Here is a 142,547-nt window from a genome sequence, read left to right on the forward strand (position 1 = left end):
GTGGTCATGAACGAATCCTGGAACCCTCCTCGTCGGAGTCAAGACAGCGCTCGCTACATGAGGAGTATATTCCTGTTCTATCGCGCACTTAGTCCTCTATACAGCCCTCTTCATCGAGAGTCCAGAGTGCGCGTCTCAATGATCGCCGTCATATGCACCACTTAGTCACGGATTGTCAAGGGCATTCGGATCGCGGGGCACTCACGGAGACTTCTTCCGTAGAGTCAGATGATATGGTAACGAGGGGACGATACTATTCCGAATAAACTTAATAATCGGAGGGAGGTCGATAAATCGCGATTAGAACGTTTCGAACACAAATCGCTTGAGAGATCTGGGCTTCCCCATTACGGGGAATGGGATCATACAAAAGTTACAAGTCCTGCGTTCTTTCTCTTCGCAGCCTCCGGCGGAGCGTCCATTAAGCACGTTTGATTCAAGTATTCGAACAATTCGCTTCGGAACTTCAAGTCTGAGTTCGTCAAAGGGAGTTTGGTCGTCCCGGCGATTAGTAAATGCAGCCCACGCATAGGCGCGGACGTAGTTCTTGTCCTCCGGAGCGTGGGCGTGGAAAGTTGGTCGTTGTCCGCTCAAAAAGTCGCGGTTTCCGCGTGCCAGCGCCTGTGCCGACGCGTTGCTTGATCACTCGTTTCTGCCCACGACGGAATAAGCAAGTCCTGCTGGGATTCCCGCTCGAGCCGGTTGAAGATTCACGAGAACTCCAGAAGTATCGACGTCATTCGCCGATCTAGCTCAGATGCGCGGGACCGTCGGATTGGAGATGAGCGAAGGTCCACTCAGTTGACCAGGGAATTAGGTCACGCATTGTCAGACCGTTCATGATTCGACACAAGTCATCACATCGGTGACTGGAAATGAAGGATGATTCTGGAACAGGCAGAGCTGATGTCAACACACGAGCGACATCGATCCAAGGCTCGGAAATTCACGGGAAACCTCCTCATCTCCACATCCTTCCGCAGCGGGAGAATATTGAATGAGACGGCATGTCGCGTAATAAGCTCGACCGGAGTCTTGAGGAGCCAAACTCAATGACAACGTCTTGCGAGAAGTCTCAAGAACATACGGCTCTTTCCGCTAATCCCACGTCTCTTTGACTCGCTCAGTCAGAGTCGCTCTGACATTCGCAAGCTTCTTTCCCGTGGTGCTCTGCTTGCTTAGTTGGCTGGGCGGGCAGGCGTAGGTATGGACTGCTGGGAAGGAACTGGCTTATTAAAACAGCTTGGAGTCGAGACATGTCGTCTCCTCACCTTTCCAGCTGCCGCGGCTCCGTCCTCACTACCTTGAGCCCTGCTCGGCGAAGAGAATTTTCAGTTGGTGTTCCCGTCTTGCCCAAGTCCTCTGAGCCGGCATGAGGCTCTGTGAGTGAGCCCGCACTCGTTTTCATGGTCGAGCTAACCAGCAGAAAATGAGACCTGCTTTCCAAGGCCCCGCGTTGGCGTGTCTTCCTCCATCTACCCACGAGGACGAATGAGAGCAGCCGAGCCTGGATAGAGAAGTTTTTGATGCCATCCGGATAAGCGTTAACGAGGTGACCATTAACGTTGAGCACGGTTATCCGTTGTTCTCCTAAAACGCCCTTCCCACACATGTCACTCTGTTCCTAAGCCTCCGAGTGAAGGTTGTCGAAATTCACCTCAGATGTTCTCGTCAGAGTTCGAGGCATCCCCGGATTTCGTCCTTCTCCATTGAAAACTAAAGCTCGCTGCACCTTTTGCTCCGCACTGCCCCCTAGGCTCAGCAGCCGATGGCCCCCTCAAGCCTTGACCTGGAGTATTTTCACGATCCAAGCCCGATACATACGTTTCGTTGCTGAAGAGTAAGCTCGGTCCGCTTCTTTCCCCTCCCCTCGTACCTCGATGAGTTCCGGGGGCCTCCTGCTTAGCTCATGATGAATAGTTCTCATTCGCTTGGATAGACCTGGAGCTTGATCGAGGCTTAAAGCCCGAGGAGGGAACGAAGAGCGGGGCGAACATAGAATTATCCCGTCGAGTCCGTTGCGAACCGCTCATTCGACCCTGATCAGGGGATCGGAAACGTTTTCGGTTATAATTTCGCTCGTCCGAAATTATCTCCTGAGATCGGGTCTATCCGTCTCGTGGAGATTCGCTTTGTCGTACTAGAGTGAGAGTCCAAAGGAGGGACCTCCGCAAATCGAGGCTCCCGGATTACCTGGTTGAAGCAAGGGTTTCGGAACACCTCGCCATTCTTCATTCATAGACCTGCCACCGACTACGACGAATCATTGTCTTCCCACACCCTTGGCCATGTCCCGGAGCTGACTCTCGACGAATGATTCGCGGAGCCTCGGAGTTCGCTACGCAGCGTCCTCGCCTCCTCCTCCTCGTCGTTTGCATCTCGCGTCTTAGCGACGGGCTCTGATCGAGTTGCTGAGCAGAAGAGCTGTGGCATCACACTGTGTTGCATCGTGTAATTCAATCAGCCCAGGATGATAACGGCGACAGTGAGGGCTACGGATGATACGGGTGTTTAGTTTGGCTGGTTCTGCGGCAGGGTTTCTTTGTCTTGGCTCCCGCTAAAAAGATTCGTCGGGTGCTCAAGTACCGGTGTCGTCAGCAGCAGCTGAGTTGCAGATTTTAATGCAAAACAGGGAAAGGCGGTGGAGGGAAAAAGACAGAGCTCCTCGAGAACAACTCGAGAAAAGGAACTTCATGCTGAGGTTGCGGCTTAGATTCGGCGAACTCGGAGAGAGCTAGCGGAAACCAACCTGTTTAAATGAACGACGACCCCATATTCGCGACCCTGGAGTGGGTCGCAGAGCCCCCCAATTTTTCTGAAAGCCTCGCTTCGGGCTGTCCGGCTACTCCGCGCTAAACTCGACGCAGCGAAGTCTCGCCTTGCTTCTACCGCGCCGACGGGTCGCGGGGTAATGTGATTCCTCTGAGGAGGTCTTGGGACGAGGAAGGTTGCAAATCACTGCCCTAGATAGAATCAATAAGATGGATACGGGTCTGCTCACATATGAGTAGTCTCGCATGTCCCTACCTCGACCGAAAGGTGTATAAGGAGCTCCAACCCCAGAATGAAGTACCGTCCAATAGCCTCTCTTCTACCTGAAATCCCTCTGAGTGTAATTGTGTATTCCCCTTTTTTCCGCGAATCCATCAACCAACGTTCTCGGCTTCCGACGACAGGAGCCGTTTGAGTTTTGACGATACGCTGAAGACGAGTCGAATTGTCGGCGCACCCGACACATCACGCGTACGACCGCATATCTCCGAGAGGTACCGGAGAGCGTTCGACAGGCTTTCCCAGTGCTGGGACAGAAGCTATAGAACGGAATTAGGAACATGGAAGCACCAGATTCCGTCTCCAATCGGACTAGCTGTTAGTCAATTCGGAAGGAATATCGAATAGATATTTTTCTCGCTTCGAAATAAACATATTTTTATTGAAAAAAAAATTGGGCAGCGGGATAGCTGCACGCGGTCGGGGTCGCGGGAGAGGGGGCAGGATCGCCCATACTCTCGTGATCCGCACAGGGGGGCGAGCCCAGGACAGATCCGCTCCGAGTGATGGCCAAATCCCCCAACAGCCAGATCGGGGGATTCGAGGCAAGCATCGAGGAAACGAGCCAGGAACCGACGGAAGAAGGAATCCCCAAAAATAGATGATGTCGCTGTTGAAAACTTTGAAATCACAAGCGGCGGTCTTAATCTTCGGGTGGGTAGGGGCGGAACAGAGAGCAAATGGAAATGCTTAATCGAGGAAATATTCACCGATTCCGACAGGGGGGCCTGATCGGTGAGAAGAGGAGTTACATTCGCCAATGAAACGTGGCTCATGTCTGAAGAATACCCACCAGAAATTCCCCCAAAACGAGTAGTTCGGGAGCAACCGCGAGGGGAAAACAGGGGAACATGCGAAAACCGGGGTGGGAATCCTCATCCCGGTGGATCTGGAACGACTAATTTCCTCAAGAGGGGAAGGGACTCCATGGCCTTGAGAACAGAAACGGTACATGACAACTCGATGCCGGACAACTCGATGCCGACAACTCGATGCCGACAACCTAGTCGATGCCGAGACTAGTCGATGCCGAGACTAGTCGATGCCGGACGAATCGATGCCCGATCGGGCCACCGACAGATAGCCGTTTTGGAATAACACCGCCTCAAGAAACTTCTGCTTAGCCACAATCAAGCACAATTTTCCGTGATTTTCTTCGGAAGCAAATCAATCAGGGTCTATTCGACCTATCGATCAGCTTATCCTTTAACAGACATGCGGTACAGTGCAGCCAATCACGGGAGAAATCTGGTCATTCTAAGGATCTGTGGAGGAGTCCGCATACTAGCGAAAAGTTCAGAGCGTGGAGTGCACACCTAGAGATGTGAGACTGCCGCGTCGAGAAGTTCCCTTGTTCGTGGATGAGCGAGAGTAGCGGTAAAGCCGAGTTGCGTTCGATTTTCGAATTGAAAATTTTCCTGGGTCGGACGGGGCCAAAGTGTTTAAGTCTCAGTGGGCAACATTGGGCGCGGAATGAGTTTCTAGTCGAAATTCTTATGTAAGCGATCGACGGGCTTCATTCGGATTGCTCAAATTCAGCTCTGCCTAGCTTCCCGGCATCGAGTTGTCCGGCATCGAGTTGTCCGGCATCGAGTTGTCCCGGCATCGAGTTGTCCCGGCATCGAGTTGTCCCGGCATCGAGTTGTCCCGGCATCGAGTTGTCCCGGCATCGAGTTGTCGGCATCGAGGTGTCGGCATCCAGTTGACCGTGTCCGGAATTTCGCGAGCCAGAATGGACTCGTCATACTTAACGCCTCCGAAAAATGTGAAGGAAAATTCACTCGGGAGAACGCGGTCATCGACTATGTACTGAGCAACGGAATAGCCCACGGGAAACTCAGGAGTATGGAGATTCATGAGGAGAGATTGAGAACCCAGATCTCAGACAACAGTAACAGTTGAGCCAGCAATTCAGGCCAGGAACGTCGCAGTTAATTTCCATCGGACGAGATTCATCATGAAATCAATCAACGCTCAGAAAATTATTCAGCCTTCGATTTCACGCTCTGAACCTCTACCCTGATAAGTGCCAGATCGGGACCAGGGTACTGAGGCTGAAATTACAAATTGTGGCACAACCTGAGAACCGTCCCTCAGCGGAGGAACGGAGGAGACTAACGAGATGATTGGTGAGGTCGTCGGAGCTAAGAGCTCTCAATTAGGACGGCTCCTTCCTATTCCCCTCATCCAATCCGACAAGTCGTGCTCCTCCGAACACCGCGGTTTTGAGTTTTGCAACGCTGCAGCCAAGATTTTTCTCTTCTTCTTCTTTTCTCTTCAACTGCGCTGAGGTCTTCCCAACGAGCTCCGGCTTGCGTGAGGTGGGTGAACCGCCCGTTCTTTGAAACACGCTGCGAGGCTCCTCAACTTCCCGACGGGCCTACGATGGATGAGTTTCGTCTGGCATCCGCGCCTTCGACGGTCCTGCAGGTTGGCGGCTCATCGGATTGAGAAGATCTTAATATCGTCGCAGTCTTCCATCCGCATCGGGCTTCGAGCAATTTTGCGTCAATGTCCACGATTACACCTATTCCTGAATTCTTACACCAGTCAGGGAGCTATTGAATGAGCGGCTAGCTGCCCCGATCCATAACTCTCTGCCCAATTCTTGGCTTCAGCTCGTGAAAAATCCATGCGATTCGGCAAGATCCCAAAGAGTCGGATCGACATTCTCCTGACTGATTTTCCGCGGGAATCTGTGGTCCCGATCTCGCCATCACCGCGTGTGATTGATGATTTTTTCCCGACTTCTCCTCCGCATCCGGTCGCGGATGGCCTCAGAGACTCCGTCGATGCACGGGTGGAGGGATTCGCGAATCAGTAAGAATCCCGGCATTTCTCGGAGACGGGCTCGTTCGCCGTCCTCGCCTACAGTTTTCCGATTCTCCCGTCTGCGGCGAATACGCTCGAGTAGACTGCGCAAACTTTGGGGTGTTGACATTCCCACCCCGCGCAATGAAGTGGCCACTTCGTATCGAATCAAGCAGCGGCTCGGGGAACCGCAAGGCACCGTAGGTGAACGGACAATTTGTTTCCGGGACCGCCGACCGATAAGGAAGAGCGCGCTGCGGGCCGCGTACATTCTCCCGCCATTAGGATCCTGAGGCAGGCACGACGTCTGTTTCGGCTAGCGTTCCCTCTTCAAGGCGTGCTTGTCTGCTCAGCCAGTTCGCCTCGCGTAAGTGGCTCGTAATGAGTCAGACAATCACATCGTACTCGCAGGTCCACTACGGGCAAACAACTATCCAGTGTGGCGGTTCGCATCCATCCATCCAGTCGTCTTCGCAATGCTGAGCTCGGTAAGTCGAGCGTAACCTTACATTTCAATGTGTCCGGTAGTTTGTGAGCTCACGGGGCTCCTTTCCCCGAGCCAACGAACTCCGAGCGGCGGCGGGGAAAAAAACGCCGACCGTGTGCTGCAGTAGCAGCAGCAGGGGCGGCGGCGGCCGCTTTATCGGAACGCAATGAGCCGGACAAAGATTCTATTATCGACTAATCAACGGTATCGACTGAATTAGTGAACGGCCACGCAACCTACCCCCTCACCACTCGCACGGTCGCTGCCCTCCAATCCACCTTCTTGCCTCTCGGGCTCCCACCCTGCGCTCTCAGGGCTTGTCGAGCTCCTTCCGAGTCCCCGTGCCTGCGCCGGACCCGCCGAGCCGCGGGACCCCCCACCTCGGAGTACGATCCTTGCCGGGCCCTTTCTGGTATTACCTCAACTGGTCGGTCGGAGGCGCGCACATTTTGTACTCGAGCGAGTCCGCGACGAAAGGAGATTGAGGCGATGCGAATTAAGAGGAACTCAATTTACTGCTTGCGTGCTCCCGCCTTATGCCGCGACGTATTTGCGGACAACGTCAGGTTCGGTAGTGCCACGAGCAGTAGCTGTCGTCTCCGGTTCGCTGGCCGCTCAGCTTGGTCTAATTCGTGCTTCTGGTCAGCAGGCCGGCCGACGACGGTCACTGTTTCAGGTTGCGTGCGAAGGAATGTTAATTGCGGCTGCTGCATACCCTAGGACCGTCATATCGAAGTGAGAATCAGGAAATTAAGTTTTTCCTTGAGGTGCGGCCAAAGGCGCGTTCCCCGGTCAGGAACAGAGAGATGCGAAAGTGCGAGGCCGTTCTCGAAATGAGAGGAATATTCATTTTGGATAGTAAACCTCGAGGATGAGGTTCGGAATTCCCGAAGGGAATCGATCTGAATGTTCCACAGTTGGCTCCCGGACAGACTCACCTTGATCCAATCGGCAGAAATAGGGAGGAATCGGACGAAGAGTCAAGCATAAAATAGAAAGTTGCTCGGGACCGAGGTACAAACACGAGAAATGAGCGCTAGGAACGATCGACGGTGTCGCAGGTCGGGTGGCGATGGTCGACGATAAGTCAAATTACCCCGATTGAGGTTATTCGTTCGTTTGGTGGATCGCCAATCCAGCCGTCTGTCAGTCGTTGGATCCGTCCGTCTTGGTCTCTGTCCGCAGACCGAACGTTACCAATGGGTACCCTTTTCTGCCAAGGGTACGAATAAGAGACGCGGGAAGGAGCTCGTTGAAGGATGTCATCGCTCGTTTTCAACATCATCGTCTCCCTTGAATGCAGTCACGCGTCTCCGTGGAACACGGATCTGCGAGAGCCATCGATTCCGGGACGCGGCTCGCTTTTGATTCTTGGATTTTCGCTTAATTCCCCCCATGCGAATTCCCTCCCACCGAAACAGCGAATTTCCGAGTTTTCCAGGCCGGTCTTAGAGCGTGTCACCCTCGTTGAGCGTCTTGGCTACGATCAGCCCAATCGATTCCCGGCTCCTTCGATTCGGACGTCTTCGCTGCTAGATTTTCGAGAGGCTTTTCACCTGCCAGTATTATATTTCGGGGGAAAATTCGAATCTACGAGTCGTTTCAGAAGAAATATGTCCCATCGCTATTGCGAGTTCTCTATGCGAGTCGTTGAGGTTCACTTTAGACCGCTTTATTCGGAGCCGCGACTCCTCTCTCCGAACGAATCGGCGAACCACAGTCAGAGCTTTCACGCATCGGGGTTCGGCGTTAAAGTGACAGGAATCGTCTTTTTCTTCATTTCCCGCCGCTTTCCTACTTTTGTCTCCGTAAGTCACCCTTTTCAGCTCCGCGAGATATTTCTTCGCCGATTTCCTCCCCTGCTATATCATCCCGTTTTTCCCATTTCCTTTTGATTTCTCCGATCACTGCCCCTTCACTCAGAGCGCGATGACGGAGACACCGTAGGGTAATTCCCCCGATTTCTCTCTCCCAGCCCCACCGTTCATCTACCTCCGGGCCCAGCCGTAGCCTCACCCTCAGCTCTGCGGTGGCCATTGGCGATTTTTTCACCTTACGCTCCGCATGAATACGCCGGTCTCTCTTTCTTGCGACTAAATGCGCAGGTGGATGTACAGAATTTCGCGAGAGTTATACCGGAGGGCTCTCGCGGGAATTTCCCCGCAGACGGCTTGCTGAACGACGGTCTGTGCTTCCATTTCTCTTATTCGCGTTTTCCCGCACGTCGTCCCGTCATTCGCTCTTCGTCGTCCCGCCCGCTATCTAAGACTCTATCGTCTATCAGATTTACTTTCTGTATCGGTCTCATTCGTTCGTTCGACCGACCCACCCCTTCTTCGATGATGGAGACCCCGTCGGCGTCGTCTCGATGTCGCGGCGCAGCAACGACGACGACGGCAGACCGGCGTCGAATCGTTTCCGCCATTTCCATAAATATGGCTGTCTTACGAACAGAAGAAAGAGTGCAAAATATCGCACCCTGATTCCCTCTCGCATGTCCGCTGACGACGCTTCGGCGGGATGTTGCTCCCTATCGACCGGGTGTTTCGCTCCCAACCACTTAACGTGCATCGGGAATCAGAGCTGCCGAGCGGGTGGAGGAACGGAAAGACGGACGGACGGGTGTCGGCAATGAAGTTGTTCTCGCCCAAATGGCTCTCAGTGTCGTTGCCAAATGCACCAGAAACGCGTCCTTCGCCGCCATCCCTCGAGTCGTGTAAAATATGAACATCGTGATCATTTGTTCGTAGGGCCGGACGAACGTAGACTCACCACTCGCTCGCTCACTCATTCGTACGTCGTCGACGGCGGTGGCGGCGGCAGCCGTTCAACCAGTCACCCGCTTTCGTCGATGAAGCTTTCGGTCATTTAGTTTTGTTACGGGCGCTCTGAACTCAATTTTTCATCTGCGACTGCCTGCTCCCTCTCGCGATGCGTTTTTTTTCCACGCCTAGCTCGAAACTCTTCAGACTCAAGGACGCTTGTTAGTGTTTTGCTGCTAGATCGTTGCGATGGGAGTAGAATGAGAAGCGAAACAGCTTCTCCCCGATCCACGGCGAGAAGAAATATATCAGCAACAGACCCCCGTTCATTAGATCGGCGCTCGATGTTGAGAGAATCCGATGCCGGTCGACAGTCGACTATTAGATCGTGTACGGCTGCGAAATCTCGAAGTGGCTCCAGGCCTCTCACGATCCTGACGAAAGGAGGAAATGGCGGGCGAGACCGCTGCTGTCTCGGCTTCCAGGAGAGGAAATCATTTTACGCTCATCGGTGTCTATCCAGCTCTGGCTGTGGACGCAGGACCCGTTGGGAACAGAATCGACTGCTCTGTTCGGAGGAGGAGCAGCAGCAGACCGAGCTCGACCGGTGGGAAACAGAACAATCGAAGCGGGAGTCAGCTCGCTGATGATGAGCGGTCCCATATCCGCGTGAATGGCTGGATTAAACACACGACAGATCCTTTTCTGCAAGTGGAGTCGCGATACGAAGTTGACGACACGATTCCACCACCGCTCTCGGCGGGAAGGAGAGGCGGTTGTGGTTTGATTTTTTTCTTTCACGGCGCTTGTTCTCAGCTCCGATCAGTTCCGCGATTCTCATCACCATCGGATCTCGATCGGTCGCGAACGTCATGAACAGCTCGTTCATACGTATAAGGTGATTCTCCGCTTTCAGGGAGCTCCATATGGATCGACGGGAATTGAATTCAAAATCAGATTGCGTCGATCGTCGGTTGATGTGGAATATTTCAGGAAGCTCGTGCAATAGCTTTCTTTCAAGGATTGCGTTCCAATGTCGGCCTCCACGTTCGTCCCTGGAGATGTTTGCCCATGGGAATATCCAACGAGACGTCACGGCGACTGCATGCGTTGGTTGCTCCCCGTTCCGAATAAAAAGACCGCGAGGGTGCCCGGATTCAGCTGTTCAAAGCGAGACTTTGCGCAACCATCTCCCGCTGTGGATCTGACGTGAGCCCACAGCGGCTCAAACTGTGGGTTGGGTGGCTTAAGCTGCCTGTTCGGCCGAGCTCCCGCGGCTCACGCCCGGAGTGAAGAATCAATTCCATTCCGAAGCATGCTCGACGCCTATATTCGGAAAAAGAAAACGAAAAAAGGAGCGGAACACCGACGGCTCCACGTGCTCATCTAGTTCGGTCTCGATGGCTTTCTGGAATCGAAGGAGCCGGGATCCGGCGTCCGCGGTCCACGGATCATCCCACCAGCGAGGGTTCGGAACCCTCGGGGGTTCCCCTTCCCTCCCCATTTTCGCTGATCAGGGCGAATCTGTTCAATTGAATGCCCATCAGAGATTTCAAGCGAATGATGTCGGCGACGTCTCCTCCTTCAAATTCAAATGATCTTACGGAACTCAAATAAGAGTGAAGACTTCTGTTCTGCAAGACGTGGATATGAAGAGGCAGAAATCTCCTTGTGAGAACCGTGCTCAACGCAGCCCCTTCTAAGAATCGGTGCCATTGCTCACCAGGCTGGAAGACGAGTGCTATGCGGCTCAGTCATGGAGGGAGTTGAGAAACACACGATTTCCAGGACTCAATTAAGCTCTGAGTTGAGGATTTAAACCCACCGCGTTCCCACATATTAAACCTGCTCCTCGCGCGATATCCGCAGTGTGGAAATTCGCGAGTTTTTCCCTTGGGCCTGGGGGAAGGAGTGTGAGAGACAACTTGGTCCACAATCTAGACAACTCCAAAGGTCCCCCGACCGGACCCTAAAATGTGACCTCATCCCCGCAGGGAAGTAGCCTGCGGTATAATCTCGCTCGAGTCATCCTGTACACGGGATAAAAATCGATTGTCTGACAATTCTCCGAGTAGGAGGTGCCTGAGTCGAATTGTAAACTAATATCTATCTATGGCAGCATTCCCCGGACGGTCATTGCGGGTTCCTATCCTATCGCTTTTCGACCAGTGCAGGAGCATTTTTGTGAGAAGAATTGCAGAGAGTTGTTCTCTCTGTACGTACTCTCCAGTGCTTCGAATCGATATACAGCGAGCACATCTGTTTACGAAGCACGTGGACGAGTGAGCTGTACAAAAAACTGCCTCTCACATTCAACTCGACGAACGCACCGACCAGCCTACCATCGATTCTACGCTATTCCACGTCATGCGGATATTTTTAGGCTAGGGAGATATGGTGGAGGCAAACCAAGGTCTGCGGACGGCGAGCCGCGGGAACACGCAGTCCCTGCCGCAAGTGCCGCTGACCAACGTCCGAGTGACGTACTTTGAAGATACTCTCGCCAAAAACGTACCGATAGCCTCCGTTCTCACTCGACAGGGCGGTCGAGATGTGGAATCATATCTAGTATACTACCGAGGAACTTGGGGCCTATGATAATTTCCTGATTCGTTATAAGAAATCGGCAGCCAGGCAACTTTTCGACAGAGCTGCATAAAGGAGATCGCTGCCAATGGTGTCTTGGTTGTGAAATCTTCACGCGGTGCGACTCGTTGCCGTTCCTCGAGCGAATACGTATAGGCGACCCTTCCGCTCATCACTCATCCGGCGCGGAAAAAGACGTTTCCGGAGAAAATTCGATTCGAACCCTCCGATCCATCGACTCCTTGTATCGAGCCCACGCTCTGAAAATACTCTTGGAGCGGCACTGTTCATATTTGATGACGTCGTGGAGGACCCGCCGAGCCATAGATGAAAGGTGGCGAACGACGTTCCCTCGTCGGCACCGAAAGTGTCTCCGCTGTAGGCGACATGAAAAAAAGGACGGGGCCTGAGGCGGAAAAGAAGGCTTGTTTTTGTTAAAAGCGAATTAGAATGTACCACTTAGTCCATCTCTCGTTCTCCACGTCCTGATTCTTTTTAGCCTTAAGGATTCGCCCCGGGCGACTGAGCAGAACCCCAAACTCCATCAGGCGCCCCGTGAGACGGAATAATAAAAAGCGTCGTATTAAAATATCAAAACTCGTCACGGAATCGAATTTCAGCCTGGACCTCGTCGGAACCACCCGGAGCAGCTGAATATTCCCCCTTCATATGAGTGACGTTATCGCCTCTGATCGAATAGTGTCTTGCACGCACCCCAGGCGTGCACTTAACGAACATCGGTTCGGTGCGCATGGAGCGCAGCACAGAGTAGTTAGTGTCCTGACGACCTCTTACGGTCTCAGACAAGCCTCCTCGTGAATAATTCGATGAATGAATCATTATCGGAATCGACGCCACATTCGATCGAGGCTTCTGATTTCCAGAGAGCTCCAACCCCCAAACTGCGTACATCTTTCTCGAACACCTCGGTCGAGTCAGGAGCCCGCTTCAGGACTCCCGTAGTGTCGCTCTCATGTTAGCTGTCAAGATCCTCTCCCGAAAGCGTGGAGGAATTGCAGCTCGGGAAGAGAAATGGGGACAGTCTCTTACGTTCGGTTCGCGCCACGTCCAACGAATTTATTCCCCTCCTAACAATCAATTTTGATCGTCTGCCTGAGAAGCGGCAACAGACACGGTGGCGAATTGAAACATGGCTTGGCGTTTAGGGACCGAGTGACAACACTTTGAGGGAAAAAAAACTTGGAAGATGGAACAGGAAGAACAGGAAGAGAAAAAAACAGGGAGACCACGCGTGTGTTCCATGACGTGCTCGTGGAACTGCTCAATTCATCCACTCGAGTAAGCCAGAGCTCCTTACTTCCGCGCCGAGAGGATCGAGTAACCCTCTCACTCAGATGAGTTATACCTTGTTTTGTTGTTGTTGTTGTTGTTGCTGTTTTTGGGCTCTTCCTTCTGCTCTCGCTGCTGCCGCAAGTGCTGAGGGCTTTCCCTGCACGGTCGCGGGAGCAGTCCCTCCAAGTACACGCAGCGCACGAACACACGCTCGATGCACCGGGAGGATCGTTGACGTGTGGCGCTCCCGAACAAGCCGAAACTTATCTCATCGATTTCTTTGGTACCAACCGCCCCCTCCATATCTCAAATCTCAGTGTTCGGTCCGCACATCCTCGTAAGAACGATCCGCCAATAATAAACAAAACTACTATTCACTCGTCATGAGAGAAATCCTCGCTGAGCGGACACTTAGACTGGTCCGGCTTGACCGTTATGCCTGCCGTCAGGGCAGAAAGATCTCAGCTCAACATCATATCCATGGAACAGCACACATTCGATGGAAGTGTTTCCGGTACTCGTCGGCTCCTAGCTCGGCTACCGTCACGGTGGATATTTCGGTGCTTGTAAGTCGTTGGTGGTGGGCAGCGATGGACCATCTGCGTGGACATCTGCATCGTTTGGTTGCATTTTAGGGAGAGTGTTCCGCTTTCTCAGCCATTGACGGTTTCCGCAGACAGTCCCCGGAACGATACTACCTCCTCGACTTAAGTCTGTCCGCTCGTCCCTGTATCCGAATGTAAGTAAAGCGGAATCGTTTCCTCGATCCCCTCGTTCGATTCCTCATCGTTTCCCCCGAACACGGATCGGACGCCTGGATGGTCGAACGCTTTACACATCCGATGAGCGGTCATATCCGAATCGAATGTTCCGCCTCAATGCTCGGGGCGACTATCTAGGCAAACGCTCACTCGGCGATGCTCGAGGAACTGGGATTTCACTCGGCTCGCATAACGCTTTTCCGGAGGACCTAAAGCCCCGACGATTCCGTTGAACGCCGGTGATCATCATCGTATGCCGAGCGGGGCGCCATTTCCTACAAACAGACGGCGTGGAGAGTGTATCCCCCCCCCTCCCCCGTAGGTATTTCTTCCCGTACCTTGAGGCGTGAGGGTACCCAACTATTGGCTTTGTTTGGAAGATTCACACATTAGGTTTTCTCTCATCCGACCCACATGTTTGTCGGGGGCGGTAACTGTGCAATATTCGTCGCCGCGGACGGTGGCCAGGAGCGAGCGCGTGTCCTGACGCAGTCTCCTCGGAACGATGCATCCCCGTCTGGCTGCGATCTGTTGGTGTTTTCCGTCGAGGGGAGCAAGCGGCACCCAGCGGAACCTCATAGGGGCGAGCGGGAAGAAGATTGACTACGTCGTGAATTATTTGACGGCTCATCTGAGGTAGTGCCGTAGACTCGACGGCCTGCCGGAGCAGTCGGTCTGCCGGCCAGTCAGTTGGCCCACGAGTCCGGACGGGGAAGATAGGCGCAGGTGCCCGGTGGGACTTGTCTGCCGCGCCCACCGGGCGCATTTGCAAAGTCTGGGTCGTTGTCGACGTTCGGCTCTGGAGTGAAATATGAATGCTTTACGCGTTGCCCACGCAAAGGTTGATCTTTCCGCGTGGGATCTTTGGAACTGTGACGTTTCTGGCAATCAGGCCGCGAAGCACACGGTAAATGTTGTGATTCCTATTCCCTCGCGAGGACGACCTGGTGTCAAGTCCCCGATAGCAGAGCTCTGTCCCAGTGTTCCCACGACGATCCAAAATCGCGCGCTGGAGCGCACCGCGGGGCGAGAAGGAGGGGGAATTCTGGAGCGCGTATCGGATTTGTACGTCATCCGACGCAAGAATCGGTTCTGTTCCCCCGGTATGAGACAAAAAGTTGTGGCTGCTCATCGATGAGTGACAGGCAAGTCATCCTACAGAGGCTTCGAATCCCCTTAGCGATGAATGCGTGGGATGCAGCCAATGGAACGACAACGGCGAGGCTCCCGGTCGGCTTTGAATTCGGATCCGAAATAAGCGGTCCATGAAAATCCGTTCTCGGAAAGCGCGGGGCTTTTCGTCGTGATACGGGGAGACGTGGGGGAGAGAGTTCCCTCCCCTCTCCTCGAGCTAGTTGTTCGAACGAGGAGCCGCCGGAGTCGCGCTTCCGCGGGACAACTGCCTGGGCTGCCCATGTTGACTTCCAGGCAGCTCGAGCCGAAGGACTCGCATTCAACTACAAGTCTACCGGAGAAAAGGAAGGCGATAAGACGCGAAATATCCGAAGGCCAGAGGGAGAGAGTCGCATACAGAAGTACAACAACATCCGCAAATCCTCCGGCAGCACGTGCGATCCGAGAGGAGGATTCCTCAGTCCAAATTCTTAGCCGTCTTTTCCATGACGGCGGATCTTTGTGAAGTCATGCCGAACCGAACGCAACGCCCTACATTCACTAGCTGCACCGCTCCAGCCGATAGCCGCTGCGCGGCTCCGTCTACTTATTCGGTGGCGATTCATTCAATCACGGAGCCCCCGCGGTACTCCTCTCGCCTCATTGCATCTTTCAGGTGAATAACGCGAAAAGAATCACGGATGTCGACACGAAAAGTGGAGTCTTAGACAAACGCCCGATTCTAATCAGTGGCGTATTCATTTCGAAACCCCTTCCCTCCCACTTTTCTTCAACCGAGAAATTTGGGAAGGCCTCCGCAGGAATCTTCATCATCTACGACGCTCCATGGATTGAATCGCCGTCCGGGAGAACGGGAAAAGAAGAAACAGGATCGTGCATGATAGTCTGCCTTGTAGTCGTTGTCAGATGACAATGGAGCTGGAGGGAGAGTTGCGATAGAAGATGCTCAAAGAGCTCATCTTGAACCCCTCTAACAGGACACGGCCTTTTATTGTTTGCCACTTCCACTACTCCTTCTAGGCCGGGCGGCGGCGGCGGCCGACGACGACGCGAAAGGAGACCTAGGAGAACGACCGGCAACGACAGCCTTGTGCTCCATAGGTCAAAGTTGTTGCGACGAACGATTGATGATGCCGATGGCTGGAGACTGAAGTGTGGGCCCAAGCCGAGAGTGCATGAGAGCCATGTCGGAGCACCGGAGGCTGAGCCGAAACAAGCGGCGGAAGAGAAGCCGCTCCACGCCTCATTGAAGACCTGGTCGCTCGCTTTTTCCCTGTCTGCCTGACTGACTGATTGACTCACTGACTGAATGGATGGATGCTTGCTTGCTCGCTCGCTCGCCCGCCCGGCTAGTCTGCAGGATCATCCCGACTTTTGCGTGTCTTCTCGGAAGGATCAAGAAGCGAGCGGAGGATCTCACCGTCGCGCCGCCATGATCATCGGAACGTCTCTTCCCCTTGACTTTTATGTCTCGTGTGCACTTTGAGCTGAAGGAGATGCAGTGATGTGATGCCTGCTCTTCGCGTGATGCAGATGCATAGCTCGTTGAGCCAGTTCGACGACTCCAGGATCCATCTGAGAAAAAGCGACGCGCTCTCCCGATTCCTCCCGAGTTTTCCTCGCTTGTGTCTCCAACGAGCGGACCCTGTACGGCCACGAGCTCCAACCGGAGCTCCTCCGCGAATCAACCTCTCGAATCAAAATATTTTTCCATGAGGATGAATGAGGATATTTTCCCTTCGGGCTTCCACCGAAAGCAACGCTCCACTCATCTTTGTGTGTTCAGGATGATCCTGACGATTCCCGGAGAGAAGTGCTCCTGCTCAATGGACAGCTTCCGGGAATCTCGCGGCCGCATGGGAAGACTAGACAGCGATCGAACGTGCTAATTGTGCAATTGGCAATGGCGTCTCATCTAGAACATTCTTTCGCTATAAGCATTCTCCGCCATCCTTTGTTCCTGTGCACTTCGGCTGTCGTCTGCTATCAACGCGAACGAACGAACGTTCGTACAACGCGGCGTAATTGCTTATAACAGCTGTCTGTATTACGCGCTCTACCTCGGCGTTCGTTTGCGATCAGCCGTTGACCCTTCGAGCGGCTTCGATCGCTGTCGATTCCGGCATTGTGACTACGATGAGAATCCATTGAATTAATGCGATTCGGTAGAGACACGTCTCGGGGTTCCTTCTCGGGATGGACGCAAGAACTGAAACCCTGTGTGCCCACCGATATTTCGAGGTCCCCGAGACGTGAAGATTCTGATTCTATCACCGGCGGTCCCCGAGACTCTGGGCTCCAGGAGGGGGGGGCGGAACAAAAATGTTGCAATAATACCCCCAGCTCAGAAGTGGCCGGCCATCGAACGCAACGCCCACTCCGCCAAATCACCCGGCTGGCGGGTGGTCAGCCGGTCGGTCGGGTAGGAAACTCCTTTCACTTCGATCTTGGCAACTCGAGGAATTCGCAGCGGTCTCCTCCCTCTGTTTGTTCTCCCCCCCGGTCTCCGTCCGAGTCTACAAGTTGTGCTGAGTTAGTGAAGCTCCTGGGGCACAAAGCGACGATACAGATCGGAAGCGCACCACTCCTCATTCAATCATTGACTGGCACATTCTTGGAACGAATTCGATCAGCACGACACTCAGACAGTTGGGCTGGGAGACACGCGTCGGTCGCTGGGTTTGTCGTCATTTATGACCCATGAACAGGAGGGCTCCCATTCCGGATCTCCCTCGTCTACGGTCGAGTTGACGAGCATCTTCTGGGTACGGAACCGGACTGCGAGAACTACCGCGTTTGGCCGATCGGAGGAAAATGTTAGAGGGAACGATCAGATATTGTCTCGGTTGTATGGGGTTGATTCGTTGATCCACTTGTTCCGCCGGATCAGCGCACCGGGTCGAGTCGATTTTGGTTGGTGGGTAAAATCTTGTCTGTTCGTTCCCGTCGCTTCGATTGAGCCTCTTGTGTTTCGCCGGGACGTTGCACTTGGAGAGGGATCGGCAGAAGATGAAGACGAAGTTTCTCCGCCTCTCAAAGTGTATGCGAAGCGTAAAACGTCCAGTCTGTCAGTCGGGCATGTTACTGACAAGATAGGGAGCGAGTGCTCAACGCGCACGTCGTCGACTCGAGCAGCTTTCCATCGCCCAGGAATGGATGCCGCAAGCTGGCGAGGAGGGAAACTGAGGCAGCCGACTTCCTGTCCGGAGGAACGCTGTGAAAATTAGAAAATCTCGCCATCATGCTTCGATTCGTCTGGGACTTCGTATCCGTATCGCTGGGGCTAATTTTCCTAATCAGGAAGCTCAGAAAAGTTCACTAATCACGCTTCCTCTGCTTCTTTTCTAGAGGACATTTTTCGCGAGACGGAAACGGTACTGCTCGAAAAATCCAAGGAATATCAGCCGCGAAGCGATCAATCGATGCTCCCGACAATTTCTCCGTCAGAAAATTCAATGGGAAATTTTCTCCCGGCGGGACAGGGAGATCAAACACCGTCCCGGACAGCGGGGAATGTCACTGTCGACTCGATGACGGGACTACCAAGAAAAACTGACGAGAGAGTGAGTGGATGAAGGAACGAGCGCTCGTTGTTATTTCGTTCCAGAGCAGAAACACCCAGCCCTAACGAACGCGCCGCACGCCATCTGCACATAACTTCTGCACGTCATATCGATGATCCCCTTGTCGAAAATTGGGTTTTCCTCTCCTTTTCCCCTTTCGTCCAAGTGAAGCCATTCAGCGCTGATACTGCGTCGTTATCAGTACTGAGGTCACGGCTACAGCGACGTCCGCCGCTACGACAACGAGGGGGTCGGAGTGCAGGTGGATCATTATTCAAAAAGTTCATTTCTTCGTCTCGCGGATCTCGTTCCGTACGTCGTTCCGTCTCGTCAGAGGTAGGGAAAAGCAGGAGAACATCATGATCAATCGAGGGACCTCGACGGAACGATAATGTCGGACCGGAGCTTCCCGGGAGAAGTTCACTCTCCGAGATGGCCGCCAAACTGCCAGAGCCGAGATCGGGAAGATACTCGGCCGGAGTTGAGAACACACGAAGGTCCACTCGATCCGTGCGGGACCCGAATTCGTAGATAGCAGTGAAAGCTGAGAGTGAGAGGCACCCCACGAGGTACACGGGGGCGATAAATGTAGATGGGCGGAATTTTCGGGAGAATGCGAGCCCGGGTGTGTGAATCTCCCCGATCTGTTTGGTCAGGAGTCTCCGGGACATTTCGGCTCATCGTCCCGTCAGAATTGAGCGACTCGGATGAGGCTGCGCGCAACTCGCTCAATTTTCGGCGGTGGGGTTTGTTGTTTTTCATGGACGGTCGCAAGCGGCGCCGGCGGCCCATTTCGCTGCCGGGAGCGTCTCTCGTGTGACTGCAGCTGCCGATGCCAATCAGTTCGCCCACTTATCGGCGACCTTTTGCCATTATGCGTCGGCGTCAAAATCCGTTTAAGACGTTCATTCATTCATCTCTTGATCCGATTCCTTTGTCCCCATCGAGTGAAGGCAATGGCTTGCCGTCTCTGTCGGAGATTCGTGCGAATGCGATGTCCCTTCGAGGTCGCCTAGGTCATGTCGGAGTTATTCTCCAGGAGTTATTATTATTCTCCGAAGTCAGTGTCGCATTACTCGCGTAGCGTCGGGGGAAGACATCTCCTTCAAGATGCGGTTGCACAGAAGGCGCGCGCGCGTGCTTTGTGAGTATCTGGTAGCGGAAAGCCGCGTTGTTCCCCGTCGGACTTGAGAAATTGCGTTCGTTAGTAGAATAAACGCAAACATTTCTGAAGCAAGTCTCCAAAGTTATTAAGCGCGAGTTTCGTGCCACGACTAATAGAGTCTACAAAAAACTAATGAAGCAGTACGGGTAGAGCCTCCTCCAAGCTCCGCTCCAAGTTGTAGGTAATGGAGCATTGTCCTCCGTCGTGAATTCGGAATTCATTCTCCGTTTTGAAATCTCCTTCCGCTCGTCGGGCTTCGCTCACACGCCCCATTTCTAAGACTTCACGATGCGAGACCCAGCTCGATCGAGGAACTTTCGGTGGAAATATTCTCACTGATTTCATATTTACGTCGAGAATGAAACCGAGCGCAAGTACCTGATTCTGATTTGGACGGAGACTACTGGCGTGCGCGAGAGGAATATAGCGAGATACGCGGAGCTCTCCACGAGCACTGCATCGAATCTCGCGCGATTTCCAGGACTGGTCGGTGGCAAGCAACGGTTTTGTCGGATCCGTCGATGCATCTTGACAGCTTCGCGAGAGGGAGGCTGCCGGTCGTTCCTCTCCGCTTCTTCCTTGATCTCGTTTCGGCACGGCCGAGTCGACTTTACCTGCGTTCCATCTCTGGCTAGCGGTCTCGCGTGGCTTTTTTTCCTTCGCAGACTCAATCAACTGATGGAAAATTCTCTCGCGTCGACTTCCAAACAAATTTGCAACGTTGCCTGCGGTCCATATTTCAAACAACTATTCACGTCTGTGAGTTTCGCTATCGCTAGACGATAGAGCATCATAAATTCTGGATAAGACCACCAGCCGGGAAAAAATGAACGCATCGTACTTTCCATCGACCGCGTAGGACTCCTCGTGAACTCTCGGCTCCTTTGAGGGAATCGGCGATCTGCCGAGGAATGCGCGGAGCCGTAGCGTGCGTTCTCAATCTTTTATCTTCCTTGCGACTCACGAAGTCAGAATCTCACGCGAAGTGAGTTTCGTAGGTCCTTCCGTTCCGTACCGGGATCTGTACTGGATTCTATATCGGAGAAGGTCGAGGCAGGATTTTCCTCCTTCAAAAGAGGAAAGCGATCAGCGACGGAGTTCCGCGTTCAGGGAAAAGTTCCCGCGCCCTTTCGTCCCCTCGACTACGTCGCGTGGATTCGCTCAGTCAGTTCTACTTTCGCGACCTGTAGATTTTCACAACTCGGCTGTCAAGTACAAAAAGTTCGCAGCACGTGAAGATGACGGCGGCGCGAAGAGAGCTCTCGGGTTCCTAACGAAGCGATGGTGCCGACCGACTGCGTCGCAGGCGGGCGACGACCCACGTTGGTGGGTTCCTTCTCAGTTGAAACTTATAGTTTCTTTATCTCTGTCTCGTGCCGTAGGCCAGATGAGATCTGGGTTTTATGCAAACGAGCTTCCCGTCCGCGGGAGCCTATTACTGATAAGATACCAAGCTGTGGTGGCTGCACGAATGTGAGATGCAGATCGAGTAAGCAAGAGAAGCACCAACCGAAGGTAATATCTACGCCTTCCCTCTGCGGTACAATCTCGCGGATAGAATTCTACGGAGCCGAGGCGTCGCTACCACTCTTTACTACCCTCCTCGATGGAAGCAAGCTGTTCAATACTGCTTGCAGAAGCTGCGTCGTCTTTTTTCCTCGCCCGACACTGACTCTGACTGGGCGAGCGACCGACGTACTGAGTGAACGAGAATGCCCCCTCCCCCTTGGGAAGTTGGCGATAGAGATACGTAGGTGTACGACGAGGGACTCACATGTCCGGAATGCGGACCGAGAGCGGAAATGCTTTTCGATTCGGAATTATGGCGAACGCTCTCATCGGTGTTCGAGGCTCCTCGAGCTGTACGGACAATGGAATTATGGTGCATGTTATACCGAGGCCGCGTGCCTGACCACAAAGTGAGTTATGCCGACTGCATATAGAGCTATTCCCACTCACAACACAGTCATTTATCTTGATACTTGTTTCTGTGTCCTGCCTGCGTGAGCGAGCGACCCGGCAAGGATGGTCAGAGCGAGAAAATGCCTCTCTCTTCTAATCTGTCCGCGCAATCCGCGGGACACTCGCGAGAGGGGAATAAAGCATGGGCGGTATGCTCCGAGCTCGAAAAGGCTCATCGAGGCCTATGCCCTCATCAGCTCAGCAATCCTTAGTTTGTCAAGTTCCCTCAAGATTCGGGTTCCTGGCTGAACGCCGCGGCCTCATTACCGCGTCCGACCCTCCAAATTTTCCGAGGGATTCATCCGCTGGAGTACAACGTCGAGATGTCTTCCACACCGTGAGCAGGAGCACTCCTAATGAATCATCCAATCGAAAACTCATTCTGAAATTTTATCCCGCAGGATGAACGCGTGAATTCGTGGCGGGAGTTATTACGCGCCAGGATCGAGTGTCTATTTGTGTAAGTCCGAAAGGGTCTCCTCTCTCCCACATTTCGCCTGTCCTGCGGCTCGATTTATGCTCGACATACAAAGAAAACAGAGCCTGCGAGGAAGGTCTCAAGCCTCATACTGTTCGCGAGAATCTATACGCAGACCACGCGAAGAGCTCATCAGCGTGTTTGCCTCGCTGCATGAAGGTGTTATCGAATTAGGCCAATATTCATCAGACAAGGGTGAATGCCAATGAGGAATAGCCTCAGGATGCGTACACGAGACGATGTTTTCGTCGCGGTGGGAATCGTTAGTCGGCCCACCGCGAACGAAAACGAGCCTGACGAGTCCCCTGAACCAGATTGAAATTTTACCGGAGCTCGGTGTCGTCGGTGCGGAAATGCTCGTCGACAAGAAGTAATCGTCTTGATGCCGAAAAAGTATTCGAACGATGAATCTAAGCGCTCAACCCGTCTCCGAATTGCTCTAGGAAATCCGGAGACTCACGTGAGGGAAATCACACGCTCCGGGAAGAGGACGAGGCGCATGTTGATATTCCGGAATACAAGTCGAAATGAAGCTCCCATTATGCGCCGATTCCTCGTGGATCTCAGACTTGGAGGTTTTGGGCTGGGTTTTCGGACTGACTCCCTGTTCTCCCTCCTCGTTCAAGGGAAGCATTCAAGGAGCGAACGTTGCTTCCTCGGGACCGATCGCCCGATTCTTCATCGTTCCGTTCCCCGTCAAATATGGGAGCTCAAAGAACAAAGACGGCCGTTTCTGATTCGTCCGTACAGAGGTTAGCGAAACAGCCGAACGAAAACGAGCGGGCAGGCAGCCCGGCTCAGGTCTCAATCGTCTTTCCGGCTCGGTTTGGCGCCCGATCCCCGAAGCCTAAATTACATCTAGGAATCAACGGTGTTCGAGGGAATGAGTGGTAGCGAACTCGATGTTATTGAGCCTCGTCGGTCCGTCCATCCGTTTCTCCGTCCGTACGCACGTCCGACCGATCTTTGTTCCAGATGTTCGATCTATCCGCTTCGCAGAACAGCAACGAACCCGTTCGAGCCGGCTCCCTATCCCATTGAGAGCTGAGCAACCCGTTTGTGGGAGAACCCATCCCCGTATGGCACCCCTTCAGCCAACAAAGCAGCCGACCACAGGAAGATCCGCCCGAGGCGTAAAGGACCGGGAAGCGACCAACCTAGGGTTGCTCCGTAGGTCCGTGGCTCCGTGGATTGGTTGGTTGGTTTGTCGGTCGGTCCGTTGGTCGGATGTCGGTTGCGACGGCGGTTCGCTTCGGCCAGTCGGTCCGTCGCTCCTAACAAGGGGACACAACCAGCGAGGCCACGAGGGAATCTTCATTCGTAAACCATTGATCTTCGCGAGAAGCCCGAGGATTCACTGTTGTTCTGCTTACTGTTGGCGTTCGCGTTTAGACCCAGCGGTGATCGTCGAGCGCTCGCTATTGTTTCAATCGACTGATGATCGATAATTATTCCGTATCCATCGGGATGAGTGGAAACTGTTCTTGGGAACCGCTCGGGTGGACAGGTACAGATACCAGATCCCGGGTCCGTAGAGAGGAACTGGAGGTAAGCACGCGCGAAACATTCTCCGTCTCGATATCTATTTACTTGTGAGCGGCACTCAGCAGTTAACGCGAAGGAAAGCTTTCTGCCCCCAGATACATGCTTGAGATAGGACGGAGACGTCGTGATCTGGGAAAAATTCACAGCGTCGGTTTTCAGCTTGAGCCTCGCGTCAATATAAACTACTTCGGCCACTCACGACCGAGGTCAAAGGAAAGGAGTTCCCAGCCTGCTGTTCGTTCCAGATGGCGTGTCCAGTCGGAGACGGTGTCTTCTATCTGAGCTGGAACGGATTCGAGGAAGACACTCGTGAATGATGCATCGACGGTAAGTGGAGAGGTGGGTCGTCTCGACGGATCTCCCGCCGTCAACTCCGTTTTTTTTTTGTCGCATCCTCGCGACTGGCAGCGTTTACGGTCCGACCTTTCTCGGAGCCTGAGAACTCTGGAAGCGTAGGAATGGGCTGACGCGACTGCTACATTCGGTCGGAAGTCATCGTGATCCCCCATCCATTCAACCGTGACGTCACAATCGCAACCATCATGGATCCGGAGATCATCTTTTTCCCCTTATCCTTGCAGTGTCCCCATCTCACAGCTACAATGTTCGATTGACGCAGACAAGATGTCAGCTAGCGGGAACAGCGAATGTTTCGCGCCGATGCTCGGTGGTTAGTTGTCGATGCAGAGCACGTGGTGCATTGACACGCAACACTCTCCCGAGGTACATTGAGTTGTTCCCGCCGAAGGGTCTGCAGTCAGTCATTCGACGGCTCGCAACCGATCGCTGTCGGTGGCTGTTGAAATACAGAATCCGTATGAATTTTGGCTCTATATGCGAGCTCCAGAGACGGCTCTCTGATGTCTCGCCGATGAATTCACGAGATAGAAGAATACTTGCCTGTATGTGGATAGTGAGTATCAACATGAGACATAAACAATACATGGACTAAGAATAATGACGACTCACAATACTTTTTCAATCTGGGGGGCAATGTTGAAAAATGGCAATGTTGTATGACGTCCTGTCTTCTGTGTAGTAGCTCTGACCCTTTCTGAATGATGACACAAGGTGTCTAGGTCTGGACTCTAGACAGTGTCTTCTGGACCCAGACAATCCCGATCTGGAGGACGCCCGTCTTCAGATCAGTACTCACAGATTTTACTCTCCTTGAGAGTGTATGAAGTGGTAATGAAGACTCGCACAGCGAGGGGTTCCTGATTCGCACCGGATCTCCCTTTGTTTAATGTGCCGTTATCTTCAAGCCTCGCAGCTTGCCTTAGAGATCCAGGGTCTATCGACTGACTTGTACGTGGGTTATATCCAACAGTAACCAATCGAGTTATAGTCAGTGCTGACCTTGTTGTCACTTTACGTGGAGCATGGCCAGAACTTTCAGGATGGACTCCGATTCGATTCTCATTCGCTTGACGACGATGGGAAATAGAGAGAACTGATTGCCCGAAACACTCTGAAGGGCTACGGGTCTCGGAGAAAATGAGGACCGATTCCCTGAGCCGCCAGCCCGGTCCGCGAATGATGCAGATAGTGTCCATGGATGTAGACTCCCCCAATGAGGAGATAGTCCGGCAGATGGGGAGGCATAGTCAAACGAGCAGAATCTGCTGATGGTGAGACTGAAGGAGACAGACAGCGAGGAGAGACAGGGAGAAAACGAGGAGAGCCGGTCGCTCCTTCCCAGCTGTAATAAAGATAAGACACACCTCTGAGGATGACAATTGGCACTCTCTTCGAATACGTTCTCATGGCACCCACTCTCAGCAAAGGAAATGGCGGGCCAGCATCTTCGTCTTCACTCTCTCCAGCTCCTCCATCTGGAGCAGTTGATTTAGCCGGAGCAGGAATGGAGACGAGACCCTCACCGTCGTGAACGGGGATCGCGCGTTCCTTGCTACGAGAAAAGGCATCCTATTCGGCGTAATTGGCCAACACCAATGGTTATAGATAGCGAGCGAGTTATGAGCTGAGCGCTCCCGGCTCAGGACGACGACGACGACGACGGAGGCTTCGTTGAGAAATAGCACGAGAGGAAACAGGAGATACGTCAGCCAAATATCTCAGTTAGATGGGCCCTAGCATAAATTGCCTCGGGTAAGAGCCCCGAGTAAAACTTCCTCTCGGCCAACCGTATTGGAAGAGAGGATAGCGACCGCTGGTTCGGACTCCCACCTACATACGTTTTGTTCCGGACTCGGGCTTGGGTCCCATGTGAATATTATTGACAATTCCGAAGCAAACCCCGTAATTGCTTTGGAAACTTTGTTGCTGAGAATGTGGAGTGCGGCTCCACCAGGTCCACCTTCAGGTTTGGATAGAGGCAGGTGGGCGAGGACGGAGTATCGACGGTTGAATTGCAGAGTTCACCGACAGCCTTCCGACCGTCCTCTTCTCGAACTCATTACGTTCCTTCTTCATTTGATTAGCCAGATTCCGACGACGTTGTCCATTCTGTCGTATTTATTCGGCCGAGAACGGCTGGGACGACATCTCCCTCTGTCGAACGACTTCCGTTCCGCTGAGAAGCAGTCCGACATGTGTGGGCGAAATCTCCATGTCTTCAGCGAGATTCGATTGTGCACCTATTCGGCAGGAGTTTCACCGGAGCATCCTGGTCCTCCTGCTCGTTCCGGGATTGAAATCTCCCACAAGTTCGCCCGAACTCCTTGTCGAGGCTTCACGACGACCCGGGGAAATCTTTTCTATCCAGAAGTAGAATCGTCAGATTGCGCTAATCTGATATAGATTTTTTCTGTTCTGTGGGGATCTTCCTCTCGATTTGAATTCATGACGTCTCTTCGAACAAGTATATGAAGCAGAACAACGCTCCGGAGTGATACCCGGCCTCTGTTCAGTTTGTTGAGCTACGAGGGGTTCAAGATTGTTTTGCGTGTTCCGAAGCGAGCGCTTTACAGTGAACAGAAGTATTTTGCTCACACGCTAGACGCACGTTCCCCGGCCAAAGAACTACCGCCGGCATCAGGCACCGCACAGAAACAGACGCACGAGCCGCAGCAACTCGGCAACGCCAGCCACGAACGGAAATCCGCTCTTTCCGTGACGGCAATAAAAATCGGATTTAGTTCGTACGTCGAGTTTGTCGTTCGCTTTACGAGCTCACAGCTTAAACCCCCTTCTGTTCCCCCAAGTCCTGTTCTTTGAGTCTGTGTATCTCTTTTTTGGCAAGCAAGGTTATCTCCCTCTTTTTGCCGTGGACCTTGCCAACTGTACTACCTGCCACAGCAACCTTTATAGCACTCGGGAACATTCCGAGAGCGTCTTCTGATTTCGTAGAGACTATGGGAGTCCGTGAGCGCAAGATCAAAAGGAGAATCGGTCAGAGAATTCGATTCATGAAGTATTCCGCGGAAGGCGGACACGCGGATAACCGAGCCGTCGGCGTCGGGTTGCCTCCAAGGCACGAGCGGTTCGCTTGCATCTAATCGACGGTTCTCAGCGCTGGATTGGAATCGGCAGCCGGCTACAACCCTTGGGAAACTCCACGGGAATCAAGAGTGACTTTCAACCTTCTTAGGTGGATGGCAGGCTCGACCATGGTTGAGGCGAGGGAAGTAGAGGAGCAGGAAAACTTTGAGGAATCGCGAAGCATCTCGTAGGGAAAGCCAGAGTTGACCGAAATCGGTCTTCTGGCAGAGCCGTCTTGTATACCTACATCAGGTCCGGGGAAATCCGAGGGATAATCCCGATCCCGAGATGATTATCTATGGGATCCCTCCGCTCATGACACCGAATTTCCCTCAGGGCGCGACATTCTCTAGATGAGATCCTCGGGGATGAGGATGATGCTCTAACAAGACGGGCATACCTATCAATTCGATTCCCGGAGCGGCTGATCAAGAAGCGTAGGTATCCTCCTCGCATGGAATGGGAGAAATGTTTGTCTCTTCAGTTGCTCGAACATCGGACGAAGGGTTTAGAATACAGTAAAAGCTCGTTACTACGAACACGTAGGGACCGACGAAACTGGTTCGTTGTACCGAGTGTTCGCAGTAACGAATGCCGCTCAGCACTATCCCTATGACGAGCTGGCCAAAGGAGGAGAAATTCCTTGTTCGTTATACCGAGAAATTCGTTGTATTGGGGGTCGTTGTAACGAGCTTTTACTGTAGAATACTCGAGCGTGCCCCGATGGACAAAGACTGGACCAGAGAACGGGTAGGACATGCCATCCATATCACAGAGACACTATCCAATGAGTCATATAATTCGTCTAAGAGGTGATAAGGTGTGTGATATCCATAGCAGACCTTAAAGGACATAAGCAGGACAGCGAGATGAGTTCCCTTGTAGCAACAAAGCTCGACAACAAGACGAAACAACACTTGCTGGGGAGACTGCGAGATTGGTTGAGACTGCAGGGTAGCATGTAAGGCGAGGATACAGACGGACAAAAAAGTATGTCCCCACTGTGTTTCCGAACCTGGAGGAAGACGATGAGTTGCTGGGAACGGCGACATGCAGTAGAGAGATCAGGGGAAACCAACTCATGGAGTGCACTGTCGACGGCGTGGACATGAGACGGTTTTCGAGAGCGGAGAAGGGCGAGCTTAATAAAGGAGAGAAAGGAACACCGGGTAGAACAAGGGAACCGAACAAGGAACAATGTAAAACTCCGGAAGGAGATCAGCGAGGCTCATAGGGTAAGTCATGGCATAGCGAACGAAAGCAGCTGCGAGCATAGAGCAAGAGCGACGCTTGAAACGAGAAAGTAGGTGGATGAGAGCTGGAAAACGGGAGGGGGTCAATGGTGACTGAGACGGGAAATGAGGAGCGAAGAGAACGGAGGTGAACGAGGGAACTAGAAAGATGGAAGTCTCGACGAGGCTGAGAGGAGATGGGAGCAGGGGAAAAAATCGAGATAAGGAATATAAAAGAGGTCGTCGTCAGGAGAACGAAGAGGCGATGCATCAACTAAGAGGAGGAGCAACAAAAACACTCTGGCTAGATTCATTACTTCAGCTCAAGGGTAAGAACGAGCCGAGTTTGCCGAGAACTTTGTAGGGTGGGGGAACTCTCCTACAACAAGGATAGCTTCGGGAGGAACGACTCGCTAAGCGGACGTAGGAACGCACCCAGGTTGGAGCGAGGAAAAATGGCCTTTGGAGGGAAGCGAAGGACGACGGTGGGGAGAACCTGCCTCTGTTCTCCTCACTCTTGGGCGGAGAGAGAGAAGCGGAGTTTCCCCTGCAAGTGTGAAAGACGATGGTTTCCGAGAGTGGAAATTTTTAGTCGAACTTCGTGGCTAACGATGGAACGAAACCTCGACTGATTCCTCAGCTAAACGCTCAATGGGCGCTCCGCCGGAAAAATCACGAAGGGGAAGCAGTGGCAACACCTTGCTCCGCCATTAGGAAGGAAAGAGAAGAACCGACGGTCGAACGGACGGAATGAAGGGATGAGCGCACTCATTTTTAGACTGATCACCGCTCGAACGTTCACCGCCGTCGCCATCTCTGTCTACCCGCTCGATGATCCCAAACAAGACCACCATCGGCCACGACCGCACTGGGGAATCGACGATAAGCTCTGAATTATTGTGGACGAAAGCTCGCTGTCGACAGAGAGCTCGTGAGTTCACCTCCAGAGCTAGGACGGAGCTCCGAACGACAGGATGAGACGATTAGCGTGATCGCGATTTCTTCCGCGAGCTCATTCAGCTCACAGGAGTTTCTTGCGTACTCCTCAGAGACTCCCAGGAGTCCGCGAAACTTTGCGGAGACTCGGTAGAGTGAGTGAGCTCTGTCACCCCACGGTGCACATCTCGAGAGCCGTACGCTTAATCCCGAGGTTGAGGGTGAGCTCCGTTAGCTCATTAGTTATGCCGAAAAGGATCCAGCCAGCTCCCCCTCGTCTTCTCCTCCTGGCGAAATTGAAACGAAAACCACGACGGCGAGAATCACTCCGAGATCAGATCTTGAAGAAAGACACTCTAGTCGACGAATTCAGCTCCAGATTGTCTAGGAAACGCGATCCTCTCGCTGATTCTCTCGTGGTGGTGATTGCGTCGGAACCAGGACTCGCAAGAGTGTCGGCCTGGCTCGCTGGAAATATCCGCGGGGGTACCTGCGGAAATTCGAGCCTTACCGCATCGATTCGGCGCCCGAGAGACTGAATCTGCTCCACGAATCGGAACGAACACCGAGGGACCATTCCATCAAATACCGAAGCTCTCATCAGCGCCGCCGGAGGGGGAGAGGAATGCCAATTATAAATCGATTATTTGTTTATCCAGCAGACAGACTCTCGCGCCTGAGGATCGCGAGCCGATTCAACGAAGCCATTCTCCCCCGAACTCAAAAGACGGAGCCAGGCGTTGCTCTCTGAACAATTATCCTGATGACGAGGTCGTTGCCGTCGAAGCATTTGTTACCTGGGAATGCCTCGGAGCAAATCGACTGCAGTGAACAGAGCTGCACTGGATTCCCGCTTTGAATTGAAATCGATCCGTGCAAATCAGGACGGAATCGAATGCTGCCGATGAACTCAGGCCTGCTTTCAGAACCCGTCTCTCCTTTCCCTACCGGTGGAATACATTGCAAGGCGGTCCGGCAGCGCATGTTCGAGCTCATCAGATAACGGAGGAAAGAATCCGCTTAATTCCAAACGAGAGTAGCTGCTAATCCCAGACGATTGTGAGAGATATCTTCGGGGTACGAAATCCGTTTGACGCAAACACTGCCCTCAGACAAGCGGATTTCGCTCCTCGTTCGCCCCGGAACCAGAAGGTGATTATTTTAGTCGCGATTATTCCTCTCAGAAATAATCGATGGAACCGATCAATGCTTCACTTGCCCTCGAGACCATCATGGCCAATCGCCACTTCGCTGAAGATCTCATCGAAGAACTTCATTGAGAGCGCATATTCTCACCTCGGCTGAGAATCACGTTCCACGACAGGTACTCTTTTCCCAAAGAAACCGCGAGAGCTGCCTCATCGACCCGGAGTTCCTAAGGGCTCACTCGTCCTCATATCTGAGGTGTCTTGATTGAACCCGCGGACAACTCCACTCGTAAATAAGGACTTGCCGCGAGATTTTCGATGGGGATTTTCCGAGAGAAAGAGGTCATTCGCTCTCTCGAAGCCCCAAAGGCCTTCATTCGCAGCCATCAAGCCGCAACGCACAATCGCCTTGGCACCGAAATCGACTAGGCGCCTCGGATGAGCAGTATGAGCCCCGTTATATCGTTGAGACCGGAATACTCGGAATGGTTTCCGATTTTGAGATCATTCCGGAGGTCCAATCGCCTGTAGGCTCCATAGACCTATCAGTCCATCTTGTGACTCTGACAATGAATTTCCTTCCCTGCCGGGAAGTCTTATCCAGGGATCAATACATTACCTTGGCCAATGCTCCCCGAAGGACCCGTCACGCGTAACAGTGTCTCACCGGTCATATATTTTCAGATTCGAATTGATGTTTCTCGACCGATTCTCGGGTCTCATCCGTGTCGAGTCGTCGTCCTCTTCCGAAATCGTCTCATTCTGTTGATTCGAATCAATTCCTTTCCATTCCTTCCCCGTGGCTCGCAAACCCAGGAAGGTTGCTGCAGCCGAGGTTTCCACGAAATGAAGAGAGGAGATAGAGGGAGGTAATCTCTTCTTTGTGATTCAGATATCCGCTTGAAGCCCATTCTACGGAAACAACATGCGTTTCTATGAGTATCTCACTTCTGACTCACCGATTTGTCCGTGGGATCGACGATGAATTCTCAACACTACACGAATCGGAGACGTCTATCTGAGGTTCTTTGTTTCCAGGTCCGCAGTGGACTCACGAGTACGGGACTCGTCTGTGAAGCAGCTGGGTGTGTGGTAACATTTGCTGCGAATGATCGGGTATCATCTTGAGCCGACAGAAATCCCTGCGATTTCTACGGCAGAGCGCTGGAACGTTCTCGTCGGTCTCCGCGCAGGAAAATGTGGCTCGACGTCGGGAGCCGTTGACGATTACAGAACCCCCCCGTGGGATGCATATTCGGGAAAGGAACAGAGAGGACAAAGATGGACAAGAATGCAATCCGTCATACAGAGGACATGTTGCATCACAGTGGCTAGAAGAGAGCCCGGGGCAGCTCCTAGCAATTCTTCCTCCCTCTTTTCTTTTCGCCCCCATCGAGCGGCATACCACTCTTGCCGTCATCCTCCGGTGCCCTCAGAGCGCCGAGATGAATATAATGATTCCGGAGCTCTCACATAATCTCATTTCCATCGGTCATCTATTTATCCGCGGGCTCTCCTCCGTGACCTGCGTAAATGAACAGAGTACAATCTGCATAGACACTTATGAGCCATGACTTCTGATTTCTGACCTGATCGCGTCGAGAAGTCATCATCCAGATTGGTGAGATGTCTCAGTGAATGACTAGCATTGATGGTATTTCGGAGCTTATCCTAGAAGCTGTGCCGAGGGAGTTAGTGTCTTTCGAGGAGGGTTGACAGTCGCTCTTACGGGTCACATGCAGAGCCTCGCGGAAGGTCCCGATTTCTGAGTTCTTCTCGATTGCCGGAATACGCCTCGGGAATCTCCTGTCTTAAAATATGGGTGACCAAAGCAGAGTCTGCGTCCTAGGGGAACGTTTCGTGAAGCGCTCCGATTAGGAATTCGTCCCTAGAATTGGCTGAGGGTATGTTTCCCAACCTCGGAGTGGGAGAGGAACATCAAAGCCTACGAGGAAATGCTCGTTGATAAAGGAACGGGTATGAATGCGTCGACTAATCGCGATTGCTCGCTGAAATGAACTCCCGACGCGGGGAGTTCATCAGGCTTTAGCGTCAGGCTCGGTCTCCGTGCAAAAAATGCAGCGCTCCGAAGCTTCCCACACCTGAGCCTGGATCAAGACGAACGAATCCGAGCGTCATCAGACTCATTACGGTCTTGGAGCGAATCGAAAGATTAATCGCTCTTCAATCCCATTCCCCTCTCTCACCCTCCTCCGCCGCCTGTCTCGACTGTGGGAATCGATTCTGAAGATACGGGGGATCACATTAGTATAAGATGACCAGTCGACTCTATCGGAGAGTTCCGGACCAAAAAACGAGAAATTAAACGGCATGAGAAGGTGAGTCGAATCAGGCTCACTTTCCCTTTGATAGATTTCCCACCGAGTGCCCAACTCCAAGTAATCAAGAGAGTTCAGTACCTCAGTTTTTTCCTGATCAGATTTTTTCCTTTCCTTCCAGCTCATTGTAAGACCACGAGTTGACAAGTCGTTCCTCCAGCCTGCTCGTCTGATATGAGTCGTGCGTCGTCTGGAGGCCAACTTGTCACATGGTCGGTTTTTTTCGTTCCTCTCCTTCGCGGTTCCGACCGGTGTCGTCTCGAGCCCCCGTCTCCTCGAACTTCTGTCGTTCCTGGTCAGAAAGTATTCTGTGTACTTTTCTCGTTCGCTGCCGCCCTCCAGACCACTTCCGCCCCCCCTTCCCTTCCTAGGCCAAACTTCCACAATGGCTGTGATCAGCGTTCTTCCCTGAGACCTAGTGCTCGTTCGGGGAAACGGATCGCTCATGAGCATCTGGACGTTCGGAACAAGTCCCCTGGGGCACAGACGCTATAGGTCGCCTATTTACTCATTGGCATGAGAGCATCTCGTTCCCGACTACGTTTATCCCCTTGGGACCCCTCGAACAATTCGTGAATCAAAGAACATGAATATATGCATTCACAAATTCGGACGGATCTGAATGGAACAAAAACGCCGACTGAGACTTTGGAACCGAGCCCGAGATTCATCGATTCCCGGATCGGCTCTCCGACGTGCCTGACTACGGGAGCCATACGGGGCGCTGAGTAATCCCACGTTTTATACAAGGACTATGAGAGGCCAAAAATATCTTACATCTGGCAGTCGGGCATCGTTCATCGACGATCTCTCGCGGGGTTTTCGACAAGGCTCCACTCCTAGAGGTCATGAGTGTCCCTCCGCGGAGAACTCTCGCAGCCGAGTGATTTCGCTCGTTTCCCGTTGATGCTACCGACGCTGTTACGGACATCGTTGTGACGTCCTCTGGGGCCCGGAGACGCGCCTCCTCCAGTCGCATCGTGGAGTAGCGCAGTTTGCGAGAAGAGCAGACTGAAAGATTGAAAAAAGAGCAAAAGGGTCTTTGGTTGCTCTTGGCTTCAAGCACCGCTCAGGGAAGCGCTCCGCCAACCGCTAGAGGAGCGTCCAGGAGAGCCAAACAGACACCAAAGCCGCCTTGCTCCCCATCCGTTCGTCCGCCCACTCGCTCGTTCCCCAGAGACAGGACGGAAAAGAGAAAAAGAGGGAAACTGCTACTCTGTGAAAGGAAAGATAGTTGGGAAGCCGACGACAATGACGACGACGCCCACAACAACGACAATGAATGAATAAGCAAGCGGGCGCGAACAATTAGACGCTCAGAGACAAGAGGAGAAAAGCCACGAACGACAACGGAGTGCAAAAAACCACGCGAGGACGCAAGAGAGAAATTTTCATTCCAAGATAAAAATACTGGAGCTGCGAAAAGAACGACACACACTCGCAGGATCAGCCAGCCAGATCGTCGGAGCCTCGCGGAAGGGGAAGAGAACAGGAAGGACGTCGAGCTTCCAATTACACCAGGCTTCAGAGGCGAGAAAAGTACGAATGGAATATGCCCAGAGATCGGCCTTGCAACGTAGCGATCAGCCGGAGCGCACTTTTGTGGTTTCTACGTTTGAATCCCTCGCTTGTCGAACAGTCGATAATATTCACTGGAAATTCCTCCAAGTCGAGGGAAAAATTTCCGATGCAAGCGTATTATTCTTTGAGCGCCTCTTCGCCTTATATCTCGGTATTTTTTTTGGAAACAGAATTGAACACAGATGGAACGGCGGGATACGACGGGGAAATGGGGGAGGGGAGATTTAAAGCTAGCCCGATCGAATTCTAGTCCTCTTGCAGGGGATGGCGTCTCCCACCATCTGAGGATCCCCGTAAATGGATCCGTCCTCGACAGGTCCCGTCGAGATAGCGAAGAAAAGAGTGCACTAACGAGTTCGTTACCGTTTCATCTCATGCGTCCCTGGAACTTCCTTTCTTTCCACCTTCTAGTCTCTTACCGAATCGGAGATCCAACGGCTCTCCCCCGGTGGAGCTTCTCGTTTCCAACGGAGCGCAATAATAAATTTGGGGAGCGTTGCTTCCAGGGGAGCCCGGGGGATAGAAAAGGACGGCCGTTCACCAGGCCGGTCTGCCATCACCAATCGGAGACTGCAAGACTGAAAGACGACAAGGGAGTGAAGCCACTGAGCGGAATCCGACTACACATCATTAAGAGCGAGCATCTTATCATCGTTCGGATGTCTCATCCCGCGTAGTTTCTCCTTTCCCCGATCCCGACGTCCGATGCACGGATGGTCGCGATGATTTGATTGATAGCATGGTCGATCGACTCGGGGAGTGAGAGAACTGTCGAGGGAATCCACGGCTGAGCGGCTGTCAAAGAAGAAATGAACTGTTCTCCCACCGCGAGGCACGGAGCTCAGCGTCCGTTTAACGGCTGCGTTTGCTGAATGGGAGAGTATCGGATGCAACACACGTACAGGTTGACAATGCAATCGAATGTCGGCATTTCACGATTCTCTGCCGCCGGAGCCATCGCGATGGTCCGCGTAGCTTTTTGCGACTGACTCGGATCTGCGCTCGTCAAGTCCTCGACCAAGTCCCCGGCTAGAGCTGGATGGTGGACGGGAGTCGTGCGTCGCGGATTCCGACAGCAACATCAACTTTTCTCTCTTCTTCCACGAAAGCGGACAGGTGATGCCAAGCTCGGAGCTCGGGACTCACCTCGCGCAAGAGGGAGGATGGCTGACGGTTGCGGGATGAATTTTCAAAAATTTCTCCCGGATCGCCTGGAACTCCTCACTTGCCACGGGCTTATTGCACTCGGGCTGCTTTTGTCGGTTTTCGCAAACTGAATTACGCCGGGGCGGAAATAAGCGAAAGGAAAGAGATGAAGACAACGACGACAGCGGCGATGATCGTGAGGGAGCACAGGACGACCTCCACGCAAAGATTGCTTGTTTGAGTGGATGGCGGCGGACGGGACGGCAAGAGGCGGAATGTGTAGAGACGGCAGTTGCGAATGACAATCTTGTTCCGGATTCCTGTTGCTTTGGATTCCGTCAAGAGTCGCAACAAACAATTTCCTCCCATTGTCAGCGAAGTGTAGCCAAGGAAATCATCGCAGTCGTGCGGCTCTCGACAACGACGACGACGAGCATCGGGCTCTCGCGGCATACGAGGAGTTCGCTGGAAGGAGTCGTGGTGGGAGTCGACGTTGCGGGCTCATCGCTCGGTGCCCGCTCGGAGCTGCTATAAGTTTACCAGGAAATTTTATTGAATTAACAACCACCACCACCCGTTTCTCTCTCGGGTTTTCGTCGTTTGCTCGGGTTCCGAGCAAACTGGCGGGTAAACGGGCTAACGTTTGATGACATGACACAGCAGGCTAGCAAGTACTGGGTGGCGGTCCCATCGGACGTTCAAGATGTAAACATTCCCTCGGCTAGGTTGAATTTCACTTTTTACTCAATTACGCGATTAACTCTCTCTCTTTCCCGGTGCACCCGCCGGTCGTCCTCGACCGTAGTGAAGGATGGTGGCAAACAAAACGCTCGGGCCTAAATCAAACTCAATTTGTGAACCGGAACGACGAGAAGCCGAACGACTACCGAGTGCGGTAACGCGTCTTCTTCCCCGCATCCGTCCCATTCAACACCGGAGCTCCCCACGAAATCCACGGAATACCCCGATCCCACCGAGCTCGATTGGAGTGACTAGCTTCGGAGACTACGAATAATCTCAGAACGTCTTGAGGAAGGTGCATCGATATTCCCTCGCCCTCTCGACACACTGCTCGGGGTCGGCTCTGTATGCCGTCGTCACCTATCGGGTGAATCTTTTGCGATCAATATGAATAGGCCAGAATACCTAGGCAATCCATGAGGCGTTCTGTAGCTGAGGAATTTCGCTGTCGAGTCGTTTGTGCTCAAGCATGTCGGTTCACCCGCCTAGAATATTCCCAGAAGGAGAGCGGCGCTTGAAATCTCATCTCCGCACGAGCTCGAGCGAAATTTTGCGCACCGTTCCTTTCAGCGCATCACCGAACAGCACCTAGAATCGAGTATGCGCTGAGAAGCTTCAGAGCCTCTCGCAGAGTTTGGGACATTGCAGGCTTATCTGGCGCCAAATGCCCGTGTTCCCGCAAGGCGGCTTACGTTCCGCTGGAGGCTGTTTTCCGCATCGTTTTGTCTCGGGAACAATATTTCTCTCCCAAGAATAACTTCTATGGGGAGGGAGACAAGGATCTGGGGTCTGATGCGCTGGAAATACTCCAATACCCTCCTGTCGACGTGAGATCAGGGCAGTGCTGCGTCGGCGACGTCTGGCGCTCTACTCCTATGAGGTCCTGACCTCTTGCGACGGAAAGGTTTGCGAAATCGATGCGATTGAGGAAACGTCTCATAGAGGAAGAGGGATATGGAGATTCTCCATTTCCAGGGAATTCAATTCCTCATCATTGCGAAATTCCGGGGCGATTGTTCGCGGAACGTCACGTGCCCGTTCCGGAGTCGACTTTCGACAGCGACACGCTGACATTCGAGCGGTCTCCTTCCATCGTTCGCTGCGATCTGAGCGGAACTCTGCCCTATGCGAAACATCCGAAGGTTCGCTCCGCCTGATTTTTGATGCGAACGAGTCCTTGTGAGAGATGAACGAAAGCTCTTTCTGCTGTCAAGCCAAAAACAGGATCTCAGTGTCTAATGTCGGCCCAACCCAAGCTGTGCTTCTCTTGTAGACGGGTCTTCGGCCCAGCGATCTGGCCAAAAACATGCAAAAGACAAAAAGTGGTGGGCGTTCCGTGTGTGCTAGCACCGCCGTTCACGGCAAAGGTGCGACGCCAATTAGCAGCTTTTATGTGGACCTCCACTGTGCTGATAAAAACACCGGTTGACCCTACCTTCAGCAGTACATGTTTCCAGGACTGTACAAATCGTATTTCGAGGCTGACATTTTTCCGTCACCGCCACGCCATTCTTCTTCGTGACGGCCCAGATGGTGTGGGCTCAGAGACAGGGACCGAGATTACTCGTTGACAATCAAGATTCGTGGCAGCAACGAAAGAGAGCCATGAGCCACAGCGGGTCCTTAGATCCAGCAACCCCTGGCGATCGTCGCGAGCGATTTCATGATCGAGGGAGAAGTGAGAGACTCCCGAAACAGTCGGCCGTACGGACCGACGGACTCCAATATGTACGTTAACGATAATTATTCATGGTTCGTGCCACCAATGATATCAGGATCTCTGTGATAATGAAGCGAGCTTTCAGATGATGATCCGATAAGCGGCGACACGATGAGGAGAAAGGCTGACAGGCGGGCGGCGCTAATAGAATGAAAAGAATAGCCGAAAATTCTAAAAACTTGACAGTGCGCTCCCTACAATGGGGTCATACAAGATGGGCGAGGAGCTCATTTATGAGCTCTTAATGACGGAGGTGGCGTCGTCAGAGCCGAGGGGCTCGGCGCCTCACCTTCTCTAATTCGACTCGAGAATGAGAGGCTGCTACGCGGACCTCCGATCTCAGCAGTCAACTCCGATATTCTCGGTTACGTCGGATTGCTTCGGAGGGAAGAATTAGGCGAACTGGGGCGATACCGTGTAGTTTCATGGTAGACCTTCTCGAGAGACAGAAATGACACATTCCGATAGTGACTCATAGAAAATATATTTCTTTATTGTTTCACGTTTCTGACGAATATTTGACAGTTCAGTTGCCGTCGAATCGATCATTTTTGTTGTTGTCATCCCTTCCAAATCATTGGATGAGGAGCTACCGAGCGTCCTACTGGCGTCAAACCTTATCGTACTCTTCCCGGAGGAATTTTATTCACAGACTGAATGTACAGAGAGGATATCACAGTATCGCAAATAAATACTGCTCGGTGGCAGCATCTCCCTCCACGATTTTGAAGAATGCTCAGGAAGCTGTTACCCAGGGAAGTCGCCCACGAATCAACCAATCAATCGGAATGTGGCGTTCGAACGACCGACACCATGATGAATTTGTCGGAGTCGTTCCTCGGCGTGGACCGATCAGCGAATTCATCGAATCCAACCGTAATTAAACCCGACGTTTTTCTCTGAACATCACGCTCTCTGCTGCCGCATTCGAACGTCGATGGGACTGGAGCGAGTGATTCTGCTTTCGAAAAACGTAAACGAGAAAAATTGATCTTAAAAGCAAACATGAGAACGCGTTCGCTTCGACGCGGTGTGTATTCGTCTGAGTTGTTTGAAAGTAAATGTGACGACAAAATCTGGCTGAAGCTGTCTGCTTGCTGCATCGAATGCTCTTCCCCTGATTTTCTCTCAGACCTGTCGGCTCAAAGACCCACCGAGGGCGCGCACAGGAGAGATCCCCATTGCCTTGGCCCCTCGGATGGGAGCCACCATATTGAGAGGCCATGGGGGTTCCTCTTTTTCTGTGCGTCCCACCGAGACCGGCTTATGCCGACGTAACGGCTGAGGTTCGTTGACGACTCGTCCCTCCGTTCGGTCGCTGAGATTTGCTCATTGAACTCATTCACGTATATTTCGCTCACGTGCATGCACTCACTCTCACTCTGACAAATTGTTTCCGTTTTTACGATACAAACCCCGGCTTTCGGTGGAAAATAAACAGCCGTCCGTACTTTGCTTATTGCCTCGCCTCTGCCCGATTTCGATCCGACGCACGCCTACAGGGAATCTACCGAACAAAGACTGGACTCTTGATCCCTATTTCTCCGTCGGAACGATCTTCCGGTGATTTCCTCGAAGTCCCGGTAATTATCGGTGTCGTGAATGGCATTATTGCGATATATACACTTCCCGTCCTCCTCTGGAGTCGGTTTTCCCACTAAGATCAACTACAGAATATCAACGTCAACAAACTAATTGTCACGGTGTGTTTTTGCTCCGGCTTTGACGGCTCAGCTCACTTCGAAGGCAGCGTCTATTGTAGTGCTGTGTTGCCGGAAAGATTTGAGGATTCTTTTGCGCAGTTTCTCCATGTTCTCGACCACCAACGTGTTGTTCGGCTCCAGGGAGTACGCGATCGTATAGTGATGGAAGGCAGACGAGTAGTCTCCCTAAAGCGCAGACGAAAAATGGGAGAAATATGTTAAAAATATTCACGAGCACCGCGCGAAGAAACTTCTTGTTCTCAGTCGGCAGCTCGGAACGCACCTGCAAATGCCGGATCACTCCGAGGTTGATGTGAGCGTGAGTCAAATGTGGTTGCAGTTTGATGGCTTCGCTGTAGCACTAAAACGAGGTAGAAGTCTTTCTTTAGAAGGATCTCCATGGAGGACCGCTCCGACTTCTCCCTATCGCGACTCGAGAGGGCGGCGATGCTGTTCTCCGAGTTTGAACTCGTTGGAGAGTTCAGGAGCGCCGCGCCGAGGGGCCTCCATTCAAGTCATTCTCGATGAGGGAAAAAACAAACCTCTGCTGATCTGTTCAGGTTGCTCATGTCCTTGAGGATGTCGCCGTAATCGGCGTGCAGGGACGCGCATTCAATGGCTCCTCGAGGACATAGACGGAGTGCTTTCCGAATCCACTCCTCGGCCTCCATTGTTCTGTTAGTGAGACTGTAGAGCAACGCGATTTGCCGGAGTCCGTCACGGAAACCGGCGTCGGCCAGAATCGCTTGCTGAAGAACACGTTCGGCGCCGTCCATATCATCTATTTGCATCAACATCTGTGCCTGCAAAACAAAGTACATTCACGACAACCGTTGGAGGAAATCGGCCAGAGAGGTCACGCAGATGAAAGAGTTATGCAAGCGTCGAATGACTGAACGAAAACGCCAAGCCCGAGACGAATCATTACAGGGACAAGAGGACCCTTTGCGTGACGATTGCTCCGCAGGGGTCGAGAATGGTCCATTGGGAAAAACGTTCTACCGGCAAGAGAGCAATGTTCGAATTTTGGTTGACTTCACTCGAGCACTCGATGAGGAGGCAGCGAAGACGAGGAGTTTTTCTCTTATCCTATTTTTTCCAGAGTCGGTGCTACAAAACGTAAGACATCGAGCCAAGTGGCTCTTCTGCCTGAGTGGTGGATGTCCACAATACAAAAGACACTTGAATCAGAGATTGATTCAAGAAGCTTTCTTTCTCTCCCCTCGACCTCCTTATCATACATCCATTTCCTCTTCTTCCTGTACCTCCGTCTGCCTCGTGACCGACATCGGGTACTTCAAGCGAGTCCTCGCGCAAAACAGGGCGCTGTTCGAGTGAGCTCGGAGGAGACGAGGTTCTGATTGGAATTAGGGGACACCCGATGAGAGACCGTGCAAGGAGAGGAAAAACCGACTTGCGATCGAACAAGGCACCCAATGGACCGCCCTGAGTAGCTAGAGATGCACGAGAAAAAAATATGGGTGAAATGTCAAACGAAGCCGCTACAAAAATCAGATCGACGAAGTCGCTCAGCACGGAATCCTCTAGAAGAAAAAAAGAAACGGAACAGAATTTTCTCTCGCGGTGCCAGGACCGAATCGAAGCGCGTCAACTCACATGGTGAAGGCGGCTAGTCAGGTATGACGGATGATCGCGGGAAATTTTCACGAACATTTCCTCGGCTTCCGCGAACCGCTTCGCTTTGGCGTAAAGGACCGCCAGCTGGTCCATGACCCAGGGGTCGTGTTCCAGGGTGAGCGCTCTAAATGACAGAGAAAAGCAAAACGTTAGTTGGAAACGACAAAACAACGCATTTTCTCCGAACCGACGTGTCGTGCTCCGGCTGCCACCGCCCGGCTGTAAACTTCTCGAGTTCCCGCCCAGTTCTGCCTTTTCAGTATTCGACCGACGACGTCCCTCGTCTCGTGACTCTCGCCGCGTGCTCCCACCCTTGGAGCTCGGACAACGATCTCTCTCAACGAAGAGCCTCATAGCATCTGCTCGGGGTTGAGGTTTCTCCCCTCGACACCGATCCTCACTGTGAGGTTTCCTCCCTGAAAAACCCTTCGGGACGTCGAGCCAGCGACTCGCGGTTGGGCGATCATCGCGAAGTCTCCCTGCCACGACGGCGAATAGCTAGTCTACAGCGAGGCTCGATCAACGGCATCGAGCTTTCCCTCTTAGTTAGTCAACTCAGCGATAGGGCTTGACCTCCGAGAAGTTCGTGCCTTCGACGGCTGATGATGGAACCCGCTGACCTCGAGAAGAGCCTTGCGAAAGATGGCCATGAGCCATGATGGAGGCCGATTTGCCAGCTGCGGGGAAGCCCTTCCCCGGGGAAATCCATCCCCCAAGGACCCGGAAGGAAACAGAGGGGAATTACAAGGTGGAGGCAATTTTTCCCGGGTGCTCGGACCAGAGCGATGACCGTCAGTATACATGACGATGAGAGCGTCGCGGTTTGGTCCAGGTTCCCGAAGGGATCCGGACCGTCGTGAGGTCACCATATTATTCCCCGGGCGAGGTCCCCGACGAGAGTGCTCTGCGTGAATCGGTGTCCATTCCGACCAGCTGACTCCAAACACGGAGCGAGACGGAATTCCCCGGTCGTTCCCGTTCGTTGTGGATTCGCGAGGCCCCCAATCGCCCTGTCCGGAGCTCCGGTTGCTGGGAGATGTCCAACGCTCGGGCTAATCGGCTACTAAGCAGTCACAATTGTTCCTCGACTAAGGTGGTAACGGTTATGACGACCGCTGCAGTGACGGTCATCATCTAAGCCAATCTGTGGCCAACCCACTTCCGCCCATAAGTGATGACGTATCCATGTCACAAGGCAGTAAATCCCGGCCGAATGAATGAATGAGCGAACGAACGCTCAAACGAATGTCCGCCGCTGGAGGGATGAGGAACGAGGGGAGTGGTGTTCTCTTTCTCTTAGTGGAGCACAGATTAACACAATGATCCGTACGACTCCACCCGCGACCGCTGGATGGTGGTTGGAACGATCGGCTGACCACGTCTTCTTTCTCGGACAGCGATCGGTCGCTACGGCGCCCGCAACGGCTGTTTCAGCTGCTAAGTCAGCATATCCGAAATGCATCCAATCATCAGTAGGCCCATCCCGCAAAGCTGTTGCTGAGACGCCGAACGCTCGCTCGGCCGGTCGGTAGCGCTTCTCGTTCCTCCGGCTCCCGCACATTTCGGCTTGCGGCTTCATCCGTGCAGCCACAATTGCCCAACTGCGGGAACAACACGGAGGGAAACATAAACCAGTCTCGTTCGATCCAGTGTTTTTCTACCCTTGAACGGCAACCCGACGACGCTGAAAACTCTCGCGCTCGACTGCGAGCGTGCGGCAGATCCTGTGATGGCTCCCCGGGCGAGCGGGAGGCTCGCTTTTGAAGTGGAGTTTTTCCAGCTCGATATTTCGCAATGACCCGTGAGCCCGTACCGAGTCATCATCGGGGAACAGAGTCGTCGCGAGGCTCTCGAGGATCGCGCGAAGAAAAAATTGATCGGGGGAATCTTTAATCGTGTGGAAAAAAGAATCGGAACGGAGCCATGGCCTATTTGTCCGTCACTCGAGCGAACAAGAAAAAGCGACTCGACAAATGTGCCCGAGATCGAGTGAGACAGCGGCAGCTGGACGGCGAGGAGGACACTATAGACCGACAACTTGCGGCGGCCACTCAGCGGTTCGTTAGCATTGAGGTGTGCTCGGAGCACCTCGACGACGAATATACTGTGGACCTATTTTGTGAATTCGTCGCCCCGTCCCGAGAGCCTGGCGGCGAGTCGCCCTCGGTCGTTGTCTCCGTAGTGGGGGCACAACGACTCTTTTACACTGGTCCGTCGGTGTCGTCCTAGCGGGAGTGGAAGCGAATGGGGGGCTGAGTTGAGGTACAGCCGATTCACGAGAGATCCGGCGAGTGTCGACGGGCAGGGAAACAGGGGACGGAGGAGGATGCACGCAGGCGAGCAAGCAGACAAGGGAAGCGAATGGAGGACCTCCGGGAGCCACAAGGACACGAGTGCAGCCAATAGATGAAGACGCTTGTAGTAATGAAATTATGGTTCCCCCGCGGCAAGGCGCCAACACCACGAAGACTACCGCCACCGGCACGTAATGTTCTGCTGGCATTGCATTTATTCTCCTAGATGACTAGTCTAAATGTCGCTGGCGTCGTACTTGTGCTGCTTCTCCTGCTCTTGTCTTAGCTCGCTATGCTTGATCGGAAATTACGTCGCCCCCATTCACGCGGTTCTGCTCATTGACGAGGAAAAAGTTCGCTATTAGGACTTTGCGCACCAAGGAGTCGAGTCGAAGCCAGTGCCGTTGACATGACACGTCACTGACCCATTGCTAGCGACGGATAGCCTACGAGTTCGGACCCTGAGCACATCTCAAGCGTCGCTGTTCGGCGGGATTCGATCGCTTCGCTTTTCCTACCCGGTCTACTCGCAAACCCCATCTGGAGGACACGGTCCGCCGCATTCACGAAGTGCATCAGAGAGCCAATTGTGTATGACGTTCGAAAAACCGAGTCACAGCTCGAACTGCAGCCACTCGGTGACGCGACATATCAGAGGAGGACACACGCTTGCGTTGCGACTTCCCCCGTCCTCGTGTCGTTTCTAGCCCCTAAGGCTTGCCAGACGATCGGTCGGCTTTCTAGTCGGTCGGATTCTACCGTGATACGAACAGCCGAGCCCATGCGCTATTCGGGGCTCGGCTTCGCGGGGTGCGGTGCGTAAAATGACCCAGAACCATTTGAGCAATTGACTCTGAAGCGGAACGCACCACGTTTTACGTTGGATGGCTATCCGCTAATGATAGAAGCCGTCGGCCATATCCGTCCGACTTCGAAAAAAAACGCGCGTTAAGCCCTTTCGTCACAGATGCCGCAACGAAGGAGGTGCCCGAAACAGGCCCTACCGCTCCGCGCCCGTGCCGAGAGACTGACCGGATACGCTCCTCGACTCCTTCACCAAGTGTGGGTCGGTTGTCGACGATGTGACCGAGCGTTGTATTTTGTCAATTTCACGGTCGGAAATTTTAGAACTGCAACGATTTTTATCGCATCAATCGGCACAAAAGTGCGAAAGCGGGGAATTCCCCTGAACTGATGTACAGGTGGTGCTGGAACTTTGACCAGGCGTTCCGTTCTAATTGATCTCTGGCGTCCTCGGTTACACAGAAGTTTGAACGAGACCTCCTAGTGGCGCTCTCGAGTTGGACGTGATGCGACGTCACTGCTACCGGTCGTGATCCTGACCAGGTTCCGAAATAGAGCGTGTTTCTTCGAAAGGGCAATCCATCTTTCGAACCAATGGGAACGAACTCAAAACAGCGAGTCGCGGATTCCGAATCAAATAGGAAACTTCGCCCGGGTGGAACGGTTCCGCGCCCGCTCGTCCCTCGCAGCAACAAAGACGACAATCTTCCCGTTGCCCAGACGCCCCGGCCGTCGTGGTCGGAGTCGATTAGTCCAGGGCACTTCCCTCCAAGCGGAGATACCTCCGACTATTCTGATGCAGCGATCGGCCACAAATCTCTAGTTTTGCCGCCGCAGCAGCACGAGGCGGCTCCTCGAGCGGCTGTCGTTAGGGAATTCCTTCGCAGGGTTGTCGTCTGAAATTAACTCAGCCTCGTGTCGGGATCATCTTATTTTAAACGTCGCTTAAGAGAGCACCACCGCGTGCTTTTCTGCATTGGCCGACCATCGCCCGATAAACTACCACTGGCACTGTAAGCTTCCCGCAGCTGGCTCTGATGGGCCACCCCCGGCGGGCATTGATTCCCTTAACGTGTTTGCACGTTGCAAATGACATTGACGGCTCGGTTGAAATAGGCCGGTCGATTTCGGAACGGGAGAGAACCTGCATACGTTCCTTCGAATTTGAAGCGTTTTCGCTCCATTCTCATTCGAGCAACAACTCACCGACGGTAGAGGTCTTCAGCTTCCTGGTCGATGTGGAGTTTTTTCATCGTTTCGGCGGCGTTCACTATCGCCGCTGTGTTCGTGGGCTCCAGGGCGACGGCCCTCTTATACTGTTCGGAAGCTTCACGCAGCCGACCTGGAATCAAAAACGAGCGTGAGTTGGAAAGAGTTCGGAAAAAGCCAACTTGTCCGATATCTTCGTTGGAGGGAATTTTCGTGGCGATCCTCGAGTAGCGATCTTCCTCGATCGAGCCCGGGATGCTCCCGCGATTTTGTTCCATCTGTCCTCGTGGGTGCAGCACACTCGAGGCAGAGCCTTGTATCATGAATCTTGACAAGACAATGGGGTTCGCTGTTCGGGGCAAAATACAGCATCGACCGATCCACGATCGCGAGCCCTCGCGGATATCGCATGACAAAGCAGCGAGTTGTGGTTCGCTTGCCGCCGTGCTCGTTCGAGCAACCGACCAACAAACCTTCGCGCCAACTCAATCGGTCGCGAGTTCTTTTGTGCGTTTGTCCGCCCGCGCCGGAGGACTCCTCGGAGCACCTATTAGGCAAGAGATGCAGGATACAAGTTATCCGCCATCTGTCGCGAAACAGCTGTTGGATCTCATGGGACAGACATGGGAACAGAAGTATTCGTCGAGCGCCAATAATAGATATTGACTCTGAATGGACCGGACCCCGCCCATCTCGGGGAGCCTGTACCCGGGCTGCCAGAATTCGTCACCGGTTTCCAGCTCATCGCGAGTGGAGAATGCGATGACGGGGAAGAGCGGGAAGGAAGATTGGGATGAACTGAGGGAAGTACGGGACTGGACTGGCGGTAGGGAGCCCACAGGCTAGCGAGGGTCGGGAGATTCTGTTGGAACTGAATCATACTGTTACGAATAGTTCTGTCTAGCACCGCTCGACCAAACGAGCGGACGATTTCGGTATGGTTCCGAGGCAGAATTCGCGTCGTGACAACTATCCTCATATCAGAGGAGCGGCGGATAAGGGTCGGCCGGGATCGATTGGAGCCAAGCATGCAACATGGATGTGGGCATCTGCATAGCGATGCTCTTTTGCCGCGTAGTAGAATATTCACCCGATAATCGGGCGTTAGTTGGTCGCTGCGTTCCCGGCCGGCGCTGCCCCCCCCCCCACAACAGGAACATGAGGAAACCCTGCGGTCGACTGGGGTCAATGCTATTACCATAACACCTAGGAGAGCAAGCTCCTTGTGCTGAGAGCTGCAGGCAGATGTGAGCCCCTCGTTGTGTTGATGATGCTGACCTGTGGCGGCTCCGCACGCCCGGAACTGTCTTGACTCGTTACGAAATTCGAACAGCTTGGTACTCCGCCGCGATGATTAAGAAGGGCGTTTCCTTGCCGTCAGATTCCAGCGACGATCTTCGATGGATGCGACGCTGCCTTCGGAGGAGCCTTCGTTCGCTCTTCCAGGAGCGGAGAAGCTCTCGAAAAGATTTTGCCGTGTCCCGGAAGAAACTTTCCCGATTCATTTCCGAAGAGCTCCTCATGAAATCGTTTTGAGGAACGAATTTCTGCAGGGCATCCGATGACTCGGAGCATGTCTTCAGACAAACGATGCGTGATAAGCTCGCCGAGAGCCCTGTGAACCTCGCCGTTTGCCTCGAGGGTGCTCTGTTCCGACAAGATTATGCAGAGGAATCGCAGATAGAGGCATTCCGGAGGTGCATAGCCGGAATAGGGTCACGCTCTCTCGCGCAAGCTCGGCTCCGATTGGGGGTGAGCCTTGATCGGCTGGTCTAACATCCAGGCTCCAAAGTGCTGACTATATGTACATACGAATAGGCCCGAGAAATGTATCGCTCCGCCAAGTTCCACCTGCGATGCCGCGTCAATTTCCTTCCTGCATTCGGCCGCCAGCATCGAAAATTCAAATTCTCTGAAGCTGACTCCGGGCTCGTCCCGCTGTGATTGTGCTGCGACTGCCCTTGTGCAATAGCACCTCGATTTGCTTCCGTGAGACAGTTCCTTCGGCAGTACATCATTCCTGTACCCATTTTTCAGTGGAACGAGTTAGTCCGTTTCCTCTGTTCGCTTCGTTTTGTATCTGTTGCGTCCGGACTCGTGCGTTAAATGAGCCTTGAAAGAAGGCGAATCTCCCCTTTCGGCCCTCCTCGGCTACCGGAGGGCCAGGCGACGTGGTGGGAAAGAGCAAGCGAGCGAGCCAGTTTTTCCGCGAGACGAGCCATAATAAGCCCCGTATAAGAAGCTCAATTGTTTAAAACGATAGAAATGCAGCGCCTCCCTCTGCGAACGTGCTCAACGGTCCGTGCCCTCGAGGCACTCCAGCTCCTCCGATTTTTTCCGCATGTGACATTTCGAGAAGGGAGTCGAGAAACACAGAAATAGGATCTCGAGACATGTGGATTCAAGGGAGGGAGACTCTCGCCCACGGACGATTGAACGGAATTGGAAAGCGAAATCCCAATCCACATAACGGTATTGCGATATACGGCTTCAAGCAAGTCCCTGGCCGGCCCAAGCGACTCGAATCCCCCTATGGCTCATACGTACTATGTGGGCACCTCTCGATTCTTGTCCCTCTTATCTCGTGCAATGTGACGAGCAGAAGGAACGAGAGGAAGAAACGGGAGCCGGAGGAGAGGCCGAATAGCCAGGGAGACGGTTATCTGACATTGCGTAGTGTTCGAGTCAAAGTTTAGCGCAGTAAATCACTGTAGTAAAGCAGACGGAGAGGAGCACACAGAGATACTGGCGAAAGGTCCCAGGTGGTCAGCAGGTGGCAGCTGATCGGAGGAGAGATGGTGGACCTCGCTGCTTGCGCTCTTCTCGACGACCCTCGCTGCTTCTCAGAGAGATGACTGTAGGTGGAAATCCCTCACCGGAGCCCTTGCAGGGGGACAGGAACAGCAGCAGCAGCAAGAGTCGAGAGCGACGTACCGAGTTGATACGTGTGATTAATGTTGCCTCCTCCGCCTTCTTAAGCCAGGCTGCAGTGAGCTAGCGTCTTGCAACTCGGCAACAGCGGCGGGCAATGAAATATGAAGTCCTCGCTCCAAGTTGCGCGACAAGGCTGCGCGACGCCGGTTCCGACTGACACCGTTCTACGTGTTCGGCTCTCTCGGGGTTCCTTGAGCGGCGCCGAACGACGAGCGAACTAGGTGCTTTAATGCTCCACGGAGCACAGTTAGTGCTCAATGCTTACTCACCTTGGTCATGAAGGAAGCTCGCATAGTTGTTCCGAATAGGTGCACTCTCCGAGTCGAGTTCGATGGCTTTGCGGTGAAGTGGTTCGGCCCGGCCGCAACGTCCTTGGAGGCATTCGAGGTCGGCGAGCGATGACACAGCATCCGCCAACGACGGCTCCAGTATGAGACTGCGTTCGAGGAGGGCCCTCGCGAGCTCGAACTGACCTCTCCTCCTGAGCAAGGTGGGAGACTGATTAGGAAACTTTCAGATCATGTCGTCGACAAGGAGGATTTTCGTCGTTCCGTGCAACGTCAGAAGGGTGATTCCGCAGGAGATCCCGCAACAAAACCGACCTGTAGAGCATTCCCAAATTGTAGTGAGCTCCTGCGTGATTCAGGTTGATACCGATAGCCTGGCGGAAGTGCTTCTCGGCTTCGGAGGAGGAATCGACGACCGTTCCCAGATTGTTGTGTGCGGACGCATGGTTTGGACATAGACTGGAAGGGAAGAATATTGTTTTTAGGCCCAGCCACACCGTAACGTGCACCCAAACACAGCCTCGAATTCTTCAACCCGAAATCTCGAAGGGGGTCTCCCTCATATTCTCGGGTCTTTTGGAGTTAGGAGTCGGTCACTTCGTCCATCTCCATCACACCGAGGGTCTGAACGGCGGAAAATATGTTTTTTCTTCCCCACATCATCGGTGCTCGCGGGCTCTGATGATCGAACCAACCCAGGTTCTTGAAGTCAGCGGGAAAGTGGCTGGCCGCCGACTACATAAGTGGATTCTATCTCCGCTGCTCTCCTCGATATTTCCTATCTCGCCCGGCCGCTTGTGAGGCTCGGCCGCTGAAAACTAAGAAGCTCAAGCGGAAAATCTTCCTTTTTCGAACCCGTCGGTCGACCGCTAAGACAGAGAGACACTGCGGAAGGAAGGGAATTTAATCTCTTTGTCCGAGATTCTGCGGCAGCCGCCGGAGCTTTTGGTCAGCAGACTCGCTCCTCTGAGGACACTGTTCAACAAATCGGGTCTTGGAGCTCCCAAGTGACGCCGAGGACGAGAGTATAGATCCCAAGAATCAAGAATGCTATCGAGCGAAGAAGAGCGGAGTCCAGCGACGACCACCACGGAAACTGACGTGGAGACTAGCTTTGAGTCATACACGAGTGATAGGCGGTGGGTAAACGATGATGCAGCTCGACATTCCGCGCTCGAATGTTGGCGCGCAATGTTCCCCCTTCCCCCCAACGGGTGGAGAGGAGGGGGGGGATAATTATCTCACACCCGCCCACTCCACAAAAGGTCGCTCAGCTGTTGGAGCTCAGGAGGGAAAACGAGAGCGCTTTCTTTTCCGCCTCACTCGTAGCTCTGTACCGAGAGCTCTACCGAAGGACGCAGGAGCAGCCGCCACGGCGAGCAGCGGAAATCTGATAAAGAACTCGGACGCTGGCGAAGTTCCGAGCAAGAGAGGTGGCCCGGGAGAATCGACCAACTGATTTAGTGAGGCGAGCCGGCAGACAGGCAAGCGGTTGCACGGCCGCGGTCGGTCTCTTTGCTCAACCTTACTGTGCGACCGTCGTCGGTCCGAGCGACCGGTCAAGCAGTCAGACGGGAGAAAAGAGTCTCATGCCCTCCTTGAAGACCCCGGCCGTTTCCGCTTATATAGGTAGGAGCAAAAAGGACCTTCGTACCCTATTTTCTCCGTTGGTTCATTTTGATTTCCCGGCCCCTCGTCCAGCGACCACCGCATCGCAGCAGCCACCTTGTTCTCCAACATCCTCTGTTCAGGAAGCTGAAGTGGCCGGTGAACTAGCGTTGACCCCCCGCTAGTTGGCTTCGTATCTGACGCCTGCTGCTCCACTCTTTTCACTTCCGCAGGACTTTTTCCCCGATGTGGAGAACTCTTTTTGCAATCGCTCCTCGACAGCGAGGGAATCGCAGAAGTGACAGACTTCTGCTGTTCCGCCCCATGAGGCTGCGGGATATTGAGCATGTCCCGGTCAAACGTTCCGGCGGTGGTAATCGCCGCTCCGCGGGCTAGAATTCACCATCATAAAATCTCTCAGCCCTCGGGTCGAACTGGAACTTCGGGCGGATCGCCACAATCTTGCGTTCTCAAGTGCTGAGAGCCGGTTATCTGCGGCACTTTGGGTGCTTGCATATCATATGTATTGTGTGTTGTTGTTTGGCTCACAATCAGCCAGTTTGACTCTATACAGCGACTGGTAAAATTAATTCTGGAAAGGCATCTACTCACCACAATGCTATCCGGTAGTGTTTTCTGGCGAGATGAAATCTTCCTTGATCTTTTTGAAGGTTGGCGTAATTATAATGCATTTTGCAGTTCGTGGGTAGCTCCCGAACTCCGGACCTGATCGAGAATGGGAAGACTCGTCAGTGGAATTCGGAGTCTCTGAACGAAATTCTCCCCGCCGCAGAAGTGAAGGCAACCATCAGCGTGGGACCATCTCCATGACGACTCGAGTCAGGGAGAATATGGTTCTAATTATGGCGGAAAGTACTCACTCGAAGAGTGTCGCACGGGAGCGCCAAACTTGATTTCGTCGAAGGGTACGCGCGGCATGGGCGACAACAAAAGCAATAACGAAAATCAAGAGGATCTTCTGGCAGCGCTTCGAATCACAGGATCGCAATTTACAGTAGTTGAGAGTGCGCCGGAAGCCCTCCACCACCAAGAGGCAAAAGCCCATACTCGGGATGTAGAGAACACGCTCGGCGACCACGAAGCCGACTGTCACGAAAACGTTTGACGCCGGCATGTACGAAAAACTCAACAACGCTACGCTCATCAACAACAAACTTGGACCACACTGCTGTGCTCGAGGAAAATCATCATTTTCTTCGGATGCTGAGCTTCTGACACTGCCCTCGGATCCACTGTCCTCGTGGTCGAGGGTTTCCGCTGAATCGTTTTTGTGCGTCACCCCATTGCCGAAGTCGTCGCTTACTATCAGCCATGCGACCTTGCTCAACGCCATCAACAGGGCGACAGTGGCCAAATTCCGCACATCCCACAGCGACTGGACGATCGGCACCGAGCCCATTTGCCAATCGTACGATAGAACGGCCGGATAGAGCATCAGACCGACGTTGAAGGCCGCAAGGTAGCTGTAGGTGAGAGTCCTGCAATGAAAAAAGAGGAAATTCATTACTCGCTCATGCCACTCGGGGACGAGCTCGGATTAATTATCGGCAGACTGAGACGGGAGCTCGGTGCGCGACTCAACATTTTTCTTTCTCCGGGCAGCGAAATGATGTGTATGGCTCGCGACTTCGGAGCCGTCGATTTTATGCTAGAAATCGGACTCCCCTGGGGGAAGAGGAAGCCATGAAATATAAGTGGCTCTGCACGTTCCGAATTGAAAAGAGAAAGATGCTTGACACGACAGCACGTTGCGCCAAAGAGTGGCACGATCCAGCCATAAGCCGCGCGCCAGCCAGGGATTTGAGTCGTCTGGTTCGCGGTTCGTTTTACCGCTTGATTCCGAGCTCTTCCCCCGGTGCTCCAACTCGACGCGTCTCCAGTCAGCCGGATCGTCTGCGAGCCTGTCTGCGAGCCGATTCGTCTTTTTTTTTCTGTCGTTCCTTGCTCACGAGTAAATCCGTTGGAATTCGAGGATGGAAAGGAGGAAGTAAGCAAAGAAGAACGGAACGGAAGGCAAGCGGGCTTGTCGAAGGACGAATCCCTGTTCCCTGCTCGTCGCGGCACCAACTGAGACGGGGAAAACTCGGGGACGCAAAAAACGTAGGGGACGAAGGATCGGTACGAATGGATGTACGAAGGGACGGAGACGACGGGACGAGACGACAAGGAGACATTTCTTTTGGCGGCAGCGGCGTCGACGAGCATTCGGTGGCGTAGCGCAGTGAGGATCGGGGACAGGAATTGGGAGGGGGGGGGGGAAGTATCGCACTGCGCGCATAGCGCCGAGAGGGATAGATGGAGAGGATACATCGGCGCAAGAAGTATCCGACGATCTGGCCGCATTCTCAGCTGTTCCTCTCAATCGACAACGGCATCCGTTCGGTAGGAGACTGCCGGAACGAACATTCGGCTGAGCGATGCTCGAGAACTAAAAGAAAAGCGAAAGTGGAGCACAATCTCACAGAGGATTGTGTCCTCGGATTCTTCTTCGAGAGAAGTCCAGTGTCTATAGGTCCTCCAAGTTTTCAGATTTGCTGGTCTCTCCTACGAAACGACTCAAAGGGTGTGATTCGTCTCGTAGGGAGTTTTCAGGAAGGACTTTACCAGAGCAGGAAAATCTTGCAATTCATCCGAACGGACCCGGGAAGATTCCCCTGCGAGTATCCCAGGAGGTGTCATGCGAATAAACGGAGGACCTCTGCAGCTGGTGGAACCACACCGTGATTTCTCTCTCCCCTCAATCTCGGAAGTGATGCCCAGTGCCTCGTCTGATGGCTTCTCGAGACTGCGATAAGATGAAGACTGACTCTCCGCCCGACCGAGTGAACTAGGCAGTGCCATGGATCGCTATAACAGCAACAAAAACAAAACACATTCGGGAAACGGATCACCAGACGTCTTCTTTCTTCCCGGCAGCGACGCCGACGTCACCGCTGCGGGAAGAGAAAACACGACGTCGGAAGAGAGGACGGGCTCGTTCTCTACCCGAGGATGGAGGGACAAGGGAAAGCGAGCAGAAAACCCTGGGAAAGACGACGGCCGAAGGAAGCGAGAATGTCGGGGAGGACAAGGGAAACAGGAAAAGGGCAACACGGAAGACAGCCAGGCAAGAAACGCACCGGCGATCACGCGAGCCCGAGAGAAAGAACGAGAAGTCGACTTCCGTTCAGTCAGTCGGCCGTCTCGACAGACAAGCTCGCAAGCGGGTGGGCAGGCAGGTAGCTGGCAAGGCAAAGCGGGAGGATGTGGCAAGAGACGAGCGAGATCGAGGGGGGGGGGCCAGGCGGAATACATGCACGGAGCAAACGAAATGGCGAAGCCGGAGTCAGTCGCTACAGCGAATAGTCGAACGAGCGACTTCGCAAGAAGAGCTTCCCGAACGCTTCCCACCAGACAGAACAGTTCCTCTGCAGAAAGAACCAGAAAGACGACTGAAGGAATAAGGCGAGAGAAAATAGACGCGATGGCGCTGCAAGACGAGCGCCTGACGTACCAATTAGGCAAGGCTCTGATCCGAGACGACTCGTTGAGAGTATGGCAACAGGAAGTTTTGAAGCGACAGTTGCCATTGTAGATCGAAAAGGAATCCCGAACCATGCTAATCTCCAACTACTGCCAACACAATGACGCAGAATCTCAGCTGGGATTGGATCAATGGATGGAGAGCTACCATTGGAGATTTTTTTGCTTCTCATTAACGCCTGCCAGAGACCAGCGCTGTGAGTGGAACACGCGCGCCAAGTCGGGAATGCGGGAACGCGGTATCAAGAAACAACAAACTCGAGTTCGGGAGTGAGCACAGCTGCAACACGGAGCTTTTTTTCCGCTTCGTCCGAAACAGAAAATGAGGACTCAGCCAGATCGGATTATCGTTCAGCAAACACAGTGCGTCTTTTTGAAAACATCGAGTCTCTGATTGAAATTCGAGACAACATGTCGCGGGCGAGATTGAAATGAAGTGCATGACGGAGCGACACAACGATAGACGTCACGGGAGCGCGCACCGATCGCTACGACAAGGGAATCGATGACGTCCTCCATGGCGGGAAATTCTTCCAATGGAACCTTATGCATATATATATGGAGATCTCGCATTAAGGAGTCTATGAGATCCAGAGACTCGGAAGATCGCGTCGATCGCCCATGCAGCGTATGCCGCAACCAGAGAATCGGTAGCTCCCGGACATCATTCGGGGTTCACATGGCGAGGTTTAAATCAGGCACCGTCTCCATGGAACTTGCTGATTCTACGCTGAGTGTATGCAGATGAGTCAGGAGCGGAGGAGCACTCAAACTCGTGTTCTGGGAGGCGCAGCAGAACTCCGCAGGAATCTGCAGCCGGGCAGCGAACAGATGTTCGTGTGGTCTTCGGAGAGGCACAGATTCAGCATAGCCGAATGCTGCACTGCAAGTTCGGAATGCGGACTGGCGGAGCGGGGTGTGGCGGGCCGGGTGATGGAGAGGGGGCGGCGGCGGCGCGGCGTGCTCATACATTTATGAAGATCAGAACGGAGCCGGCGCAACAGATTCTTGCTTGAATTCGTTAATGAAACAAATGGAGGGGAATCCATTTCCAGAAGACTGCAGGATCTTCACCGGGGGGAGGATACTTCTGCGGGGGGAACCTCTCAGAATCCTTCCGATTGCGGCTACTCCCACCTCGGAGTTTTGAGTTGGATAGTCCCTCCAGCATTCCCATGCTGCTCCCTGCGGTAGCGGCACATTTTATTCGAATAGCCATAGGCAGCCCGGGCGTGTGAGCGGACGAGGACTTAACAGGGCCAGCTATTATCACGCGGCAATCCGAACGAGCCCGCGACGGTCCGGAATAACCCAGCTGTTCAGCAAACGCTCCCTCGTTACAGGATTGAGCCATTACGGCCACTTAGAGATAACTTCAACGAGAGAACCAGCTTCCAGCTGAGAGGGAAAAGTCAGGACACGATTGTCTGAGTGAACGGGAGACGCTCCGCCTCGTGCCCTAGCGGTTTTCTCGCTGCCGGAATAAGGTCAGCGCCGAACCCCAATGGCAGTCGGTTCCGCTATCTCAGATATTTTCCCCCGGTCCCTCCGGTCCTCCGGTCGATACTCGGCCGTTCTCCTTCCCTCCATCTCCGTCAGAGGAGTTTGGTTTTTTTTTTCTCATGACCCCGACAAGTTTTCTCGAGCAGCCAGCATGATCTTGCTCTCTCCCGGTCAAGCCGGAGCCCGTACACTTCGCTACTAATTGTCAGCTCGGCCGCCTCTCCCCAGGGCCCTGAGCCTCACACTCTCGCCGACTATCTGTGTTCTCCTAACCAGACTACTTATCCGTTTGGGTCCTGGCACCAAGCGGGGCCCTGCAACTCTTTACTTCGAGGTTCGAGGTTCTCCGACCCTCGTCTCTCTAACAGGACACGCTGCTCCCTGCGGTCTTCGCGCGAGCCGAATCCTCTGGCTCCCTGCGGTCTCCTTCTCGAGCCAAGACTCAAGACCCTCGGTTGCTAATTGTCAGTTTTGTGGTCCTCTCCGCCAAAGGAAACCCCGCGCTCTCTGACGTTCCTCCTGTCGAGCGGGACGTTTCCTGTGTTCCTCCAGGTCCCCCACCCGGAAGGCAGCTCCACGATCCTGTAGTTCCGCTGCTCGGTGCGTAGGTAATTGTCAGCTAATCTATTGCGTGAGTCGTACGTGAAACAAGTTACAGAGCGCAGGTAGCTGTGACGGCTAACCGAAGGGCTCCTCCCGGGCGTATTTCTCGCTCGCGTCACCATTAGTGCTTTCTCGTCTCTTCAGTTCTTCTGATGCTCTCTATCAGCGCCCCCCAGCAGCTCTTCTCTCCATCGTCTTCTCGGTCGTGCCGCTGCTCGCGATAATTAGAAGCTAGCCAAAAAATGGGCTTCTCGCAAAAAGCCATCCTTCGACCGCCGGGCCTGTATTTCTATCACAGTACACACACCTGCCGGCGAGCCGAATACTTTTTCTTCGTCTCCGGCTCTCGTTCCGTCTCCCTGACACGATCCGCCCAACTTAAGGTTTTTGCCGTATTTCGCCGTGTATACTCCCTCGATTCATCCCTGTTGCAACAACTGCTCCCGTCGAGTCGCAAACTTTCCTATCGGAGACGGCTCCCTTGTTTCCCTTCAGGGTCGGAGCCCATCGGAAATTCGGTTAGTAGCGTTTGCCAGGGCGTAATTCTGTCCCGTAGCCGTCGACGCCTTCGAACGTTTATTAGTAGCTCTCGTAGTCGCTTCCCCCGATGCACAAGGAGTCTTTTGAGGGGTCGGAGGATCACGGCGAGACACCGAATCGTAGACGGAAAGGAGGAAAATGAAGACTTACCGAGTCAGGAAATGAGGCTCGTACGATGCGGGATTGTCGTGCTCCGAAAACCTCGGTAACGTCCCGTTATGCAGCATCACTCGGTAAGCCATGAGGGCGGAGAACTGAAAATGACCGCAGTTTGATTATCACATACGGAAGTAGGCAGTTTCTCGCGGAATCGACGTGCACGAAGGAAATGGAGCCCTGCGACCAGCAGCGGGTCCAACAGCGAATAATCGAAACTCACCGTGAAGCAAGATGTGAACACCAGTTCATCATTTGTGAACGCGTACAGGATCCGATGGATTACGCTGTAACTGAGAAATTCGACTTCCATTAGGCGCCAGTTTCAAAACGTCGCAATCGATGTCCTACAGGACAGATCGAAACGCGAGACATCGACGTGAATATCCATCGCGTGAACGCCTGAAGTTGTCATGACGCTTCGTTTCCAGATTTCTCTGCTTCGTCTCGAAATTCAACGACGCCGTATCGAGTATTCTCGGCCTGGGCCTCTGGTTCTCCGACAGACATTTGCATTCAAGTTCTTCCCGTCAATCTAACCAGGAAGCGATCTATTGTAAATGATGATGATGACGACGATGGATACAATGCCCATCGATATATCATCTCGGCCGGGGGAACCTTCTACGAACATCGATGAGAATTCCACGATCAAAAACAATGCATGGGAATGCGATGGCGCCCCGAAAAGACCCGTGCAGTGACACGCGAGCTATTTCGGTAGAGAGACCGACCACACCAATGACGGAATAACATTCCTCCTCCTCCTCCTCCTCCTCCTCCTCCTCCTCCCAATTAGTCGTTCTCGCATCCAACACGGGTCAGTCGCGTTGCCGAGGAATCAGAGTCCGCTCTCGGCACATCTCTGACCCCACGCGAGACAGTCGCGGAGGAGTCCGAACGAGAAGGAGCCGATTAGAGGAGGACGGAAAAAGTATTTGTCAATCTTCGTTTGTTTTAGATCACACGCGACACAAAGGTCTAGCGGTCTGTCTGCCAGCTGAGTAACCAACCGATCCGGGTTGAACGACTACAGAAGTTGCTCTGTCTGACTGACTGATTGCTCGCTTGTTCCCAGGCCCGCTCGCTCCCACCCCGTTCCTCAGCCTGCCTTTGTACCAGCCTGCCTGACTGACTGTCGTACGTATGTTAAGTTGATTGTCCGATACGCAGCAGCACGCGGCCTACGTTTTCAACTCCTAAAGGAGTGTTTACCTTGCAGCGTGTCATACGTGACGTTCGAATGCAGAGCCGAACACAAGCGAGCGAGCGACCGAGCGGGTGGGCAGGCAAGCAAGCAGACACCGAGCCAGTCATGCGGGTGGATAGGAAGGCGGGCGGACGAGCGGGTAGTGTGCGGGTGGCTGAGCGAACAAGCGGACGGGCGTGCAGGCAGGCAAGCGAGCATGCGAATCGCCGTCCATCGAACAAGCCAAACCGAAGCTGAGTGGCCGAGATGTTAGATCGGAACGTAAATAATTCACTTGCGGATGTCTCGTGTAAAATATGCACTCGATGCAGTCTAATGACCAAAAACAAACAGCTATTACGAAAGTATGTGGAGACCTTCAATTGCCGGAGCTGTTGGAGGAAGCGAACTGTTTCTCCTGTTTTTTTGCCGGCCCATCATTCTGCGACTCATCCGTAAATATGTATGTACGTATGTAAGTAGGCAGGTAGGAGGGTACGCTTCTGCAAGTCAAGGCCTACATCCGATCGGGAATTCTCTTCTCATTTCATTCGGTTTCTGCTCCCGATTCCTATCTAATCCCCCACCGTCGACGTCTCGAATCATCAGCTCCTTGCTCGGCTCTCTTCACGTCTCTAGGTGCTGAAGGGGAACCTTGTTCACAACTTCATTTGTGTTCATCTGTTCGCGACGTCTTGGGGACGTCGCGTCGTTCCCCAAACTTTTACCCTCAGTGAGAATAGTGACGTGGGAAACGTGCACACGGCTAAGGAGGAGTGATGCGAGACCGAACGGGACGTCATGTCAAGACTGAATCGTGGTCAGATTCGCTCTTACCATTTGTCTTCGGTGCCCCGCTTGCAGAGAATCGCGAGTCGGTATAGCACAAATAGTCCAAGGACGGTTATTCCCTGCTCCTTGCTGAAGAGTGCCAAGGTCGCGAAGCCCATCGAAAGCCATAGTTTGACTTTCTGCTTCGGTTTGTCTTGCATCGGAGCGGAAGATACGAGATACGAAACGGGACTGCGTGTTTCGTTCACTTCGAGGGCCTCGTTGTCGCAGCAGTCAATAAATAACAGCAACGCCACGAGGAAGAATGTCGCACAGAGAAGATCCGCCCGTCCCACGATCGACGTCACCTGGAAAAGATCGCGGGAAATTTATTTCTCCAATAAGAACCCCGCCAGGGCTGCCATTCGGAGCTGGAAGACAACAGCTAGCTCCAACGGCATTCCCGCTCACTCACGACCTCTTCTCCTTCCCTCCGTCGTCTCTCTTTCATCATATCCGTACTTTCCCCTCTCTCTCCCTGGTCCGTTATTCCTTCACAGATCTAGCGCTGCTCCTCCCGATGATTTCGATCTACTTCCTCCACGAGCAGGTTCGTCTTCTCTTTTCCTCGTTTATTAGATACATATCGATATCGAGTTGCCGTTTATACTCCATTCTTCAATTTATCTCACTCAGTTCTAAACTTTCAATCAATTCATGATTTCGCTCGCTGCTCTCCTCCGTGGTCTCACAACTTCTCCTCCTTCTGTTCCCGCCCCGAGCGGTCGACTCATTCCTCCTGCTGAGGCTCCAAAATTCTCTCCCTGGTCGATGCCGTGACTGCCTCTCCTCCATCTCTCTTGGATCTTCACTTTCTTTTTATCTTTTCCCTCATTCTCCTTCTGTTGGCTGCCTCAATGTCGTTTTCGCTTCCTATTCTGCACGGAGGGCTTGGCTCCGTCCTTTCAGCGACCTCTAGCCCCATTTCTTCAAAAGTTCGGTTACACGGAGAACGATGACGACGAATCCGATGAAGAGAAGCAGAGGGGGAAAGAAGAACGTTCCGCGGCACGGGCGCTCGCGGAGAAATAAAAATGAGCCGGAATGAACGCAACCATTGAGCTCCATTGGTTTCTCTGTTTCGCTTTCAGAGACACACTCGGCCGCATGCTCTCTCGTTCGCACACACTTTCTGAAAGAGCGCGACTTTTCCGTCTCGTTCTCGTCGACGACACGTTTCCGCGCTTTTTAGTCGTTCACACATAGAGGGCCGGGGCGGGCTGAGTCGCGCTCGAAAGTGCCGGGTAGAGCCGGCTCGGAGCCCGAGATGGCGGTGGGGCTCCATAGAGACAGCAGAGCCTTCTTTTGCCTCTGTTAGTGACGCCCGCCCTTTGTGCTCCCCTTTCTGCTTGCCTGCCCGCTTGCCTGCAAGCTTGCCTGGCTGCTCGCTCGCCGCCTGCATGCCAAGAAACTATGAGCAGCACAAACACTCGTTTGGATGAACAAACCTGCAGCTGCAGGACCGGGACGACGCAGACGACGTCGAGGAACACGGAGACGGGGAATAAGTGGAAGAGAAAGATCGATGAAGTCTTACCGCTTCGCTGTGGATGGGATGGACGCCGAAGAGCACAACGACGAGCAGTTGCAGAGGCAGAGACTCCTTTACACTCCAGAGACCTCGCGTCATTCTCCTGGCAAGCTCTCCCAGGAGAACGCAAACCACAAAGTGCAGCGCAACGTTCACTGCGTGGAACCCTCTGGCTTTCGAACCGCTGACGAGATAGTTGAGTCTGCAATTAGAAGGAACAACGCGCTGTTACTCCGAGGCAATGATTCCGCAAAGCTGACGTTCATCACAAAAAAAAACGGGACTTCGAGAGAGGAATCCGGGACTTTCGGCTCGCTTCGGCTCGCGTGCCGCGGTCCCGCTGAGAATCAGATGGAGGAGGGCTCTCCACTCGTCCAAGGAGGACCCCTGCGGAAGCGACCGCAATTTATTTAGTGTCAATATCACAGGGATCTCGAGCTTCACCACTCCCGATCTCGAAAGAATTTGGTACCATACGAGCACTTCTTATCTCCCGGGAAGAATTTCCCCGCATGGACCAACTTCTCCCCACCCGGAATCTGGGCTCCGAGTTTCGAGATACTTAATTAGAAAATGTTCAACGAGGTCTTGTTGACGGCGGAACGGCGCTGTAATATTTCCAGCGTCATTCATCGGATGAACAAACAAGAGCTCTTCCAGTTAAGCGTTTGGCTAATGGAGCAAGGGCTGAGCCGCGCGCTTGGGCAAACTTTGCAATCAAGACGATAATTTTCTGAATAACGCCTTCACAGCACGTGCTCACAAATCGCCGCATTGGAGGGCAGGTGCTCCTCCGTAGTCAGAACGCAGTGGAAGATGCCTACTCGGGCTCGATGGATCGCCCTCGGACGAGCGGTTCTATCGTCTCCTGCTCTTTCGATGTTTGTTCGCCGATTAGACCCTCTCGGCTGCGGGGAAGCGGAAAAGCAAACGATCTCTCAGAGTGGGGAAACCATATCTTCCTCGGAGCAGGAAACGAGGCGGAATCCGGGCGCGCTCATTAATCGACGAATTAAATACCTCTGGAGAGAAAAGAGACGCGGCGGCGCGCCGCTAAAGAGAAGCGATCTCGGGCTCAAACCCTGCGTTCTCGACCCTGTCTAGCTCCTCTGTTAGGCGTTGATGATTGTCCCTGTTTGCTCTGGGTACACAAGAGCAGGTTCGTTCGCTTCCTCTACGGTCTGGCCCCCGGTCTTCGGATCTCTGTCCCAAGGCCCCGCCAGGGCTCTTCCAGCGGCGTGGCGCTCATTTGTTTCCAGGGCATCTCCTCGGCCGTGAGAGGCTTTCACGATTTAAACGACTTCGATTGCTCTCTCGTCGGTTCTCTTTGGTCCCGGATCGCTCCCATTTTCTATCGAGAGCGATTTTCCGATTGGCGCCAGCCGAGTTATAGGAGAAAGCGAGTATTACAGAATATATCCGAAAACGATAATTTCACCGACGTGCGAGGTTAGGAATTCCGGCTCGGGAAAATTCAGAGGGATCTCCAAACCTAATCGCAGTCAGCCTAAATGTCACAAGATTTGATTTATGTGCTTGTATGCTGAGAGGTTGAGGGGAATCGTTCCGACTGTCCGAGAAGTTTCATGAGAAAAACTGAGAAGTTAGACCGACGGAACGGAGAGTTTTTCTCTAGGTCGCGAGAAATATAGATAGATTTATTTATATTTCGAAGAGGCGACGGGAAGTAGCGGGGAAGTCTCCGGCTTTCTCCGACCCGTTCGTCGCAGGGGTTCGATCCGTTCGGGAGGAATCTTCGCGAACAGCTTTTTTCTTTCGACGACGACGTCGACGTCTCCCTTCTCTTCTCGGTTCGCTTCGCCCAAGCCCCTTGTCGTCTATAGGGTCCCATTTGAAAAATGGAGAAACTCCGTATGATACCCGACAGCCAGTGTTCATTTATTATTTTATCTGTTGAAGGTACGCAGCTACGACGACGATCACAATAGCCGGACCAGCAAGCGCGGGGCCAGTCTCCAAATCTTGCGCTGATACCCAAGCTCAGGAATGCGTTCAATATACGATTCTCGGGACGGATGATCATTTCTTCCCTCAATATCACCACCACCATCATCATCAGCAGCAGCGTCGGCGTTCGTCCTCTCGTCATTGTCTTCGCCATTCCACCGAATTCTCTTCTGGATTCTACACATTGGCTGGGGCTGAGCGTTCAAAAGCTCAAAAACGAAAATTAAAACCAAAATAGAAGAATAAAACCTCGTCGAAAGAATCCGTCGAACCGCTGCGCGACGGCCCTTGGACCTTGCGTGGAGAGGCCGTTCCGACAAAATAGGACTCCGAGACCCTAGAGGGCAGCGCCTCGATCATTTCCCGGTTTCGACAAGGGAATCTCCAGCCGACCCTGCGAACGATATTGCCAAGGACCTTTCGGAGAGTTTTCGATGGCAAAGACAGCTTTTGAATAGAACAACACGCTCCAGAAAGCGTGATGTTTTCGATCACGGTTTTTCTGCGCTGTCGCTCGTCGTGACTTCCATAAAGCTCTGTGAAGCGTTAGGAGTATTCATTGGGGTCTGAATGGAAGCGTGTCGTGATTCATTTCCGTCGAGGTGTCCCGGGAGACCGTAATCGATTTCCGAAAAGTCTTCGAGAATCCCAAATGAACGGTTCGAGGCTTTCAGTGCGTTCGAGTGCGAGTCCTCGATTCTGAAACAGCTCCAGATGAGTTTTACGGCGAATCTTCGACAGCCAGTGCTCCGAGCAGCGCTGAATCAAAAATTCATCAAAGGAGCGAGAAAATAATATTCTCTATGAACACTGGGAGTAGATAACATCAAGCTTCGTCTCTTCCGCCGAGCGAGCGAGCGAGTGAGTGTTGCTCCATGGGCAGCCGATGATCCATCATTTGGAGACACGTAGCCCCCATATACTTGGAGAGTGAATCTCGACAAGCGAACAGGGACTAGATGGCCGAGCGCAGCGTCCACGTATCTGACCAGGCACTTTTTTGCCATGGTATGCTTCTGTGTATTTAGTTCGGATGCCGCCGACCGATGGCGAGACGGACATGAAAAGTGGAGGAGTGACAGAACATACGTAGGTCCCCCAAGACTCGAGAGAGCCACCCTTCCAGAGAGGGAGGACCGAGGTGGGAGTTCCGCTGGAGGCAGATCGTCGCTCTCTGATGGATTACTGCGGTTGAGCTGTTCGGGGTCCTCTCTCCGGTTTTCTGCCCCCGTCGCTCTTCTTCTGCGCCCGCTCGTCCGAGTTGTTCCGCTGGTTGCTCTTTGAGACAAACAATAATAACTTTTTGTTGGTCCCCATACTAAGATTGCCGCGGGAGCAGATTGGGGCTTAGATCTCCGAAGAGAATCGAACAAACGGTGTTCATGTCTGGAATGCGGCGAGCTCCTCTCCCACCGGGACCGAACAAGGAAATTCCGATTCCTGTCCTTGATTGAGTCTGATTTGCATCGAGAAAACCCGAAACTCAGAGATCGATCTCAGGGGGTGAATCTTGACGGAAAAAGTGGAACGGCGGATCTCCATCGACAGCAGAAACTTGGTTTAGCTTCCGGGCTCGGGTTCAGACCGAGACGAAGCTCGGCAATCCTGTCCCCGGTATTCAACGCACGAGCGAAGGTCTGTGCCCTCAGGTGTCCATGGGCCAAGACCCCAAACCTCTCGGGTTGGGCAAGCTCACAGCCCATGATGAGGGAATTGGGCATCCATTCAAACCAGTGACCTGGAATACGGCCAGAGTATGTATTCGGCAGATTGACTCCGTCGGATTCCACGTCCTTCCATTGGAGGTAAACGGAAGAGCTCGACCAGCTCGGGAAACAATGCGGCGAGTGATTAATATTATGATCCCATCAAGCTTGTCTCCCGGTCGGTTGGTCTGAAATTACGCCGTGCTGTTTACGTCATGCGGCTGAAGAGTGTGAATAATACACACAAGCGCCTCTCAGGGCCGCTTGCTCGTTCGCAGTATTCCTCCCACCGCCACGGCTAGAACGAATGAACCGCAACTCAACTCAAAGAGGATCTGTTCGGATTCACAGACGGGCGGGCTGTCGACAACTGTTCCCTATGAATAGTGTCTTGCACGTCTATAATGCAAGAGTGGGAGCACGCCACTGACGAGAATGTCACCCTGAGCTTGTCCGTGCCGGGGTACGGAGCTTGACGCTCATCGATTCCAGCAGAACGCGCTGGAAATCGAGAACGAGCCCCGATAGGTGCGAATTTGCATCAATTATTATTGGAGCGTCATGCAAATACGATGAAGCCAATAGATGTCAATCGGACGTCGAATCCAGCTCAATTCATAATCCTTCCCCTCTCCCGCTCCCTCCGAGAGCGGAACGCTCGTTGTGCCCGGGGACTCGATATTCGAGAAGTAGGTACATATGTTCTGATTTCCCTGACGTTCCGGGGAAATCGCGCATACTCCCAACGCTTCCGCGGTAGAAACCCCTCCATTTCAACGCCAGCAGGGGATCGTTCGAACACCTCAGTCTGTCTTTTGTCCGCAAGCGCCGTGCCGCCCGCAGAGGCTGACGACATCAGACCGAGGTCTACACTCATTCATCATGACGATGGGACTCACTTGCTGCCGCAGTCGGTGCGGAGCCTGTGACTCGTCTCCCTCAAACGGTACTTTCTATTTTTCTTCAATCATCGTCCCTGGTCCCTCAAGCGTCGCGTCTGACAAAACGGAGTCACAGCCTCACCGTCTCGGACAATGTTTGCGTCAGTTGTTCAGAAACGTCAAGCCGGAAAGTGTCACCGGAGATTCGTCTCATCCGCCGAAACACTCATCGCCGTGTCCTGGGGAAAGCCATCATCGGCGAGCGATAGATCCCGCGATCGCCGAAGGAGGCGGAGCGAACGAAATGGATTTTGGCAAGACGACTTCCAAGTTCCGCGGTTAATTTTTACCGATGCGATATAGAAGATTTCATACCGATCCGAGTCCCTAACCACGAATAGTGTGTCATGGAATCATCGTCGAGGGTTCTCGGTCTGGCGCCAGCGGAACAGTAGGTTCGGGCGGGGACCAGGCGAGAATCGCCCGAGAGACAGAAATAAACCGGGCGAAGAGATATGCCCGGGATAGACTAGAAAAAAGAACGGGCTCGCTCAGCTCGACGGAATAACGGGGAAATCCACTCGTCGTGTGCGTCAAAAGGCTTTTACTCCGTGTAAGCCGTCCGCTCCGTCAGCTCGTCCGTCGGTCCATGCTCAACGACCAACTGAACGTCCGGGCGGCGGCGACGGCCAACCAAATGCTGACGGTGGCGACGGTCATGAGCTGCGAAGGGAACCCGGACGGAGCTCTCTTTAGAACAGCTAGCCTACACAATGGGGTATTCAGTCTCGTTGTCGTTGTTCTCCCGCTGTCCACCAGCCGGTCGGCCAGTTAGCCGACCCGTTTCAGACACGAAGGCTTGGTCTGTAGGTCCGCGCGACCAGTCCGTCGGTCGGTCGGTCGCTCGGCAAAGTACGTCGACCGGTCGCTGTACGAGGAGGCCGAGCAGGACTTTGAGCCTCACAAATTGAGGCTCTGGAGGCCATCAGGATAATGCTCCCTCCTACCACCTCTCGGTGCTGAACGTCTGAAGCATCCAGGTCGAGCCATAGTTGACAAAGCAAAGCGGCACCGACAACTGCTTCTTTTCCTTCCGTCAACAACCGGTCCATCAGGTAGAGTCGAATAGAACGCCATCATTCACAGACGGAACGACAACTCGCCTTCTCACTCGACGCGACGTCCGCAGCTTTCAATTTTCCTGTTCCACGGATGGCGGCGTACCGTTGTTCGGGAGATTCGCGGGAAATCCGAGAATTCTCCGAGGCTCTGCGCGCAGAATTCTATAGTTTCTCTCGGGCTCATGAGCTTAAGGACGATGGCCGAAAAAACGCGTTTTTCGCGTGGACAACGCGCAACTGCGGGACGGGTGAACGTTCCCGAGGAATACATGGACCTTTCGAGCCAGGTGTTTCATCCGAACCGATGGCAAATGGCCCGTCTTTTGTCTTAGAGACTTAGCCCACATAAAACAAACGTCGGAGTACACTCGCTGTTGTGTTTGGTTCTTCTCAATATGAGTTTTCCTCCCGCTTCTCCCGTCTCAGTCGACGGAGCATGTTAGTCCATGAGAATCTCGGGGCCGTCCGATGAAGAAGAAAGAACGATGCCATCAATCAGGACGTCACGTGCAGCCTGTAACCTTCAGCAGCACCAGCGGCAGCTTCTGCGCCGACCTGAGCTTCCAACGCTCGCCGACGCAAAGGCACAATCAGCAGTAATAATGATTTCCCTTACCTGGAACAACAGAACACAAACATGAGCCAACTTCGGATGAAACTTTTGCCCAAGACCACTGGGTACAAACATCCTGATAATTCGCGATGAGGAACTGATTGCCCCCGATTAGTTCGCGGATGATTTCGAGTGGGCAGAACTCCAAGCACTTTCCGCCGCATCTGAGCCAACGAACGAGGTTCCGTTGACCAAGCGACTTTCCGCAGCGTGGGTCAGCGAAAGACCTCAATTCCTCAAGTCGATCAGATCCGCTCCCTTCCTTCCGTCGACCTGAGTGAGTTCGACCGGAGATGAAGAAGAGAAAAATTCGACGCCGCTTTGATACGGTGGTAATCTCTCTGTCGACAAACGGATAGACGGACGTACGTAACGCGGGTAGTTTCCGAGTCTCCAGGAGGTATAAGTCGGGGATTGCGATGAGAATCGCTTGTGATAGAACGAGGGAGGAGCGACGACGACGACGGGGTTAAACCGGATAAACTGGTCGACGGCTCGTCGGTATCTGGTTGTTCCACACGATCCACGCCCACTATGAAGGCCCATGTTGCCCTCCCGGTAGATTCAGTGCGTTTTCTTACAGAGTGAGCGCTCGCTTATATTATGATCCACCCAAAATGTGAAGGTCGTCTCGATCAGCTTACGAGCTCCCACAAAAGGAGCCTGTCTGTTATAGCGGACGGTCAGCGAGCGACAGCACATTGTGCCGCAGCGGAAGGAGGTCTAACGTTGCGATACTGATTGGAGCACACCCTGCCCTGGGATCGGAGCCGCCGATGGGGGAGGGGGCTGGGGGCAGGGGCGGGGGAGGAATGGGTCGAGCGCGGGAGAGCAGCCGGCATGATTAAGTTAAGCGGGTTGGCGAACATGTTGGCGGTCTATTCACGAGAGGATAAAGCAGTCATTTCGGCCGAAATAGTCCTAATTGAAGATCTCAATCCCACGCCAAGAACACGAACGCAGGCTTTACCTCCATCACCGATACATCGGACGATGCATCACATCGGAAGGTCGCTCGCTCACCAGCCAGCCTGTCGGGCTGACTGACTGAGCTTTCCCCCTCAGGCATTCCCCGCTTTCAGGGATAGTTCCGTTGGGTCAAATCGACCGAGCGAGAGTCCGATACCACTGTGATGATTTCCTCATGCATCGGACGGCCAGGAAGACCACTCCACCCCATCAACGCCAGACTTCGGCCGATTCCTTCATTCGGATTCTTTCCATCAGCGACAAAACACGAGCATAGGAAGGCCGACGAATGAATAGAGACTTGAGCGAGCCGAGAGCGGAGCCGCAGATTTTCTATGTTTGGTACATATTTTCTGACTCGGACCCCCGAGTCTGAGCGTCGGTGCTCTGAGCGGACGCGAAGAATGACTTGAATTGTTATTCGGATCGTCTGGTTCCTCTATCACCGAGTACTACCATGAGAGAAGAGTTTCCGATGATTTTTCCATGAGGACGGTTAATCGGAGCCTAACTTCGAACTCTAGAAATGCCGCCACGTCGAGACGTGTCGTAGAAAACACGACGCGCCAGCCGAAAATTCATCAAGCGAAGGGCAGAGAGAAGCGATCTCAAACAAGAGGAGACCCCGATGAGGTCGTTGCTCGGAGCTGTATGTATTTATTGTCGACATCGCTGTCGTGAAGAGCATCCGAACAAATGGATGAACCGGGGTCTCATGAAGGCATTCAATCGAAATGCCGGAGTTCAATTTATTGCGCTCGGGGCGGAGCGGGCGGGAAGGGAGAGACGAGAGCACCTTATCATTCCATATTGGTCGTTCCACGCACCCAGGGAGCGGAGTCCGACTGGCTGCTGACATCTACCTGCTTTCCTCGGACCTTCGCTCAGAAAATCAAAATGCAGGATGCGGTGCTCCTTGCCTTGCTGAAGTCTCACCCCCCCCCTTCCACTGCTCGCTCCAGACGTTCGCAGCGGTTCAGTGCGTCGACCATCTCATCTCTTCGTTGGATTCCTGGGCTTTCGGAGGGATCAGAACGGTGGATTCTCGGTGGAGAGCATCTCGTATCTTGAGAACACAATGATCTTTCCGAGGATCAAAGAGGGCTTAAACCGACGCGATTAGTCGTCCCAGAGTTAGTTAAGTATTCACGTCTGTGGGCGCCGCTGGGTTCGGAACTGTTCAATCATGGCAACCGAGTCCACGAGTTCGGGCGAATGCGTCCGCGTTCGCTACAGAGCAGCCACGCTCCAGTCGACTACGTACATACATTTCAAGGGTGTTTGAGCCTCCAGCTTTTCACCTCTGTTAATAATAGAACAGCGCCTTGCATGCCTGGATCGAAGGAAGCCTGCCCGCCGGGGTGACGGACGCGCCTCGGGTCCTAGCCTCAAGATTCAGCCAATCAGCTTTGACAGTCGGTCACGACGACGGGTGCCGCCGCGTCGAGAACCTCGCTCGGGATCGTTCTTGATCAAGGAACTGCATGGCATGTCTCAATATCTCGCTCGCTCAGTCTTTCAATTCCTGGCGATTGGTCCTGACGTCTTGATCCTGTAGCCTACATATTTTAATAGCTAGCAGGTCGTCGTCGACGTCATATTCGGTGGTGGGGATCTCATGGAACCGGATGAGTCATCGCAAGTCACCTCGGCTGTCACGACGTCTTCATCAAATCCGAAGTATCTCCAATAGGGCCCGACGACAAATTCTCATCTTCTCGCTGCCTGGCTCGCTTGCTCGTCAAAAGTCGGCGATGTTTGAGCCGAGATGACAGAGACAGCCTTCACCCCTCGGATTCGGGATGAGGAGAGGGGAGGAATCTGAGTTGTGTTCAAAACCTCCGCGAGGGAGGTGGAGATTTAAGTTCTTATTGCAAGCCCTAATCACGCGATCTCGTGCCTGTCTCGGCTGTGTACTCCTGTGTGCTCGACACCGAAACCAACTTAAAAAATTCGCCTCGGACTTCACAAGCCGCTGCTCTCTTGAATGACAGGGGATTTGGGTATGGCGGCGTCGCCTCCGCCGCAGAAACAGCCGAACTTGGTGACGAGCGAGCGCAGCTACCTATCTTCGCTGCAAGCCGTCCAGCTGCCTCCGGCCCAAGGAGGCCGATGCTCGCGCATCGCTGCGAGATTGTTGCAAAGTGATTGTCTGAGAATCCGACGCTCGCTGAAGACTACAGAGGGCATCAGAAGAGCTGCTCTGAGCCGAAGCCGGCGACGACGACGACGAGGACTAAACAACTACATCCACGAAACTCTGGCGCACCCATCACGGAACACGAATGTTCATCGCTCGGCTCGTCCGGAGTTCTGCCTCCGAGTGCGGATTTACGAGAGTATCGAGCTCGAGAGGAACAAGAAAATGACGTTCCGAGAGACAAAGGAGTAGCAGCGCTGAGCTCTGATCCCGGATGGTCGATCCAAATCGGAATTCGGAGCGAGAACTCGGATGAAACGGGAAGGTCGAGGGAACAGAGATCGGGAAAAACGATCGCCATCCAGTGGACATAGGCTCTGCTCAAATTCGTTTCGATGGTGAGCAGTGGAGCGTGTTCGACTCGAAATAACGTTGTCGGTCAGCGGCCGTAATGCTGGACGGTTGGCTAGGCAGCTGCGGAGGTACGCCGGCCAGCCCACAGCGACCCAATCACGACGTGCCCACCATGACCTGGATCGACAATCGGTGGCACGATACAGGACTTGCGATACATGACGTCAACTTCGGGGATCTGTCTTGTTGAGCGTTTGTCAAGTTTGAGCCGGAGTTCGATAGAAGCTATTTCCGTCGAGTCGCCAATCGAGCTGTTGCCGGATGGAATTGAAAATCTCTCCACATACCTGGGGGCCTATTCCCTCATCCGTCGCCTCGGAGCTTGAATCTCTCGGGCGGCGTGTACTGAAAGCGATATGAGCGTTCGGTCGTTCTCGTGATCTTTTTAGACCTCTTTCGCGCTTCCCCCTGTTTCCTGGGGGAGACGAATCGAAGCCGAACCGCATCGAGCACGAAGTGAGAAGGAATTCCAAAAAACGGTGATGGGTTGTCTCCATCAACATCGACGGCCAAGATGAAAGGTTGATTCTGCACGGAACTACAGAAAAACCGGGCACCCTTTCGGTCTAGCGCAGTAATTTCTCCTCCAACAGCTGGATCTACAGAGGAGCGCTGAGATTCTCCTTTAAGCGACATCCGATATCCCTGCCGCAACGCTATCGTCAGCAGCTACTGAATCGAGGGTGGGTCTATTTGTATTGAGCTGGGTCGCTCCAAATCTTCGCCGAAGCCGACCGTCCTCCAGAGAGGACTCCGTGGCGGAAAATGAGGAGATGAGTTTCTGAAATATCGTTCTTCCCCCCCCCGCGAGGGGAGCCGGAGATTCGGGGAGAAAATCCAGTGGGAACCCAGGAAAAACCTTCGAAAAGGGTGGGACCGTGAGGAGATCAAGACCAGCCCTGAATGTCCTTTTCAGGTGGTTTATTGCTTTCGCAGAAATATTTACTGCTCCCGCTCGGGATCTACGAGAGGACCGAGGGAACACTCAAAACGGGGAGGGCGTGTTACACCATTTAACGCAGCTCAGACATGATCAAATCGTCGTGGTACTAGCGGATGAGGGAGCAAACTTGCCCCACCGAAGAATAGGCGCTCCCAAACGCGAATCACCTTAATGTTGGGAAATCGCGTGCCTCTTCCCGCGATAATATTTCGCACTCTCCGAAAGCTTCCTCGCCGGCATTCGGAGATCGAGTTCTTCGACGCAGGAAGAGCCATTAAATTGGTGGTAATGTCGCATAAATCGATACCGGCCAAGCGCGTTCGGATTGAATCTCCCTTAATTGCTACGTTCCGGTGAATATCCAATCAAAGATCCCCAGGACAACAAGAGCAACCAGGTGGAATGGCATCGGAATGGCTCTTCCGCGAAGTTTCCTCAAACTGTCGGAAAACTTTCGCTTGCCCGGCGGAGAAAGGAAAGTTCAGCGGAGATACAATATCGCGCGCGCGCTTCTCCGCAGCCCAACCCGAGACCTCTCGGTATCCGAGCCACATCGCTGGTCGCTTACGTGAGTTTCGCTTATCGGGTGGGATCTTGTCCTGCGTCGAATATCAATTATTATTCGACCGGGGTCCTTGGTGAAGGATTTTTACGCGGAGAAAAATTGCTTCCCTGCTTAAGACTTGAGACACAACGGGATCTCTTCGAGGAAGTGGATTGGCCAATGTCGAAATGTTGCGCCACTCGGTTTTTTTCCCAAGCGTCTCGCGGATGACAAATCACCCCAGTCCATCACCGTATTTTAATATGAACGCTCCACTATCCGGCTTCGGCAGCGAAGCCGGAGTCGTTCGAGTTATCTGCTCCACCATCCGAACTCGCCTGTTTACTTAGCGAATATTAATTCTCATCGCAAACCTCCACGGCCAGCGGAAGCCGGTCGTTGTTCCATACTCCCATCGAAATGGGTCGTTGGACCAGGCGGGTGACGTCGTAATTTCACTGTACCGTATAGCGCGTGACCTATACACTTGGAACTACACTCATCCGATGCTACAAACTATGGCGCAAAGTATTTCCGGATCTGGGTCAGACCTTCGCACCGATCGATTGTTGAATTCGAACAAGCTGAGCAAAAAGCGAGAGCGAATCCCGTCTCCGTCTTGTCGACGGTAGCTCAGACGAACTCGTTAAACCCGTGAGGTGTCCACGAAAACCCCAGCCGGCTGCATCACCCCGACTTCCGAATTAAAACAATTCTCCCGCAAGGGTGTTTCCCGGCGGAGATCACGTACGCCCGTATGTGCGGGGATCTTGCCGCACGGACAACGCACGATACCAGCACGGTTTTAGCTTGTGGAACAGAGAATGTCTCTCAGCATACACCCAGGTACTAGCATGATACATCTTATTCGTGCTCAGAAAAGCCAATCTATTTTTCGCGCGTGCGACGGTCGCCTGCGTTCGCCTTTGACCGAGAGCCCACAGCGAGTAGACGCTCCTCGGATAAACGAGTGGGACCGAGGCGGCGTACCTCGGTCGTCGGTTGCTCCAATCTCTCGCTCTCTCCCCTAATGGGAACGCTGGACTAATTATTTACCCGAAGGCATCCGACAAAGTGACTCTGCATTTGGTCCCAAAAGCCTCTCGCCAGCTCTCCCGGTCCTCCCTGAGCGTTACGTCGACGCACGCTCAGACAGGATCAGCCAAGCAGCAGCAGCAGCAGACGCAGACGCATCACAAGGCCGCCCAGATATTCCCTCGCCCACTAGGCAAGTGCTCGCAAAAGAACATGCAAGCTGCGATTTGTCCCAAACAGTAAAGTCCTGCTCAAGGTGGTTGGTGACACAACGTCGGCCCAAAGCGGCGAACGACAGCGCTCCCATCTCGACAGGATCGTGTAAAGCGCTCTGGCGCGATGTGCATACCGATTCGAAAGGAGCAGCTCATCGCGATAACATCCATAGCCGCCAAAATCAATAGCGACGGGAGACAGGCCAAGATGCACTGCCGTGCATGACACGATACAGCAGCGGACTTCGTGCCGACGGATCGACACTCCGGCCGAGAGTGGCGGCGTTTCGATGGCGGGCCGACAGGAGTCCCGGACAAATCCTGTCGAGCTGTCGATGTTCGAGTAAATAGGATACAACAATGCATTCGATCGATAGCGGCGGCCAGCGAGCCAGCAAGTGAACGAATTGCGCACAGATGCTGATTCCGTCACCGGTGCAACCACGACGCGGCTGGACAATAGGTGCTAATTAGAGAGACGGGTACACGTGTTCCGGTGTCATGTCCCGCTACGGCATCGGCAGGACACTGTCCCGAGGACTGCCAACAGGAATACCGCCGGCGGACTGGCCCGCCACCACCCAACTCGTCTGCTCAGCTGAAGTCCGTGCGATCTAACGACCGGCGACGTGCCTCGTAGGATTGAGTCGGAGCTGCATTGGCGACGACCGATAACTCCCCCGGCCCCCTCATTGCCGCCCCCCGCCATTTCTCCCGCCAACCACCGACCACCAGGACGATGTTCCTAATGACGGTGAACTGAACAAAGAGGACGGAAGAGGGGGCGCCGAAGTGAAATGTGCTCGGCGCTGAGCTCCTTGGCCGTCTGCCACGACTAAACAAAAGTCCTCGAGAAAAACGAGCGCGCTATCCTCGGGTGGCTCGTTCTGAACAACAGAATGTCGGTGCTACCTAGGTTGTGTGTTCGCCAGGTCGGTTCGTCCGTCCGTCTGTCCACACGCCCGCCCGCTCGCCTGTCGATATGACTATCAAACAGTGTGTCCGTGTTAAAAGCTTATCGACCGACGATCGATGCAGCAGCCGTATGCGGGAGGTTAAGCACAATCGTGCGAGGACGAAGCTTCGAATCTCAACTCCGGAACGGACAGACGGAGGTTTCTTTCCTCTCGAACACCGTCTCAGGGAACAGGCAGTCCTCATGTTCGATGTTCCGGGTTCGTCTCTCGTACGGTGCTCTGAGCTTTCGAACTCCGCTCTTTTCTACGAGAGCCATTCGGAATCCCGAGCTTCTGACCTGTTTCCGTTTTTTTCGCCTCCGCGAACATCGAGTTCCATCAATAATTCGTCTTCGTGGAATCTCGCCGGGTTCTGAGAACAACTTCATGCGACGGAATGATTTCCGGCGATTACTCCCCTTCATCGAGAGTGGCAGAGCCGAACGCCAAGATGCACTAGGGTGGAATAATCGCTTTCCGTGTAATATTGCATGTGAGCAACGATCTCGTACACGGAGCATTCTCCCCATTATTCGGACCTCTAATGAAGCCGCTCCCACCGCGAGGCATCACCTGATCGTATCAGCTAAACCAACAGCCGCCCGCATCGTAAGGAAGAATCGATTCACGCTCATCCCGTAAATATTGCATAATCCTTCGACCGGATTTTCGAAGCTAGACGCTTCCTCACCGCAATCCGCGTGACTCGATGTTATGCATAGATAACTCGGGCTGGCGTACGAGCCAGGTCCGGAGGAAGCCGCTTCGACCCTTGCGTCCTTCAAGGGCTCCCGGACCGGCGGGGGATTCATTGTGCGGAGCAGCCATACGATCGACAAAGTATTGCGCTGCACGGTTCCACATCGTCTCATAATTGCGGCGAGGTCCGAGCGAAAACCGCCATGAGGACAAGGCGAAGAGTTCCAAGCACGACGCTAAAACGTGTCTCGCACCGACACCGACCATTCCATCATCTTATGATTACGTCGAGCCTCAACGAATCATCGGGGACGGGGGAATTCTCGTCCTTCAAGGGGTTCGCGAAGTGATTTATTGTTGTACAGACCCGCTCCCTTTACCTCACCAAGACCGATAAACTAATTGAGGCTCGGGAGCGCGGCATCGGAATAATCTTTGCGAAACCCTATTATTTTGCGATTATTGAAACGAATGGACCCAAACGCGCGGACGCATGGAACAAAATATCGGATCTTCAAACTATTGATATATTTTCGAGCCTCCGCCACGGATCCTATCGATGCTCTATATTCTGCCGAGGCAGCTCAGGCGTCTCGAAGTCGGCGAGGTGGCGGCTGAACAAGCAGCTCGTCCTCATTCCCTATCCGTCATGGATTCTCTGTCGATCCGTTCCCAAACTCTGAGCATGCGTGCGGCTCGTTCAGTGGAGCTACCCACGTGCGGTGCGGAGCTCGACAAAGGAGCTTTCCTTCCGCTTATATCGAAAATCCTCTCGATCCGGCCGGAAGTCTCTACCTATCGAGAGGATGATACGATCCCGGATGCCGAATCGTTATAATTCCGACGATATTCTAGCGGTATGCTCCGACTTTTTCGGCGCTCGTATGGGTCCGAAGGTTTGTTTACCTCGGGGAGAATATAAGGCAGCTCCAAGCGTCTGAGCAGCGCATGGTCTCTGCTGGACACTCGAAATTAAGTTTTCCAACTCCATAATGGCTCACAGCGATGCTCTCGGCTTCGCCTGCGAGCACAGAATCCCAGCGAATCCTGACGACGAGGCGGTTCTCAGAGCGAATTATCAAGACAAAGGATGAGGCGGTCATTATCCGTCGAAGTTGTTCTCAGAAGTAATCGTTCACCGGAGCAGCACGGAACCATGGAAGAAAATGGATGACCTCACTACAAAATGGAGGCTCCGCCAAAACGGAGAACAAGGATGACTGCGATATTCGACCCGGAGCGCATTTCAATGCACGCCCGTCCGAACGAAGCGTCCAAGCTCGACAGAACACATTTGGGGATTCTTGGTGTTGCGCCGAACTCGAGATTTCTCTCAAAGCTTTCCCGGTCCGAAGTTTGCGCGAATGTGAGACCTTTACGATGTGGCTTTAAAAACATCGGGCAGAGGAATACTCCGAATTCATGGACTTCGACAGAAATCTGCTCAAACTCTTAAACAACTCACACTCTCCAGAACTTTTTCGGAAGAAGCGACGGAACCTTCCCCGCCGACGCGCGTTCTCCTTACTTTTTCCCCAGCAAATCTTTCGAGGAATTCCCACATGTTCTCGCACTTATTCAAATCAGCTCCGGGAATCCCCTTCAATCCACTCTGACGGATGTTTCGCTTTTTAGAAGCTCTCTCGGAGAACATGTTTTCTCCGAGAATTCAATATTCGAGGGAATGTCATCCTGAAATAATTCCCCGAGCACTTATCTTGACGCCGAGAGCCCAATGCTTTTTAGTCGGCAGGAACCTGGCGTCGTGGCGTTCCAATCGATCCTTACAACAGGAAACAGACCTGGGATTCATCGGATCGGTCTGTTGCAGTGAGTTCATTCGGAATTCCGAAAATGTGGCTATTTTTGTCAATTTCACCACGCTTTCGTGGAGTTTGCCACGATAGCGGTTATTGTTCGTAGTGATTACGCTGGTTCCGAGCAAGCGGCGCCAAGAGCCGAATCCCATCCTCTCATTCGAACGATCTAATAGTTTTTGCACTTCACGTGACCATCGCACTCTCGTTGTTCCATTTATTGTTCAGGGAGTTCCGGTTATTGTTGCTGCCGACATCGTTGTCGTTCCGTATCGCGACGGGGTAAATACGTGCAACACTCTTAATTAGAGCAGCGGGTACACAATCTGCGACGTTGGTAATTATTATGGCAAACTGCGATTAATTTAGAAGAGTCGAACGGACCCACCATCGAACATTCGGTCCAACCGTCCGTCGGACCGACCGATAGAACCGCCACTACTACCATCGCCGTCACCGCGACCGTCGATGAACGGACACACGGACGGGCGTACGGACGAGCGAGCGAGCGAACAACTCCGCCCCGCAACGTCAGCTTGATCAGCGCAAACCAAAATCCCCACCAAACTTTGACGTGGTCCTCGTGGAGTTTGACTAAGCCCGCGTCGTTTCCGCCTCCACCGCCATCGCTACCATCGAAGTTGACTTTCGGGCTCTCGCCAGAATGACGAAAAAATCTACGTGATATCCTCGTCGGACCCACGTGGTTTCCAGCTTTAATCCCCGAGCTAGGAGGCCTTCCGAAATTAAATCCATGGATTGGTTTTGCCCTTGCGTCGAGCAGACTTGAAACTTCGTTTAGGTCGGAGGCGATTCTCTTTCGATCGACTCAACGGAAGGGGTCAACGGAAGACGCGTTGATCGAACGGTGGCTGTTCGATGGGATTGTTTGCGTTCCATTCGGATTTCATTAGCGTGGAGTCCGGACTCGGACGGCGGATCTCATTTCGATCATCTCGTGATCATCGGTGGCGCGACGTCATGCGCGTGGTTGTTTGCCAATCTCTTCAACGACCCTTTCATCCCTCAATCGCGAGACTTCATGCCTCGGAAATAGCAGTTCGGCACGCATCCCTCATGCTGATTGAGTTTGTTGGTGTTTAATTACCGCCAAGCGATCCCAATATATTCTGACAAAGCTCTCCGCAATGTGGAGAGCTTCATTGAGTCACCAATCAATCGGGGGTACGCTCAGAGCGAATAGAACAGCTCCTAATGACTTTTGGGAAAATCTCAGCGTCAGAATCGAAAGCCCGGGGTTGCAGCTCTCGCAAAAGACGTGTCACCGGCTCCGGATCGCTTTGTTTCCGGAAAACTTAGTAGCTGCACAGGGATCTTTTTTGCAGCTACATAGAGCGACGCGAGCTAAGTGGCCGAAGGATCGATATCCATAGCAAACAATTGGAATCGTCCTCGTACAGAGTTCGTAAAACAAACAAATAGGGCTATAGTGGGTATCTCTGCGCCGGAGGATGAATCGAAACAGATCGACTCCGATTCCAAGTTCCACTTCTGAATTACGACCCTCAGGTTTTGACTCTGAGCCCCGCGCAACGAATTCTAAAATTCAAGCCGAGCCGATGACCTCGCACCTCGCGGCGACAATTCACCAGCAAGAGAGGATCGGAACCTTCGTGCCTGGCTCGATTTCGATCCTTGTTTTCGCAGCTGCTCGTCCGACAATGGGAAAACCATATTCGAGGAAACAAATTGGTGGATTTCGCGCGAAACTTCGAATCCGAGCCCATGTTCCCCATGATCCACATGTTTCTCGTGATTGGTGAATCCCGCTGATTTTCGTGCGATTTCACGGTAGACCGTTGTCGGGACTTTTGATTCCGATAACGATGTCAAGCGTCCGGGCCCGGTCTAACTTTGGCTCTGCTCGCTCACTTTTCGAGTCGAGATAAGTCCGCAGCGACGGATGCCACTTTTATCTTGAAATCCTCCACCAGGCGTGGGCGTACTCGGGGTTGACGGACGATTCCGTCTCGCTCTCTTGCTATCTCTTCATTCATCCATCTATCGTGCTCCTCCGGATGACAGAGGTGTTCGACAACTGGCTGATGACAAGCTCGCTCGCGGAGTTCGATCTCTCCGGAGCTCATGATTTTCTCCCGCGTTCTGCGAGAACAGAGTTCCCGCGCGGGCAATCGCCGGGGAAGACGTCGAGGAGCGCGAGAAGTTAATAGACGAGCACTGTTGTGACAGGATGTCAAACGGAGCGGGAGAACGAATGTCATGACAGACGAAGTCCAGAAAACCCAGAGGCTGCTGAGCTCGGTGCCGACAGTGTCGATTCATCGAACGCGCTGGCGTTCGAATTTACGGCGCGACTCCACCGATGAGGGAGACGGTAGGGGAGATGTCGTCGAATTTTTAAGCCTGAGTCGTCGTTCACTCACCTGAATGTCAGAACTGTGAGCGGCCTGAAACTCTTGTGCGATGCCGGACTCGACATCGGCGTTCCCCAGAAGTCGTTCGTCCACAACGAGTACCAATCTATGCCGGGATCGCTGTTGACAACGTCCGGATTCCTAACGATCGCAACGATATCGTCGTGAACGAGTTCACCGTCGAGCGCCGCATTCGGAGCCCACAAACCGAAACCGTCGAAACAGAAGCACAGAAACGTCACACTCGCCGCAGCGGCTGCGCAACACACCCGGTCCCTCCACGGGGAAGGTTTAGGGTGGCGCATCGTTTTATGCCGCGTTTCAGTCACTCGCCGCTGCATGAACTTGAACTTCCACTTCATCATGTTTCACCACCACTTCAAAGAGTTCCACAAAAAGCAACACAACTCGAGAGCATGGGATGAGCTCAACCCCACGGTCGCACATCCTCCCTCGCCGAAGTGTGGACCGCATCTGAGCGGACTCACTTCGAGAGCGAGTCCTCGTCTGCGGCCAAAAGAGGAAACTCCGGCGCTGGGGTCGACCCCCGCGCATGCTCTCAGAGCTTACCACCAAAAGGTACGTTGTCGCCGCCGTCACGACCGCCACCTTTGCAGGCATGGAGCCGACGTTACGTTCGCAGTCTCATCGAAACGAGCGGAAAATCCGTGAGTGATCCGCGATGCGTAACAAGGAATAGCGCGACGAAGTCACCGGGAACGAGGGCGCTCCGATTCGTGGTCCGGGTCAGGACCCACGACGACGGAGAGAAACGCGATTGGTCCACCGAGGGTCACAAAGGGTGTCCGATTTCCAGCACATATTATTATGTAATAATCGTCCGATACCCTCATGGTGATATTATAGCGATAAGTTGATCTCGTTGTGGCTTTGAGGCCCTGCTGCCGTGTCGTTTCCGTCGGAATGGGCTCGAGGAGACACTCCTCTCTCGGGACGAGTCGAAAACGAACGAGTCGGGAAGTGCAGCGGCGACTTCTCGCGAGCACTGATGCGACATGCGAGCAAATCAGTGGAATAGCGACAGAGCGTCTTATTCGCATCCGCGACGAGCACGATGCGAGAGCCGAACGATCATGCTTGTCACAACGAGACCTCCTGTCTTAAATGGGATTGTGTCCGTGCATGCCCGGCTGCCAAGCGATTCCCCCGCTTGACGGCTGTCCTACCCGTCGTACGGCTGCAGTACCGGGAGCGTCCTCGTGGCCTTTTCTCGTACTGCCACTCTTCGTTTGGTGGAGCTTCGCGCTTGTCTCGTTCATTTCCTTTTGTCGCTTTCCGGGCTCCTACTTGTTTCCGACCTCCTCCTCGCTCGACTCACTTGTTCAGTTTCAGGACAGCTTCTGAGCGAGTGAGAGCGTAGCAAATCGAAAAAGTCACCGTACCCTTCAGATACAGCGTGAAAGATGCACAAAAGAAATTCGGCAGTTGGCAGGAGAACTGGCAGACAGGCGGGGTAGGCACAAAGGCAGAGCACATACCCGCGGAGAGAAAACGGCGGACGGCAAGATAGACGGATTTCCCGTGTCATCCTGCCGCACGAATTCGAAACCGACCAGAGCCCATGATCTGCTGCTTGTTTCGAATAATTCGTGTGGCAGGCTGAGGGAAGAGCTGCGAAGGGCAGCACAGGTACAGATACTCCATGTGAAGCACATTTCGCGGAACGGCCTCCGAGTCAGAACTTAAACGAGCGTAGATCGCCTACTCGCGGGAATATCCCTCCCCCGAATAAATTTACTGATTCGATGAGCGAGTGATCGTGGCTTAATGCAGAAAAAAAAAACCGTGCTTCGTTTGAATCAAAGCCCCCGTCTGGAAACCAGGAGCACCGTTCCATTAAAGGTTGAAGCACCCTGAATCACTTGAGGATCCGGTCGACGGTCGAGCTGTCAGGGCGGAGATGAGAGGATGACCGCTAGCTAAAAGTCCGATCATTCGGTTTGGTGCGTTTACGTGGCCATATTTATGCTAGTGCTTTGTTATTCACGACGACTCATGGAGACGTACCGGGGCCAGGTCCGAAGTTTATGGGGTAACTATTAGAATCGCGATGTGAATTTTTGACCAGGCAATCTTCGCCGTATGACTCTATCTCCAGTCGATTGTTCGTGGGGGGGGGCGGTTTGGTCGAAGAGCACGAATGCTACAAGAGTCCACGTGTGCCAATGAGCGTGGGCGTATTGCTCTATACATTTGTTCCCTCCGATGGATGCAGCCACTCAAACCATCAGCTGAGCACCAGATGGACTCTAATTAGATTCCGCGCGCGATAGGACCTATCCCCAATCGCGCCTAACTCATAGGGTCGGCATGTAGAGAATCGCATTGAATGTTGTTCCGGAATCTCGGGGAATCGTGAATCGGCAGTTTCCCCGCGGAGGGACGAGTCGAATCGCGAAGCTCTCACTCAGAGATACCCGAAATCAATCTTCAGAGTTCCAGAGTCCATAGGCGAGCACTTTGAGGTCGGATTTCCAATGAGGGTGTTCTGGAAGCCGAGCACGTTCTCATGAAGCCAACACTCGGCGCCTAAACGGTCGGATGTTGTTCGTGTTGGTTTGGAATGACTCACTCTTGCAGTCGGTCATTCACCGAGTTCCTCTCGAGGTGAGAGTCGGTCTGAGCTGGTTATGCCTATCGAATCTCTCGACTACTCGGAATGACTTCAACCCGGCGTTCCGAGGCTTAAGTTGTCAGACTTCATTAGTATTTAGAGAACGGTGGAGGCACTCTCTTCTTCATTTCAAGAAATCACAGCGCCGTGACCAGCAGCGTCGAGGAGGGCTCACCTCAAGTCACGGGGGACCGAGGACGCATATATGTTGCCACTGAGAGCGAAGGAATGGGCTTTATACATGGGGACCGCAGCAGCGGGAAGTGTGGCTGATCTGTTGCTGGCGATGCGAACACGCACCCGACGAGACTGACAGCCGAGCAGGCGGATAGAGAGGCTTAACGAGTCAGAATGGAACTCCTCTTGATCGTAATACAAACTCAGAACGCGAGAGAAATACTCCGCGAGCTGTTGACCGTTCCGTTCGACGAGGAATTCGCGAGCTATTCGTTGAACTCGAGAGAGCCTTACGTCATGGAAGCTCGATCGTGACAGAACCGTTCGTGTTCAGATCGGGGGGAGATGATCAGCGATCCGTTCGATATTTTGAAGGCCGTCGAGGGCCTCTGCAACGAGAGAACTGGACGTTCGATTCCTCACTAAACCTAATTGGCAAGCATTGCTTACGCCGGCATTGACAGTTTTTGCGTCGAGTAATTTCCGGCTGAGGGTACCTAAAAACCTCTCGATAGATGTCTTCGGATGTTCCCCTGAAGGCGGTCTCAACAGACGAGAGAAGGAACTAGCTAGGGGAAGAAGAGTCGCAGTCGTCGCCGGGCGCGAGCAGCCAGAGGCGACCACTCAGTCAGTCGTTAGTGTTTCGACCTTGATCGAAATCGGGAACCATAGGTCGTAGTTGCGGGGTCTAGTCACTAATCGGACCAGATAAACTGTCACGTTTATTGTAGAACTGTAATGGAAAGCTCCTATCGGACTTGGGAGAGGTGCCTAGATCCCGCCGAGGAAAATTCATCCGCGTGGACACTCCTGGAGTGACTCGACGCCTATGGACGGGGAGCCGGCCCACAGTGGTCGGAAACCACGGAAAATCATAACTTCTGAACGGCTGGACCGATTTCGCTGAAATTTTTATGGTGGGTTATTGGGCCTAAAACCCAACTTTTGAGAATATAACTGGGTCTGGGTTTGACCCCGGTGACCCCTAGAATCGAAATTTTTTCACTAAATCGGCGATTGCGGCTAAACGGCTGAACCGATTTCGGATTTCTTGGTGGCGTTGGAAAGCTGAGTAAATTTCGCATCTTTTTGCCTCTTACGAATTTGACCTATGACCTTCCGTAAGCGAGCTAGCGGCCGATTCTTAGAGGCGCCGATATCTCCACGAAAAATGCTTCGTTTTTAACTCGCAAAAAAACGATTCGGTGTGGAATTGGATGATCTACCCGTTTCTGACAATATTACAGTCATTTAGTAAAGACGAAAAAAAATATTTTTTTTCAAGTCAAAAATCACGTTTTTTTGCGGTTTTTTCACGAAAGTGCCCCACCCCTCTAGGTCCGTAGACCCACCAACATTTTTTTATGATGCCCCTCACGCCCCCGCATCCCGTGATGCCCATATTGGGCACCCCTTCCGGGGTTATCTACCTTTAAATCCGGAAAAACCCTTAAAATGGCAATTTTTCATAGAAAAAAATTTCTGAAAATTAATTCCAGGGCTAAAAATTCGCTGGATCGGCTTCATTCTTGTAGAAAACCGCGAAAATCAACTCAGAACTTCGAATCCGCCGCCAGCGACGCCATCTTTGGCGCCAACAGCGCCGCCATCTTTGGCGCCATTCGGCGGCCTCATAAACAACGCGCGGGACGGTCGATTCGCCACACGTGTTAGTGCTTGTGCAGTTCAACGGTCGGAAACTCTTGCGATGAAGTCCTACATGCTTGTGATACCCTACGGGGACCTTATGGACTTCTTCCTATCGAATCAATTCGATCTGGACCTCATCATGGAAGATATCCAGCATCGGTACCACATGATCCATCAAGACGATTTCAAGGAGTTCAGAGCACACTTGAGCAAGAACATCCTGCCGAACTTCACGAAGAGGTAGGAAAGACAACCGGTCGCTGCAGAATCAAGTTCGGCAAGAAGTACCAGGAGTGGTTGAAGAAGTATCTGCTCGTGAACGTTGACGTCGATGAGTCCCGGGAGGCTCCTTGAAATCGTCTTGATGAATCATGTGGTACCGATGCTGGATATCTTCCATGATGAGGTCCAGGTCGAATTGATTAGATAGGAAGAAGTCCATAAGATCCCCGTAGGGTATCACAAGCATGTACGACTTCATCGCAAGAGTTTCCGGCCCTTGAACAGCACAATGGCGCCAAAGATGGCCCGAACGGCGCCAAAGTGGCGCCGCGGCGGCACCAAAGATGGCGTCGCTGGCGGCGAATTCGAAGTTCTGAGTTGATTTGCGCGGTTTTCTACAAGAATAAAGCCGATCCAGCGAATTTCTAGCCCTGAAATTAATTTTTAGAATTTTTTCTCTATGAAAAATTGCCATTTTAAGGGTTTTTCCGGATTTAAAGGTAGATAATCCCGGAAGGGGTGCCCAACATTACCTTCATGGGATGCGGGGGCGTGGGGGGCATCATAAAAAAATGTTGGTGGGTCTACGGACCTAGAGGGGTGGGGCATTTTCTTGAAAAAACTGCAAAAAAACGTGATTTTTGACTTGAAAAAAAATATTTTTTTTCGTCTTTACTAAATGATTGTAATATTGTCAGAAAAGGGTAGATCATCCAATTCCACACCGAATCGTTTTTTTGCGAGAAAAAAACGAAGCATTTTTCGTGGAGATATTGGCGCTTCTAAGAATCGGCCGCTAGCTCGCTTACGAAAGGTCATAGGTCAAACCCTCAAGAGACAATAAGATGCGAAATTCACTCAGCTTTCCAACGCCACCAAGCAAACCGAAATCGGTTCAGCCGTTTAGCCGCAATCGCCGATTTAGTGAAAAAAATTCGATTCTCGGGGTCACCGGGGTCAAACCCAGACCCAGTTATATCCTCAAAAGTTGGGTTTTAGGCCCAATAACCCACCATAAAAATTTCAGCGAAATCGGTCCAGCCGTTCAGAAGTTATGATTTTCCGTGGTTTCCGACCACTGTGCGGCCTGATCGTTTCCCGCTGTCGAGAACTGCGCACTGAGGACATCTGGGTCCTTGGCCGCATCCGAGTTTTTGGAAACATTGCCGGGACCGGATGAGAATCGATTTCTCCTGCTTCGATTATAACATTCCGTGCCTCCCCTAAGAATGGAGAATTCAGCCGAGGGAAGCGAACGTGAACACATCGGACAGCTTTTTAATTACTGCCTCGTTGACGTCATACCTTATTTCTCCGTATTCTCAGCTTGACCCAGTCTTCCCTCTTTCTACCCTTAGATGTAGGTACGAGGTCGGAGCGAGCTTTCCCTCCTTCTGGCCGATGCAGGAACCGCTCTCGTACCTGGCAGGGGGCTGCTCGTTGCTGTTGTGGAAGGAGATCGTCGAATATTCTCGCCAAATCCCGTTTTGACCCTGAGGAGACTCCCACCTCCGTTCCCCATCGTTGCCACGGTCGCGGTAAAGGCACCGTCGCTATTGGCGCCATTGCGGGGGCCTGGCGGTATATCGGAAAACGTTTCACGACTCGTTGCTTCTCCACCTCTGTCGTTCCCACCGCGCAGGGAGAGATTGACCCCATGGACGGACGGCATATTTCACGAATGATTTCTTCGAGGAGCAGGTGGTGAGCCAATGTATGCCAATTCGAGCGATCGGCCAACCGAAAGCCGCACCCTCCGATCATCGAGGCCAAGTTTACTTACGGAGATTTGAACGTTGCATGAGGCCTCGTCGCGTCGGTCCTCGAACCGAAGACAGAGATCGAAGATGATGCGAATCTACGATTTCTCTCGCAATCATGATTTCACCTTGCTCAAATACTCAATGTTTTTCTTTTTCCTTGGAGGATTCCTCGACCGAAGTTCGGGGGCCAGAAATCCGTACTGGGAACGGAAACCCGCTCGAAAGCTGAAGTGGGTTCGGCCAAGGGCTGAGTTCGTGGCCGGCGTATTTTTCTCTCCGCCGCACCGTTTGAATCGCTGATATCCGAATCGTGAAATCGGAGCTTCATGAAGTAGCTCATAATGGAAAGAACTCGGGAACATAAAATGTCATTTGTAGATAGGCGTGCTCAATCACGGACCGTGCTGCTGTGGAAATTATGCGACGGAACCAACTGGAGCAATCCGTCACGCTTCCGTCGAATGGAGCGATTACTCACTTGCTCGATGTCCATCACAGGCGTGAGTTTACGACTGGGAGCGGAACTCGTCGACAGTATATCGCGCGGCGAGACTCTGCTCTAAATTTCAAGCCGTCGAATCGAGCTTTTTACAGTATCCCGCAATCTACCGATCCATTCAATCTCTCTCTAATTTGATGGGTTCGTGGTACACAATGGGGGATTCGCTTTGAGGCATCGTCAAATCTTGTGAAAGAAAGCCGCGGCGCTAGTTGCGGAAAGAGGAATCCGTCCACGAGTTCAGTGGGTTTGGCTCGGGACCTTCCTGAATAGCTGCGACGTCTCCGTGGTCCCTCCGCTCAGACCTTCGCATATTAGCGTGGAATTTCGACTCCACGTCCTCGAATCGCCGAGGACGCCGAAATTTCGTCGTTTTCTCGGGCGAGGATTTAAAGCTCCGTCAGAAGCTCAACTCGAATGCTCATGATCGCATCTGTGGTCGGATCCTAAGAGCTGATGTACCGGCTCCATCGGGGTCGATATCTATCTGTTTTCCCGTCGGCCGAGATCGAATCTCTCTCACGGAAGCCCGCTCGAGAAACCGCAACGAATGCTCCCAAGACATCAAGGTCACGACTCGAGGTCTAGGGGAAGGAATATTGCAAACGGACGTAAGGTGCTCCACACGTGTAAAACTCCCCTCAAAGAAGTCATTTTTCCCCCGTGAGCTTTCCTTCGTCGCATGAAACCGCTCCGGTAAAATCGGCGGTTTCCGACCTTAATCCGCGCGAGATCGTTTCTTATCAGGACTCCTTGACGACACGAAACTCAAACGGCAACACGGCATCCCTCACCTGGAATGATCCTTCGACTGTTGATTCGAACGTGGTTCTAGAACAGGATGTGGAATCTCGAGCCGTCGGACTACGCTCTTGCAACTTCCTCTATCGAGTCGGAATGGTCACATGGGGTCCGCGGCCACGTATTGGTCGTTTTGCTGATCGAGGATTTCATCAAAGGGAGGAGGGGGAAACTCCCCGAGTCGCATTCGTGTCTTCATCCAATAACTCGGGGAGGGTTGGCCGACGTCGGATCCGAGTGAGGAAGCCACTGGAAGCCACGGGGATGCGCGTTTCCCTCACTCTTCGAGAAGGGACTGCGGGAGGATGCTCTCAGTTCTTTTCCTTTCAGATCAAGAAATGATTGGTAGTGACTCTCCACCCCCATGAAATAATCAACTTACGGGGATTACCGATACGGAGGGCCGAGTCCGAGACCGCACGGATGGGACGAAGAGGGAAGAGGTTGGGAGAGGGACTCGGAGCCAGATTAGAAATACACAGGAGGTAAGAAGCGTTAGCTTCTTCGGAAATTGTTCATCTACCAGCCCAGCTCTAATGCCGATTGCCTCTCTCCCTGACTCCAATTCAGAAATGGACCTGTGGGCTCTCTGCCTCCTCTCCTCTATTGCATCATTCGCTGGAACGTAGACGTAGCGCTCGATTCAACCGCCGAAAGTACGCGGAGAAGCCCAGACGCTGAATGTTCCCCATGACATGGAACCGAGCTCAAAGATCAACCCAATTAGTCCTGTGCTTTATTTTCTCCTCTATCTCTGAATAATAGGAATTCTGACAAATCTCATCAATTCAGGAGTGAAGGCCGTCGTCCACATCGTCCTCTCCCTCCGCAGAAGTCTGATTATCATCCTGTTCTTTCTTCTTCCCAGGCGAAACCGTATATTTCCCCGGCGAAAGAACGATCATTGTGCAGTATATCAGTGCTTTGCGGATAGTCGAAGGACAGAAGTGTTCTGTCCCTCGGCGAGACTAAAAGCTCATAGTTTTCACAGAAATGAAACTCAGATTCTAACATTTGATTGAGTCAATCTTCAACCGCCTGCTGTCAGTGTCCAGGAGCAAAAGACCAATCCTTCGATCCCGAACTTTCCAAGCTTTATACGGCGCATTCCGAGGGGGAACACATCCTGGTGCAAGCGTTCTGCGCTACGGGCGGATCAGGCATTCGGGGCCCTTGGGGAGATTCACGTATAATCCAGTCAATTTTCGAGTGGGCGATGCTCGCAGCTATTTCCCCTTCAACTTTAGCTCACCTCATCCGATCTCGATCGCATTCCCGTATGTTTCGACTTTCAAACTCTGGGCTCTCACCGATGTCGATCTCTTCTGAATTCGGGGTGCTTAGCAGAATCAGGGGGGCGGGGGATGAATATCGGCCTTCCGATTCTCAGGTAGGGGGAACAACATGACGCCCCTTGCGGAGATCGAATCGGCGCACCTCGATGAGCACCTTCGTCCCATCTGTCTCTCCGAGCACCTTCTCTTATAAAGGAACCGGAATTGATCAAGAAGACGTCGCGTCGCGTTGGCTCCGTGGTTGGACAGATCGTCTTGAGCTCCGTAGAAAACTTCGACAGCCACCCGCAGGGGAATCTGCGATGGCAGGCTAAACTTGTCTCTCGTCTTTTTACAACAGGCCCTTGGTCAGCTGAGGGGGCTCCCAGCCCGGACCACGTTCAACTCAAATGGTGGTGCCATTAGACCACGCACCTGGGCATCCGTCATGACATCCGGTTGCCCGCCTCCTCATCCATAACCCCCTGCTTCTCCACCGTCGCCGTGTGTTGTGCCTCCATCGGTCTGTGCTGAGAAAGTGCGCGGCAGTTGCTTTCTCGTAACATATCCGTGTGCCCATCTTTTCCTACGTGAGCAACTCTCGATGTCAGGACGAGGCCAGTTGAACGGGGGCCCTGCGGGATAAGGAGCACCGACGCGAGATTAAAAGCATCATCAAAAAATTGAAAAGTTCGTGCCCGCTCAGGTCAAACCGGGAGTGACAATAAACCGCACGCGACTGTAAATCACGCGAGCGAATGGACGGACGGACGGGCTTGCTGGCGGGCGGGCGGGCGAGCGTGCAGACACGAAAAAAAAGTCCACGCGCAACCGTTTGTTTGCAATGCATAAGTTTCATTCGGCCGCAAACGGCTAATGAAAAGCGCTCCGTTGCACAAGTGTCAGAATGAAATATTTTACAGCCTTTAACGAGGCTTTATTCATATAATAATTTTTTTTCCGTTTCGCCCACCTGGCCGACAAACAACGTACCGCAACGGATTCTAATGCATCCGTGAGATGAGTTTCGTGACGAGATCCTGCAAAACCTTCCGTCGCTGATCCCCGATTTCGAGAACTTCTTCGTGATTAGCGAAATGACTTGTCGTGTCGTAGTCGGCGACGCACTCGTTGCTGATGAGAGAGATTCCCACTGTTTTGAGACCGCAATGCGCCGCCGTTATGACTTCGTGGCACGTGCTCATTCCGCAAGCGTCAGCGCCGATAATTCTGAGCATCCGGATTTCGGCCACGGTTTCAAAGTTCGGTCCTCCCAGCATGCAGTAGACGCCTTCCCGGATGAAGTTCTTCGCGCCGATCTCGACAGCGATGTCGCGAGCGTGTTTGCGGAGCTCGGGACAGAGAGCATTATTCACAGCTGGAAAACGAGGTCCCCACCGTTCGTCGTTGGCTCCGTTCAGCGGATTGTTCCCCGCCATGCCAGGAAAGTTTATGAAGTCTTTGATGATCATCAAATCCCCGGTCTTGAAGCGCGCATTCACTCCCCCAGGGGCGTTCGTGACGACGAGATACTTGATTCCGAGGAGTTTCATCAGACGAACTGGCATAGCACATTTCCAGAGCGGGTATCCCTCAAACGGGTGGAATCGGCCTTGCATGCACACAACGGTCTTCCCGTTCAATTTTCCGAACACGAACCTCCCCCGGTGGCCTTGAACGGTGCTCCGGGGAAAGTCGGGGATGTCTTTGTAGTCGACGACTTCGCGATCCTCAAGGATGTCCGCGAGAGCGCCCAAACCGGATCCGCAAATGACAAGCACCGTCGGTTCGTGCTTCGTGCGACTGGCGATCACTTCAGAAATTTCCTTCATGCGCTCATAGCTATAGCATGTTTCTCCGGTCATGTTCGCTAATTGCTATCGTTGGAGCACCGACCGACTTGAGCACTCGGAGAGTGACCGGCACGCTCTTGACGGCGAAATCTGAACTTCGAGGCGCTCTCCTGTGGGAGAGCGTTCTCGCCACGGAATGTATAGGCCGCTGAACGACGTTCTAATAGCAGCGGATGACGCTGTTAGAAGTCGTTCATGGCTGACTGAAAAGCTTTGAGCGAACCGCATACATGAGTTAGCCGGACATCGCGAGCCTCGGTGTTCGATGCCGTGGAGCGAGGAATTTGTTCAGGCAAAGTTGACGGTTTGCAGAAAACTATCCCCATCGAGCGATACCAACTCGAGATCTCTCGCTTTACGAGGATGCTCGTATGATGCTGAGCTCTGACATCCACTCCGCAACTCGGAAATCTCCATCCGTCAGCATTATCAAGCATAGTAGTTCCTACAAGGATCCACATTCACTGCTCCCATGCGGCGAGTACCTTGGGTATCGGATTTGTTTGTCTTTACAACTCGATCTAACAGATCTCGTTTACTCGCTGTTGATAGACGTGAAATCGGTGGAGAAGTTTTACAGATGTCCAGATCCTCTCCAGAGATCAAACCGTCATATGGAGTTAGGCTCCGGATCGAGAGACCCAAAGCGATCGTCTTCGTTAGTTCTCTAACGTCTATTCCTCCGTTGGATGTGTTAGATACCATGCTCGGTGAACGTTCAAGACACGTCAGCAGTTCAGCGGTCGCGAGAGCGGAAGACACGGATCGCGTCACCGAAGAGCCCGTGCGGCACGCGTTAACAGCGCATAACTTTCGGGTTTTCTTTTTCCACTCGCTTCGCACGGTCGAAATTCCGCATATCAAAACCTGCGCCTCGGCGTCGATCGCTCTCGTTCCCTCCCGATGCTCCCGAATCAAAGAACTAGTTGGCGTAACTCCGCTCCCGGAGACCCTCAAGATTTAATTGCCAGTTGTTGTACTTCGCATCGCCAGCGACCATCGTTCACTTGTACTCTCTCATTGAGGTTCTTCTTAGTTCTCGGTAACTCTCGCACGCCACAAGAGGTTCTGTGGAAGGGGGCGCTTAGTTTAATTACCTGCTACTGGGCTAGCGTCTTGCTAAAAGACATGGGGGCAGGACGCAAGCAAGAGGTGTCGTCCTGTCATTCGTGTGACACCTCTGCTCAAACTTCTTTTAGGCAGCCAGCCAGGCAGCCAGTCGAGCAAGGCAGCGAGCGATGGAAAGAGGAGAAGAGACCGGGCAAGTGAGCAGGTCTATACGGGAGGGCGAGCCAAGGAGGTCCTGGTTCGGTGCGTCTCACCATCTGCACAGCTTGTCTTGCCCAAGATATGACCTGCGGGCCGTTGTACTCGCTTCGAAGGGTCGCCACTTGTGAGCCGCACGCGTTCATTGAAGCCAGCGTAGACTTTCACGACGGTGGTCACGCTCCGTCAAACACCGCGGCGCCCGCGCACTCACTCGACGAAAGCAGCTTCAGAGAGACCGGCCAGTAGTGCGATGGCAGTATCTATAACTGTTGAAACTGCCCGACGTGCTGCGCTGCTTGGCTGCTCCTGAGTTGAACGCTCCATTCAGGTTTCGCCCTCTGAATTACTTATATTTTTTCCACTCACGAGGGTTCGTTCCTCGATCCCATTTTAATTCCATTACATTACGGGAACACGAGATCCAAAGTTTCATATTCGCCCTCGAAATCTCACAGGTAGTAATCGCGAAGTTATCTACGCCCCGAGCGGGAGGAGCGTAATTCTACCATCTTCTCTGCCACGAGAAGGAGCGGACTCCGAGTCCGACAAAATAGACGCGCTCGACCTCAGCAGGCGCCGCGGCGGCCATCGGGTCACTTCGTTGGGTGGCCGGACGGCTCCCCGGAATGCCCCATCACGTCTTGCGCTCACATCCTGGATTAATCCAGTGCAGAACGCGCAGATATTTCACCTCAATGGTTACGCATTTGTCATCTTGCCACCGTTGGCGTCGTTGACCACGGCGCCGGCCATTCCTGCTCCTTCTGCTCCAGCCACCACGGTCGCCGTCGCAGTGACACGAACTCGACGTTCTGGACAGTTTACTCTAAACGTGTCACCGATTTTTGGGCTTCAATGGTATTCGTTGCATATGAGTCAGCGAGGCCATTCGGTACATTATTTCGCGCGGAGCGTAGAGCTTCCTCCCATGAGCGTCTATTCTCCATCTTGCGGGTTCGTTGCTGATGGCTCGCGGACGTTTCGCGGAACTCGGGGTCGATTCAACAACAAATGACTCTGCCGGTAGCTTTGCGGTTCGCTCGAGTCCAAGATTCAGAACTCGTGCGGAACGGGTAGTCGAAAAAACGGCTCGCGAAAGAGAGAAATACGCGATGTGTACGAGACCGATCAACAATAAATAATGACTCGTAGCGACCCCCGTCGTCCCCCGGCCGGTGTTCCGAGCTGCCCTTCGCCTTGATGTGGGCGCGCGGACCACCGCCACGGAGCACAACGACTGTGGCCACCGACGCGACGGTGTGAAGTAGGACGTGGTTACAGCATAATGGAGCTGTCTACGAGCACAATTCACCCATCCGTGCGTCAAATAATTGAATAGTTACTCAGAGACTGAAAATAACATTGGATGAGAACCACACCGGATGCGGCAGAATTAACGCGATAATTGTCGGGAAAACCGCGTCTTCGATCGAGTTTATCCGGTCGTCCCCGTACAGGTCCCGTGTCCGAGGAACCGCGCAGTCTGAAACCGCGATTCCCGCGAGATCCAGGTAACACCAGACCATGATGGACTCCCGTCCGATGGACTCGACACCGTCTCGAGCGCAAAAAATCGGAAACTGACTGTGTCGTACATTTTCATTCAAAAAGATCTCGCCGAGCCTTTCCCGAGACGCTGGTTTCCGTTTCCTTCCGGCGAATGCGTCGGCGTCGCTCGAGAATTTGTGACCCATCCGGTTTGGGAACGATCTGTATGAGAGCGAAGCAGTCGGCCAGCGTGAGCCGACGAACTGACCGAGCCAAAGTGGGTGAAAAACTAATCCCTCTAACCCGCTTGCCGGCGTTTGGTCCGCTTGGCAAAGTCCGGCCACGGAATAGCAGCAGCACATCTGCATAAATTTTAAATATGCTTCGGCCACAACCACCAGCTCGTCCGTCGGTGACCTAAGGTTGCTCAAAATGCCATGCGGCTCCCCGCTGTCTTTCAAACGTTCGAGGCTGGCGGGTTCTGGCAAGTCGATGACATACTCCACGCGGATCAGAGCTTCGGAAAAAAGACGTTATGTACTGAATCGATTCCTGAATACGCCTGGTATCTCCTCGGTTCGGTCACTGAAACTGTCGAGCGCATGGTACAAGGGGCTCCAGATGCATTGAGAAGATCGCAAGATTCCCGTGATCATTGCCGGTCTCGGAAGTCATCGGGGACCGAGAGAGCGATGCCGGTGTCTTACGGCGAGGATCAAACGTGAGAGCAGTTATCTCGTGACTGAATATCCGGATGATCGCGCGTTCAGCTGTCTGTCGGTAAATTATCTCGTCGTTCAAGCGAGCTACGCGTGGTTTCGCTCCACGCTTGATCCTGCTGCTGCTGCTCAACACAATCTCAAACGAGGTCTACTCCCGCTAGTTCGCACTGCCGCCATCTTGTTGCAGCGTGTTCCCCATGCAGCTGGTGTCGTTTCCGTTCATAAAATTTGTTTAATGCCTCCAACTCATGGCCAAGCTTGCCTCCGATCGTAAAAGCTTTATGTGGGTTAAGTTGTCTGACGGGGGAGTCCGATGGGAGTGGCTCAGGGGGTGTTTGCAGACGAGAAGCAAAGAAGACGTCCTGGCCAGACTTCGGCATGAGTGACACAGGGAGCGCTCAAAGGTCTCGCTCGAGTATTTGCTTGAGCAGAAATCAAGCACAAATCAGGAGAACTGAGTGAATCAACGAGTGTCCAAATTAGCGACAGGTGTCAACAGCGGTTCGCGATGTGGATAGAACAGTATTCTCGAGGCGGAAAGACCCCGCATCCGCTCAGGAGCTTCTTGTGAACGCAGATGCCTTGCGCTTGCGCCGAGTCCTCCGTCCGACGTTAAATTAATTCAACTTGGTGCGATTCCAGCCGAAAACGACTTAGCGTTCCAGATCAGCGGGGAATGCATCTCTCAGATCGAGTAAAGCGATTGGAGCTGAACGGAAGAAATGATTTGGGCCACGTATCAATGGGTTCCTCTCACTCAATAGGAGCTACCTCTCGCCGGAAAGCGGACCCCGGAATCGGGACCCCTCACTCGGGAGAAGCACTGGAGACGCACGCTTGCTGAACCTTGGATCAACTGATTCGCTGAGGCTGTCAAGCGCTGATTCGAAATCGAGTGCTGGCGTGACAGGACTTCAAATCACGACAAAGGCTTCTCCCGTTCTACCGAGCGACAGGAAGAAAAATCTATTCTCGCCCCACTCCTGTACCTATGCTTCTCCAAAGTTGGCGTCGGGCCTTCATTCGGCCCCGGCTTCTCAACCTGCAACCACACCAGAGTTTGACAAGAACTCAGCTCCTGGAAATCGGCATGCCTCCTTGCCTCCCCCCGTTAAGCACGCCACTGTACCCCTCGACCGGATCCCGTAAATCACCGTGGAATGCCCTCCCACGAGTTCTCCGCACATGTTATTCTAGACTTCCAGATCCGCGAGGATGCGGAAACATTTTCGGAGTCGCGAATTTATCGGAAGCTCATCCGGATAAGGATGGGGTCTCAGCTGGCCAAAAACCAATAAAGACTTCGCGAGAACAAAACTCCCTCATCTGAGCCCTGGCTCTGTTCGCTCCTCATCCAAAAGCATTCGCTCCGCTTTCTTTTGGCAAGTTTTCATGATCGATGGGATTATCTGTCCTTTCCCGGTGCTAACCTTCCCGGGCATGCTTCCTCAGAATATGTCTCGATAAAGCGCAGCAGCCACGGGCTTTTGCGAGCAATCGCGGTAAGAAATACCGCGGGGGCAAAGTTTCAATCAGGGGTCAATATTGTACTCCCTTGGTTCCGCCGAGGAAGAAATTGTTCCCGCACGCCGGGGGCATCATCGGAAATGATCCATTGTACAAGGTAAACAGCGTACTCGATCAAACCATAGGCGAGTATCGACGAGCCTACGATTTCGCAGCGAGGGAGGAAACTACGAGTTTCTAAGCCTTCTCGTCTCTTCCTTTTCAGATATTTTAGGACGAAGAAGAATTACCCGGACTTACGGCGGCATTCCGGTGGCCTTCGGTTTTGAACTCTTGGCCCGCACCAACATGCCCCACAGGACCTCCACTAGGCTCCAGGGAAGAATTACCGAGCTCGAATCGGAACATTTCGCCCCACGAGCATTACGGTAAACGGCGCTGAATAAACGAACTAACGGAATGAAAAACGGCATGGCCTCCGTCAATATTGATCCACTACGGTCGGTTTGCTCGTCAATCCGGAATTCGGTCGATCGTATGTTTGCGCTGAGGTGCGATGAGTGAGGTATCGCCTGACCGGGCAACCGAGGCGTAGAGAGCTCGGTTCCGGTGGTGTTTAGCGTCCTTGACGTTGACGCATTCGTGCACCTCTAGTTGGTCGGATTCACATCTCAGATAGGTGGATAAACTTCCTGAGCGACGAATAGAGTCTCGAAGCGAGCCGGCTCGACATCACGACATCATGTATCCAGTCTGATCATTGAACCGACGGGTGGTCGAGTGGTTGGCGCGTTCGACACTACTCGTGCAAACGTGCGTTTCACATCGTGAAATGCCGCAACGACGCCGCTCCCGCGGGAGGCGGTGTGGGTTCGATCCCTGCTGCCGGAAGAATAAGCGGGTACTCGGCCTTGATCCTCCTGGGTACATTTGCTCTATGGATCCGTCCTCGGAAGCAATGTGAATAACAGTACCCGGGACGTTAAACCTCGGCTTTGTGGATCAGCCCGAAAAAGTTAGTCTGATCATTGAACCTGGATCGCGGGAGAGATCATCTCTGGAGCTTAACTTTCGTTCCGGCATTCCGTGGAGAATCGCCGCGGAAATCCGCCCAAGGGCCCGGCTCCGCTTACGGGCCGCAGGCCAGCAGGACGATCATCTCAAAGAGGAATTTCCGCAGATCCACTATCATCTGGGGACTCTGGCTCCGCGCAGCTTCGGAATAGGTGTTGCTCCTTATACAGAGCTATTTGCGATCAGGTCTCCCTGATTCTAGAACGATGACATCAAGAGAGGATACGACCTGTGTTCATTTCACTCACAGATACATACAAGCGGATTAATTCTTGGATGAATCCGCAGCCCCCGCTGAAGAGCTGCGAATCGTCCAGGACTAAGCATATGATATCTTTAGTGCTGATCGGGAGTTAAACTCCGATGACAGCGAAACTCAGAGTATTCCCAGCACATCGAGCTTCTCTCAATTTCTGATGAATTATGGGAGCAATTCTCCAATCCAGAAGATTTCGAGATATCGACTGATTGCAGATCCCGTTTGGTCGACCTTGATCCGGAAGTGATCGTCATCGCTCGTCCTTCTCGATTCACAACTTCGTCTTGCCCGTCTGAAGAATGAGAGACTCGCTCTACGGATTCTCCTCCACGTTGAGGATATGCAAACAAAACGATACTGGCCTCTTGTCTGCAGCTCCGCAGGCACATCAGGCTCCAAGTTTCTATGTCGCTCACCGGCCGCTTCTCGACCATCATACATCAGTATGTACCCGCAGGGGACTCTGAGCAAACGTGATCCAGCGTTTCGGATGAACGGAAACACTCCGGTACAATGAAATGGTGCTCACCAAGCGGCGATATGCAACTTCTCGCCCTTCTCGTCGTGTTGACGATGCACAAGCCGTAAATAAGTCTCTGGTCTGAGAGTGGAGTGATCCTCGCCAAATGTCCCGCCCGATGTTTGCGAAAGGACGCACCTCCTCCGATAAAGCGTATACTCGGGATCACATGGAGAGATAATTCACAGCGGAATGAGCATTCGTTGACAAAAATGCAGTGTGGTCATCCGTCCAGAGCAGTGTCATTTTTCAAATTAACTCCTGTCCGGAGAGCTCGGCATCGCAAGGCATTCTCCCATAATTCTCTTCAGAAGCATGTTCGACTCTAATTGCATGAACTAGACTCATCATGCATCATGAAGGCTTTCGCTCCCGCATGCTCAGCTGAAGTGACGATGGACACCGCGACAACAATGACCAAGACTGACTCTTCATGCTGCGGCTTCAAGTTTAGCGAGGAGTGATTTTCTCTGGTTTTTCTCGTGTCAACGGCTTAGCTTGGGGGTCGCCGTTCTGGCGGCTGTCCTGGATGGCTTTGTATCGTCGTACGCTCGGATTATATCGTTGGTACACTTGATTCGAATCACTATTTCTCAGAATCCGAATCTCCATGAGGAACAAAAACATGAACTTGTGAGGAAAAAATGTTCATTCTAAAGATATACCCACCGGGAAAACGAAATGATGTATTCCTTTGGGCTTACCTCGATCCGTGGGGAAGGTTCGAGGTAAGTCGATGGGATGCTGGCGTAACTCTGTCATCTCTCTTACGGACTTCCTCACCTCCATCCAGGAACATTGCCGTCACCACAGGCTTCCCACTCGCGCCAGATCTTCTAATCGAGTCACTCCTCTTGTATCGATTTGGTAGGACGAGCCCAAGTACGCTCAGGGCTTTGGTAATATTTCTCGAGACGCGCATCTTCTCCGAGTCATCATTTTTAAATTTTAATTATACGTCGATAAAAAAAAATCGGGATCCCTATCAACAGCCCCGAGGATGAACATTCTCATTCGATACCCTCCCAGCCGCTTTAACGATTCCCTTGCTTCACGAAATTCGAAAGATAATCGCAAAGGCAGGACTTATCAATTTTATGCATCTCGGCATTTTTATGCATCTCGTTGACCGTGATTCACAACTCGAACGAGAACTACTTGCTCCCAACCACTCGAGCTTGCAGTAGATCTAAATTTTGATACGTGCAGAATCTTATCAGCCTCTTCTCTCATCACAACAATTCAGCACCGTCAATCTGAATTTTGCCTATGCCGTGATCCTCCGATCTGACTCTCCATCTGAATTCAGTCCCGAAATCCCGCCAAAACGATGCTGCGAACTTTTCAAATATCTGCCCTGAAGGTCACTTGTTGTCGAAGGTGCTCTATCGAGAAGAAAACACTTCGATAAAGGAAAACGATTCCTGAGAGAACGGAGCTGCCGCATTCATACGAAGAAGTCGAGCTGCGCTCTCTCTCCTGCGATTCGCTTTCCGACCATTGATTTCACCTGGTCGCGATCTAGCCAAGAAGGCTTCAGGCGTGTTACAACATCCCTGGGACGACCGGGACGTCACATTGGTTTCGGATGAGTATGAAGACCTTCAGTCCGGCTCCATCATTGCGGACAGCTCTCCCGCCGCTCCGGAATTGCCAGAAACTTCCGTCTCCTCGGGAATAGGCGAGTAGCGTCAAGTCTGTCCTTCTCGATACTGGAACAGTCTATCTCTGAGCGAGAGCGACGTCAAGAGAAACGCGAACACGGACTCCGTGAATGCAAATGGGAGCCAGGGATATCGGAAGTCTACGATGGAAGTCTCCAAGATTCCCACGAATGAGATGTTCCCCGTTATTCCGACGTCGGACGAGACCGTCGGGTCAAGAATAGAGACGCAAATGATTCTAGATCAATTTTCTGCACGCCACTGCCGAATATCCCTGAGGAGATTGCGGGGGTATGACTCCTCGAGAGCTCGTCCACGACTGCCGGCCGGTCCTGCCCAAATCGAGTTTCATTAGCGGGCTCGAGTCGAGTCTGACTATAAATGAGTATCTGACCGCCTAGCTCAATTTGGGGATGGCCGGCTTCCAGCGGAATATTTGCGCTGGTGCCGCGAGGATACTCGAGGCGGTTCGCGCCGACTTCAAGAGAATATCTGCGAGGCTTCTTCTCGCTGATTTTGTCTGGGGGCGTCACAGCGTGGTCGAACGCATTTCGAGGTATTTATCCAAGCCCAGAACCTCGGCGTGAGGATATATCAAGATGCAACCGAGCGTTAATGCCGGACATTCCTTGCATCACGCCCATCGGACCTACCGAAAACCTTGAACACAGTCGGCAAGTGGTACTCCTCGGTTCGTGAAACAGGTACGGGCACCTGTGCGCCCGAAAACCTCATCCTAGAAGAAAATAAGCTTCGGAGCTGTCCAGGCTACTGGAGAGACGTTCTTTGGAGGATCAGCTGCGCAAGGTGCCGGATTGCATTCGTGATTCGTTCGAACCTGAGGTCCTTAGGCTCGAAATCGTGGAGGAAGTCAGCCGTGTCTGAGTTAGCTTGGTGGTGATGAACCCCCCCGGAGCTCGGAACTCTGGTGAATCAGGGGGGAAAAGAGCATTGTCCAAAACTATTTTCCGCATTACTGAAGACTCCTGGCCCATGTCGCGGCCTTTCGGAACATCCCAGGGATGTCTGGATCCTCAAATAGTCTGTGGAAGTACATGGGGCTAATTGCAAGAATATTAGGCCCAATCGACCTTGATATCAAGAAAATCCCCTATTAGAATGTTATTGCGGTTCTATGTTGACGGTCCGGATTTTGTTGTCCGTCTCTTGCCTCGGCCACATTTACCTGGAAATCAGAATGCGACACGCTCCAGCGCTCCCCAGAAAAAACAGAAGGAATGAGTCGATCCGTCAGCCAACGGTTCCTCAGCTTGTCAAACTCGATGACTGCACCGTTGATTATCTCCCTTACGTAAGGATTCTGTCGAGTGCTTCCGACTTCTGTTCCGAGTATTGAGGGAGCGTTGTTGGCAATGCAAGGAGACGTTGTCATCGGTCCTCAGTTTCCTCGAATATTGATGATAACTTGGCCACAAAAATTCATCTACCGATATCTTTCCAGAAGCTAAGATGCTGTTCGTGGACCAGGCTCAAATAGAGCTCACTCTGCTTTCAATTCCTGCTCCTCGATTCATGTTGGGGTCCACCCACCTCGATCCGTCTTCTTTTCGGACAGAAAATCGGCGGCAACCAAGCCAGCCGTCCTGATCTCGATGTCGGGCAGCAGTCGACAAGGGGAGCGTCCGACTGCGTTTCCAGAAGACTTTCTTCTGCAAGTGATTTTAGTTGAACAACCGATTTAGAAGAAGGTGTCTTTGGAAAATCAATACCGATTCCGCATCAGATTCCCTCTGATCCGCGCTTGCTCAGGTCTACCAACGGTCCTTTCTCGAACGGGATTTCCGCGGCGATTATCAATCTTCTCCGGGAACGGTCGGGAAGTGATTATTCACTCGGCATGAAATCTTGCGCGAAGCTTTCACCGTTAGCGGTGCCGGACTACTCACTCCAATCGGAGAGAGCAGCGCGTGAAATTCCCTGATGCAGCTTCCCATGCGGCGGCTACCTTCCCTCCAGGCGTACGGGGGAGAACGCAACCCCTCGAAGCAGAGGCATCTCGCCCGCGAGCATATCTCTCCGTCGAAAGTGAAGTCCAGAGCATGAAATCGGATTCCGGTGAAAGCATCCCACCAGAAAATAGAATGCAATCTGATCCGAAGCATTATCGATAAGCCTGCCGCATAACCGATGCGGCGAGCGATGGCCGACGACGACGATTGAAAATGCCACTCATTTCTGCGTCCGTTGTTGTGGTCATCAGGGCAGTTCATATTCATACTCATTGTCGAATCATCGATGATAATTATTATCTGGATTCCGTGACGTCACGACTGATCAGATGGGACAGAAAACGGCGAAGCAGGCGATCGCTACAATAAGCGACGTCGACGTTGGTGTCGTAGATGGGATGTAATCAGGTGACGTCACGAGGCATCGGCTTTCGCGTTTTCTGATCATGGCCCTCCGCAGTCGTTCAACTCGTGCATTTTCTGTCCCTCCGTCCGACTGCCTGGCCGCTGACCGGCGTCGCTTCGACGGCCGGTGCATACGACAGCGGCTCGGCGCAAAGTTCGGAACTCGCGATCGTTGCCCACAACGGTCCTCATAATTGTTAATCTAACCGAAAAGAGAATCATCTTTTCTGTGCTTTTGGATAGGCGCAATCACGAGCAACAGCGGTGTTCTTTTTCGCAGCAGGCGCGCGGCGGCGGCGCCTCAGCTCTCCCTCTCCCTGCGCGGAGCCTGTACAACCCCATCTGGGATTTTCTTTCTGGCTTCAGAGCCGAATGACGAATTTTCGGGAGAAATCCCGGTGCTTCCGTCACCTGTGATCCATGGTAGATAAATGTATGGGTGTCAGAGTCTTTCACGGGGGTTTTTCCTTCCGAGTCTCAGCTGTACTACGATACAAGATCCAGATCTCGATTCGGGGTTCGAAACTGGCAAGCTTGGACTTTTTCTTCGAGCGTCACGTGATGATTTAAGCAAACACCTTTCTCTCATGTCATCCACGCTCATTCTATCAACATAGGGAGAAGAGCATTCTCGCCGTCCCGAGAGCCTAAAAGAGCACTTCCCGGGATTGCTCCAGATCGGAACGCAACTTCCCGAAATCCCGGAAACCCAGTCGCGTCGGACTCGCCGACCGCTAGGTCAAGGTACTTGAGGCCAAGGGAGTTCCCTTCGAGTCTAGCTCGAGAAGCATTCGTGAGTCAACCCAAAACCGACAAGTCACCTTCTTAAACTCGAAGACTTGTAGGCAGAAGAGAATGAGGGCTCTGTTGGACCTCGGAGATCTCCGATCATGACATCCGGGCAATTCTTCCCAAACCAGGGGGCGGTGCCCCCCCACGGAGCAAACTTTTTGAGGGGAGGGGTTTCGGTGTGACGATTCCAGTGGGGAGACTCGAGAAGCTTCTCTTCTTCATCCGAGTGAATCCAACAAGATGAAAAATGCGTGTCCTCGCATGGTCACATATGCGGAACAATTTCGAGAACGTCGTCCGAGCTCGATCCATCTTAGAGTTCCAAGCTCAGGATTGTGATCACTCCTCCTGAATTATAGTTTCAACCGTGATTCACGCGGAGGTGAGAGGGAAAAAGGGGATGACAGCGTTGTAAGATCCGGTCCCAGACAGGGAGGCGCGAGCCCGCAAAGTCCGGGAACCACTAATCCAGGAATATGATTAAGATGGGAATCGTGTCGGTCGATGGAGCTAAGAATCCCACTGACCATCGTCGGTGTACTATGAGCAGAGATAGACTTTCGCCGTTGACGAAACAAATCGTCTGATCATTAGCATTAGGAAGCAGAGACAAGCGCGAAGGGATATCAGGGACCGAAGATCAATGGGATTTTTATCGTCATGCGAAATCCGCCCGATCGAATGTCGTCAGCTCCACGACCAAAACAAGCCATTCTCTTTTGTCACGACTTCCGTCGCCATACCTCTAGTCTAGGTAAACTCAGTGAGGATTGCATCGATTTACCATGGTCATCCCAGAATCTGTATCTGCGGTATCCGTTCGAGGGATGAGAATGGAACGAACCCTCGGAAACGTTGTGTGTATGTTCACACGAAATTCGAGCCAATGCAACGATTGGCTCCGAACACTGACGGCATGTACCCTCGGTCTCTTCTGCAGAGCGGGAACCAACGCTCGAGGCATTCTTTTCGGGCGAATTTCCCCATACGTAGCCGGGAGCTAGATACGGGAGTTTTTTCTGCGTGAATCTTGAGTTTTGTGCTCCAACGCTCACGGTTGCTCGGACTGACGCGGTGTCTGAGTCGCTGTTCTGTCCTCGTCATCCTTCCGTTTATTTTCCAAACGACTTGACTTTGGCATCCTTATCGTCGTGGTAGTACTTCCGACGCCATCGACGACGCCCGCCGGGAGAGACCCCAGAAGTCTCCTTTCCCACTCCGAACGCTTAGAGCCGGATCGCGCGGAGCTCTACTCAGAGTTTATTCGAAATGCAATTGTATTGGGTGTTTTCTCTCGTCGGTCTCCTCGGATATACGGCCCTCGGGGTCAGTGCGCAGGAGGCCTCGGAATTCGGTGACGATGCAAGTGGTGGTCAAACGAAACAGCAGGCTCAGGACGAAGAGCGCTATCCGACGACAACTGAAGTTCAGAGCACAACCCGGGATCTCTTGGACGATCTTGAGCCGATTTTCAAAGACATACAGAGAAAGGTCTATCCTGCAGTCAGTGAGCTACTCGCGGATGAGAACATTTCCAGCGAATGCACGACGTCCATCTTGGCCACGCTCAACGGCGTCAGGAACCAGAAGAAATGGGCCCTCATGAGTGAGTACTATCTGAAATTTCCGCGATTGGAAGCTGAACACAAATTTAAGAGGGCTGAGGATTCCAAGGGAGGACGGTTATTCAGCCTGAAAGTCGGTGTCAGTGAGCTCAGGCTCGGTGCTGGTGTTCTGAGTGGGCGTCGATGCGGAAAGATCCGCGGGCTTTTTTGCGAACGGTTTTTGATGCACATTCCTGGAGCGAACATCGAGCTTGGACCCTTGGAGCGTTTTCTCTCTTCTTCTTCTGCTCTCTCTTTTTCTTTTTTGGCTCGTGATGGGCAGCAGCATGAATCGATCAAAGCCCAATGACACCGCCGACATCATCTCGTTCATTGACTTTGCGCAAATGACTTTCGTCCAGCGGAGCGGAACAACAGAATAGCGAATTCTGTGGCAATATTCGAGCATTTTCTCGAGTGACTTCACTTCGCAAGGGTTTCCGACATGAATAGCATCGAGGTTTCTCGGAAGCTCGACACTTGCACTCGGGAAAGACTCGATCTATTCTCCCAAGCATAAATCGCGAGGAGAATCGTATCAGCGGCAAAATGCTGACCACGTCGAATCAGGGCCGCGTGAATATGAAAATAATTGTTGTACATTGATCGATTCTACCGACATCTCCATGACGTGATCGCTATGATTATCTGAGCTCCCCGGCGAGTGACAGACGACCGATCTCGACTGGATTACCCCAATATGGACCTGACGGGACGTGACAGAGGAAATTCCAAGAGACTGCTGCTTTTCTCGAGAACAATTGGGCACCGGCCTAATTTTTCCTGGTGGGTTGGAGCGAAAGACCGCTGCCTAATTGACGGGTTGATTTTTCGGATGGCACTCCGTCGTCGGATCGAGCCCGGACAACGAGAACCGGACGGAAACACAGTCTCCTGACAAATCAATGGTTGCAAGCAGTCCATTCCGAGAGCGTGTACGGTGGGATCTGGAAATATTCCAAGCGAAGTTTGTCGAGTCAATTGGGAAAGTTCCACCTCGGAAACATCATTGTCGACAATCCTCTGGGTGAGATTAGAGCGGATCTCTGGATGATATCCGACTACCGTGTATCCGATTCGGCTCGATCGCCAACCGCTGATGCACAGAATGGCTGTACAATTTGACAGAGCGATGTCGTCCTTTTTCTTGAGATGTTTCGTAACCTAGATCCTCGCTTTCAGCGAGACACGATACGATCTATTGTTCATTTCCTTGGTATTTGGAGTCCATGCGGAAAGATTAATCGATCCTCGTAAGGAACTACGTACAAACACAAATCGAATTTTCAGTTGCAACTGCCAGCGGAACAATACCGCAGAACTTGTTTCTCGGAGCCCAAGGCTCTCACGGATCCTACGATCAATGCCTGGCGGCAAAGAGGACAAACCACAACGGCGAGATAGACTTAAGAGGTCAATATTGTACGCTGTTGCTGTATCCAACGCAGAAAATGTTTGAAAGTCTCAAGGAATTCATGAAGGACGATCCATTCTTCAAGGTGAGCAATCGAGCGATCCCTTGAAGATAGATCAGAAATATTCAAAAGCAAAAGACGCAGATCATCCCTCGCGAATTCGAGAGCACGAAAAGTCCCTCAGAGCCGGAGTTACTTGGTCGTCAGTCGTCACCAATCCACAAAGTGGACTTCTCCGGGGCGAAGATTGAGCGGCGTTCCTGCGAGTCGAAAGAATTTGCTTTCGGAGAGGAGACCAGATTCATGAGACAGAAACGAGAAGAAGGGATAATCCTAGACGAACGATAAACAAACAAACGCTCTCTCATCGGAGTCTTGAATTGAATTCAGAACTGGTTCTTTGAACATTGAAATATCACTGGGATTATTCAGCCCCATTGTTATTCAAGCCTTCCGAAACGAGCGTCACGTCTGAGGAAACAGAGGAGAACAAGAGATATTGATTGAACGAATATATGTATGCCAAAGCTCTTTCGTGGTTTTCAGTAGACTCCTTCATGGCGCTTAGCGATTTCCGGATCCTAACGGGGAGTTTCATCTCGAGACGGAATGACACTGTCGGCATCGAGAGTCTAACTATCACTGCAATTCCACAGCAAACGTTCAACAAAATGGCCGAATGGCCGAGAGAATACTTCGGCATAGCGACCGGCATCAAGATTGGAGTGTGCACGCCTGATCATTGCTCGGACGATGACCTCAACTATGCAATCGACAAATGTGAGAAATGGACAACCTTATTCGGGGAAAAATCACGTATTCGCGGCGCGCCGAATTTTCCTTCTTGGAAACTGCCGTTGCTTGTCAATCATTTTCTGGAACTTTACATCGGAACGCGATTCCGCACGGTCAGAAGACTTGCCATCCAATTACGTAAAACTGCTCAGAAGCGGACGAGTGTTCGATCGGCTTTCTTCTTTCCGGCGACGATTACGGGGCGGCGTCGTGAATTTTTCTCACGTGTTTTTTCTATCGCAATACCGAATTTTCCTGCTCCTGTTTCCAGTGTTCAATAGAGTTTACGGGATCGAGACGAGATTCGTATCCTGCCGGATAAGAGAAGCGAAGGTCCCGACCACATTCCAGCGAATCGTGATGTAAGTGATGTCCTCTGAACGAGTTCGGTGGGTCGCATCGCGTGCTTAAGCGAGTGTATAAACGAGTGAATGGTTTCATCCGTGTGCGTGTGCTACTATTTACAGAATCACGAAGAAGGTTGGGCTGTGATTTGTGAGCTTGTCGTTCATGTTGTCGCTTGTGATGCGAGAATGGATGGGCTGGTGCTTCTCTTTGGGCTCCTCCGATCTTCTCCTCAACGTGTTTCCGTTCCAGTGCCTCCGGTTTCGTGTTGCTGGCCCTGGTTTTATTGGGCACGGCCACCGATTTCTACCTGAATCGCGTACGAGATGAACCTCAATGTAAGTTTCGTTGACTGGGTCCCGATTCGGAAGCCCAGTTCTGGCGGCGAACTCGAAGCAGGAAGCCTGACTCACAAGCTGCCGCTAGCCCCCTTCCGAGTCTTTCGGCTTGAGCGGCCGCTTGTTTACGTCATCCTTTCCTGCTCTGAGTTCTTCTGCCATCATTATCCATGCTCCAACATGCCGCGCTCGGACGGAAGAAGTGCTACGGCTCCATTTAGTTGAGGAGTCATCAAGAAGGGAGAACGCTCGTTGACTTGTTTTCGTCTCGGTACCCTCATGGAAGAACGACGCAAGTCGAGAACACCACAGAGAGAACCATGACAGAAAAACGAAGAAAACATGCAAAAGCTGAGGCGGTCGCCCGTATCGAGTGCTTCTTGAAATTAAAGAAATCTTCGCGATCTTTCTTCAGCGGACTGTCTCCAGCGGGAAGTTATCCCCTCTGTTCGCGCTTCATGCGTCAGGCAGTGAAGAAATCAGTACCTCCAGAAAGTCGGAATTGAATTCTACGAGACCCGTAATTTTCTTTCCGCATTCTCGCAGATATCAGCCCATGGCTCATCATAACATTCGTGATGATGTACTCCGCACGCCGAAACGTCCGTCGTCTCTTCACACCGTATACGCCTCAGACGAAAGAACTCGGATTTTTGAACGGTATCAAAGTTTTGTTGTCGTGTTGGGTCGTTTACGGCCACAATGCTATCTTCGTCAGCCCCGACATCCTCCGTAAGTGATCGGATCGCAGAAGAAAGACGCAAGAAAAATGTCGATTCGAGTTGAAGAAATTCCTGTGCTCAATTCCACGCAACTGGCAGCTGATGCTTTCATCATGCTTCCGCAGTTAACATCACGGACTACGTGGAACTATTGAAGAATGTTCCCTTCCAAATCATTACCAACAGCTTCATGGCGGTTTCGAGCTTCTTCTTCATCAGGTGAATTGAGGGAGGAACTTGTTACTTCATAAACTCCTCTCACGTCAGAGCGGAGATGCGATAGAATAATAATATCGGGATCGAGGGCAGGAAAGTATTTCCCCTCGGAAGATTCGAACTGGATTCTGGGATACAGTCATCGAAGATTCTCGAGATGAGCCTCCGACGCCGGAGATCGACTTCAGATCGTCGTCCGACCATCGCCGAGCGACGTCTCTGATGGTTTTCTTTCTTTTTCCTCCTTAGTGGTTTCCTGCTGGCGTATCTTTGTTTCAAGGAGAAAAAACGAATCGTCAAGCAAAATCCCGCGCTCCTGATTTCCATCATGTTTGTCCGTCGGTACTTCCGACTCGTGATACCTCTACTGGTGGTCGTATGCTACTCGTTGCTCATGGATTTGTGGGCGGATGGTCCCAACGACCGGGATTCCATTTTCAATCTATACGCTCGAAGCTGTCCGAGAAACTGGTGGTCGATTCCAACCTTGACATCGAACTACATGGGTGCCGACAACATGGTCAGTTGCGGGATATCCTCACTAATAGACTTCTGAATCTCGATTTCGGAAATGCTGCAACCGCCAATTAGTCTCTCGTCACGCGTTGGTGACGTACGATGACGTAGGCGGTCTTCGCGGCGTAAAATAATCGCTCTCTTCATTAGCTCAAGATAATTGTGCCCTAACCGAAATTTACCGGAATTACAGTGCCTGGGCCATAGCTGGTATGTCGCAGTCGACATGCAGGTGTTCGTGCTGGCCGCGATTCTAGTCATGCTAATATTGTTCCATCCGAGAGCCGGGATTTTCCTCACGACGGCTCTGATATTGATAACCTCCGCTTGGGTAGCCCTGTCAACGTACCTCTATGGATACAGTCCGATTATAAGTTTCACCGGCAGTCTTCCAGAGTGAGTTACAATCATCATTCCGGTAATCCTCATTGAATATTCCCCTTCGAATTCCTCAAGCGGTCGGGCGATAGATTGGATTTCGCTAGCGCTGAACGACGTTTCGGAGGAGCCGAACACGGATCGAGAAAGCTGCTCAAAATCGGATGCTCGATTCTTGTGGGGATGACAGAATCGGAACCATCCCAAGGTCGAACGCGATATAACACGTAAACGTGCGTCATTAGTGGCCCTCCCTAAAGTAGACTTTGTTCCAGGGTGCTCGCGGCGACGTTTGACTACGTGTATGCTCAACCCGTTACACATGCCGGTTGTTATTTACTTGGGATTCTCTGCGCATATGTGTGCTTCTACAAAGGGACCAAACTGGAATGGGTGGGTTTCCCCCTCTGAGTTGACCCGTTTCATCTTGCACTCAATAGCCCGGGAAATCCCCACGAGAGCCCGTCTCTAGGAGATAGAATTCGATTATACACAGGATTTAATCGATTCTTACGTCGCAGTATACGCAAACGGCGATGTGGATCCTGGCTCATGGTTGCTCATCCTACGTGGTATTCGTGACTGTCTTCTGGTATCGCCATGGAATGCCGGGGCCTCTGGGGGGCTCCTTGTACGCTGGATTCCACCGAGTCACTTTCACTCTCGGACTCTTCTGGCTCATATACGCTTGTTTACATGGAATGGCTCGTAAGTGGCGATTCCTTGATAGATATGGTCTTCTAACGCGCTCATGATCCATGAGTCATGAGTAGGGCTGTGCATCACGCATAATGCATATTTTTATGCATACTGCATATTTCGCCGATTTCTGAGTTTTCGTGAATTTTTATATAATTCCGTCTTATGAGCTCCCATATATGAGTTTTCAATCTCAAGTCGACAGCATGTCGACTTCTCCTCACGAGCCAGGAAAACTTTTTCGGGCTGGACCACACAGCCGAAGTTTAATCGCAGTCCCGGGTGCTGCTGTTCACATTGCTCCCGAGGACGGATCCATAGAGCAAATGTACCCAGGAGGATCAAGGCCGAGTACCTGCCTTTCCGTAAGGAATATTTTGTCGGCAACAGGGATCGAACCCACGCCACCTCCCGATCGAGCGGCGACGTTGCGGCATTTCACGAAGTGGAACGCACGTTTGCACGAGAAGTGACAAACGCGCTAACCACTCGAGCACCCGTCGGTTCTCACGAGCCAGAGCAAAATCTGTCGAAAACCCTCCTGATGAAGTACGTTCAGATGATTCCAGGGTGCCTCAGCTCTGACTACCGATGTTGGTAGGCGGCGTGCAACCGTCGACGCCGTGCAACCTCTGACTTGAGATGTAGACTGCCGCCAAACATTCGAGAGAGCTCAGTTGGCTCTGGTACCATGCGAAGAGGAGCGTTCTTTCCCGCGGTATAGGGCGATAGTGCTAGACAACGGGAACTCATTCCTCTTTGAAAAACTAAAGAAATCGGTCGTGGTTGCTTGTAACAAGGATCTCTTATAAAAAAATCCGTGCATATTTTCATGCATATTTGGCCGTATTTTTCGTGCATACTGCATGCATATTTTCGAGTTTTTGGTGCATATTTTGCACAGCCCTAGTCATGAGTCATGAGTCATGACTCGAGATGATATGAACAGCAGAAAGCGTCCGATAGCGGGCCGACGCTCAAACTATCTGGCCCGAGTCATTGAACTTCCGAATGTTGAGTTTTCTCAAAAAAAAAAAGGAGGGTCAATTGGAATGTTGAGTTCGCTGATTCTAACCGGGAGTCGATCGGAACGTTGCGCGGCTCCTTTCACGGAGAATGGGGGATACTGGAACCTCGATTCATGGTATCCGGAGCTCATCAGGAAACAAGCTCTCGGATTCCAATTTTCACGTCCTGAGACCTCAAGGGGTCATTCGAGGGAGCCTTATCTTAGGGAGAAAATCAAGGGGAACAAAGAGAACATCTCCCCTGGAGCTCGGCACAAGCCATCGAGGAGCAAAAGGTCGAGGAGAGGCTTCCGCCCTGGTCTGACGCCGTCCTTTCTTGCAGCATACACGAGACGTATCTTGGAACATTCAGCTTTTCGAGCTCTCGGAAGATTGGCCTTCGGAATCTATCTTGTGCATTTCGCTGTCGTTTTCATGCATCAGGGCCTTCTGAAAAATCAGGCTTTCTACCCGGACCAGTTTCTACTTGTGAGTTTCTCTCCTTTTTTTCCGATGTTCCTATATTGATTTTCCACTGTGGGAATTCGGCGACCTTTATTGATGTTTCTTGCATTAAAGCATTGAAAGGAGCCCTGTTCTGAATGAGCGATGTATCCGCCTCGCTGCGAAACATGCTCACCCCTTTTCAATCCATCGATCATCCTGCCATCGGTGGAAGTTTAAATGTTGGGATCTATTTCCAGTTGCAATCAACCTTGGGGATTCTAGGAATCAGTGTCGGCTTAGCTTTCCTTATGAACATCGCCGTGGAATCCCCAGTCGCTCACATGGACAATTTCCTATTCAAGAAGGTCATGGGGAAACTGATCGGAGAGCCCCAGAACGCCAAAGAGGCTGAAGTGAGTTTTCTTGAGAAAAAAATTTCTCTCACTTAATCCTCGCTAAAAACTCCTCTCATCTAATGCTCGCTCCGCAGATGATCGGACGCAAAGCGGAGGTCGCGCTGACTCTGGAGCAACACTATGATCACTGGCGGAGGACCTCTTCGAAAAAAGATCGGGATTGCAACGGCTTGAGCGACCGGAACGGGACCATCATCGACATAAAAGAACAGCTGCCGACGAAAGTCTTATCCGACAAAACGAGACTCTAAATCTAGTCTTCACAGCCAATGCCACCTGGGAAGCCGAAGCAACGAGCGTCGCGCTCTCCAGGACTCCCTCATCGTTGTCATCAAGGATATGACCATCTTTTAGAGCATTCCTATGTAAAAAAACATCTACCTAGGCGAAAGTGTAAGATAAAAAAAACGCGCATGAGCGCGATTTCCCCCCTAATCCAGGTTTTTCATTTCCCGAACTTCAAGCCTCATGTCTCGCATATGGTCAATCCGGGCTCTGAAACGCCCCTTGAGTTCTCTTTCGTACTTTCTCGGACGGAAGTCGGCACCTCTTGAACTCCTGAGACTCAATCTAGGGTCTGTTCAGTCGATTATGCTTCCTAAACCTCACACTCAGGACGCAAGCATGATTAAAATGTCAAACACTTTGTCAAGTGCCCGCACGTGCCTATAGGACGCGCATCAGCGGCAGCTCTCGATTAAGTCCAGAGAGATTATTTTTGAATTTGTGAGTCTATTCTGAAAGTGCAAAAACATTAGGTAGCTACATGATTCAGCGGCGGAAAGCTACGGCTACGCATGTGCTGTTGCAAAATTCGGCCACAGCCTGCCTACGTGCCTGCCCGTGCCCGTGCAACACCTCGGAACAACGTGTTGTGTCATGGTGATATTTACCAGCGGTGGAGAGAGTCATTGGACCCTATCAATCACTCACGAATCACGACAGCCTGCTCTTGAGGGAGTAGGATCCCGATGCGTCCCGGGAATGTCAAGAATGTTCAAGCGAAATGGCGATCGTCTCACCCTACGTGACGAATTCGGGAGCAGACGGAGGTCGAGACTTCGCAACGAGTTCGGACAGCGAATTCATCCTCGGAAATGAGGGGAGGGGCAGGAACATTGCTGTGGAAAACTCCTGCTCAATACTGGGAGGCAGAGAGACAGCTTCTCATTATCTGACTAGCGAGCGACTCCCCTGGAAGAGCCCTCCCAGAGATATCGATGAATGATGGCTCGTTAAGTGGATCGGTGGGCAGGTAGCAGAGATCGAATCTTGGCTCTGGAGATGATGTCGCGCTCAAGTCTTTGTGGAGCTGACATCAGAAGATTGCGTCATTGTTAGAAGGTGGCCCCCCTCCCTCCTCCATGGAGTCATCCGCGGGAGAGGATGGGACGGAATCGGGGACGAGTACAGTTCCGGGGGGCCAACGAGACGTGTTGCAGTCTTTAGGCCTGTTTTTTCCCCGTTCGGTGTGAGCTCTTGGACAAGACTCTCAGGGTCCTAAAAGCTCTCGGCAAAAGCTCTCGAGCCTAGACGACAGGGATGGGACAACACCACTTACAGCAAGCCTCGCATAACTCGTGCGATCCGGCCGCCAGCGGAGGCTTTCGAGCAAGCGACATCAGGTCAACAAAGTCGGCTCTATCAGGTTTACAATCATTCATTCTTAGGCCTCTTTAGACGCTTCTTAGTTTTTGCCCTGGCACAAGCCCTGTGTTTCCACCGGACTCCCCCGACCCGATTGCCCGAAACCACCCGATTGCCTCTCCCTGAGCAAACAGAGCGCGCGCTCCGAGTTTCGGGGGCCAGGGGGAGAGGGTCCTTATTTGATTTTTCGAGTTTGTACTCACAGCTCTTGTCGTTCGCTCTCGAGCGAATTCTCGTAGAGGATGAATCTCTCGCTGGCACGGTGAACTGGCTCATCTGTTTTCGGGATGCAAGCTGCCCCACAGGCCATCCCCGTCCTCCGCGGGTCACGGTGTCTGATTATCTCACACATTGTAGTTGCGAAAAATATTTCTGCTCGCGGGTCCCAACTATCGATACCGAATTCTGGTACTCCGATTTCCCAGCTCTCAGGGAACACGCCGGGCTATCGCGGGTTACGAATAATAGGTTCTCCTTCCATCCTTCCCCCTCATCCGATCTCTTCGATCTCAGCGGCATCGGGAGAAGGAAACTTTGTCTCGACCGATTGATGGATCCGTGTCTGATAGCCTACCGAAACTCGAGCCCGTAATCGTCGTCCTGCTGGCGTCTCCCAGCCTCTAAGCTAAGCTATCGATAGTCCCGATATCACTATCGAGAGTCCTAGTCTCGTCCGCGCCGCTGACAAATGGTCGAGTCGCGAGTCGCGACAGTCTATTCAGAAACACGTGTTATGCTACAGCGTCAGGCGAGAGCGTTTTCATTCTATGAACGAGAATCAGAGAAATATAGTCATTACCGGAAACGTTCCGAAGAAAGCTTCAGAAACGCTGGCACCACTCGATCGGTTGAGTTGTTGGCCGCTGCCTCTGGTTCGATGTACGACAAATCCGAGGCGTTCAAGGAAGGATCTCGCAGGTCAGTCGAGCGCATCCAAGAGGCAACAGACAACAACTTCATCCATGCAGTTGGTGTTCTTGCCTCAGCAGTCACCGTCCACCTCGGCTCCCCTCTTGGGCCGACACCGCACCTGATGCCTCAAATCATACCGATCCCCAGAGCTTTTTATCCTGTTCCTCCTATTATGGAGTCCCGCAGTCGTCCGTCCTCCCTGATTTTCTCTCGCTACCGTCGTCGACACGGCGTCCACCCGCGAGTGGACCACCGGCCCGACAGCGGAGGAAGCTTTGTACATCTTCAATAATGCCATGTTTCGCTCCGTCGAACGCATGTCGAACGCTCGATCAGGAATCAGCTGACTCTGCTACCTGGACAAGGAAGCAGCTCCACGACCTGCTCTGTCGCAACGGCCATTGTTGTTCTTCCTGCTCGGCTTGCCCCGCCGCTGTGGTGACCGAGTGATTCCACGTTCGAAGACGAGGGCACGTTCGATCCAAGTCCGATCCAGTGATTCGAGGGCAGCCGGAGAGTTGGAGAAGGAAGCGGGTGACCCCATGCCCCAGAATCGAACCGCTCCGCTCGCGCGAATCACGGAACCTCCGTTTTTCTTCATAAACGCTCCCCTCCTCCGGGACCATGAAATAAAATTGGTCTTAAAATAGGTTGAGATTGACTGACCTGGAGCGAGGAGAGAGTTCCATCCCGGCAAGAGGGAAGTTTTCAGAGTAGCGACACGTGGTCGATTCAAACCGTGTTTTGAGGTGACCGTTCCAAACTACCCCAAGGTGAAAGTGGGACGAGGCACGGGCCTCATTGAAAGAAACCTTTGGTATCGGGGCACTGTTTTAAAACTCCCCGTAGAGTCCTTAGATCGTCGCGGGATGTGACGCCTGACGCAGACAAAGCCGAATTACTGCCGTGAGTCCCCCTGCCTGAGGGCCCGGTCTCGCGGATTCAAGGAAGCCTTCGGTTTCTAGCGAACTCTTCGATGCTTCACCTGTCGACACCGTGCTTCGCGCAAGCTCCCTCGTCTAGTACGTCGTCGGGAGGACAAAGGGTCCCTCGAGGGTTCGGCCTGCCACGGAGGTCGAGTTTCCATCGAGTACTCGAGAAACTCCTCGAGCGGCGATTCCGTCTTTGGGTGTTTTCACACGATACATTTATGTATTTCTCCGCCCCAAGTGACGTGGTGTTCCACCGGATTTATGGCGTGATGGGCTTAGCGCAGTCTGTAGTACAATCAAACTATTCTCCCTAGAGTGCTTGTTCTCCGTCGGTGCTCGTATATCACCGTCGAGCGTATCGAAGTTGCTTCCGGGGGAGGTCAGAGCGCTCAACAAATCTCCGGTATAGTTCTCTCAAGAACTATAAATCGAACGCCACACATCTCACCCGCCTTCATTAAATCGGTCTGATGCGACTTCTCCCTTTCCAACGCCTGAGTCCGACCCCTCTCTGGGGAGGAGCTGTCGCGACCGAGGGAAACGGCTGTACAAGCCAACGAAGAGAAAAAGTGGAGATCAGAGAAGGAGAATCGAACACGAAAGAATATTATCGAGATTGGCCGTATACAGTTTTCTCGACCGGAATACATCGGATAAGTAGGAACACTTTAGGTTATTCTTCCGGGAGGTACTCCGTTCCGATGGCTGAGATCTAGGATTTACTGCTCCGCAGTCATGTCGTGATTCCGTCGCCAGGCCAGACCGGCACCACCGGGGATAGCCGGGGATTGAATCCCGTGGAGACAGTTTTTCACCGATGAGCTCGTGATGTAAGGAGGCAGCAGATTGGTTTCCGATATCCGGCTCAGATCCGCTGCTCAATAATCTTCATAGGTCGCTAATTCACATCAAGTCGCTGATTATTATTATCTCCATCGCCCCTCAATCACGAGCTCGGTCCGTCACCTCCCATGTCCCGGAATCGCAAGTATGGATGAGTAACGCCATCTTGGATGATATGAGGAATACTTTGCTCATTGGAAGTTTCGCTCCGGATCGCGATTGGGAACGCGGATCTCGTCACCGACCTCGACGACGTCATCATCGTCGAAACAAGAAGTCATTACGACGTTCGCGCTGTATAACCGGGGAGAAAACTCGGGAGCTTCGTTCCTTCTGCTCGGCCTCATTACTCGACTCGAGGCCGGGGTGACACCTGAAGTGCTTGTTAGAGGCAGACGTTGCCGCCAGGCCGGGACGAACGAAGGTACGAGGTCGCCGACTAAGACGATGAGAGATCTTCTCGAGGTGAGTGAGCCGCCTGTTTTCATGGGTTGTTCTCTCTCTTCCCGCGTCCTGACCATCTATCCGCGAGCTGACCAAGAGCCGTCCGGACAGGCCGCCGGACGGGCCGACCGACGCTGCTGCCATCGATGCGGAGGCCTTCATTAGGAAGTGGCCTAGCTCACAACGCAATGAGTGGAGCGGAACTGGCCACCGCTTCCGCTCACTCGTCGCATCGCACGTCTACACTGCCAGCCCATCCCAAGTCCGCTCATCTCACGCCGAACTACTCTAGGCCGGGAGGGGGCCCCGAACCGCGAGAGCCACGAACCGCCCACGGCAATGATCTCGATGATGTTGTCTCAATGACGCAATAATGCTGACCACGCGGACGATCATCGAGCTTTCAATGAAGCTGCGGTTGCGTGGTGACAACGCGGTTGGGCTCGCAATTCCCACGAAAACCATTGCGAAAGAGACATTCCGCATTCACCTGCGCCGAGTCGCAGTAAGCGCTCACGGGCACTTTTTACCAGCGTACGTGTGCGTTCTCCGAGGCAATCGCACCGGGAACGCAGGTTCCAGGGGAAACTATGAAAAATTCCAACCTCGACATCTATTGCTCCTTTCAATCTCTCCCGCGGAATACCATCGCCTTGGAGAAGTCCACCAGCTCCGTGCGGAACTCGAGTGACGGCTCGACTTCATTCCAGACAACCTAAGCGTGGAGGAGGGAAGTGGATTCGGTGAGGAAGGACTTTACTTACAGCGACCACGTTTTGCAGCATCAGCCGGCATCAGCATCCTCAAAATTGGCCGTTCTGGCCGTGTGTCTCAGGCGACCGGGTAAGTGAAGCAAAATCGTTTCCCGCCTCCCTCTTCCCCTTTTGTTTTCTTCTCCACTCTCTGGTCCAGAAAAGCAAGTGGAGAATATCACACCCGACCCCAAGTAACCGGATCAGGTGCTGACCGTCTTTCGTGCGGACGGATCGAGTGACGAAATCCGAAACGTTCCTCAGCGACTGTCAACGAGCAATTCCTTGAATCCATTGTGGCCTATTGTCACCTGGAACCCCGAGGGCCTCGCAGGTCGTGAGATTCTCCTCTCGACGACGGGCACGCGGGATCAGTCGTGAACGGGAAGACAGAGGCGAGAATTCCATCGTAGGTCTTGCGCGAACAGCAAGAGATTCCCGAATTCGTTTTTGCGTGTGTGGTTCGCAAGCCTGCCATCCATCCGACGCACAGTGGGGCCAAATCCGATTTTAGACGGCAGAAACTATTTCTTCAAATCATTCGAGATATTCGCGTGCCTCGAGCTCGATCTGGTCATCACTGAGAAATTCTGGATACGGGATCCATGCTGTCGTAAATCATGCTGTCGCGTCCCAATCGACCCTAGGATAGGGTCAGCAATCGAGTGTTTCCGCCCCTCCCCTTTCTTGCTCTTCGAGCATGCTCTACTGTTCTCGAGCCGGGAAATTCCCCCAGCGGAAGCCCTAATTGAGTCACGGTCTCGTCAAAAATTGGTCGGATGCGTCCATGTTGTTCGTCGGCGACTTTGGATGGTGACTTTAGATTAGAATTTCACCATATTGCAATCCGTACTCTCTATTGTGAGCCTACAGCAATGATTCTTCACTCTATCCCTCTTGGTTCTCTCCGCCAGGTCTGAGAAGTTCTTCAATGGGCGCCCCCCAGGGCGAGGTTTCCCGAGCATTCTTTCTTCCTCAAGTGGCGGAGACTGACTCGGAGCTCGAATTTGAAGCCCTCATTATCGAGCCAATCAGACTCACATTTGAAGAATCGCGGTAGCTTGCGGTTACGTGCGTCATATTTCTTATCGACTCGAGACACACACCTACTGATCTGGTTTCTGAGGTCCTCAAGATTCACGAGTTGAAGAAGGTCCACATTTGCGCGGCTCAAGACGAAAATGAGCATGTGATCGAGGGGTTTCACGCCGCAGACCTCTATGAATTTCTCAGCAAATTCTTTCCTATCGACCACGACATGGAGATCTGTAAGATGCCCGCATCCATAAATGGCCGGAACTTGCCGAGCTTTTTATTGCAGGAATGGAAAGACCAAGAGTCGGAGAAGATTTCTTGACCATTGGCGCCCCGTGGGAAGCCCTCGGAAACACTTTTTTTCGATGAAGAATCTTGGCGGGAAGGAGTGTTTTTCGGGACAAAAAAAAATCGAGGAGAGACCTCGGAAATCGGTTCCGGCATCGGAAAAGATCATCATCGACTAGTTTATAGCGTGTTTAGACTCACATTCGACGTTTGAATCCATTTTGGATCGATCCGTTTTGTCGCGATGCGAAAACAACGATGCAATGAGAAAATCAGACGGCCCGAGCGAAAAATTCTCTCCAAAAAGACGGTCTCGTTTTACCAACTGAGATTTCCGCTAGCGGCGAGGCATGTCTTTTTGGAGTCCCCAGCTATCCTATTACACGATGCGACAATTTTTTCCCCGATTCGAGAATTTGAGTTTCTGCCGCCTAAAATCGGGTTTGGCCCCACTGTGCGACGGCTCTCCCTCTGTCGTTCTTGGCTCAGGTGGTCGCAGAGGGTCGGCTGCAGGTGGCAAAGCTGTCGTCGTCAACAACAGCAGCATCAAAGCATCCACAATTAGACGGTTGACAAGCCCTGATCCTCGGGGTCGCAATTAGCCTTCGAGCGAAGCCAGGAACAGACATTCTATGGGAGACTTCGGCTGCTGTCATCATCTTGTTCCGATCCTTTTCCTCCTCAACTACGGCCTTCGAGTCGGTCGCCTGTCATCGGTTTCAAGAGCCGAGCTTAGGGACAAGAAGGAAGCATTGGAGTGGAACGGAGCGGCGCCGGAAATTTGACTGGGGAAAGTTCCATCGGCTTTCTCTGATAAAAAAGAAAATCCGCGGAAGAAACCAACGTCCGCTTGTCGTCGGTGTTCGTGCCCCAGAGCGACCTAGCTAGGTAGGTTGAGTGCGACGGCTCGGTGGCGGCGGCGGCGGCAAATAACCGCTGGCAAGGAAGCGCTGAGCGAGCTTAACAGGCTGAAGATGCAGCGATGGCATCGTAATGATCTGATCACAATGAGGGAACACTCGTTGTCAGATGTGCCGGCGGCTCCCACTCGCTATCTCTCGCCGACTCGGTTGGTTAGCTTGGGCCCCGTGCGAGCAGGACCAGCAAACTGTCCGTTTGTCCGACCGCATGTATGTATGTGGAAGGGAGGCAGACAGGATGGCGATGTGGTTTCTTTCGCTTTCTCGGTGGTGGTATTGATTGCTTCGTTAGCGGCTGCTGCGGTTGCCACCGCCGCCCGAAATGACAACGATGCCGAGCGGACAAACAGAGCGACAATCGCTGGCGCAAACGGACGGATGCGCGACACGGCAAACGGACAAAAACGTCACTCCACCAGTGTGCGAGAACCCTAGAATATAATCGGGTCGCACGCGGCCGCATCTCCAACGTTCTTCGCCTTCTGCCGTTCTACGTGGGCTGCGGGTGGAGAGAGGAGGGGAGGGGAGCAGGACCTCATCATATTCATATCGATATCCGGCACAAGAACGATATCATGCTCCGATCAATCCTCTCAAACTTGTGGACACGGATTTGTAGAGAAATTCAACCTGGTGGATTTGCCAAACATCTGTATGCGAATCGGAATCTGGTGAGTCGAGGAGGGTGATAACGCGCTGCGAGATCATTGCTGTATCGCCCCTGGAGCTCAGACTCGTCTCCAACCAGAACAGTATGCATCGTTCTGAATGGTGGGATGAGGTCAATCTGGACATCGAACCAGATGGCACGATTTCTTGAGGATAGCGTCGTCTGAGGCGATTCGAATATCGGGAGCCGCGTCACGATCGAATACCATCAGAGTCTCGCGACGGAAGACGCACGTCAGGGATTTCTGCCCGAAATATCTCTAACAGGAACTGGAGGTGCGCCTAACCTCGCCGAGGGCGCGGCGTCAGGAAAAAAATTCACCCCAGGACACTTCGTACGGAACGTCCATCGAGCATCCCATCGATGGCCTCCGTTTGCAGCTCTCCTGGAAACCAAGGATTCACTCTCGTAGAAGTCGGCAGCCTTCCGGTGCTGAAATCGAATACTCAACCCGATGACGGTGAACCCGAGGACAGACCGAAAGCCATTGATCGCAATATTAGCAATGGAGAAAGAAGCAGCAGCACAACAGGAACAAAAACTTCCTGCAAATCGAGGGAAACTAAGAAGCGTTGTTTCGAAGCAGCTCCGAAGCCGTCTTCTTTCGGCAGGGAGATAGCTCGAGCGGGCTAGAAAAGGGCTGGCGAGCAAGCAGAGTGAGCTGTAAGCCTCTTAGGGTTCCTCTGGGTTCGGGGTTTCGTTGCTCGTCGCTGCTGGAGTTTTTCCTCCTCCCTAACTAGAGCGAGAGAAAGAGAGATCGCAAGGAAAAGACGGGAGGACAAGCTCCGTTCACTATCTCTTAGAGTCAGTAGAAAGTTTCCGCCTCTCCGTCCCCCCCTCGCTCAGCAAAAACTCAACGGGGATCAAGACAGGCCCGAAAGGGTCGCGAACGTCTATATGGAACACACGCGGGCGAGAACAGGCGGCGGTTGCCCCAACACAGGCACCACGACGGCAATCACCAGCGAAGCTCGCACAGTTTGCTGAGTAAGACAGACATTCATTTTTACCGTTCATTCAATCGTTCTATCTGTCGTACATCTATCTATCCCGGCCTGTCCTCCAGCAACGGGGATCGAGTCCCGAGCACCAAGATTCTGGGTGCATCATCCCGGACGTCGTAAAAATCATCATAAGCAGCAGACCGGAACGACAAATAAAAATGCAACAAATAAAAATTCAATCAAGCTCCCGTGGTATGTATATGGACGTGTCCCGCTGCTTCGCCTCCCTTCGTCATTCTTCCTGAACCACAGCTTCTTTGTCATCGAGTCTCCGACATGACTGCGAGTCAATCCTGGCGGTTCCCTGCCTCGAATTTCGAAATTCGACCCGATGAGCGATCAATTTCGTTTCTCTCCGATGGATGGACAGGCTCTACATTTCCATACGAAATGTTCGAATGAAAACGACGAGCGGTTCAAAAACAGACGTTGATACCGAGAAGTTTATTGCGAGGTCGGGATAATTCATTGCAATTATCGAAAAGTCAGTGAAGGGTCGCACGGAGTCGATTGTGCCACGTCCGAACCGAAATTAGGAGCGACGTCATCTCCCGGAGATGTATCGCTTTCGGCGCTCATGGACGGAGGCGGAGATTTCAGAGCTGGTCTCTCGGCCCAGTGTCTAGGATTGAATCGAGAGAGAATTCGCGGGGCAGGAAGCTTCCGGGGAGGAGATTTCACGTAGACCAGTCCTTCGTTTTCCTGGCTTCTGTCGAAAACAACCTCTTTGTCAGAACTGATCTCATCATCAGCGAATGGAGCCATTTCGCCCTCGTGGTGGTAACTTGATCCTTCCTGACGTTCCGGAACCGTCTCGATCTTTCTTCCTCTCGAGTCTCGCGTTCTCGTGGCGACGGGATCAAAACGCGGGGTACCTCGGACGCGGGTCACGTAGAATTCTTTGTCCAAAACGCTGATGATATGAAGCTTAGGTGGACCATTGTCGTACGCGATACTTGCATCACCCGTCGGACTGGAGCTCTGCATTGGAATATATCCGATTCGGTATGACGCGGCTTCTTCTGGCAGTCTAATCCGTGGATACGACATCGGGTGCGACTCGAACTCTGGGTCCTCCGTGGGAGGTTCGGGATACAAGAGAAACTCGTGCAGAGCCATTACGCCTCGAGACTCGAGCCGCCAGATCACTGAGGAGCAAGAATAAGTCTTAATCAGAGCGGCATTCAATACTCAAGCAGCAGATCATGAGAGCTGGGAAATGTCGGCATTTTCAAGTCTTCAAGCGGAGAACTCCATGCATTGATCAATCATCGGCCCTCGTTGGATTGACCAGGTGGATAATTAGCTCGATGGACAACGCGAGAATCCTCGACTCCTACCAATCGTCAATGTAATGCATCGAAAGACGTATGGATCCATTCCATCATGAACCCAAGAATTGGTGGACCTCGGATCATCGATAATAATGCTTTCCCGAACTCTATGTTTGTACAAAATAGGAAGGAGGCTCACCGTCCGACCATCCATGAATATAAGAATTATCCTTCTATCTGGATGATCGGAAGCTGCATAGCGAACGATCCTTGACCATCCAGGCTCCGCGACCTGGCACGTTCTGAGAATGCATCACTCACCTAGAACGCTTCTTCGAATTCTGAAGTGAATGCAGCGTCGATCGGAGCACTCGGGAGACCGTGCTTCTAAGGGACAGAGTCTTGCCGCTGGGCCTTCATGTACTCGTCGTAGTCCACCGAAAAGGGGGAGGGGGCAACTTCTTCGTGACTACGCTTGACCGGACGCCGCGGATACACGCGTAAGAAACGAAGAGATGAATCACGATTTCGTTGTTTCTCACATTCCGATATTGGGCTAAACGAAATTTGATCTAACGACTTTTTTCAGTCATCCAAAATGGCGCGGAGTTCAAAGAGGCTGGAATCGTTGCGGGTGAATGCAGCCACACTCGGAACTTTCTGGAATCCAAATCTTCACCTGATTTCCAGAGAAATGCAGGCAGATCGGAATTCAGTCGCCGATATCCGCTACGTGGATTGCTCCGAGCTCTCGCGTCCGAGCGAAACCCGAATGAGCTGCCACTACGCTTCGAGTAAGATTCCGAAGCTGTAGTGGTCTGAATCTAGACTCCCCAATAATTCATCGGTTCGAATGTCGCTTCCACCCTGTCGCGAGGTAGCGCAGCCAAGCGGAAGCCGATCGAGTTTGCCTCATGAGTCAAATCGGAGATATCTACGCACATGGCCCAGAACGAAGGAGATATGATGAATAGCGCTTCCGCACAGCTTCAGGATAGTTCGCGCCAAAATTCAAACTGGTAACGGGCGACCTCCGTCCGTAGCTCTCTCGGTAGCGGATGCCCCAGCAATAACAATACAAGCAGAGACCCAAGTTGGGCGTATTTTCTGTCAGTCAATTGTCAAATGGTGGATGGTGTGATTAAATGAGTGTTTGTTCCTTCTGAGTTCCCGGATACCTACGGTGCTTCGGCCTCAACTCTCCTTTGATAAACCCCCCAGGAGCGTTCGACGCAGCGCCGGAAAATGGGTGATGAAAGGGATTCGCAGGATTCCGGTGAGATTTCAAGGATTGCTCGCCAGCTTCCTCCCGCTTGGTATAGGGATTTATGTTAATCATGGCTTAAGTTATACCGGTATAATCCAGCAGGGGATCCTTTGGGCTCTAGTTCAAGACTAAAATGCCTCCTCCGTCGCTTTGACAGCAACTGGAGGAACCTCTCCAGCTCTGTCCAGTGTGCTTCTATCCGCGAATAATTTTTGGTGGAGGTTCGGTGACTGGAGACTGCATTGCAGCTGACTTGAGTGTTTCGACTTAGACGGGTATTCGGGGAACCTCCGATGAGAGATTGATTTCGTACGACACAGTGCTCAGCAAGCTTGCCGCCGCATCGTAGGGCCCACTGACATCCGGTTCGGGATATTTTCGGTCGTCGCTCTTCGCGGCGCACATACGTTGCCCACAAAGAGGCCGATCCTGTTTAATTTTGCAACCCTTTGGGTTTGAGTTACCTCATCCCCGCAAAATCCAAGCACGTTCAACTGATTGAGTGGGAGTTGCGGAATGCATGGATAAGGATCGACATCGAGCAAAGAGCACCCGCTGGTTCCTGACCCTGCACGCGAGACCCTGGTTGCGAGCGCCTCATCTCCACTGCAGGGGAAGCTCCTCGAGGAGCTTCGAGTGCCGCGGCGTCGATGGCGAGTAACGAAATCGTTCTCTCTTCTCTCTATAGGCTTGGATAAATCTTCCATGTTGTACGAAGTGACGAAGTCTTTGGACACGCTGCTGGAACTTTCGTCCTCTTCACGAGAGACTTTTAACCTGAATGCGTCAGCTGCTGCGAGCTCGACCGACCACGGTAAAGGGAGGCGAACCGGCGACGAAGTCTCGAATGTTATGCCAGAAAGTAGCGTCGGCGTCGTAGAGACCGTTTCAACGAAACGTCGAGTTTCCCGGAGAATGCGTCGGTCGCTCCCGAAAAAAAACAATGCTAGTGCTAAACCTCGACAGACGTCAAGCTCTTGCCTTAGCGGTGGGAAGGCTCATGGACGTCAAAGGAGAAAGAGGAATTGACGGACAATTATATTTCTCCATAGGTGGGAGCGTGACGCCAACGTCGAGCCTCGTCTCGGGTAGTGCCTCCGATCAAGGATCCAGCAACGCGAACACCATGGACAGCAATGCTCGAGTGAGTCGTGCAAATCATTGTTCGAACCACGACGCCATGGACGCGAGTGTTTCGCCACGCTTCTCGTCTCCTTAGATTCAGATGTTCTAACAGACGTCCTCTCTCTTTCCGCAGAAATCCCTGAATTTCGAGGATATCCCGCTTCTCCCCGGCGAGAAGCCGCCCCTGAAAAATGGTATGTTGTCTCATGAAACCTGGACAGCATAATAATGCCTCGAAAACGCTTGCGACGTCTCATCGAGCTCAAGAACTCGGCTGATCTATGAACGACGCTTACCCCAACCCACAGCTCAGGACGTGTCCTATCTCTGCCCTTTCCACGACCCGATTCGAGGCACGCTCTACGTCACGAACTACAAACTGTATTTCAAGAGCGTGGATCCCATCTACGTTTTGGACGTACCTCTAGGAGTGATTTCACGGATAGAGAAGGTAATTCAACTTCGATTCAAAATGTTCAGGCCGATATAGGGATCTCTCTACTTTCATAGTATGACAAAGGGAAGCCGTGACCTGACTTTCCCATGATCTCCAGATCGGATATCACTCCTCGAAGCAGGAAAATGCGTATGGGATCGAGGTCGTATGCAAAGACATGCGGTCACTTAAATTCGCACACAAACAGGTTTGATTGACGTTTTGCCAGAGCTCGGTGGACGATGATATAAGTACCAGATGCGATCCGGATTCTCTGCAGAAGGAAGTTTGTATCGAAATAATTTGAAATTTTTCTCATTGAATCCCTCAGGAGGGACACTCTCGTCGCGACATCTTCACGAAGATGACACAGTACGCTTTCCCCTTGACGAATAACTTGGAATTCTTCGCGTTTGACTACTCGGAGAAGTTCCCAGAGAATGGTTGGTCGGTATACGACGCAGAAGCCGAACTCAAACGTCAGGGATTGCCGACAGAGAGCTGGAGGATTTGCAATAAGAACTCCGGGTAAGATCTCTAGGTTATTCGTTGAGTAGTTAAATATACCTTGTACCCTTGTACGTGAACTCGGACGAAAACGGAATCAATCATTCAGGCATTGAGGGTGTCCCTCTTTCAGCTACAAGCTCTGCGACACGTACCCTGAGATTTTCGGGGTTCCCGCTTTAGCAGATGATCCCATGTTGGAAGTTGTCGCGGGTTTCCGGTCCAGGGGTCGACTTCCGGTGCTTTCCTGGATCCATCCCGAAACTCATGCGACCATCACACGCTGTGCTCAGCCTCTGGTTGGGATGGTCGGCAAGCGGTGTACGGAAGACGAAAAATACCTCAGTTATATCATGGAGGCGAACACGCATTCGTCCAAGCTGTACATTATGGATGCGAGACCGCTTGTCAATGCTGTTGCGAACAAGGCTATGGGTGGAGGTTATGAAAGCGAAGATGTCTACAAGAAGAACGCCGAGATCACCTTTTTAGGTTCGTATCCCGTACCTATTCTTGGGCTCGTCAGGAACGAGCCTGATTATCTGTGTCTTTCATTGTGAGTTGTAACTCATGTCTAGTACCCGGCGAATTTCTTTCCCTCTCTACAGATATTCACAATATTCACGTGATGCGAGAGTCTCTACGGAAGCTCTCGGAAGCCTGCTTTCCGAACATCGAAGACAATCACTGGTTGTCGAATGTCGAGAGCACCCATTGGTTAGATCACATAGGGTGTGTGCTTGCCGGCGCCGTGAAAATAGCATACAAGGTGAGCACGAGGAAACAACTAGGGTTGATCACATCATAAGACATGTCGGGCTTCCAAGGATTCGGTGAATTCGGTCCTGGCTCATCGAACATTCTCGCTTAGGTCGAGGGGAGCCGGTCTTCGGTTCTGGTGCACTGTAGTGACGGCTGGGATCGAACGTCTCAATTGACATCGCTCGCAATGCTGCTCCTCGATCCCTATTACAGAACTGTTAAAGGTGCGTATTCGAACATGTCCGTTGAATCAGCGTATTCTGCTCTCCGTAAGGGCGAGTGAGGGCACATCTCGAGCTCAATGCAGTCGAGATCTTCAATGTATCGCTCAGGGAAGACAGGGATATTCTCGAAGAATTCCCACGATGACTTCTCATTCTCTCGGCTCCGATCTGTAATTCTTTATTTATCCTCCGACCACAGGATATCAGGTGCTTATCGAGAAAGAATGGTGTTCTTTCGGTCACATGTTCGGAACGCGTTACGGTCACGGTGTCGATCATTACTCGGACTCGGATCGAAGTCCAGTATTCGTGCAATTCGTTGATTGCACTTGGCAGGTAGGAAACATACTTAAGTTTCCGGAGGTAATCGTCTGCTCGATTACGACAGCTCTCCTACATCGAAGAACCGCGGTATCATTCTAGGTCATGAAGCAGTTCCAAAACGCATTTGAATTCAACGAGAATTTCCTGGTCACCATACTGGACCACCTGTACAGCTGTTTGTTCGGGACTTTTCTGTACAATAGCGAGAAAATTCGAGGGGAAAAGGTGAGTTGAGCCTGCACCCCCGACCTGCCTCCGAGGAGGTCCTCGAGACTCCGGCATTGGATAACAATGAGAATTCGTCTCTCGCAGAATCTCAAGGAAAAAACGCAGTCTTTGTGGTCAATGATCAACTCCAACATAGACCAGTTTGTGAACCCCATGTACACTCGTTATCCCCAACAAAGTGTGCTCTTCCCCGTCGCATCTCTCAGGAGGATCCGACTGTGGAAAACTTACTACTGTCGGTAAGTGGCCAGCATTGTGGATAATGTCCGATGCCTTCGAGCGGGAGAGTACCAATGCTCAGCCCTATCTCTATAGCGCCTATTCTATCCATTTTCGTGCCTTCCCAGATGGAATCCTCGCATGAGGTCTCAACAACCGCTGATCACAAGAGGAGTCGAATTGCTTCAGCTGCGACGTCTCCTACAGAAACAAGTGGACGAATGCCTCAGAGAGGTGAGCGCCTGGTGTCTGGGAATCTGCCCGTTCGTCTATGTACGATCGGGGGAGCAGATATATATAGCTGTGATGTTACGCAGGACCTCTCCGACGATGCATGCGCCCTCGTAGAGGCCGACTGGGCACCAGCTCTTGTGTCGTCGATCCCTGCGTGTATATCCGGAAGTCATCTGCGGTCTCGACGATCGATACCGATCCGTGTTCAGGTCGATTGACTTCAGGGCTTCCAACGTCTGGTCTACGACGCGATGTCGTGCGCGATAGTCGCAATGGGATCCGAATGCTCCATCGAAAATGTAAATGATCTCAGAGGGTTGGCCGAAAATCTGACCTGAACAGTTCGCGCTACGTGGAAGCACCTCAAGGCTCGAAACTCCGTCGATCCAAGCTACTCAGGCTCCCGGAATTTCCGACATGTCATGTCCGTGACTGCTCAGTGCTGTTGGAAACAGGGTCTCGGAGAAATAGTGTCGGCTTCGACCAAACCGAGAGATACGGATTGAGGTCCTAGTCGTGTCCGTTACCGAGTACGGGGAAATCGCCCGTTACGGATGACTCTGCGACCTTGATGCACGACGAGGTCCTAGCTGCAGAGGGAGACACTATGAATCTTCCGGAATCGTCGAGCTCGCAAAATAGCACATATTCGATTGTTCCTCAGACCGAGTCCGTGCGACCGACTCGTGTGACTCGTCGCCGGCGTCGGCCAATATCAGTAGACTCCCTCTCCAGGAGTCTCTGCGTGGACGAATGATAATGATAATAATCGAATGACTAACATCAGAATTTCTTCCGTCAGGTTGCTGCGTATCAGGCTAGGAAAAAGGACAAGGAGTCCACCTCTACCTGCGGAGTCACTCGTAGTGGTGGGGGGAACCCTGATCCTGGAAGTAGTTCTGGGGGCAGCAGTCCAGGAGGCCAGAGTACCCATCAGCCGGTGATGGTTTGACCCGATCTAGAAATCTAGAGAATATGTAGGTTGGACTCACTCTCGAGCAAAACGCCCTTTTCCTGACAATTCGATCCGCAAACGTACGGAAATTCTCGATAGAAACTCCGCCGAAGCTCCTGATTGAGCTGATTGGGATAAGCAGAAAATTCGATCCGAGAGGAGTCGAATTGGAGGACGTTGGCGCTTTTCCCTCGCTCGATATATCGGAGCTTTGTAAGGGAAAAGAGATTGTGAGATCTAATGGATCGAAGGCCGAGTTCTACTCATTTAAGCTTTACTTCACGACGTAAGAGAACGCAATCGGGAGACAATGAAAAGGTTCTGCATTTCATCAAGGGTGTTCCATTCTTAATTCGCTGAGCTAACGGCTCCATAGGTCACACCCCAACATCTCTCCAGGGACGAGAATCCACGCGTTTTTCCGGACATCATAATTTGGGAAGTTCCTATGAGCCGAGGAAATCTACGAGAACTCATGTATTGGGTGGACCCATTAATTAGTAGGATGAATAAACGAGAAGAGCTTCCATGGAAGAGAGCAAATCATTCATTACCCTATCTCTTGCTCAATCTGATCCCTTGATTCGAGCCATCAACATCTCGGGCGAAGAAAGCAAGCTAATGCTCGCATGGACTTAGTCGCTTTTTGCCGAAGTCAGTATGCAGTCAGGTTTCGGATAGTAAAAGTCAGAAGCCTCTCGTGTAAGTGCTCGTTTGCGGGAAGCCGTCAGGGTACACGGCGATCGGTGACACGATAGAGAAGGGCCACAGGAATGGAAAAATTTGAAAACATCATGACAAACATAAATATAAGAACAGACTAAAAACGTTCTCCTCCTCTCTCTCCGTCGACGGCATGGCGGACCGGAACCTCTCGACTGCGTGGAGTTGGTCGAGGCCCGCCAGATGAGACGGCCACTTACAAATCTGGGATCTGAGAACCAAGATGAGCGTTCGTTGATAGCGCAATCGCAAAAACGCGCACAGACGTCTGCACCGCCATTCATCGCCCTGAAACTAAGAAGCGCTTTCGAGTAATCTTCCGACTTTTTCGGGCACCACACATCGCGAACTCGTCGACCCCCGGCGGAGCGGTGGGCTCCCAGAAAACAATTTTTTGCACGGCTCGGTTTTTTTGGCCACCGAGGATGTCATGGTGTCATGGAGCAGCGAATGCGTCCCGCAAGGCTCTCGGTCGCGCTCTCCGCTCGAGGAATGCGCGACACTGAGCGGGACAAATCATTTTTCCGGCCTAGTCGGGACAGGCCGTTCCGACGGGGACGATTCCCGTGAACGAGACGCTCTCGGCTTGGTTTTCTGTCGATTTCCATCCTCGGTTCTTTATCGCCCGCCAACAGAACAAGAAAAACATCCGTCCAATTGGAGAGCGGAGATTGTCTTCGTGACTCTGTCGCTCCGCCACTCACTCCGAAGTGGGCGACTGGGTCGGTCCGTCGCTTGGTCGCTCCCCTGCTCCCTCGCTCGACCTTCGTCAGTGGCCCGCGAAATCGGCTCGCTGCTGAAATTGCCTCCGGTCTAGATTAGCTCGCGACCCAGCCTCGGGCATTCCTCTATCTTTTCCAGCAGCAGGCACGAACTCGTTCGGAATTTCACTCTCGTCGAGGCTGTTCCGTCCGCGACATCTTACACCCCATGTCCCGGCGTGCCGTCGCTGCGATTGACGACAAAAACCAATTAGACCGCTTTAAACTCTCAGTCTGAACGAGGACTTTTTTTCCGGAGGGAAAAGTGCTGCGTCGCCCAGACGAGACTCTCCGACTCCTAAAACTTCGGACAAGTCTCCTGCGCCATATGAGAAAGTTCTCGTCACCTCTTTTTCGTCAAGAGGCCAGATTTCAGGACCCCCGGTCGCAGCGTTTGAGCTACAGGAAAACTAGCTCTTTATCCCGTGTCGATGGAAACTCATCTTGAACAAAAGCTCGGAGCTTCGAGTGACCGATGGCGTAAACAAAACAATCCGCCATCGAGTACGCCGTCCTCCTCAGGTCTGTCTGCCGCGGACAGCTGACAACCTCACGAGGATCTGGGACGAAGTCTTTGAGCCCACGAGCAGGGATCATATTAAGTCCTGGTCCTGGTGCAGAAAGCCCCTGGTCTTGGTGCCTGTTACCCTTTGCCTCTCTTGTTTGCTTGAATCCTTTTGTCCGTCCAACGACACGGGACGGTGGTGGCGTGGCGGCTTTGTCTCCGCTGTACCGTAATCATGCGCTGAAAAGAGCCCCGCGAGAGTCCTTAAACCGCCGGTAGGTCAAGGGACGACGCCGCATTCCGTTGTTCAGCCGAGGGATGATTCCGTGTGTTTGCTCGCGTTTCCGTCGTCTTCTCGGTCAGCGATCCGCTCCTCCGGTCGGAGTCGGAGAGGCCCGCTACCGCCCGGAGGGAACAATTCGATCTCGTTCCAGGACTTATCTCGCGAATGGACGAGAGGAGTAATACGTCGCCGCTTCGCGATTCCCTGGAGCTGCATTTTGGAAAACTTCCTTGATCTCGACTTCGATTCGCTAATTTCTCCTCGAGCATTGTTCCATCCACCCACTCGAGTCGCTCTCTGATTTCCTTCCGCTTATTTTCTCGCCATCCGATCCGATATTCAAAAAGGTTCCGGTGCTTTGACGGCTCATGGGTTTGGGAGCAGATGACGCTGAACGGAAAACCGATTCCGTCTTGATTGGCAGGAAGAGGCGTCGGTAGGGGTGGTGGCAGCGTTGGTGGCCATCGGACCGCCAGCCACACAGAGGGTAAGTCACTTGATTGGTATGTGCGATCTCGTTTTTTCCCGGAGCGAAAACCGCAATTTTCTCGAACTCCTCCGAGGAAAGGGAAGAAACGAATGGAATCTGAGGAGCGATTGGCCTCTCCAAACTCTGTTCCAATGCCAGATACACTCTTGAATAGCATAGATCGAGAGAGCCGGAGTCATCCCGCGGAAAGATCGAAGCCTCCCCGATCGGGACTCGAACTCGAGATTGTAAGCCCGGATCGCTTTTGGGCTCTGACCGTTCGTTTGGATAAGACGCTCCGATAGTTCACGCCGATTCCCCTTTCGGACTTGGACTTCAAGCAGGAGAAACGGCAGTCGTCGAGTGCAGTAGATCGCAGAGGTGATAAGTGGAAAGCGGGAAAGTGTCACGCGGCGATTCCGGAAGCGAAGCCGGACCGCTCGAGAGCCAACAGGAAGTCGAGGAGATCCGAGTTCAACTCGACGACACAGAGAATCCGTGTCCGGAAGAGAAATCGAGACAAACGACGCGACGTCGCTTCGTTAAGAGACCAAAGTAAACTTTGGGAAACTCGGATCGACATTTGCTGTGGCTCCGGAGCGGCCGCGTGATGCTTCTCGCATCGGTTCCTCGCTGGGGGAGAAAATCAGGAGCAGCCGAACGCAACGGAGTCGTAACCTCTCTCGGTTCCGGTTCGGAGGATGAAGTTATGAGAATTCCTCGGAGTTCACCATTGGGGCAGGCGTATCCGATCCCGCGCCTCACGCCCATGGATCGATGCCCCACCCGTACGTTCCCTTTTTCAATTATCCGGAGCCTTGAGCCGCTAGATTATCGTTATAAATCTGATCAGAGCGGGAGTTTTCCCGAAAGCCGAGCTCGATGACATCGACAGATGGCTCCGAGCATTCTCAGATACAATATGAGTATAAACGTCTCCGAAGGGCTCGGATACGAAGGGAGACGCGGACCGCGAATATTCCCGAGAGGCCTTCGAGGAGAGGCGGAATCATGGCCGATTGACAGATCGGAGGCTTTCGACTTTTTCGCAGAAGTCTCAGAGAAATATCGGAGCTGCCGAAGAGAAACTCATCATATACGTTCTCCATCCCTTCATATTGAGAATGATGACCTCCGTGCTGCTTGAACTCCATAATGCGGAGCATCCGCTCGCGGGGATGGGAGCTTTGAATATCGAGGGGAATCATGTCTCCCGCTGACTTGGAAAAACTTCACTGCGACACTGTCTTCGAGCGTCGTATACTGGAGGAGACGTCGGATGCGTCTCCCGTGGGAGCCGAGAGCTCTTGCAGGCGTTCAGCGTTCGCAATCTCCAAAGAATACTTCAAGCGTATATCAGTTTCACGCTCCCTACGGAACCTCTATCCGTGGCCGTCGCGCATGGAACGGATGCTTGTGAGCTGCAATCGTAGCAGAGTAGCAGAGCTCGCACGCCTGTGTTCCTGTTTTGACTGTGTGCTGTGCTTGTTTGATGCTCCAGGAGACGCTTGTTCGGGCGTCCTTCGGAGAGTGAGAAACCGGAGTGTCATCTCGTTGAAATCAATTTCCTGTTCGGCTCGCTCACGATGAGATTGCCTGGACGAGGGCCGCTGCAATTCCTTGCGAGAGCGACAAATTCGGAGACGCTGGCAACTTCGAAGGGAGTCGCTGCCAGATGAAAAATACGAGATGGAAGATGCATCGGATATACCTATAACAAGAAGTTCTGCCATCCACTGAAAAAAACGACCCCACGCGATGGAGCGTTCTTCCTCTCCAGAAGACTCCTTCCGAGAAACCGGCGGCGATCCATTCCAGGGACCTCTCAGCAGATGCATCTATTCCTGATCGATTACTTCTGCGTGATCCGATCGCTCGTCCCGTGTCGCGGAGGAACTAAGCCGGAGAGGGCGCTGAGCTCAGGAGGGAGGCATCTCCGCTCAGACCCCCGTCGGGCTCATCGATGTGGAATTAGGTTGCGAAAGCGATCACCTAAACGTCTAGGCGCTTGAAAACTCCGAGCTCGTGTTCCATTATTAAGGGGCTTCACAAACTGGTCTTCTCCGGTGAGACATCCGCCAAGGAACTATTCCGGGAGAATTCTATTCGTGGAGTCATCTGCTTCGTCGGCTGCCGCGGTAGATCTTATTTTTAAGGGGGTGAGGGTTGCTTCCCTTCACGGATGTTGTCGGAACAATCTAGCCATGTGACCCGTAATTTTCTAGAGCGATCGCTGGACCTTGTTCCGCTTTTCTCATCGGCAGAGGGAATCCTGTTGGAGGGAATAATCATTGCCGCTCTCAGCGGCGATAATCGAGACCGTCCGAAAGGCTCATGAGAAGGAAAACATGTGATTCAAAAGTTTAGCAACAATGATTACAATATTATTCATTCCATCTATCTATAAGACATCGACTCCTCATTATATCTCGATATTACAATAACAAAATGGCTCGTTTGCCTAATTATTGCACTCATACGTACGTAGATGATGGCAAGCTTTGATTTGTTTCTTTGACGATCAACTCACATCGGCTTCTGCATCGATTGAGCGACTGACTGATTGATCGATCGACTGTCTGTCTGAATCAATGAGCACGGAGGTGTGAAACCGATCGAGTAAGGTTTATTCACCTGAGCTGATTTCGAGTTCGTGAATTGTTCGAATTCATTCGTAGGTTCCTCACCCCTGTCGGACTCTGATTGATCGCGAGCGTCGAAAAGCTGTGTATGCGGCTGAGGCTGACAGAGGTTGGGGCACCATACTGTCGATTTCCTCGCTCAGGAATTATTTTCGACCGTCAAGCCTGCTCTGACGATATAAGTGCAGAACATATGTCCGGGACTTCGTCGAACCGATCACAATCGACGTATTTCCAGAGACGGCTTCAAGAAGAGCTGCGTAGATTCGCATTGGAGTGATCCGAGAGATCTTCAGTCCATCAATTCTCTTTTATATGGAATATGCGAATAGTGGAGAGCGAAGCCGGCGATACTCCACGAGATTCTGTTCGGATTCAGGGATCGACTTGCGGCTCGCGCACTCCAGATCGTAGATATATCGTTCGCGCTTGTTAATTATGCTTCTGTCAGCCACTTAGTTTGTGAATGAGCCTCTAGCAATCGATCAAGCGAGCTTCCACGATTAATGGATCAGATCAAACAGCCCCTCCCGAAAGCTCCACGAAGCTGCTGCTTGTGCATGCTCGATATATTCTGAATCTGTCGTTACTCTTGATTCCAGTGTTTTCCTGCAGCAAGGGCTCTTCTCCCATCTTCTGCACGGTAATACTGTATTTAACGTCCGACCGAGAGCGCTTCATGAAGTGTAGTCCTATTGAATGGGCGGGTTTTGTACCAACAGAATTCACGGCGTCCTTCTCCGACACGAGCGCCCAGGATTATAAACTTCTCCTCGCATCATTCCCATATCGAGATCTCATGAGATCTCGTCCACTTCTCATCTGGACTCTCTCTCTGTTCTGACTGTACCGATTTCTACTCCTGAACATTTTCCACCTCGGCAACTCTTTCACTTAGGACCCGTCAGAACGAGTCACTATGTAGCCGGTGCACGTCGTGCTCACTCGTGTTCACGCATACTCTTATTGATTGATGCTCCGAGACTTCTCTTGCAGAACAGAGCAGAACATTACGAATGCTGAACCAATGTCTTCCTCGGAGGATTCCGACTTGGCTATGTTGAGCAATACTTGCGATGAATCGAAGTCTATATTGGAGTGAAACGAGAGTGATAAGCTGATGCTAGATCGAGGCCCGCCTTTGCTGCTACAGAGGATGCAGTGAGAGTTTGAGATGGTTCTTAATTCTTCTGTGGCAAGGAGAGGGGGGGGGGCGAATACCGCAGGGACATTGAATCGGTGTCATTCTGATTCGAGAAAATTTCAAAAGTCATCATGACCCATCGATCACAAAATTCCAATCCAGCTGTCCCACAGATGACGTCGGAGCCGTGGTAATGGGATCCAGTTTCTGCCCGATCCAAGGAAATTGAATTTGGGATCTTTTTGCAAACTTTTTTTGTTTTTGCTTCGAATCTTTGCTACGTTGCTTACGATGGAATCCGTCTCGTACGAGGGAAGGTTTCCGATCACCTTCTTTATGTACAGTTCAATTCTCGGAGAAGGTCAAGTTATTGACTCTGGTGTGAGGCAGAACATCCTAAACGAAACTGAGAACGGGAAGCGCCGGAAGATATTATTGAGCACAACCATCAGGCTCGAGAGCTACACGATTTTCCGCATTCCGTCGCGGGTGAAGTGAATTTCGTCGTCTGCTCCGCCACCCACGTCTTTTGCCCTAGCCCGAAATACTCCTAATCTCGAGCGATCTTCTCCTGTTGCTCGACATGATTCAAGGATGGAAAAACCCACGCGTCGTTATTCGCAGCGTCCCAATACTGCGCAAAGTCTTGGTCACTACCGTCCCCCCTCGGAACCCGCTACTTCCAACTCGTATCCGTTTCTGAACCCTGAAATACCGTCGATGCGGATCCTCTCATTCCCCGAACGCCCCATCTTTGGAAGAGACTTGAACCTCATCGGGCTCCGCTGGGCATTTACTCCGCTGACGGCTTCCTCCAGAGCCATGATTCCCAAAGTGTCTTTTTGCGATTTTCGGGCCTGCCCAGGATAGAGGGGCTGACGGGGGTCCACGGCTTGAACGTCTTGGGGAACCACTTCTCAAGAGACAAGAGCTGATGGGGTGGTTTTGATCGTCTCTTAAAAATCCTCTCGATCCCAAAACTCTCTCATTTTATCTGCGTCCTCGATGAGCCATTGTGCAGCCGAGTCTTACAGAGCTCGCTCGATCCAACTCACTTGCCGTCGTGCGATGATTGCCCCCATCCCGCCCCGTAATGGTAACCGGAGTTCGGCGCGTCAGCTTACAGCGTTTTGTCATATCCCCCTGTCGTTATTATTCCAGTATGTTCGTTCCTCGAATCATTTGTATCCAGGCAAGAATACCCACTCAGTCGTTGCAAGTCTCTCACTCTTTCTTTCCTTCATTTTGTCAGGCAGTCTCGTTTTTCTGTACATTACTATATCATAGTGCTGCAGTCGCTGAGGTGCAATAAATGTGTGCTGATGGAGGAGTGGACGATGAGAGCAATTGCCGAAACCCCCAGCACCTGGATGACGTCGTCGAATGGAGCTGGTTTCCGGTGTGGGAGTTTTGTCCTGAAACAGCCGATTCGGAAATAAAGTCAAACTCTTCGCCGGTACTCGACCTCTCGCACCCCGGCCGCATCAAGTTCGCCAGTGCACCACCAACTCACCTCAGCAGCAAGTCCCTGTACCCCGGTTCGAAGAAGTGATAATTGTTTTTCAGAAGAGAGCTCATCCAGTGATCCCAAAGTGCACCAAACCAAAAATCCGGAGAACTTCCTGCATTACAGAGATCACTTTCACAGAAGCACATGTGGCCATTACCATCACTTTCCTGCATACACACATGATCGACTAGGAACAGGTTGATCTGGAGACTGGATGTGCACGTCCGCCAGACATTCGTGCCCCTTTTGACACCTCCGGACGTGTTATGCGTAACGACTTTCACACAGCATCTGAAAGATTGAATTTTCGGAGTCTGAGCACAATCCACAACGCTTTCGGATGCTTCGACGAGCATTCGCTGAGAATCTCCGATCTATACGAGTCCAGGACTACGAAGGAATTCGGGAGCCTCGGCCGTTTTTGGAGGAATCGTTGAGGGGATCGAATCTCTACGATTTCGTGCTCGTTTCCCAGACCTGAGGCAATGACCTTCTTCAGAAAGATTTGGGAGGGAAGGAGGTCGCGATGCTCCGCTGGGCGGGAATGTCCCCTCACCGATATCCCACTCACCCAACGCATTTTTGTATAGGAACACCGATGTCATAATATCCAGTAAAGTTCCACGGATCGGCACAATTCGGATCCAGTGTTGAATCACAGTTATAACAAAGAACTCCTTTATCTGAAAACATGAATTTCAGAGCTGTCATGCTCGACGTCTTTCTTCAGAAGCCTACAATCTATGGGGAGACCCCACGGACGAAGGCGGACGCTCGACGCAGCGTTCGAAAGCCCGAAGCTTTCTGCAAAAATTATAGTGTCCGTGTGGGAACTCACTGATGCACTCCTCTTCTGCGAAAACGGCCCGATAGCAAACCGAGCTGCTCAATACGGCCGCTGGAAGAGAGCGAATTATTCCTGTGTTAAAAAGCGCACTAGATTAGAATTCTCCACGATTACTCATCGCGCCGACAAAAGAGCCCACCTGCGACCAGCAGCAGTCTGAAGAAGAAGCAGCTGGCGTAACTGCAAATCATTTCCGTCTGCCGTCAACACCTGCGTTGCTGCCGCTGAAGGGTTTCCCGCTGTGAAGTGGTGAACGATGAGGAGCAAGAACATGAATCCGGATTGTCGCCGCGGCTGAGCGGCTCGATCGAGCGTCTCGATGAGTCCGCCGAGAACCGGCAGCGGCTGAACAAAAATCATGAATCCGAAGACAGCCCTCCGATCGATTCTTACCTTTCGCAGTCTTCCCGGCGGGTCAAACGGCCACCTTTAGGTCACGGGTGGACCTTAGATATTCCGAGGAGGCCAGGGCGAAGCGTTCTGCGGGGAGAAGCTATGCGTTAGGAAAGTCCTCTCCGTAATCCCCGCCTGTTCAATGCAATCAGACGTCTCAGCTGCGAAGTCATAAGGCCGCAGTACTCGTATAGCAGCGCTACGTCGTACAGCCGGTGCACACCAGATGAAGAGAATGCGTCAAAGCATCCGAGTGGAGAAAAACCGACACGGCGTTTGGTTCTCATCCGTGATTCTGGTGCATGTATAAATTTGAGATTCTGCGAGAGCCGTGTGAAAAGTGAATCAATGTCTTGCAACGGGAAACCGGTACGCTGCTTACGAATCAACCCTTCACGGATCCTATTTGAAATTCATGAGGTGTCCTATCCGTGCCCCGATGGTTTCGCACTCCATTTCACAACTCGGAACACTCGATAGACCAGACATTTCGAAATTCCGCGAGGGAAAGTGAATGTAACAGACTCGCAGGGAGCCAGGACCGGCTGGTGTCCGGGACTATCGGAACGAAACAATATCTATCTCCATTCGCGGACATGCTCCCTCCGATGACAGCGGTCACAGTTGGGTGGATGGGCGTAAATGCAGTGTAGAAAAACGGCGATGCGACCCGTTGCGGACCTCTGCTCGGGCAGCCCCCGTCACAAACTCCTTCGCACGCGATTCGTGACCCCAACACATACTGGACGCCCCAGCGGCTTCTTTTCGTGAATCTCAAGAAGTGATCCAGCCCGCAGCGCTCCCTCTATCAAATCTTAAATGATACGGAAATGTCCTAGAATCTAGAATATAGAGCCGGACTGAAACTCGGAAGGGACATTACGGAGGCGAAATGACAGTATACATGATCGTGAGGGCATGGGGAAGGAAAAAACCGAAAAGTTTATGGTCGTCGGTCGGCACGAACTTATGGATGGAGCGTGCGGTGGGAAGTACCTTGGAGGTCCGCCGGTCACAGTCGGTGTCGCCGCTGCAACCGCGGCTAATGTAGCTGTCCGGCTTGGCTCCCAATATCGCCTATGGAAAAAGGGTACTAGAAAGGGAATGGCAGGGATGGAAATGCTGTCGTCCGGCTCGCATGGGAAGGATTGTGTCCGCATGTGTCGCGAGTCACGCCACTGCATTTATTGCTGTGCGTGATTCCGCCGGTCTCCCGATCGAGCGACGACGTCCGCACTCGTGATGTTTAATTCATTGTCTCATTCATGCAGCCGTTGACGGGGCCCTCCGCATCAGAGCTTCCCGAAATGCTTCAAAGGGTGGACACTCGACAAACTGTGCACCGGAGAGAGCAGAAAACACGAGCGTCGGGTATTGTTATCCCGCAGGCAGAAACGCGCCGTCTTTTTGGAGACGTGGAGGGAAGCTCATCTCGCCAAGTAGCCGATTACAGCCAAACATCCCGCTCAAAGATTGCATAGGTAACCTGAGCTGGTGTCAACCCTTGAGAACTTGAGTTGTTTTCAACTCTCTACTCCCGATTTCATTTTCAGGGACAGTTCAGGAAAGCCCTGTGGTATCTGAAGCTCGCATTTTCGCTCATAGCAATCGAAAGATCTATCATTCACCCTGATTCGAACACCGTCGCTGAGTTTCGCGAAGGTCGGACGAACGACAGTTTCCTGATGGAGAATTTCCAGGAAAAGCATTGCTTGAATGAATATGGTCCTTCCCGAACGAAAATCCACTGGAGGACGTCACAAGCGAAATACGACATTTGAGGAAGGATCGCCCCCCCCCTCCAAGGGAAGATGAGCGAACTATGTACTTCCACGGAATAATGGAGTGTTTCCCGCCGCTGAGAAAAAATGCAGGATGCATTCCATCCCCAGTTACGGTCTCTCGAACGGCATAAAATGAGTTTTCCCAACGATCGATTGGTCAGGCACTGGCAGTGTAGGAACCTACCCTCGGAACGGCCGTCAACTTCATCAGCACGGGAAAGCCAGAGGGAACGGTCGTTGTGTCTCGGCGAATCGGTGAGGTCTTGCGTTCGGTGGTGAAGGCGCACGACACTCCTCCAGAGATGCATCGACCAAGTGTGGGCAGGAGCGACTCTTTCCTGCTCATACTATTTGATTGTAGAGGTAGCATTGGCCATGAGTCGGCGATTACGGCAAATCTCCGGAGATGCCCACAATAACGCCGTCAATCAAACACCGAGGTTCTTGGCTAGCCGCTCAGCGGTTCGAAAACATCAGCACGACTTGTCCTTGTATGCGCGCGGCATGTAGAGGCGGCTCTCCTTCCAGAGATTCGCGGCGTCACCGGGACGTCAGCCGCGTCATGCAAGCACTTCGCGGGAGTTTGTCGCTCACCACAAGCTCCGGCCCTCACAGGCCACTCGCTAATTGGCGACAACGTTGCTCCATCCATCCGAAAGCAAGCTCACGCTCGAGGACGACACTCACTGCTGCCGCCATCTTGTCGAGCACGTCTCGAAGATGTGTTGCGTAAGCTTCATCAGCTGCTGAGGCGAAAGGGTGTTTGTGCGCGAAATCTCTACGAGGGCCGAGTTTGACAGCCGGGGCCAGAGGCAATTTTCCCGGATTGCCTTGGGATCGACGAGGCGGGAGCATTTTCCTTCCCGAATCAGAGTATGTACTATATTCCGGAATGGGAGATCGAGTCTCTGAGTTGCCATGGCGAGTCGCGGCAGACGTCTTCAGCCTTCTCGGCAGGTTTCGATCTCAATGGAGGGCGATGCTGGATGCGTTCTGATCGTCTCACAGGAACGTCCAATCGTCTTCAACACCCAAGCAGATGCGGGGCTGCGTCCAACCTGAAGCCAGCGCATAATAGCTTGGCAATGGTCACCTAGATTTATGTTTTGTGTAGCCCTCCAATGAAGGACCGGTACATCACGCGTAAGCGGGGCGCTGCTCCGAGGTCGTCGCTTTCACATTTTGTCCAAAATATGTGCGGAAATTCCGCTGTTGTTTCGAGCGAGGAGTTCACGGAATCCACCGAGCTCCTTCTCATAATTCACTCGGATCTATGCTCGGCCTACGAGTGTGCAAAGCGTCGTTGAGGGATGTGGGGGAGTCGAGAATATACATATATATGAGCAGAACCGTATCAGAGACCTATTCGTTGCAGGATTTCGCGCATTCATGATATGGTCAACCTCTACGACACAGATATGACACCACCGGCGCGAGGAAATCGAAGCCTATCATTCCGCAGGAGGATATCAATCGTCTCGATCTCCTCGCGATACCCTGATCAAAATCTAATGTTTGCCTCGACCGACTGCATCAGGATAGGGAATCGCAGCCTGAGATCTATGGCTGCGATTTCTGCCGAGAAGGGTTGGGTCGACTGGAAGAAACACCGTGGGAGTTTGCGACAGAAATAGGCAAAGTAGCGATTCACGGATTTGAATAATAATCGGCTTCCATTGCCTTTCTTCGAGAAGAAAGAGAATAAAGCTCTATATACTCGTGAACAGAATGCATTGAGCTGTCGTTTTCGGGTAATGCGTCCTGAGCAAGGATTCTACAGTTTTTCGCGGGGGTTGGTAGGAACATCGGAACCCTCTCGATGATTTGCACTCGATCGGACCCTCTTACATGATAATGGCGGGATCCATGCATCTGCGAGAGATTCGCTGATTCAACTAACGACTGCTTATCACTAGAGACTTTGGCGGTTCTCTAGCGATTTCTGATGCTCAATAATCTCGGGTGCTGACTTGGATTCCGAGCGCTTCATGACGTTCCATGCTAGCATCTCATGGATGGTACATACTTCGAATGAGTTCAACCCAAGCCCGATTCCGATGGCCAATGTCTCCAGGAGCATGCTGTAGGCTGACAACGATCGAAAGTGGCCTAATCCAATTCCAGTCCCGTCCGACGGGCTCGAATCGCACGAAGTTCTCGTGCGCACGACGAAATTCGGATAACATCAGACAATGTTCCGAAGCATTTATCTTCGGAGATTCCTGCGGAACGAATATTCGACTGCAAGTTCATCAGCTTAGGAATGATCGCTGATTAGAAGTTCCTAATTCTTGAGCTCCCGCCAGCTCACCGATCGAACGAGAAATATATATATACCTTCTCACCGGGATGATCAAGATAAGATAAGACCTTGGTTGATTCGAAGGGAGCCTCCCTGAGTCTTAAGCACGGGACCACCAGGCCGGCATCAGTGACGGACTCTCAATCTCGAGAAAGCCCATCCAAATTTCTGTCGACTCCGCATTTCTGCACGGCACCGGCGTGCGCGCAATTTTTTTCGTGATTCGATCTATATCGTCATTATTTTATTATATTTGCTCGCTTGCTTGAATGAATGAATGAGGAATGTGACCCTGGAAGAAGACTCCAGACTCCATCGAAGCTGACCTTCCACCGGCTTTTTCGAGCACGAACGGCACCCGATCAGAATTATACGAGGAACTTATGGAGTTCATAAGGCTATCCCGCTCAGCGACAAAGATATCTCTCCTAGAACTCGGGAGAGTCTCTGGCGCTGGAATTATTGGTCTAGGGAACTTCGGAATCTCCCTATCGCTGACTCGTCCGTGAGATCTGCCTCGCTTCTCGATTCGTCTCGATCGTATCCGAGGAGCATACTACAATCTCGAAATCCCGTGGGCGAAGTTTTATCCGCATTCCGGAACTCGCGTACGCAGACAACTCGACGGGGGTGCCTGCCAGGTTCGGCAGCGAATCTTGTTGCCTGATGGGATCCGAAGAATTCGCTGGAGGAGAGTGAGATTTCGAAATATGTACGCGGAGTACTGATTCGGAACTGGCTCGCTCAGGAATGGAATGAAAGGAAGGAGTCTCTCGTGATACATGGGGATGGAATCACGACCGGAGAACATTTGCCAGTAAGAGTCCTCGGCAATGCCCACACCCTTGAAACCGTTGTACTCTTTCGAGATTCTGCCAGAAGAGCTTCCGTCATTTATCAGGAGGAGAGCCCTCGAAAGCCTAGGACTCCATCGACGACACTGTGAGATGGTCTCCGGCACGAGAGATCTAAAACCATGGTCTAGGTGGAAACGAGCGGGCAGGATTGGTGGCATGGAGTGCCGATTCCGGAGCGCACGACGACGTCAAGCGTCTCGAGGTTCAAGTCTCCTTCATCGAGCTCCGTAGCGGGCGATCATCGATTGCGGGAGGAAACTCGAAGGTACTCTTGATATACTCTAGGCTAACCCCTTGTTCGCGGACGCTTCAGCTCCTCCCCTATTCAATTCTCTTGATGACGCATCACTCGACGAATAGGAACTCCTTAAATTCGGCTGCCGCTGCATAGCCGCGTAGGGAACCGCCAGCTTTTCGTGTCGAACTCCCGTCGAAGTGTCGAGAGGTATTCTCAACCATTCAGTCCCATGAGGAAAATTATTATAAATCGGGTTCGGATCTGTATGGGGCTGGAATCAGAAATCCTCCCGCTCCTATATTTAAGCATTACGAAACCATGTACAGGAAGGGGAGCGGACTTAACAGAATCCGCAGATTGTGATCGAGCCAATCTTCCGGGATTACTTCCATCCAGCTGTAAAGACCCCTGATTTTGAGGAAATATTATACTGATATTCCTCTCAGGGTTGGGACTCGAGACCTGTCTCGACTGTCGTCATGAATGAGGAAAGCGCTGCGGCGTCACTCTCGAGGGGACGGCTGCCATGGGACAGGCTCTCCTCCCCGCCTCTCATCCGGATATTCGCTCACCGACATCAAATTTGGTTGGATCGCTCTCGGATCGATAACGCTCCACGAGAGACATCCGATGGAGCTCCAGAGAACTCAATCGCTTCATCCAAGCTCTAATAAACCTGGTTCGGATCGTAATCCTATGACGAGGGAACGCAGGTTTCCCGGGATGGTTCCTTGAATTGGCGGCGAAAGAACCAATGAGTGGAGCGACTGCACGACTCCCGACGAAATCTCTCGATTTCATCGGGCTCCGACGTGAGCTCAACGCCCCCCCCCCCCCGCCAGGAGGAAGGCACTCTGGCCCCCAGAACGTGGTCCCGGCGGTATGCCGCTCATATGACGTGGAAAACATTGCTGATATAGAATCCGGACTTGATCTTTGAGTTTCGGATAAGCTCGGAGATTTGAGCCATCGCGAGAAGCGGTGGAGTTTTCAAATCGAGACTCGAGACT

At 52.5% G+C, this 142,547-nt stretch overlaps 4 protein-coding genes and 1 pseudogene across 4 annotated transcripts; 2 read left to right on the plus strand and 3 right to left on the minus strand.

The window, feature by feature from the left end:
* Positions 1–39,584: 39,584 nt before the first annotated feature.
* Positions 39,585–79,040, minus strand: LOC100903051 (protein O-mannosyl-transferase TMTC1). Its single transcript, XM_029112543.1, has 14 exons — positions 78,685–79,040; positions 60,265–60,460; positions 58,734–59,035; positions 56,931–57,000; positions 56,702–56,805; positions 51,244–51,861; positions 50,975–51,088; positions 49,070–49,213; positions 48,737–48,948; positions 45,531–45,666; positions 41,206–41,350; positions 40,131–40,391; positions 39,872–39,949; positions 39,585–39,774 (listed from the first exon to the last, which is right to left on the minus strand). Exons 1-14 carry the CDS (start codon positions 79,038–79,040, stop codon positions 39,616–39,618), a joined length of 2,895 nt encoding a protein of 964 aa, XP_028968376.1. The 3' UTR covers positions 39,585–39,615.
* Positions 79,041–88,700: 9,660 nt separating this feature from the next.
* Positions 88,701–89,561, minus strand: LOC100903335 (purine nucleoside phosphorylase pseudogene; annotated as a pseudogene).
* Positions 89,562–102,442: 12,881 nt separating this feature from the next.
* LOC100903479 (nose resistant to fluoxetine protein 6) lies at positions 102,443–110,489 on the plus strand. Its single transcript, XM_003747205.2, has 14 exons — positions 102,443–102,785; positions 104,074–104,282; positions 104,855–104,978; positions 105,265–105,355; positions 105,591–105,676; positions 106,223–106,408; positions 106,524–106,617; positions 106,864–107,134; positions 107,324–107,526; positions 107,784–107,901; positions 108,030–108,216; positions 109,558–109,703; positions 109,919–110,074; positions 110,152–110,489. Exons 1-14 carry the CDS (start codon positions 102,449–102,451, stop codon positions 110,326–110,328), a joined length of 2,385 nt encoding a protein of 794 aa, XP_003747253.1. The 5' UTR covers positions 102,443–102,448; the 3' UTR covers positions 110,329–110,489.
* An 11,377-nt stretch (positions 110,490–121,866) lies between these two features.
* mtm (phosphatidylinositol-3-phosphate phosphatase) lies at positions 121,867–127,605 on the plus strand. The gene is made up of 15 exons (XM_003747186.2): positions 121,867–122,074; positions 122,754–122,879; positions 123,118–123,209; positions 123,324–123,384; positions 123,499–123,641; positions 123,745–123,834; positions 123,958–124,154; positions 124,267–124,625; positions 124,742–124,902; positions 125,005–125,119; positions 125,319–125,455; positions 125,543–125,668; positions 125,756–125,910; positions 126,019–126,124; positions 126,927–127,605. The coding sequence occupies exons 1-15, from the start codon at positions 122,044–122,046 to the stop codon at positions 127,074–127,076; spliced, it is 2,049 nt and encodes a 682-aa protein (XP_003747234.1). The 5' UTR covers positions 121,867–122,043; the 3' UTR covers positions 127,077–127,605.
* A 7,844-nt stretch (positions 127,606–135,449) lies between these two features.
* On the minus strand, positions 135,450–136,161 carry LOC100900467 (protein quiver). Its single transcript, XM_029112544.1, has 4 exons — positions 136,103–136,161; positions 135,955–136,014; positions 135,688–135,799; positions 135,450–135,593 (listed from the first exon to the last, which is right to left on the minus strand). The coding sequence occupies exons 1-4, from the start codon at positions 136,152–136,154 to the stop codon at positions 135,491–135,493; spliced, it is 327 nt and encodes a 108-aa protein (XP_028968377.1). The 5' UTR covers positions 136,155–136,161; the 3' UTR covers positions 135,450–135,490.
* Between the last annotated feature and the right edge of the window lie 6,386 nt (positions 136,162–142,547).

The sequence above is a fragment of the Galendromus occidentalis genome, unplaced genomic scaffold (genome assembly GCF_000255335.2).
Source record: "Galendromus occidentalis unplaced genomic scaffold, Mocc_1.1 scf7180000077514, whole genome shotgun sequence".
Taxonomy (NCBI): domain Eukaryota; kingdom Metazoa; phylum Arthropoda; class Arachnida; order Mesostigmata; family Phytoseiidae; genus Galendromus; species Galendromus occidentalis.

Bases quoted from the DNA above. Each gene is read 5' to 3' on its own strand.
- LOC100900467 (XM_029112544.1), bottom strand. From the start codon at position 136,154: ATGATTTGCAGTTACGCCAGCTGCTTCTTCTTCAGACTGCTGCTGGTC. The intron at 136,015-136,102 runs GTGGGCTCTTTT...GCTCTCTTCCAG, and splicing joins CAGACTGCTGCTGGTCGCAG to CGGCCGTATTGAGCAGCTCG. The intron at 135,594-135,687 runs GTGAGTGGGATA...TCATTGCCTCAG, and splicing joins CCTATACAAAAATGCGTTGG to GTCTGGGAAACGAGCACGAA.
- LOC100903479 (XM_003747205.2), top strand. From the start codon at position 102,449: ATGCAATTGTATTGGGTGTTTTCTCTCGTCGGTCTCCTCGGATATACG. The intron at 102,786-104,073 runs GTGAGTACTATC...TCGAATTTTCAG, and splicing joins GAAGAAATGGGCCCTCATGA to TTGCAACTGCCAGCGGAACA. The intron at 107,902-108,029 runs GTGGGTTTCCCC...CTTACGTCGCAG, and splicing joins AAGGGACCAAACTGGAATGG to TATACGCAAACGGCGATGTG.
- LOC100903051 (XM_029112543.1), bottom strand. From the start codon at position 79,040: ATGATGAAGTGGAAGTTCAAGTTCATGCAGCGGCGAGTGACTGAAACG. The intron at 59,036-60,264 runs GTAAGACTTCAT...GATCTTTTCCAG, and splicing joins ATCCCATCCACAGCGAAGCG to GTGACGTCGATCGTGGGACG. The intron at 57,001-58,733 runs GTAAGAGCGAAT...CGAATTTCTCAG, and splicing joins CGGGGCACCGAAGACAAATG to TTACAGCGTAATCCATCGGA.
- mtm (XM_003747186.2), top strand. From the start codon at position 122,044: ATGGGTGATGAAAGGGATTCGCAGGATTCCG. The intron at 122,880-123,117 runs GTAAAGGGAGGC...ATTTCTCCATAG, and splicing joins TGCGAGCTCGACCGACCACG to GTGGGAGCGTGACGCCAACG. The intron at 124,903-125,004 runs GTGAGCACGAGG...ATTCTCGCTTAG, and splicing joins CCGTGAAAATAGCATACAAG to GTCGAGGGGAGCCGGTCTTC.